We start from the raw sequence: 137,657 nt of genomic DNA, 5'->3' as shown, positions 1-137,657 counted from the left end.
GTAACCTTTCATTATACTACCAAGGAGCCTAGAAGGAAAATTTTGTCGTTTCCTCAGATTTTTAATGTTACCTCTCTTCTAACTGCCACCTTCCCACTGTGCGTTGAAAGTTGAAGTGAAGTGTCTGGCTTTTTGAAGAATTCTATTTGGAAGTAGAGGAAAGTTGGTTTTGTTCTTGGGGTCTGAGATAGTGTCGATTATTTTAGTGTTGATACTGACATTGGCTTTTTGTTTTGACAACTGATATATAATATATATATACCTTGTTTTATTTTTCCATGTTATAGAAAATTCAGAGATGGATATAAGAGATATTGTGGTAGGCAAAATGTGTTCAAATAGTAAATACTACAAGAAATTGATATCGTTCATCTTGTTTTTTGTATGTGCATACACAGGTTTTGCAGACTTTGGGCACAGAAACTTACCGGCCTAGTTCTGCCTCACAGTGTGTGGCTGGTATTGCTTGTGCAGAGATCCCAGTGAACCAGTGGCCAGAACTCATTCCTCAGCTGGTGGCCAATGTCACAAACCCTAACAGCACGGAGCACATGAAAGAGTCAACATTGGAAGCTATTGGTTACATTTGCCAAGATATAGTAAGTGCCACACCATGTGATGTTATGTAACATATGACTGTGGTTTCCATCTACTTGTGATGTTTATATTAGAATTATCTTTACCATATCATAAAGAACACCAAGCTACTACAGAGTATTTTGAAAGTAGGACGCTTTATTTTAGTTTAGACTTCTATATTTGGATGGTAAACTTATCCTCTCACGTTGCTAATCATGCCCTAAAATTAAGAGACTTCAGGACCACAAGCAAAATGGATATCCATATGTTTGGAGAGACATAGATTGTAGACTTTTAAGGATATTCCCTATCTTTGAGCATCCCTGAATTGATCCCTTTCTCAGGATCTTTGGTGTAATATGGATGCTCTTACATTTTCATTGACTATTTCATAGAAACAGTTTGCTAGCTCTTGCTGTAGTTGGTTCAGCCACAATACAGTATATTAATACAGTCTTCCTAGGACTATTGCTGCTGCGGAGGTTACCGTTCTTGGTGTCTGTTTTGATTTACAGAATTGAAGCAAAGAAGTCCATAGCACTTGATCTGGACTTAGACGCCTTAGGTATTTTGCCCAGGTGTTGATTCTTGGCTCTCCAATGTTCCAAAACTTAAGTTGGTACAGATGGCCTGGAAAAAACACTAGGCTGCCATCTCCATTTGCAAAGAAGGAGGAAAAAAAAGCCAGGATTACCTCATGCTCAGAGTCATTATGCTAAGAAGTCGAAGATGAATTGACGTGTTTAACTTGTTTCAGTTTAGTTTTGGACTACTAGACCCTGGGATATTTTGCAGGTGGTTTGTCCCTAAATGGAAATGTGTAGAAAAAGATCAGAGAAAGTCATGATCCTCACTCAAGTGGATTTTACACTTAAAAGGACTGCTGATTAGTCATGAGTTCATTATTATATTCACTGCACTTCTCTGCTCATTTCAGGACCCAGAGCAGCTACAGGATAAATCCAATGAGATTCTAACTGCCATAATCCAGGGGATGAGGAAAGAAGAGCCTAGTAATAATGTGAAGCTAGCAGCTACTAATGCACTCCTGAACTCACTGGAGTTCACCAAAGCAAACTTTGACAAAGAGGTAAGTGCCTTTTGACAAAAAGGTGTAGGTTTATGGGGGGAAGAGTGAGCGTTAAATGAACTTTTTTTGTTTGTTTATGGTTTAGAAAGGACCATTTTATTTAGAAACATTCATTTCCATTCTAGTTAAGATTTCTGTTAGTTGTGGCGCTAGAATAGGTATTTGCCATTTCTCATCAGGCTTTTGGGAATAATGTGATCTAAAAGGTTTCTAAGCTTAGAGTTTTTTCTCTTGCAATCCAAAACGTGGATATGCTTTGGGATTTTTTTTTTTTTTTTTAATTATAAAAATTGAGCTATTTTCATATACCTCCTGAGGAAGGTGCTTTTGAAAATTAATATATGGATAAAGTTTATTTTGCCTGAAAGTATTTCCCCATTATTTATTTTTAGTTGTGTGAAAATATATAGTAACAAAATTTATCATCTTAACCATTTTTAAGTGCATAGGTCATTTTTTAAAAGTATATTTATATTGTTTTGCAGCCAGCCTTTTTCATCTTGCAAAACTGAAACTATATCCATTAAACAACTCCCCATTTCCCCTTCCCAATTGCTGACAACTTTATACTTTCTGTTTCTATGATTACTTTCTGTTTCTGTTATTATTGTAGCTATCTTATAAGTAGAATCATACAGTATTTGTCTTTTTGTGCTTGGCTTATTTCATGCATATTCTAGCATGTGCCAGAATTTTCTTTTTAAGGCTGATTAATAATAATTCATTGTATGTATATACCACATTTTATTTATCCATTTATCTGTCAGTGGACATTTGGGTTACTTCATCTCACCATCCATTATGAATAATGCTGCTATATGAACATTGGTGTACAAATGTATCTTTGAGACCCTGGTTTCAGTTCTTTTGGATATATACCCAGAAGTGGAATTACTGGATTATATGATCTGAAACTATTTTTGTGTGTGTTTGTTGACACTTTAGCTGGGCTTTTGCCATTCCTTGGCCTTATACTAGACAAAGTAGGGAAGTTTAAGAAGCCAAAGGAAACTGCAATTCTAATTGCTTAGAAAATAGGTTTTTTTTCTTTTAGGTTTTGGAAGACTTAGAACAGTAGCAAATAAAGTTCATTATTTTGTTCTCCCATATCTTAACCACATTTGATATGGATTTGCCACCTCCCTGGAAACCAGTTTTATCTCTGAAATAAAGCAGATATATTTAATTCTCTTAAATTTTAAATAACAAAACCATTTTTCTAATGTAAATGAGTTTTGTTTGTTAACCATCCTGATTTAAACCCTGTGTCCTACATTTTCCTATCTACTTCCTCCATGAAGTCATGTTAGTTAAGGTATTTTGGGGATTAAAAGATTAGGGACCTCCTTTCAGGGCAGGTCATATAGTAGGCAAAGTCTTTATAGCTTTCATAGTGCCATTAGTATGTGAAGGAAAAAGCTGCTTGATTGGTCCAGAGTTGTGTGGGTAAGAGGTTTTCTTGAAGGAGTAGTTTAACAACCTTCATTTGCATGGTTTATGCTCCACTAATTCTCTTGTTTCTGCAGTCCGAAAGGCACTTTATTATGCAGGTGGTCTGTGAAGCCACACAGTGTCCAGACACAAGGGTAAGTATGACATCATTAAAAAATCTGCATTTATTTTTCTTAGGAAATGCCAACCTCAGCATAATAGTTTGAAATGTTGGGAATCTGGTGACTTTAGAAATACGGTTCAACTAATAAGAATTTTTTTTTTAACGTATTGGAGAAGAGGGAAGAACAGGGACTTAGAAAGTTAACATAATGGAAGTGGCCATCTTAAAAAAGGTTTCAAGGAGGAAGGGTTTTAGATCAGCCTTGCTTTTTAATTGCCATAGGTTATTTAAGTGATTGTTTTTTGTTTCCATTGAAACAGCTTCACTGTTGCTATAACCTAAACCTTGGTTCTTGAAGTAGGTGGCAGTAACATCTAATCTGGAGTGATATTAGTAAATTTTGTCCTGCCATGGTTTCCATGGGCATCTTTAAAATAAAAATGAGAGAGAGAGGAAAAGAAAAATAGGGATAGTGCAAAAATTGAGGGTAGAGATTGATTTTGCGGGGAATGATAACATTATCCAAATGTACCTCGCTTGATCCTTAAGGTTATTGACGCATTTGGATGAAATAGTTGCTTATCTTTGTCAGATTGCCTTGTTATTCAGCTGAATGGTAAACCATTTACTCTTCTTTGTAAAAGGTACGAGTGGCTGCCTTACAGAATCTGGTGAAGATAATGTCCTTATATTATCAGTACATGGAGACATATATGGGTCCTGCTCTTTTTGCAGTAAGTATTTTTGTTTTATGTATTTGAGCATGTAGCTAATTGCAAAGCCTATCATTCTTAGTTGCTGTTTTTGTCAGTTCTGTAATTTTTTAGTTAATGTTATGAAATCTAAGAAATTCCTTGAGTACCCATGTTATGTTTAAGCTGATCAGTAGTGTGCCAAGAAAACATGTGCTCTCTCTGTAATGATAAAAAGAGTATATTTAAAAAATCAGATTCCTCTTTCTGCCTTTCATAAATGTACATTTTTGAAATTGAATGTCTGTGGTTAGAGGAGGGGTCTAACTTGAACCACCATTTATTTGGGGTGTGGGGTGTCTTGTTTTTTTCTCTTAAGATTACAATCGAAGCAATGAAAAGTGACATTGATGAAGTGGCCCTACAAGGGATAGAATTCTGGTCCAATGTCTGTGATGAGGAAATGGACTTGGCCATTGAAGCTTCAGAGGTGAGGCTGGCAGAGAGTCGGTTTGTGGGGGAGAACTATTATTTGCCTGGGCTTTGGGACATATACATTCTTTGTGGTGTTATTGTTCTCTGGGAAAACTTTATTCTGACTGGACTTAGAGAGCATCTCCATTTGTAGAGATTGGGACTTCTCTGCTAGCCAAAGCCCCAATGTGACATCTTTTGTTTTTCCTAATCAGTCAGGCATGATTCATTGTAAGTGTTTATATTAGCACTATGAACACAAGGGGGCAGCAGGCAGTCACAGTTCAACAAGGTGACATCTGGTGCTGAATTATTTCCTTTTGGAAGTCCTAATGCAGGCATGGGGTATGTAATTGATAGTTTACTAACTCTGGTGAAGGAATTAGATATGAAGAAAGGGGTTAGTTATACACTTGGCAGTCTTTGAATTTAAGCTTTGCTTCCAACCTTGTCTTTATGTACTGTTAAAAAAAGTCTTATTTTTGGCATTCTTATGTAGACTTAGTACATCTCTTTAAAGGTCACTTAGGTAACATCTTGATAATATGAATTGAGCTCATGAGAAAGAATGTAATTCTTAAGGTTGCCTTGGTCTTTTAAGGCCTAAAAGAATCTGATTGAAGTAGACCAAAAAATGAGCACCTTCAGGGATCACAACAAATGTTACATTTGCTCCATGTATTTTTAAACCAGACTCCTGGGCATCAATCATTGTATGCCTTTGGTATCATAGCTTGTTTGCGGCTTTCCAGAATTTGCTTTTATGTTTGTTCTCAGGCAGCAGAACAAGGACGGCCCCCTGAGCACACCAGCAAGTTTTATGCCAAGGGAGCACTACAGTACCTGGTTCCAATCCTCACACAGACACTAACTAAACAGGTGAGTTACCTTCCAAATCTAGCCAGGTTGGTTTGCTGTGGAACAGTTTCCATGAAGGAACTCAGTAAGTCTTCAACTAGTTAATGTTCTGTTATAGATGACTCAGGAACAGCTGAGCTGGATCTGTAAGATTCTCTAGACTCTTAGTTGTTTATGGAGGACAACTGGATCTGAATATTTCAGTCTTGATAGGGAATGAGCCATACACACTGCTCCTATTTCCTGAGTGCTACATTGTTCAAACTAGCAGTAGAGACATGCTATAAAAGTTGCAGTATAGAAAAATTGGGAAGAGGGATGCTGGTTTTAGGCCACTCAAATGTCTCCTACTATCTGGGATATTTTCATGAGTTCATTGTGTGTGTGTGTGTGTCTATGTGTATATATGTACTACATATACGTATGTATATATGTCTATGTGTGTGCATACGTATATCCTTTTAAAATACTGTTGAGGTTGGATAAGTTATTCAGAGCCTAATGAAGGACTTCAACCCATGAAAGAAACATCTGATCCTTCATAATCATTAATTAACATCATTTAATAAGATTCAGGACAGAAGTAACAAGACTTCATGAAGACATGAGTCTAATGAATAAATACAGAAACTATTTTATAAGAAGTGTATCTTGATTGCCATTGTTCCTTTTGAGTTTATTTAATATAATTTTCCCCATGTGGTGTTTAGAAAGATTTTTTGTGTTACCTCACCTCTTCTCATGCATGTGAAATATTACCAGAGAGCTGATAGTAGTCTGAGATAGCAGTGCTGTAACTTTGAGAACTGCAAAATGTTTTCATACATAAGAATATAATTTGTTTTTAGGAAAGTACATGACTCTTACAATATAGCAGTCTCAAAATTTAAGTAGAGATATGTTTGGTTTGAAATGGATCTGGTGTTCCCTTAAATTTTTGTTTCATCTTTCAGTTTTACAGTTGCTGTTTACATTTTGACCTTAGTATCTTTGCTTTTGTATATTTTTGGTTGTGCTTTTTCCATTCGAGAACAAATCATTCTTTTAGTATGTTAATTATCTGAAACTGCATAGGCATTCTGCCTTAAATACCATGTATGTGAGTGGCCACAATAAGGAAGGTGTACCTTCAAATCTAATTTTAGGGGATCTTTAGGTTCTTTTATTTGCTTGTTTAACTTTTTATTGAAATACAGCAATTATTAGCACACCAGAAGCCTCCCTCATGTCTTCTTCCTAGTCAGTGACTCCGTAGATACTTTTGGTTGGTTTTTGAACTTCTGTAACTAGAATTACTTAATATATGGGCCTTTGTTCTGCCTCGTATTCTATATGTCCAAGATCATCCTTCTTGTTGCATGTAGTTGAAATTTGTTCATCTCATGGTTTAGTGCTGAGTGGGCTTTTCCCTCTATCTGTGTCTTGTTTAACAAAGTTTGTACTGTGATGAATCTTTATGGAAGTGATTAAAATACAGAGTTTCATGTGTTCTTTCTGTCCCGAAAGCTTAAGTTTTAATGACATTTAGGAATAGTCAGAGTACCTCTTGAGTTAAAGCGATATATTTGAACAAAAACTTAACTGGTGCCACATTCTTTCTCCAGGATGAAAATGATGATGATGATGATTGGAACCCCTGCAAAGCAGCAGGGGTGTGCCTCATGCTTCTGGCCACCTGCTGTGAAGATGACATTGTCCCACATGTCCTCCCTTTCATTAAAGAACACATCAAGAACCCTGATTGGCGGTACCGGGATGCTGCAGTGATGGCTTTTGGCTGTATTTTGGAAGGACCAGAGCCCAACCAACTCAAACCACTAGTTATACAGGTGAAGCTGAGGGAGTTTTGGGATAGAAGTGAGATATCATTTGTTTAAACTTTTTGTTTGAAAGTGTGACTTTATTTTAAAAACAAAGCTGTAAGTCATCATCCACAAAGGTTATTTCTAGATAGCTAATTGCTGCCATCAAAGGGTAAAATTAGCTTTTTTCTAATATAGAAGTTGTGGCTTTAAAAAAAAAAATGCAGAAAAGGCAAAAAAGAAAGTTGCCTATAATCTATTTCTGAGGAATAACACTCTACTCTTGGTATTATCCTTGCGTGTATGTACAATAGGATGGAGGTCTTACTGTGCAGATAGTCTTATAACTTGTTTTTTCAGTTAATGCTGTATCATAAACATTTCCTTATAATTTTGTGATTTTCTGTCCCTTGGGGAAAATGAGAACTTTTGTTTTCGTTGTTGTTGTTTTTTTTTTTTTTTTTTTTTTTTGCTATTAAAAATGATACAAGTCCATTATAATCGAGTTTAGTGCATAGAGAACTCAGCCTTTCAGGATATAGCCAAATGCCATCACAGCTGCATCCTGGGATCTCTACCTAAGTAATTAAGTAAACACTGCTTGCTGAAAGCATTCGTACCAAACTTTTAATAAAACTATGTACTAGCATTTGGTGAAGAGAGGAAGACTTTTTAACTTTTGATAAAACCATCTTGATGCTTTGAGTTAAAACCTAACCACCAGAATTTCCCCTTCTGAGGTGTTAGTTAACATGAGTTTTAATCTTTGTTTTGCTTTGCTCATAACTGTTCTATTTTCAGGCTATGCCCACCCTAATAGAATTAATGAAAGACCCCAGTGTAGTTGTTCGAGATACAACCGCATGGACTGTGGGCAGAATTTGCGAACTGCTCCCTGAAGCTGCCATCAATGATGTCTACTTGACTCCCCTGCTGCAGTGTCTGATTGAGGGCCTCAGTGCTGAACCCAGAGTGGCTTCAAATGTGTGCTGGGTAAGGGATTTTCTTCCTGGTGAGATAATGATCTTGGCTGAGCCATTATCAAGGAAGTAGGAGGTGTGGGAGAGAAATGGGTCTGCCTCACTGGAAGGCTTTTTCTGAATAGCATCTCCCTTCTAATTTCTTGAATTAAAATGTGGGGGAGATGTCAACTGCATGAGCCAGTGGGATCTGTTGACTCATGGTGACTAGTTCCTGAACCATTTAGAACAGTCATGCTAACCCAGTGGGAAAACTGTCTGGACTCAGTTTTCTTTTTTCAGTTGCTTAGGGATAAGACATTTTGATTAAGGTAGAGAGCTGCTGGCCACAAAAAGTACCATTGTTGAGAAGGGGGCAAGAGGGAAGGAAGGTAGGCGGTCTAAGTGCTGAGTCAGTATAGGGTGAATGTGGTGGTTCATTAGTGACATTTGAGGGTGTGGAGGAGGAAGCTCAAATAAGGAAGAAATGGGCCTAAAAACCTTTCTGTGATTAGAAAGAGAAATGAAGTGGCAGGCGTTTATGATAGGTGAAAGTACTCTGCTGCTTAGAGAGTTGTGGGCAGATTCTTGGGCAGGACAAACAAAATATAAATAATCATTTCATTTTAAAGATACCTATAAAATGTTAGGTTTTCTCTTGATGACCTTGTCAGAAAAAGTTGGGGATTCACTAGCTTCAATTTATTCTTAGATCTGTTGGAAAGGAACTGCCCAAGGTATCTTAAGGAAAAATGAGGTAATGCTAGGGTGGGGTTCTTTTCAGGACTAATATTAACTCTGTCTGGGTTTAAGGCTTTCTCTAGTCTGGCTGAAGCTGCTTATGAAGCTGCAGATGTAGCTGATGATCAGGAAGAACCAGCTACCTATTGCTTGTCATCATCTTTTGAACTCATAGTTCAGAAGCTCTTGGAGACCACAGACAGGTAACTGATACTACACAGAAATGGATGGTGTCTTCTTTCTTCTGTGTGGGAGCTGTCTAACCTAATCATAGTAATATTTCAATAAGAATTAGAAGACTCCTATAGTAGATTATTTGTTTAAATAAGAGAGAAATGTACACTAGAATTTTTCGCCTTAGAATTAAAGTCAGAAAATAGTCTTACCTCTGTACTTAGAGAAATTGATTGAGAGAGGTCCTTTCATTTTGCAGTTTCTATAGTTCATATTGAGTATTTTATTATGGTATAAGAAATAGTAGCTCTTGTTATGAATTTAGTTGTCACATGAGATTATTAACTGCCATTTATTCTTTTGGATAAAGAACTTGGCATTAAATCAGTTTTGTAAATGAGCTTTGAAATGTAGTTTTAAAGGGTTGTAAATTGGAGACAACCTTGAATTATTTTGGTTTTGTGCGAGCTGTACCTAAAGCCATGCTCAAAAGAAACCAAGTATCTTTTCCTTAGCTCTTTCGGCAACCTCTTCAGTTGTCATCATTTTAATTTAATTTTTACCCTATAATTTTGGCCCATTTCCAAAAGGGCCATTCCAAAGTTTAACCAGGTCTATAGACCATAATAAACATAGCCATTGGCTCAAAGGTTGAAAATTTAATTCTTGGTTATTTTGTGTTGCCAAACTCAAACAAGGTCTGAAACCGTATCAGTTTCTGGGTCTTTACTTTTGGTGAGACAACGTCTACATTATAATAGCTTCTCTGTCCTTTCTCATTTGAGCCTTTAAGATGTTTGCTATGTGTTCCTTACAGACCTGACGGACATCAGAACAACCTGAGGAGTTCTGCATACGAATCTCTGATGGAAATTGTGAAGAACAGTGCCAAGGATTGTTACCCTGCAGTTCAGAAAACTACTCTAGTCATCATGGAAAGACTTCAGCAAGTGCTTCAGATGGAGGTGAGATTTAGGGCGTTCCTGGCTATTGATGGGAAAGATGTAATACTTCTAACACATAGCTCTGTTTTCAAGGCTCTTCTCTCTTTTTGGTGTTTTATGTATTGTATTTTCTCAGAAAGATATGAGGCTTATGCAAAAAATGTTGTGACTTAAAGTGTGCATTGCTTATCAACTTATACATGTTACACCATATACGTAGTTTTTTGTTTTCCTTACATTAGCATCAGTAACGATTAGAGCCCTTTTAGAAGATGTTTATTTAGAACATGATGATTTTTTCTTTGTAGTCACATATCCAGAGCACATCGGATAGGATCCAGTTCAATGACCTTCAGTCTTTACTCTGCGCAACTCTTCAGGTATGATTGATGCCATGTCATTTAGTAGCTCCAGGGAAGAGAATCCTATCCCAAGATGACAAATTCATGTATTCACAGAAATCTGAAATGGCATAGATGATGCTGATCAGAAGCTCCTCTGAAAAAGCTTTGGTCTGTGTTTGATTGGGAGAGTAATTTTTCATTTTCTTTTGTTCTCTGACTATAACGATGAAATTTGCCTTTTGCACAACGTAGGGAAGGAAACTAGTTGGGTTGTGGTGGTCTTCCTAGCTATACAGCTGTTTTGGCAACTTTTAGTCTTTGGTTTTCGTTGGATTGTCCAAGTGTAGCCCACTTAAATTTGGTTCCCAGCTGTAGTTCACTCAGCTCAAAATACAGCCTTGAGTTTCTACCATCTTTTGAAAGAACAGTTGCTGTTGAAAACTTTATTATAGTACGTAGTGTTCACAGTAGACTTTCTGAGAGGCTGAGGTAATTAAAATGTCACTCTACACGTATAATTGGAGACATGCAGTGACTGAGGATGTATTCCCTTCTTCACCAGAGAACAGGAAAACTCTGGAACTTGTCTAATGCTTAGGTTGGTATTAGATTTTAGGTTGAGTAGTGGTAACAGGTCATCTTACCTATGAATTCTTACTCCAAACTTATTTTTTTAAAGCATGACTATTAGGTGTGTTTCCTTCTTCATCAGACAAATAGAGGAATGAAGCAATCACACCAGTTGAAAAACAAAGGGTAAGGAGGAAAGTTTGAGAAATATTGAATTAGGAAAAGTCAGGTTGGCTTCATTTTATTAAGACTATTTCCTGACCATCTGTAAAGGAGTTAGGATATAGGAAGGGTTTGGTTTTTTGTTTGAGTAAGAACCCTTATATGACATGTCCTTTGAAGTGAAATAATAAGGCTAGAATATGGAGGTTGTTGACAGGTTTGTCAGGCATCAATGAAATGCAGAGGATATGGCTTTATGCACCACAGAAGATCATCTTGTGTTTGTTCTGAATTGGGAAATAGAAGAAATATTAAAATGTATGCTTTATTGCAGATGATTTGCACTGTCAAAGCTTTTGAACATAAAAAGTATATTTGGCTTTTCTCAAAATTTCAAAAGACTTAATTGATCAAAAAAACAAAGGTACATTGTTCTGATTGGAGGGTTTGGAATCAACAGATCCTGAACTCTTGTATAATTCACAGAATGTTCTCCGGAAAGTACAGCATCAAGATGCTTTGCAGATATCGGATGTCGTCATGGCCTCCCTGTTAAGGATGTTCCAAAGCACAGCTGGGTCTGGAGGAGTTCAAGAGGATGCCCTAATGGCAGTTAGCACACTGGTGGAAGGTCAGTGAGCTGAAATTGGCCAGGGTATGTCTTTAGAACATAAGAGTTTTAATGGCCATGAAGAAATTTTGACTATAGAAAGCATAGTCCTGTTTTCTCAAGTACTGGGGCACAAGTCAGTTCAAAGTTGAATTGAATATAAGTGTTAATTTGTGTGTAACTGCCTTGTCACTTCTTAAAGTAAATGGGGAGCCAGTTTGCAAGTCAGTTTGGCAATCTTTTATTGGGGAAAACTGTTATCCACCTCATATTTATCAGGTTCCTCATACTCTACCTGCTTTATTGGCGTTTGGCTTCTACCAAGGATGGAGGAAGCAAAGGTTTCTGTTTTCTTTCCTGGCACTTTGGTACCTCCTGTTTGGTTTTTAATGCATTGGACTCTGGTTCACACATTATGGTTCCTGGTATAGGACAGAATGAAATATTGAGTGAGTTCTAGGAATTAGTTGATTTTCTGGTTGTTAAATGTCTGACTATGCAAAATTGCTTTGGGGAAGCCATGTGTGACTTAAGACTCTTTGAAGGGTCATTAAAAGCACATTAAAAAGCACTTCAGAAACCTGGAATACTTCTTCATGGGTGGCCTGTAAGGTGGCCTGTATATTACTGGGGCCTTTATCTGAGGACCACTCCCTTGAAGACCAGACTTATTTATAGCATAAAGAGCATGTGTCCAACTGGTATGGCAACATTGGACCACCTTGACAGGGCACAGCAGTTCATTTTGGCTTCTGGATTGGCTGATTTGGATATGAAACCCCATCTGTTTTTCCTGACTGGCTTAAGTAAGTCTTTGATGGAATTGCCTAGGGACCCTGTTTTAGAGCTAGCTTCCAAAGAATACATGTTATAATCAGATGAAGAGGTAGACAAGAGGCAGTATTGCTAGCTCAACCAATTCAATTTAATCTTGACTTTCCTTGAGGGCCATACCCCTTGGTTTTTTGAGCCAGAGTGAAATCCCACTGTGTGGACGTGTGGCATTATCTCCAGAACGTAAAAGTTAGGCTCTTCCAACAGTTATAATTTAGGCTTGTCCCAGTCACCCTTTAACGTCTTCATGGTAGAGTCAATAGTTAACTCATACTCTACCCAACCTGTTAAGTGGAGTAAATACATTTTGGGAGAGCCAGAATGGTTATTTTTTTCTCATTTCTTTGATGATATCCTGTGGTAGTAATGGTTTGTTTCTTTACAGTGTTGGGTGGTGAATTCTTAAAGTACATGGAGGCCTTTAAACCCTTCCTGGGCATTGGATTGAAAAATTATGCTGAGTACCAGGTATGCCATGCATTTCAAAATGCAGTTGACCCTTGAACAATGTAGGTTCGAACTATGCAGGTCCACTTACGCAGATTTTTTTCAGTAAATACATTGGAAAAATTTTTTGGATTTGAAAAAGCTTGCAGATTGCAGATTAAACACAGCCTAGCCTAGAAATATGGAAAAAATTAAGAGAAAGTTAAGTATGTCATGAATGCATGAAATATATGTAGATTCTAGCCTATTTTATCATTTACTACCATAAAATATACACAGATCTATTATAAAAAGTTAGGAATATCAAAACTTAACACATATAGACCATATTTGGCATCATTCACATTCAAGAGAAATATAAACAAATGTAAAGATGGCATATTCATAACTGCAAGAAATTAGCTGGAACATACACAGCACTACTGTAATAATTTCATAGCCACCTACTGTTGCCATTGCTGTGAGCTCAAGTGTTGTGAAAGTTATACGTGGATTTTTGACTATGGGTGTTGGTACCCCAACTCCCACGTCATTCAAGGGTCAACTAATACATTTATATTCTCATTTATACCTGATAGTTATTGTGGTACAAGGTCAGTTTCCTGTAGCCCAGGTAGTTCTTTCCTGTGTATTGTCCCAAGTGTTGAGCTATTGGATTTGTTGCTGTGAGTTTCTGAACTAGAAGTAGTAAGAAGCAAAGATAGTAGATGCATCAGTGCAGAGTAGCACCCTAGGAACAGTTTGTTTGTTTGTTTGTTTGTTTGTTTGTTTTTTAAAAGACACCACCATTTCTGGTGGATATTGTCTCTTTTGTCCTTTCTTAATGATATTTCTGATAGTCCTAGTTCTCTTCCTGCCATATTGTTAAAATAAACAAATCTCAGAGAGAGAGTCTTTTCCTCTTTGACTCCAGGTTCAAGCGAAAAAGGACGAGTAGCTAGATAAAAATAATGCCTTACCCCTGCAGGCAGCCTTTTCTGTTTAAGAGATCATTTCCTTGATTCTTTTCAGGTTTGTTTGGCAGCTGTGGGCTTAGTGGGAGACTTATGCCGTGCCCTGCAATCCAACATCTTACCTTTCTGTGATGAGGTGATGCAGCTCCTACTGGAGAATTTGGGAGTGAGTATCTACACACACAGTCCAGTTTGCCAGTATTTGAAGAAATCATTGGTTGGAAAGATGGTCAGACCTCAAGATCTATGACAGGGAGCTTTAAGTTCCCAGAATGTTGGCTGTGGGCTTATGAAGGGAAACATTCTTTTTCACAGGACAATTCTAAAGTAAGATTATGAAGCTAAAGGAATACATGCTTAATGTATGGAACTTGGGGGAGTAAAACAGTAAAATGCAAAGGAAAAGTAAATATATAATCCCCTGATCCAGAAGTAACCACTGTTGTATATGTCCTTAAGGTCTATACTCAGCATATCAGTAGTTGCTGATATAAAAAAATTAAAAAAAAAAAAAAAATGGAGTCTTTAGACCAGATTTTGACTTTTGTTAATTTCTTTTCCTGTTTTTTTCCTTGTCAGAATGAGAATGTCCACAGGTCTGTGAAGCCACAGATTCTGTCAGTTTTTGGTGATATTGCCCTTGCTATTGGTGGAGAGTTTAAAAAATACCTAGAGGTTGTATTGAATACTCTTCAGCAGGCCTCCCAAGCCCAGGTGGACAAGGTAAGCTTAAAGGTATCTTTTAGTCCAGCCCTGATTGAAGGAGCAGGACTTGTGACAAACATACAACTAAAGGCTATCAGTATGATAGATTCTGTTCTTTATTTCTCACAGTCAGACTATGACATGGTGGATTATCTGAATGAGCTAAGGGAAGGCTGCTTGGAAGCCTATACTGGAATCGTCCAGGGATTGAAGGGAGACCAGGAGAACGTACACCGTTGAGTATAAACCCCAACTGGCTTAGTTCAATGTGCACTTAGCCAAATGGGCTCTTTCATTCTGTAACTTAGTTGTAAACTATATTGCTTAAAGGAAAGGGAGGAGGAGGAACAGTGCCCTAATAAAGAGAGTAACTTTGGGGGAGGAATATAGACTTCTGTTATTTATGCTACTCCTTCCTCTGCTACTTTTTCTCACATTTCTTAAGCATTGCAGGGGTGGGACACATACAGCAGGGCTGTTGGTGCTGATTGCATGCGCACCAACCATGAGTGGCAGTTGTTGAACACCTCCCCCACCTTGTGCAACTGAATTCAAGGATTAGGGGATCAGATTTCCTCTATCATCTATTGTTTTTTTGTTAATTGGGGGAATATTTGTACTTTACCCTTTTAAGATCATGGCCTCAGAGGAAAGGTCCCGTTTCCTTCTATGTTATATCTGCTTATGTGACGAAGACTGTCTGCCTCTTCTGTCAGACTTGAGGAATGACATCTTAATCTGAGGAAGAATAATTTGATATAACTATCCAGTTTGTTCTCCAGTCTGACACCTGCCCGATGGGAGTAGACAATTTGGAAATTTTGAAAGGGGGTGTAGTCCTGCCAGATGTGGGACAAGTTCATCTGACCTTCTCTTTCTTTTATAGCGGATGTGATGCTGGTACAACCCAGAGTAGAATTTATTCTGTCTTTCATTGACCACATTGCTGGAGATGAGGATCATACAGACGGAGTAGTAGCTTGTGCTGCTGGACTGATAGGGTAGGTTATATCATGCTTCCAATAGCTGAAGAGAACTTTTCATGGAAAGTAAAAACGTGTATAGTAAAGAGTTTTGAGAATAATCGGCATGGTAATTGCCCGCTTGTTTAGCATTGAGAGTTCTTTCTTTAATAGAATACATGGTGTCTTGTTTTGATTTTTCACAAATAATTCATTGAAGACTTTAGCCTGATTCTAGACCATCCAGATTTCTAATTTCTTCCCACTAAAGTCTTTATGAAATAAGTTCTCAGAGGTGTAGAAGCAGCATCAGATCTGTGTCCATCTCGTATTCTGATGTTGGTCAACAGATTGCCTGTTGAGCCTCCTCTACTGATGGGTTTTGTGGCATCTTTTGAAAAAAAGAACATTGGTCTTGAGGAGCTCAAAGACTAGGGTTATAGTTCTGATTTTACCATGGATTAGCTGTGGAATGACTTGGGTAAGTCATTCTACTTTAGACCTCATTTTTTTCATCTCTCGAAGGCAAGTGTTAAGACTTATTTCTTAAATTTCTTCTAGTTTTAAAAGGTGATACTAAGAAACCCATAGCTAGCTTAGCACTGGTTTGGAGGGCTTGATATATGATATTGGCATCAGGCCAGGAGTTCGTTTTTAGGTGTGTTATTTTTCACAGGGACTTGTGTACAGCATTTGGAAAGGATGTACTGAAATTAGTAGAAGCTAGGCCAATGATCCATGAACTGTTAACTGAAGGACGGAGATCGAAGACTAACAAAGCAAAAACCCTTGCTACCTGGGCAACAAAAGAACTGAGGAAACTGAAGAATCAAGCTTGGTAAGAGCTTATCTCCACTGTTCTCTTCTACTTTCTTAAGGAGGAGAGGAGCATTTTATTTAGACTGCTTTGACGGGGGCTGTTTTTCTTTGGCTTTTTTTTGTACTTATTTCTATATAAGTGCTTCTGAGCCAGGCCTTTGTTCCTAAGCCCTTTACTAGTGGAAGGGTCAGGCATCCTCAGCCTTTCCTTAAACCAAATATTTGATTCTTCGTGGTGATGAAGAACTGAACTTCTATAACTAGAATCACTAAAGTCTTCACATTATTTGGCCCCAAATAAAGTCATCAATAAAGGCATTTTCCCATAATTTTCTTTTCCACTTGTATTCCCTTCTCCATACCCTTTTCTTTCTTGACTGCAGTGCTTTTAGACATTGTTTAGCTCAACAGAAGATATCCAAAATAGAGTTGCCTGACCCCAGCTTAGAAATGTAGTTTAATTTTCCTTACAATTATCTTACTTCACTGATTTCAGTAAAATTCAGCTATTTTTTGAGTTTTATCTTTTTACTTCCCCTCCCACCCTCTGATATAGGTGCTAATGAGAGTAGTTAGATGGCAAGGAGGAAGAAAAGAAAAATAATCAGTCTTTGAAAAGTTCACTTCAGGTGTATGAGCACTTAATAGTAGGAATCAGATGTTTGGCTCTTCTGGCTCTATGTGATCTCAAAGATTGACCTTTTTTCCATCTGTTTTTAGATCTGTTACCATTGGGATGATAACCTGAGACCCCCACTGGAAATCTCCAATCTTTTGAAAAACCCGGAAGTGAGGAGTGTGCACGGATGCTGAATGTTTGGGAATGAGAGGATGAGTGAGTGAGGCTTGAAAACACACCACATTGAAAATCCTGCCACAGCAGCAGCCGCAGCCACCAACAGCAGCGCTGTTAGTGAGCTAAGTAAGCACTGACTTCGTAGAAAACCATAATGTCGGCCATCTTGGAAAAGAGAAAAATGATGGATTTACTTACTTAAAAAAAGAAAGTTATCTCTTCCCAGGAGAGGCTTAGGACTAGCTTTTCTGTCTTTTGGCCGGTGTTGAGTGGAATGACTAGTTTGGGAGAGGAGGAGGGACTGGGTTCAGCTGTGGTGCTTTGTTGTAAAAGGCAGCCTGGCCTTTGCTACTGATAAGAAAGATGGAGCCTGGGTCTCACGCCCACCTTTGGTGTACCTTTGCCACACGGTACTGTATGCGTGCCGGCTAAAAGGAGGGTGAGGGATTCTTTACAGTCTGAGAATGAGTGTGTGTGAGTGAGGCGGTATCCACATTCTCAACTTCAAGTCATTGCAGTTTCTTTTTCCCAGAAAAAAAAGGGGTTAGACATTGCATTTCATAAAACTAACTGAAGTTCTGTCTACTGATGCAGCACAAGAGATGTAAAAAAAAAAAAGGAAAGACGTTTTTTAGGTATTTTTTTTTTTAATTATCTTCTAGGGAAAACACTGACGAATGTTCAGAGCTCCCATCCTGATCTTTTCATCAAGGCGCCTTTCCTAATAATATGGTTCAACTGTGAATGTAGAAGTGGGGGGAGGGGGGGAGAAAAAGAAAACTCTGGAGTTAGAGAATATAGAAAAAATAAAAAAATTGTTACAAATAAAGAACACAGGCTTCAAAAACAAAAGCCACAACCCCAATCAAAATTTACATGCTTAGAATTGGCAGCACAAAAGTTCTCTTCTGACATGTATCGTGGCAGTCTGAACACCCCCAGAAAATTGTGCCAAAGAGTTTAGAAAACAAATATACAATAAAAGTAAACATATACACGCACAGAGCAAACTTCAGGTAACTATTTTGGATTGCAAACAAGGATAAATTTAATGTTCAAACAATCTGATAAAATAACCATTTGGAAACTGCTTGGCCTTCTGTTCTCTTTTATTTGATTGACTACATTGGGGTATTGGTCTCTTGCTGCATTTCAAAACCAACTAACCAACAAAACAAAAAACTATATATATATATATATAAAAGTATATATATATGTACACACACACATATATATAGACTAGAACTCTTGTGATGAAAGTGGCACTTGAAAAAGGCTATATTTTTCCACTGAAGTTGAAGAGTAATAAAATGGTATCAAACATTCCCCTGGTCACACTCTTTAATATTTTTTTAAAAGTGTGATATGCTATGATAACCATAAATCAGACTTAATTATTTTCCCTTTTACAAGGGAACAGGGCACCCTGAATTTGGGTTTTAGAATCTTTCAGCAATAAGGAGGGATGTCGGTAAGCTTTGATCCTCTTGGTTTTGCAGTTACTAGGAGTTTTTGCTGGCATTTTGAACATGCTGCTTTCAAAAACAACAAGGAAGCTTTTAAAATGCTTCCTGGTATTTTGAGGATTAAAAAACAAGACCTTAAATTCCCACTTTCATTTCCATTCTGGCAAAAAATACAGGCTTATGTTTTTCTCTCTGCCATTTTCCCCTCCCTGTCCAAAGCCCTCCATTCTTAAGTGGGATCGGCTCAGTTTTTGCCCATCCATATGGCAGCATCTCTAATAGCTCTTGTACAGGGTATCAGATATTGTGCCTTTTGGTGCCAGGTTCAAAGTCAAGTGCCGATCTATGAACCAGTGTACAAAAAAAAAAATCCAGGTGTTTGAAAAGACGCTCCATTGTGAATGAAGAGTTTGCACCAGCTCTTAAGCCCTACTAAGAAGAGACCTGGCCTTCTAATGCCTTGTTTAAATTTTAGTTCCTTGAAGGAGAGGATGATACACTAACCATTCCTGGTAGATAGGGGTTGGTCAGGGCTTAGGGATAGGGCAGGAATGTTGGGGAGAAAAAATCTGATCATTCCTCAGTGCTACCCATTTCTGTCCTGTGTGGGCTGCTTAGCTAGACAGCAGGGGAATAAAGTACACCAAGAACCATAATGAAAACAAAACCTTCCGTGTGTTTTGTTCCAGGGAAGCAGTTGACAAATGCTGTTATTAATGCTTTCTCCCAGATCCATCCAGTGATGGAGAGGAGGGAAATAGGCTGGTTGGACTGTGGTCTTGGTGCCTCACAGTAATTCTGCACTGGATATGCATTTAATCCTCTTTTCTAGTTACCTTTGGCTTGTGGGTTTTCCAGAGTCTGGGTATTTGTCCTTAATTGATTATACCATCTAAGGCAACTGGATGCAAAATGCATTCTGTCCACTCTATCTGGGCCTTCCCCGCCCTAGTCTTGGCACATTACTTCAAGAATGTAGTTACCGTCTGTTAAGGAAGATGTCAGTGCAAATGTGAAGAAAATGGGCATCGGACTAGGCTTTGGTTTGCCACAAGTGGCAGCTGCCTATATCAGTTACAATTACATTTATTAATTTTGCTTTTCATTTTTTCAGCTCCCCTCTGTTGAAATGTTGAAATGTTGGCTGTCGAGAGGCAACTGTAATGTTGCCTTAGGGACTTGTGGAGAAAGGGAGGGGAATGGCTCAGTGTAGTGTTTTCACTTTCAGAACCAAGTAATCTAGTCACTCTTACATTTGAGAAGTGTGTTAGTCCGACTTTAAGAGAAATCCAAACTCCATCAGCTTTTGATAGCATCTTGGTTTTCGAAACAACTTCAGTCTGTAATTGGCATTCAGAATGCTCTTGGCATGCCAGTCTGTGATGGCATTAAAGACCTGTTAAAAAACACTTGAGCCCGACTTTATTAACCAAAACTGATACCACCACCTTTATCTTCTAAATAAAGTCCGCTTTATTTTTATTTTCAACATTTTGCCGCTTCATTTTTGGTACCAAATGGTGTCACCTCCTTGGAGGTGAAATGAATGATTTGAAAGAAGCTGGAGCGTGTGGTGGTGATGTGTGTGTGAATTGGGGAGAGGAAGGACACGTCTTAAAAATGGACTCTACATAGTATAACATTCCTACAAATGAGGTAGTGCAAAAGTATTACATGGAGGTGTCCTGTTCAGACAGTAATTCTGAAGCTGCTGGAGATTGTCCTCTGTCGTGCATATTTTTCAAGCTACTGATTGGGCTGTTTAATGGCTCATCCAAAGGTTGGCCTTTTACTTAGTTTATAGTGCATATTTAATTTCTACTTCCACCTTTACTCCAAAAAACTTGTAGAGAAAATAACTTGGGATTTAAGAAACTGGGTCCTTTCCTTCACCCTGCTGCTTATTACCAGAGTGGTGCCTGCAGGTGACCTTATGGAAAGGCACACTTTCTTAGATTATGTTGGGCAAATAAAATGAGGGCTGACCTTAATTCTCCTGCCTTAGCCTCCATGTGGCCTTTCACCTTTTCTGAATGCACACCCTGTCAGAAATTTTGATCATGCATACCCACGTTTATAAATTATCTACCTGTACTCTCCTGTGCTCATATATTGTGTAATCATAAGACACAAAAATAGATATTAAAATGATTATGAAAATATAAAGTTATTTTATTTCTGTGCCCAATTTTGGAGATTACTGGGTTATGGAGGGTAACTTGTAATTTTTATCAGACTGCATTAAGTCCTGAGCAATGGCAATCGACCAAGAATGTTTCTCCGTTAAAGGTGTATTTAAAGGAAAAGATATCAATTAGTTATCCAATGGCAGGGAGGGTCTGCTGCCAAAAATTTTTCCGTTTCAGCAGTTCTGCAGGTAACACTCCATTCCCATATACCCCCTTCCCAACAAAAAGAACAAGGTTGCAGTTCCATCTGGCCTTTAACAAGTCTTCCGGCCTGAAGTGAAAAATACTAAACATTGAAAAGATTTTCTATGTTTAATTATATCTTAATTTTCACAACACCCTAACAGTCACTAGTCCCATTTACTGCCAAGGGAAGAGGGCAGAAAGATTGACTGACTCATCAGACCAAGTCACATGGAGCTCAAATTCAAACCCAGGTCTGCCAGATACCAAAACCTGAGCTTTTCTCACATTTGCTCTAGACAGATGCTGTCAGCATGTTTGCGATATAAAAACAAGGGTCCATGTTGTACCTATTTATGATAATGCTATCCATTTCCTTCGTGCCACTAAAAGTATATTTAAAATTTTATTTTTTGCTGGTTTTCCCAACTAATGTAAGCTCCCTAATGCAGTGACCTTGGCTGCCTTCACTACTTACTGTATCTCCAGCCTGATATACAGTAGATCTTCAATAAATATTTATTGAACTAATAATGTGTCAGTACAAGTCAGGGAGTTTCTGGAATGGTATCACTTAGCCTTTGAAGGACACAGAGCATCCAGAAACCTGGGCCTCAGCAGAGTTGGGCTTCTAGCTCCTCATTTGCTGGATGTCTTCAGGCTAGCCTCTTAATCTTGAGTTAACTGGATGGGGATAGGATTAGTCAATAGTCATTATATGGTGTCCATTTTATGTAGATGCCAGGCTTGTAATAAGCATCTTAGAGTAATAAAAGTGTCCCACATCAACACTATAACAAAGGCATCATTTTAGCCCCCTTCTACAGAAGAGGAAACAAGCACAAAGGGGCCAAGAACCTTGCCCAAAGTCATGCAGGCTAGCAAGCAGTGCTGATTCCACAGACTGCTTGTCCCACTGGGCTGTTGCATAGTTGTGTTATGTGGGTTAGAGGAGCAGATGGGTCTCTGCTCCCAGCGAGCGTAAAGCAGACAGAGCCCTGGATGAAGTGTTTTTGGAATTAAATAGCAAAGCTATTTTGTCTTAATTCTATTATGAGGTTCATTGCTAACCTTTTGGCAACTGTCTAAATTCAGGGATGGGAAAAGTGCGATTTTTCCCTAATGTCAACTTTACTCCCAACTGGAGTTTAACCAGTTGGAGTTTAAATCATCTCCCTGCACTTCTGCTGTTTTGCCTTTTGGGAACCAGGGCTGGGGGGAGGGGTGGATGTTGGTGCCTGGTGGCCAGAAAGGCCACAGGGCTGCTGAGTAAGCTCCACATCTGAATGACCCCTGTGCTGTCAGCTGATCCTGGACATTGCAGCATGGGCTGGAGGCCTGAAAAGCCTGAGCTGTTTCCTCTCCCAGGTGCTCCTAGGCCCTCAGTTCCTGAGCTGAGCTCTCCTCAGTGTGAAATGTACCTTCTTCACTTGATCTAAGCCAAAAGGCTGAGAAGCGATGAAATGTACCTTCTTGTCTGAAAGGAAAGTACATCTCAGCTTTGGCACCCAGCCTCAGCTCTGGATGCAGAGGGGCAGGCTGTCACAGTCCTGAGGGAAAGAGAATTAAGAAATGGCTCTGTATGAATAAGCTCTCCATAGCAATGAGCAATGCCTGCTATTTTCTGAGCATTGCCCTTCAAAATATTGTATAGTCTTTTGAGTATGACCTTGGGTAAATTCTACAACTCTGATCCTCAGTTTCCTCATCTGTAAAATAGGAATTCCAATCAAAGACATACAAAGTTCTTAGGCAGGTCCTTGCATGTGCGTTAATTAATTGATCAACAATTATTGAGTATGTGCCAGGCACTGTTCAAAGCACTAGGGATATAGCAGAGAATGAAGCAAATAAAATCCTCCTATGGAGCTTACATAGTAAATATTCAAAATTTTAATACTTTTTAAATTCTATTTAAGTGATAGCAGAAATTAACATGGTTATGAACATGAAGCACAAAAAGTTATTAAAACAATTTCTACCCAAACCTGTCTAATTGGATTAGAGGACGTGCACTATCTCCAAAGAAATTTGAGGATTTGGTGGGGATGTCTTTATACCACTGCCCATCTGTTTTTCCCATCTGATGGAAGACCAGCAACTGTAGTTGGAGTCAAAGAATGGTTCTGTAGTGAACCCTAATTTTCTAAGGTCTAGAACTGGAGGGCTAAGGTGACAGTCAGATCCTGCATTGTCATATGTGTCTAATCAATTTTCCTGCCTGCCTGGTTCTATTTGAGTCATCTCGATTTTATTTTGATTCAATCTCTTTGCCAGCTGCTAACGCCACCTCCTCCCACTCTTCAGGCAAGAATGGGACAGGAAAGAAAGTCACTCCAGAGCAATAGTCCTGGAGTGGGAGACAGTCTCTCCTTTATGGTTCCCAAGGACGAAACATGCAGGGGCAACTTGGGCCCTGCTTTTGCGCTGTCTTTCCTACTAGTAACTACTGGAGGCGGGTCCTCTCTCATTGTGCCCATGACTGCCTTCTAGAAATGTTTACAACTCATGCCTGACCAGCTGTCTGCCACATTCCCTCCTCTCTTTCTCCCACCTTACCTCCTACCTCACTTCTCCTTTACCATGCCCTTATTTTTTCCCTTTTTCTGCCTCTACCATGAGGAGCCCTGATAATATCATGAGTTCTTAAAAGGAATTCAGACCAGTTTCCAGCTTTCTCAGGTAAGGAAACAGGCCTAGAAAGGGGGAGTAACTGATCCAAAATTAACACTGCTTCATTCATTTATTCACTCAACCAAGAACACTCCTTACCCTTTAAGATTTGGCTTAAATGTCACCTCACCAGAGACATCTGACTACATCTAAAGCAGATCTCACTCATTATTCTTCTCTGTTACTACCCCTTGTGTGTTTTTACCCTTTATCACAATTTGTAATTGTTTCCTTTATTAATCTTTTCTTTTGGTCTGACTCCTCTACTAGAATATAAGCTCCATGAGGGCAAGAGACATATTCATTCTTCAGAGACACACTTATCACTGTATTCAGCTCAGCATCTGGCACATAATAGGTGTTCAAGAAATCTGCTGCATAAATATGCTATGAGTGAGCAGGTGCCATGAGGTTCCTGGGGATATGAAGATAGATGGGATACAGTCCCTGCTTTCAGAACTGCCTTGTGTGAGCAACAAAACGAGAAATAGGGATAATGTGATGAGATCAGGTCCAGATTAGGGATGGGGTTGGGGTACTTTAGGGTCGCCTATAACAGGCCTCATCTCTGCTGGGCTTTTGCCAACCACTCAGAACCCAGGTTAAAACCATTTGTCTGTGATTCAGGCCTATTCTCTGAGCAGCCCTGCAGTGGCAGGAGCTGACAACTCATCCACTGGAGTATGTGCTCAGGTGGTAGCTGGACCCATTTTACCTTTTACAGTGAGGGAGGACTTGCCAGTTTCACAGGTCCAGTTGGTGGCCAAATCCATACTTGTCAAGGCCTCAGAGACTGCCCCACATCTTCTAGCCTCACTCCAATCTTTTACCTAGTCTTCTGCTTCAGAAGATAACTTGTACAGCATTAAGGAAGGTGACACCTGCCTAGCCTTTGAGATTAGTGGGATGATGGATGTCCTAGCTGGGTATCTTTCATATCTAGAGGGCAAATGGGTTGTCCCACATGGCTCAAAGAAAGCTAGTGCTTTTAGAGAGCAAGTGGCTGAGCTGCCTTCCTATTTTGGACTATAAAAGAAACCCAGCAGGAGGAGAAGGAAGCCAGTGAGAACCTCCTTCTTTGAAGAGACACAGTCCAGCTGCTGGCTCCCATGGGAGAAGCTCACCCTTCAGTCTTATCTTCTCTGTAGTGTGGGGCAAGATGGCAGCTGCTTTTCCAAACTCACTCATCTCCCCTTCCAGATTCATCCCTCCACCCCTGAAGAGCCAAAAAGGTAGACTCAAGTCCTAGCAGCATGAACCATCCTTCCAGATGGGATACTTGACAGCTAAAGCCCCCCGCCGCTTCCCCAACCTATACCCTGCTTCCAGGGTTGGCTTGCCAGGGATTAGCCAGAGTCCTCCTTTCCCCCATCATTTGCTACTTGCATTCAAGCTCACCAAAATGACTTAATACCTGTAGTGTCATAGAGCACTTTTAGCTCTCATCCTCATTCTTCCCACATGGTTGTAGGGGTTGGGAATTATCTCCAAATTTATTCAGAGAGGTTAAGTAACTTGTCTAAGGCCACAGTGGGAGAGTAGCAAAACAACGACAACAACAAAAAAAAACCTAAAACAAAAAAACTTGCATCTCCTGCTCAATAGTTTGGCAGGTGCTCAAATAATCTTTATGCAAAGAGTAAAATTTGTTGTTTCTTCATTTTGCTGGCCTATGGGTGCTTCTGTGTGTTGGGGAAAGGGATTTTGTAGCGGGAAGGAAAGCTGTACCCCTTCCTAAATGAACCTTTGACCTCCTTAGTTAACTTTCGCGTCCTAAAGTTCCTGATTTAACTCTAATCTTTCCGACTGTATTCTATGGTCGGTGTATTTATTATAAGCAATGCCCAAGAGCATTGCTACTATTTTCCTTCTCGAAAGAGCAAAGACCAAAAATAACAATAGTAATAATAATAATTAAATACGCTCACTTTCCCCCAAAATATACAGCCCAAAACAAAAATCAAAGCAACACCTGAGCCCTGGCGAGGTCGCAGACGCCCCCAACATACACCGCCCCACGCCAAACCACACCGCGTTAGGGAGGCGCTGGCCGGCGCGGCAGGGAGCTGGTGGGCGCCGGGCGCGCTGCCAAGCCTGGCCGTATCGCGGGGGGCTTTGGCAGGGTCAGGGGCGCTTCCCCAGCTGGAGAAACCCGGAGCAACCGGGGAGGGGAGGAGGCGGCGGCGGCGGAGGAGGAGCGGGGCGGGAGGGAGGGCGGGAGGGAGGGGGGCTGGGGGGAGGGGTGGGGGGTGGGGAGAGACCCGGCGGCGGCGACAGGGCGAGAGCAGAGCGCGGTGCCAGGGGGGTGGGGGCACCAGTGCCCGTCTGGGGAGGGAGAAGGCGGAGGGGGTAAGCTGCGATTACAAGCAGGAACCGGCGGCAGCTGTGAGTCCCCGGCGGGGCTGGGCGGAGGAGGGGAGCGGCGCCGGAGGCCGGCCCCCGGGGGTCGCGGGAGGGGGATGGGAGGAGGTTGGCCAGCAGTGGGGCCAGGATGGCCGGGCGGGGAAGGGTCCGACGTCGGCCGCCCGCATACCCCCGTTTCGCCCTGCTCCGCCGCTCCTCAGGCCGCACCGCCACTGGAGCCCCTACCCCGGCCCGGGGATGACGGACTCCGGACCGGGCCAGCAGCGGGGGAGGGGGCTGCGTGGTCTCAGCCCCCGAGATGGGAGGGGCGATAATTTTTGTCGGAGGAGCTGAAGGGGTTTAAAGGGCGGCTCTTAAAGGAGCCGCAGAAGGGGCCCGGGCCCGAGGAGGCACCCTCCCCCCCCACCCCACCCCCCCGCTTCCCCATCCACCTTCTGTGGCGCTCACCCGGGGCTGCTGGGCAGAGGGGGAAATGCGGAAGGGAACAGTTGTCCGGGCGCCCCGGGGGACAGAATCCCGCTGGTGGAGTTGGGCCCGAGGTGGTGGGCAGGGGTCGGGTAGGGGGGTGTGTGTGGTGAGCGCTGGCAAGCGGAGTTGGGGGGGGATGGGCCTGGGGAGGAAGGAGTTAAAGGTGGGGCCATCCCTACAAACACGCGCACACATTCCTTACTCAGACCTGGTCACACGCGTTTCCCTGGCACTTAATAGGGAAAGCAGGGTGGGGGATGCGCGGGGGCTGGGCCTGTGCCGGCTTCACCTCGGGCTCCACTGCCCAGCTTTGGGAGGTCGCGGACCCCACTGTCTCAACTCACACCTCAGGAGCCCCCTCTCCTACGCGCTCACGGGCTCCGACGCGCGCGCACACACCTCGGACATTCCCATAGTGCCTCACGTGACACACGGCCCTGAACGTGCCCACCCTTCACACACGCTCACGCACGCGTGCACACAAGCGCACATACAAACACGGCCACTTCCCAACTCCATCCCGACTGCCACCCGCAGCCCCACGAAGGCACTCATTGACTGTGACACACCTACACTCATTCACAGACACACACACACCCACACATGCCAACCACAGACACATTCATAAACAGGGCCAGGAGAAGTACACAGGCACCCCCTTGCCTAGCCTACTCTTTTGGGAGCCCTGAGTCATTCCAGTCCCCTCCCAGAGCTGCCCAATTTCCCTGTGGGCAAGCCCACAGGGCCAGCTAGGGAATTATTTGGTGGCCCTTTTCACCCTGGCCCTAGTCCTCTCTCGGAGCGCCCTTCTCTGTGTATCCTCTGACACTCAGGGAGGACTTCCTGTGGGTCCCAGGTCAGGGGCGAGGAAGGCCTGGAGGGTTGCCACAGCCTGGGTGTGAGTGGGGGAGGCATTTCCTGTTCCTGAACTCTGGGATCCTGCAGGAGGAAGCTAGGAAGTTGGGCGGGGGCCCAGCAGAGGACATGCTGACAGTGGTGGGGCTGACCCTCCCAGAAGCACTACACCTTCCTTAGGGAAGAGCCAGGGGTGCCAGAAGCCTGGGATGAGGAGCTTGGCAGAGAGGTATTTGGGGAAGTGAGGCCTGGGGTGGAGATGGGGCTGAGGGATGAGTCAAGGCAGACCCCTGTCTGGGCCCTATTCTGGGAAGGCAACTCTCTCCTGTCCACTGGTCTCCCTAGGTTCCGGAAGGAGCCCTCCCCTGCTGCTAGCCTGGTTTATTTGTCCCTGCTTGTCACCCCCACCCCCAAATTTTCACCTGGTTTCATCACCTTCCCCCAAAAGTCACAGAGAAGAAGAAATAGGGCTTGATAGTCTGGAGGGGACTGTGGGAGATGGGGCACAACCAGACTGCATTTTAGCTGCCCACAGGCTCCTCGGGCCAGACGAAGGGGTATCAGGGACATGGTTTAGGCTGCCCTTTCCACTATTGCTTGTGCTCTCCCAGGTGGCCCAGTGGGGGCCGAAGCCCAGACCCTTGCCATGGAGTCCATGTTTGAGGATGACATCAGCATCCTGACCCAGGAGGCCTTGGGGCCCAGTGAGGTGTGGCTGGATGCCCCCGGAGACCCCTCACTTGGGGGAGACATGTGCTCTGCCTCCCACTTTGCCCTCATCACAGCCTATGGAGACATAAAGGAGCGGCTAGGGGGCCTGGAGAGGGAGAATGCCACCCTCCGCCGCCGCCTCAAAGTCTATGAGATCAAGGTCAGAACCTGGAGATGAAGGGGGTCTGGTTGGGGAGGGCGGCTATTGAGTGAATTGGGGATCCAAAAGAGAGGTCAGGGTACAGATTCTCGGAACTCGAGGGTCACCCACGAGTGATGTGGCTGCTCTGGATGGGAACTCCAGAGAGCCCAGTGCCAATTAGGAAAGGATCAGGAGGGATCTGCTTTGGAGTGGCGGGACTTTAGATCTAAAAGCGATCTGGTTAGTGGGTGCCGCCTACAGGCGCATGGGAATTGGGATGTACAGATCCCACTGGATAGGGGAGGGAGAGGCGAGGACTCTGAGGCAGGTTGTGAGGTGGGGGCACAGTGAGGCTGAAGCCTGGGCAGGAAGCTGGGCACCAGCTCTCCTGAGGGCCTGCCCCACCCGCAGTACCCACTGATCAATGACTTTGGAGAAGAGCACAGCTTCTCTCTGTATGAAATCAAGGATGGCTCCCTGTTGGAGGTGGAGAAGGTCAGCCTGCAGCAACGGCTCAACCAGTTCCAGCATGAGGTAAGCCCCTTGTAGGCCTTCTAGCCTTCCCCGAACTCCTTGCTCCAATCAATCTCTGACACGATCCCCACTCCCCAGCCTCTGGCCTTCTATTCCCTTGATCAGAGATGGCTATGATCCTTCCTAGAGCTGGCTGCAGCTCCTCCCGCCCCTTCACTCAGTGCTGAGGGTGGGGTTGGGAGGTGCAGGGAGCTACTCAGCTCCAAGTCAAGGATGGGCCTGACTGTCATGCATCCCACCCCTCTGGGTCCCATCCAGTTACAGAAGAATAAGGAGCAGGAAGAACAGCTCGGGGAGATGATCCAGGCTTATGAGAAACTCTGTGTGGAAAAGAGCGACCTGGAGACAGAGCTGGGGGAGATGGTGAGGCCCAGGAGGCTGGGGTGCTGGAGGGTATGACCCTGGTTGTGTGATTGCATGCCATTCCATGTGCGTGTGCTTGCGATGTGCACACTGCTGTGTTCATGCGTGTCTCTTTGGCCTTGTGAGTGGGGCTGTGAGTATAGTACAGGTTGTGAGTGACTGTGTACATCCTGGCCATGCAGTGACCATGCAGTGACAGGAGGTGACTGTGTGAGTGATCTTATAGAACATTGTGTCTCTGTGTACATGTTTGGGTCTCCTGCTGGGTCGACCCTCTGGTACCATGGTTGGAAGGCTGTGCAGGTGAAGGCAGAGGTGACCAGAAGTGTCTCTGGCTGCTGGGATGGATCTTGGCATGTGTGTGATTCTGGGTCAGGATATGGCCATGCATGTGAGCAAGTGGGCAGGAGTCCAAATCAGGAGACATGGTCTCTGCTGACTCCTAGCTGTTACCTATGGCATTTAGCCTCTGTCCTGCCTCTGAAAAGTGGAGCAAATAAACAACCTATTTGAGCTATTGTTTGCATTCATGTAAAAATGCTTTGCTTTAATAATCATAAACACTCACTTATCTCTTTGGTTAAAGTTACTCATTTTCATCCTTATAACAAACCTAAGTGGTAGACCTGGTTATCCCCATGTTACAGATGAGGTAGATGAAACCAGAATGGTTGTCACATATGCAAATGAAAGCTACTACGGTCCTGAGGAGGTAGCAGTATCTGGACAGGGGGCCAAGTGTTCTTATAGGTGTCCCTGTGTGTTAGTGATGTGGAAGAAGCATTAGCTTCTGCCTTGCTAGGGGCAGTAGCTGGAAACATCTTCATTGCAGTTGCTGGGAGAGAAGACCTTGCACTCCTGGCCACTTGGAGGGAAGAGGTGGGATGTGTGACCCGGGGCCTGTGCTCAGTTTGGGGGTGATGGCTATCCAGACATGGTGAAGTCCAGGATTTGGGGGTCCAGAGCAACACTCTAGCCCTGCGCAGACCCTCACCTCTTTGTCTCCCCCCTCAGCGGGCCCTGGTGGAGACCCACCTGCGGCAGATCTGTGGTTTGGAGCAGCAGCTGCGGCAGCAGCAGGGCCTCCAGGATGCAGCTTTCTCCAGCCTGAGCCCCCCGCCTGCCCCCGCCCCGCCCTGTGCTGATCTGGACCTGCACTACTTGGCTCTGAGAGGGGGATCTAGCTTGAGTCACGGTGAGATCTCAGTGATCCCTGGTTTCCCTACCCCAATTCCCAAAACCAAACCAACCCCCTCAACACCATAGACACCTCCAGCTTCTCAGGTGGTCAGCACCTCATTATAATGCCTTAAATTTCCCCCAAAATCACTCATCCCTCCTTGCCACCTCTTCCCTCACTTCATGCACTATTACCCCAATTTCTGTCACTGACACATCTCTCTCAACTCCCTCATCCCTGGCTACCCCCATGCAATTCCTATAGATGTCAGCAGAGGGCACCCCCACCCAGTGTCCCCCTGCCTATCTTAGATTGTGATTAGGAGAGGCCCCTGGGGATGCTCTGAGACTTGAGTCTGGCCTACGAAAGCTTTCAAGAGGCCATCTTATTTTTTCCCTGGACTCCAAGTGGATTAGAAAAAGCAGCTCGGCCCCTCCTTCCTCATTGCCCTCAGTAGAGGTATCTTTCATCCAGGGGTAGCTGTCTCTCTTGGATTCCTCATGCTGCAGGCCTCACTCACCTCTTGCACTTCGTGCTGATCTGGGGGGAGTCAGTGGAGGGTGCCCAGCAGCTGGACCCAGCCTGACACTATCCTCTCCCCTGCCAGCAGGCTGGCCAGGCCCCACGCCGAGTATGAGTGAGCTGGAGCGGAGACGTCTGGAAGAGGCTCTGGAGGCTGCCCAGGGTGAGGCGCGGGGGGCTCAGCTTCGGGAGGAGCAGCTCCAGGCTGAGTGCGAGCGGCTACAGGAGGAGCTTAAGCAGCTGCAGGAGACCCGGGCCCAGGTAAATGGCAATGGGCACTGACCCCAGGCCCCTGCTCTGGCACCTCCAGGGCTCCACAAAAGTCTAGAGGCTGCTGGAAACAGTCTTTAGAGGTTCTGGACTTCTTCACCGGGTATAAACCAGTCCTGGGAATAGTAGAGAAGGGGAGTCCAGGCAAGGCGAGGTTGGTATTTGACCTCTCAATCTTCCCCCTTAGGATCTGGCCTCCAACCAGTCGGAGCGGGACATGGCGTGGGTGAAAAGAGTTGGGGATGATCAGTAAGTCATGTCTGTAATCCTCTTCTTCTTGACCTCTACAACCCAGGGGTGGCATTTCCCAGGTCCCCCATTTAGTTGACATCCCCCCCTTGGCATTGTTTGGGGGACCTCTCTTCCAAGCTGGCAGGGCTGTGGGGTTTGAATTGCTTGTGTGCCTCTGCATCTTTCACAGGAAGGAGTGAGGTTTTGGGGTGATCAGGTTCAGGGAGGTTCCATTTACTTTCCTCTGGAACCCAAGCCTGTGTCTTCTCAGGATGTCAGGGGTTAAGAGAAGCTTCCTCAGTGTTTTTGCTGCTGTGTTCTGTGTCTCCTAGTGAGTTTTTGGGCCTCTCTGGTGCTGCGTTTTCTGTCCAAGTAACAAGGCCCAGCCAGTTGGGTTAACCCTCCCCTCCCGACATGGAGGAAGGAGATGCTCTCTTTCAGGATTTGTGGTACCTCATCTTCTATCTCAGGAGAAAGCCGAGGCTTAGGGTTGGAGGAGCTTACTTGAGGGGAATTAGAGCATACTCTGTTGGGGTGTCCCTTTGGAATCCTGCCGGGAAAGAGGGGCAACAGGAAGTAGGGAGGGGGCTGTGTCAGTGGGGAGCCTAATGGCAGGGGCTTCTGGGGCAGTACTGAGCAGCAAGGGAGAGGGGAGCGGCAGCTGGCAGCAGAGAGCCTGATGCCTTTCACATCTGCACCCAACTCATCCGCTCCCGCTTTCTGAGAAATAGAATGCAAATCTCCTTCCACTTAACCCCTCTCGCCCGAGATGAGGTATGTGGCACATACTCCCTACTTTCATTGGAGAGGTAGACCAAGGCCCAGAGAGGGGCAGGAACTCACCCCCTATCATAGGGCATACCCAGCTATAACACCCCAGGGGTCCTCCCCCAGCAGGCTTCCTCCTTGCCTTCCTCCCAGCTTCTGGCCAGTTGGAGATACCCCTCACCTCCCTCTGCACCCTGGGGCGAGAGCCTGGGTGGAGCTGTGATAGCTGGGGGGTGAGAACCCAGTTTGTGGGACTGGTGGGTGGTACCCCTTAGCTAGTCTGCTATGGGGCGTTGGGGGCCTCTGTGGAGAGGGTCCGCCCTAGCTTGTGGCCAGGGCTCAGAGCTCATCCTTGCCTGTGTGCCTAGACCCGGAACACACACACACACACACACATTCTAGAATCTTAGCTTGCCCCAAAAGTCACACCGCAGGGCCTTTTATGGGTCACCAAGTCCAACTGCTCTTAGAAGACCAGCGGTGAAGATTCTCCTAGTTTGTTGAACTCTAAGGGAGAACTTCTATGGCAGACCAGGGGCCTGAACAGCCAGGCTTTGAATCCAGGGCTGCTGGGCTGCTGAGTGGCTTCGCTTTAGTGACTTCCCCTCTCCGGCCTCAGGTTTCCTTCAGGGGCTCAGAGGTCAGTCATTGCTGAGAGATGTGAGAGGAAGGTGATAGGGGTGAGGGCCGAGGAGGGACGGCAGATCCCAGGGGCTAAGCCTGTGCATGCGTGAGTAAAATAGAAGCCCTCCCATAAGGTGCTTTTGGAGGTCGGATCCTCCAGTCTGCTATTCTGGCCAGAAGAGCCATGTTCCTTCCCACCCAAGGCACCTGCCCCACCAGTCCCTTTGGCCAGAGGGAGCTGGACTGTGCTCTGGAGCTGGCCTGAGCCATCTTACCTCCCTTAACCTCCTGGCTCTTCCCCTTGTCCCAGTGGTTCAGGTTCTGCCCGAGGGGCTCCTGGACCTCTGCCCTGGAGTCAGTCAGGCCCTACCTGCCCAGCCCCACATTTCCTTCGAGGCCCAACATCTCTGGACAGCCCCAGCTTGGCAAGAGTTAATTCTCAGAGGAAGTCTTCACTCCCCCGGTAGTTTTATTTTCTTATAAACTCAGCTCCTTTTGGTAATAGGCCGCTTCCCGGGTGCTCCCTCCCCTGTCCTCCCACCTGAGGAAGCCTCAGTCACCTGCTGTCAGCTCACTTTCCCCCGCCCGCCCCTCCTCTTCCTTCTACTTCTGCCTGACCCTCCAGGCTAGTGGGAATTTTACATGCCTGTTTACCTAGGAGAGGAATTGAAGGGCTGGATTATTCAGGTGGGGTTTCGAAAGCTAACAAGAGCACCACGGAAATTCTGGAGTTTGGTCGACTCTTATGGGGGAAACTCCTGTGTCCCCGCAAGGTTCTTCCCCATTCTCAGCTTGGACACCTCCAGGGCAGCCAGTTGTATTGAGAGAGTCCTGGCTGTTAAGATAGCCACCCCCGCCCCAATACTGCTCCTGCCTCTATTAATTCTCCTCCACAGGTCCTGCTTATCCTGAGGGGGGCAGGCCTGAGAGGCAGTCCCAGCCCAAAGGTTTCCCAGTCCCTCCCATTCCAGCCCCTGGCCCACAAGCTCTGGTCATCAGTGTTCCTTTGTGGCCGGGGCTCAGAGCTCATCCCTCCAGGTCTGACCTCTGGGCAAGATTTCCCTCCCTTTTGGTTAGCCCAGCACCTGGTGGCCAGTGGCCAGGGGAACAAAGTCCCCAGAGGAAGAGCCTCTGGGGGTCACTCAGGGACCAAAGGCAATGATGAGGAAGGAGGTAGGAGTGGAGACCACCCTGCTCCTGAAGATGCTCTGGGAGGTAAGGATCCCAGAAAGGTCCCAGCCGAGATAGGAGGTGCAGAACCCGCAGCCCCCTCCCCTCTGCGCCCAGCTCAGAGTCATAGGCCTTTCTGAGAGTGTGACCAGTTCTGAGGGTGGAGGGGAAATTGTGGAGAGGGGGCTCCTTTAGGGGGTGAAGCGTCCCTGGTGGGCAGGGGTTCAGTGAGAGGAATGAGGGCTCAGTAAGGAGGAGGCTCATCTGCAAGGGGTCCACCATGAGAAGACATGGGGCTCAGTTTGAGTGATGAGGAGGAAAACTATAGGTCTTTCTTTTTTCCCAACGTGGGGGGCTCAGCGCTGCAGCTTGAGCCCTTTTCCACCCACCCCCCATACCCCTCTCTCCGCCCACAAGCCTCTGCGTGGGCTGCGGTTAGTGGTGGGGGAGAAGTGTGAACTCCGAGAGAGAGGATGGAAACTCTGCACAGAGGTCAAGGGCAGTGTGGGGTGGGTCAGGACGGAAGTCGGAGACCCCCATGTACCCTGAGCTTAGCCTCATGCCCCAGAAGCTGCGGGCCCAGGGCCTCCCCCTTCATGCTTCTCACCCTCCCTACTTCCTTTCTTTCAAGTCTCCTTCAGCCAGGGCACCTGGCAACCCTCACAGGAATTAACCCCTGAGTACTTGCAGCCCTGGGGGCTCCCCACCAGTGGGGAAGGGTTCTGAAGTTGGGGCCCACCACTCCCACCTCATTGTGGTCTGAGGGATTGGTGGGCTTTGAACTGGTCTCTGGCCCTTTCCCTGCAGAGGCAGAGAGCAGCTTTTGCCCACGCTCTCTCCCTACATAGGAAACTCCACATCCTCCTCTCATTCTTCAATGAGAGTCACTGAGCTGGTATCTCCAAAAAAAAAGATTCACAACAGTTTCCCCATCTCCACCCATCTCCTGGGGACTCCCTTGGTTCTTCATCCATGCCAGACACTATGCGAGGCAATTTACCGACCAAATCTCATTTAATTCTTTTTTTAAAAAAAAAAAGAAAAATTGTGAAGGTATTGTCCTCTTTTACAGCTGAGCAAACTGAGGTACAAAGCAGTTAAGTAACCAAAGAAGTACAGATACCAAGCAGGTCCTGAGCAAATGAGATGAGAGTACCTGCGTGGTGTTTTTCCGGTTCAGGTTCTTCTTCAGGTCGAAAGCCCTTATAGGAGGGGTGACCAGATCATTCGTTGATCGAACCCCATCACTTTTGAAAGTGAAAGGGGGCATTATTAATAATTATGCTGGGACAACTGGTCTGAATCAGGACAGTCCTGGGCAAATTGGGATGTGCGGCGCACCCCACCTAAACAAGGACTCTGGTTCCCAGCCTCTCTGTGGGCTGCTCAGTTTGATAGCATAGGGGAGGCTGTGTAGACACAGTGAACTTCTGGCTGTGCTGGAAGTGTGGCAGGGCTGCCATGAAGAGCCAGGCTCTGTGGACCGCAAGTCATAGCTGGTCGAGGAGCGTGAAGGGGCTCAAGGCGCCTGAAAGGAAGTGGGTTGTTGCAAAGCGACTTCCTCCTCCCCCTGGCCCGCAACCTCAAGTCCGCTCCACGGCCCGGTGCCTGTGGTCCCCTCCCCAAGGGTCGGACTGGAAGCCTGATGCTGGGTGTGCCTGTGTGTAGTGGAAAGTTTGGTCCCTAAATTTACCCACAGGGGTGAGGTGGCAGGAGGCAGCTGAGGGCAGCTATGGGTAAAGATGGAAGGACAGAGAATGCTGGATTTCTGTTTTCCTCCTGATTCTGAGGCAGCTGCCGATTGTGACCCCATGGCTAGTTCTGGCCCTGATCCCAGCCCTAACCCTGAAACTGATCCCATCCCTGACTCATCCTGACCCCCACTCAAAATGATCCCAAAGGAAAATGAACTCTCAGCCCCAGCCCTAATCTGACTCTCACCCCAGCCTTAATCTTGACCTCATGCCCATCCCTAGTTCTAATCCATGACCCAAATCTGGCCTGGATTCCAACCCTGAGGCATCCTCACTGTGGCACCAGTGTAGCACAGGCACCCAGTGAACTTCCCTGGGGAAGTCTCTCCATTGGCAGCTCATGTATCTCCCAGCTGGTGTGGGGCAGAAAGAAGCCTTTTATAGAGATGGATACTTGGGTCTCTAACCTTTCTCATCTCAGTAACTTTATCGACAACAGTGAAGATTATTCTTTCCAGATGAAGTTTTGAGATCGCAGAATTACTTGCAGAAAGAATGAATGAAAGGATAAGTCAATGAAGGGTGGAAAGATTTCCAGCGGAGAGTGTTCTCCTTCTTGCCAGCCCTGCTGTTTGCACTCTGGCTCCTCTGAAGGTGCCAGCTCAGCAGGCTGAGGTGCCAAGAGCATGTTTGAATCCCTGCTATGTGACCTTGAAGCGGCCTCTTACTAGCCCTGGTCTTCCGCTTCCACATGTGTCTGGCACCTTCCTCTCCCCTCCCAGGGCAGGGGTGGCAGTGCTCAGGGCTCCCAGGCCACTTTGGAGGTGCCCAGCCTCTTTCTCCTCCTCATCTTTTCCTTCTGCTGCCTTCCCATCTCTCCCTTTCCTCCTTTCCTGATGCTTTTGAAAGGTAGGATATAGCTTAGTGGTCAGCAGCCTGGACTTTGGAATCCAGGAGGTCGGAGTTCCAGCAATTCCATTACCACTAGACTTTATAACTTTGGTCAAGTGCTTAATCTCTGGGAGCCTCAGTTTTCTCCTTTGTAAGATGGAAATAAAAGTGACAACAGTGTAGGGTTGTTGTGAAGATCAAGTCAAGTTCTTAGTACAACACCTGACCTGCGATAAGCACTCATACAGATTATCTGTGATCCTTTTCTCCTTGGGTCCCTCCCAGGTTCTGAGACTCAGAAATTTCCCCATAATTTAAGCAATGAAGAAGCCCCCAAATGCAGCCGTCTGCTGCTGTTCACCAGACCTATCCTTCCTGGACAGTTGCAATGGTGGAAAATAGCATTCAGGTATGGGCCAGGAAGCCAGGAAATGGAAGGTGCATTCATTCAGGTGCACGTGTGCAGCTCTTAGTTGTGTTGTGAAGTTGAGATTTTTTTCCACTGAATTGGCAGTGTTTTCTAATGTGAGTCATTTAGGTCATTAATGTATTTCACAACCTGGGCCTGTGCTTGTTGAAGTAAGGAGAGATGCCCAGTGAAAGGGGAAGTCTCAGAGGGTCATAGGGCATCAGGAGGTCAGGTCCCACCACCTTGCCCAGTCTCGAGGTCTCTGCAAAGGTGGCCTGTGGCTCCAGGAGAACAGTCCTCGCCTGCCCCAGGAACCCAGGTCAGAGCTGCGAGGGGCTAGACGCTCTGAGCCAGGGGCTCCTTCCTTCCGTTTCTTGCCTGTCTGTTTTCCTGTGAGGAGGGCGCCAGGAGCTGGGCGGTGGAAACTGGGCTAGCTCCTGACAAGGGGAGTAGGGCAAGCAGGGGAGAAATAGGGGCCTGGGAACTGAGTGTGGCAGGTGAGATCTCCGAGGCAGGGTGTGAAGGCGACGACCTGTATCTGTCACCTGAGATACAGCAGTGACTGCGGATGGGGAGAGAAACTGTGGCTGCTTGGTTAGAGGACACTCTATATCGTTGTGCTGCCCAGAACCCCTCCACCCTCACCATGAAGGGGTTAGCATGATCCTCCAAAAGCTTCCAGTCTGATGGGCGAAACAGCTCCTGCCCTCAGATTGCCCAGGCCTGAAGGGGGAAGCCTTCTGTTGGGGAGTCCCAATTTAACACAGAATACACAGACTGGACTTTCCAGTCTAATGGGGGAGATGGCATTTTTTCCAACAGGCCCAGGAGATCAGGGTCGGGGACACAGGACACAGTTTGCAAACGCAAAGGCTGAGATGTGATGGGATTGAGGGTTGTAGCACCTCAGCAAGGGTTCCCAAAGGGATTCCTTCCTCTCTGCTCCTATCCATCCCTGCCTACCATCAGATAGTGAGCACTCTTCCCCACCTAGGAAGTAGGCTTGTCCCCCAGAATCCTAGCCTGTTTGCAGTAATTTGGCTTTGGCCCAAATGGGTTAAAAATAGTTTTGTTGTGGGCAGGGCTGTTGTCTCCCCCACCGCCCCACTCTGCCCCAGGACTGCTGAGAGAGAGACCACCAGAGTGGAGAGTGAGAGCAAGGGAGCTCAGTCATTGTCTACCCTCAGTACCTCGGCTTTTCCTGCCTTCTGAAGCCCTAACCTCATGACTTCCCCTCTTCTCCTCTGGGGTCAGACACACACACACAAACTCTCAGTGCTCCTCACACTTATCATACTGGCTTCACACTTACCTTCACTCCCTCCCGTCCACATACATCCTCTCTCACGTGTCTCTTATCATGGGATGGAGGCAGGGCCCTCAGGGTCTGGAGAACTTCCCATCCCATTCCTGCCCAGGGCCCTACAGCTCCTGGAGCTAAAGGGCCTCCCCTGTGAAGAGATCTACCTGGAGTGGCTGAGCCTTGGAGTGCCACTTCCTTCCAGCTTCAATTTCCACAGCATTCCAGAGTTCCTTTTGGCCTTGGATCCAAGAAAACCAAAACCTCTGCTTCCCAGGCTCTATTCAAGCCCAGAACAGAGGTGAAGGCAGTGACCCAAGGCCACGGCAGAGCCTCACGTGAGGTCAGGAAGGTGCTCCCTGGAGGTGCGTAGGCCAGCAGGGAAGAGAGGGGTGGTACAATGCTCAGAGTGATAACCTTCAGAGGTTCTGGGTCAAAGCGACCCAAAGGGAAAGGAAGCAGGTGAAGTCTTTGCCAAGCTCAGAGTCTGTTCCAGCTCTGTGAAGGTGGATGCCCAGAAGATCTGAGCAGGAAGTGGAGGAAGAAAGGGAAGAAGAAAGAAAAATGCATGGAGAGGCTCAGTTCATTATTTATTTACTGCACATCTGCTGGGTACCAAGCCCTGGACAGGGAGGGTGCTGGCAATGGAAATACAGTGATAAAATCCACACCTTCGAGGAACTTCCAGTGGAGTTCCAGAACAAGGTGACCTTAGATAAGTGTTCAGTGTGAGTGGTGCTCCCTGGAAGTGTGTGGTGCACAGCAGCTGTTTACAGAGATCTCTGCTTAAAGGGCTCCCTGGAGCTCCTGGGAGGTGCAAGGCTGAAAGGAGGTCAGAGGCAACTTTGAGGCAGAAGCAAGGGCAATGGACCTAGAACTGCACAGACTCGGGTTCAGGTTTATCAATTGGCATCTCTGCCGAGGCAGGAGGCCTCGTCTTCATTTATGGAATGGGGCGCTTTATAGGCTGGCTGTGCAGCAGTGGTCTCCAGCCTATAAAGGTGAAGGTTCTTCATGGACCCGCTGCCCCCAACACACATATTTTGCTTCCATTTCTAGTATGTGCTTTTTGAGAAAATTCACACTGACAAAAGCTACTATAAATTCAGTGCAGCTTTTTGATGAATCTGTCTTTTTCTTCATCACAGCTACTGTACAAATTAGAAAAACATTCACACATACCTGTGTAAGATGTTTTCAGGCCACAGACAGTGCTTAGTGACATAGGGATTCAGGGGCTCTTGGGAATCACTGAGTTCCCCAGCCCCAGTCCATAGTTTGGGAGCCTCTGCCCTAGCCCCAGGTACTGTTAGCAGGAGGCTCCCTGGAAAAGGTGGCATTTAACGTGGACTTTAAAGCCCAAGAGGATTTCTGCACTTGGACTACAGGGCCCTGGAGGGGAGGAGAGGGCCAGATGCTGGGGCAGAGCCAGTTCCTGCTCCACGGTTGTGACAGTAAACCCATACTCCCCTTCCTCTTCCCTGCTCTTTGCCCTCTGACCTCAGGGTCAGGACAGGCTGGGGTCAAGCTGTGACCTGAGGGGACTGGGGTATCTTTCAGAGTGAATTTGGCGCTGGCTTACACCGAGCTGACAGAGGAGCTGGGCCGGCTCAGGGAGCTGAGTTCCCTGCAGGGGAGGATCTTGAGGACTCTGTTGCAGGAGCAGGCCCGGAGTGGTGGTGAGATGGGGCAGGGAGGGGAGGCCAGGCCGGACCGAGGTGAGGGGAGCTATGGCTACCATCCTGCATCCTGGGGCCACCCTCTGCTGCTTTTCCTGTGCCTGGTCCTTTTTCACTCGCATTGGTAGAGGAGAGTGGGTGGGCTTTGGTCGCAGGCAAGCCCCTGGCTCCCCATTTCTGACATCTCTCCTCACCACTGTCCCCTGACGACCTGGACCTGCTTCTCTTCCAGGCCAGAGGCACTCGCCGCTGTCGCAGCGCCACTCCCCGGCCCCCCAGTGCCCCTCACCATCCCCGCCCACCCGAGCGGCGCCCCCTTGCCCCCCGTGCCAGTCTCCTGCCCCCCAGCGCCGCTCCCCTGGGCCCCCGTGCCCCTCGCCCCAGCAGCGCCGCTCACCAGCCTCGCCCTCCTGCCCATCGCCCGTCCCACAGCGCCGCTCGCCGGTGCCCCCGCCGCCGTGCCAGTCCCCCAGCCCACAGCGCCGCTCCCCGGGGACCCCCGCCTGCCCGGCCCCGCAGCCTCGGCCTCCGCCGCCCCCGCCTCCCGGGGAGAGGACGCTGGTGGAGCGAGGCTACGCCAAGCCGCCCAGCCACCACGCGAAGGCCGGCTTCCAGGGGCGGCGCAGCTACTCGGAGCTGGCCGAGGGCGCAGGCTACGCTGGCGCCTCACCGCCCTGGCTGCAGGCCGAGGCGGCCACGCTGCCCAAGCCGCGGGCCTATGGCGCCGCCGAGCTCTACGGTCCCGGCAGGCCGCTCAGCCCGCGGCGCGCCTTCGAGGGCATCCGCCTGCGCTTCGAGAAGCAGCCCTCGGAGGAAGAGGAGTGGGCCGTGCCCCCGAGCCCGCCCAGCCCCGAGGCAGGCACCATCCGCTGCGCCTCGTTCTGTGCCGGCTTCCCCATCCCGGAGTCCCCCGCGGCCACGGCCTATGCCCATGCCGAGCACGCACAGTCCTGGCCCTCCATCAACGTGAGTGGGAGACCCGCGTGGGTGATAGACACCTGACAGCTCCACCCTCGCTTCATACTTGATTGGCTGGGCGTCCTTCCTTTGACCCCCCCCCCCCCCGCGCCTCCTTGGGCCTTTCGTTGGCATGAATTGGGGTCTATACCACTAAAACTTGTTCAGCGTTTGTGGTTAAGGGTACCATCTTCACTGAAAGTCCTGACTTTGATGCCAGATTCCAATGTTTAGTAATTGGGACCTAGGACAACTTACCTATCCCATGTGGTCCTGAGTTTTTTCATCTACACAATCAGGACAGTGATTACATTATCTAATTCCATTAGAGGGTTCTTAAGCAGGAGGCCATGAGCCTATCGCCCTCTGCACAGGACCTAAGTGGGGCGCTCAGTAGTAGGCATCTACTCTTACGTTGGTGATAAAGGCCATGCTGACCCTGTGAGCCTTGGGTGACACAGGGACAGGCCTGCTGCTCATCCGGTTCCCTCCATCAGGCCTGAGAGCCCCTGCTCTTTTTTGTCTGTCTTAGAAGACAGTCCTATCTCAGGGATCTATCATTTCACTGAAATAATGAGTTTCCTGAATGTCAGATCCAACCCTTGTCACCTGGAAGGACCAAAATATATTCCAAAGCCAGACAGAAAATTATTTTTGGTTTGTACATTGTTTGGGATTATCCATTGCTTTGAGTTATCTGGCAGTCGTGTCTTAGTCACTCTGGGTGCTTGTCTGGGTCTTGGCTTCCCTCGTTACCACAGATGTTCTGGCAGGCTGAGCATACATACCTCTTCAGTATATACCTCCTAGGGACCTTATGCCCTGGGTCAGGGAGTGGATGATGAACTGGTGGGAGCTGGTGCGGAAAAAGGGTGCCCAGACCCCTTCTGCATGTTGCAGCCCTCCCTGCCCTGGGCCCCAGGGAAAGGGCAGGCTGGGCTGTGGGGACGGTGAAGGAGGATTGGAGACCATCAGTGACTTCCCTCTCTCCCTACAGCTGCTGATGGAGACAGTGGGCTCTGACATTCGCAGCTGCCCCCTCTGCCAGCTGGGTTTCCCTGTCGGGTACCCGGATGATGCCCTCATCAAACACATTGACTCCCACCTGGAGAACAGCAAGATCTAGGGTGCCTCCCCCACCCAGTGGCTGTTTCTCTGCCCTCTCCCATCACCCCCAAACACTCACTCACTTTGAATGCTGCATGAATCTCGTGGGGGGCCGCTGCCCCCTGCGACCCCCAGATACCTCCACTAGCTACCGAGTCAACATGTGTGCCATCTTCCCTGGTCCAGGCACCGCTCAGCCCTGGCTCTTCCCAGGAGGTCAGTCGAGGCTCTCCCCAAGTCCGTCACTTCCGCTGGGAGGTGGGGATCTGGGCTGGGACAGGGAGGAGCATACTCCACCCAGCCTCTCCCTCTGCTTTTCTGTTCTCAAACAGGGTTGGATCCAAGAAGATGTCTAGTGCTTGGGTCTGGGGGAGGGGGGAAGGTATCAGATGACTCCAAGAGCTCCCCCAGCCCCCTTCCCAGACATCCATCTTTCTCAGGCTGTGCTCTGCCCAGGGAACACCTCCTTTTGGGGCCCCAGAGCCTGCCCTGCACACTGATGCCAGTTCTTCCATCCTATGGCCAGCTCAGGGCTCATGGCATAGGCCCCCATTAAGGGAAAGAGACATTTTGTTTCTTGCTATTCCCTGCAGGCCAGCCCTGTTCTCCCCCTCTGCCCACCCTGGGGAATAGGGAAGGTGGGAGAGGAGAGGGGGGACCCTGGAGGACTGGAAGGATCCAACCTAAAAAGGCTGCCCTATGGGGCCCTGCACTATGACCCTCAGGCCTGGGGACTATCTGTGCCAGCCTTTCAGGCCAGTGCCCTCCCCCAGAGCCCCTAGCACCAAGGCACAGATTGTTAAGGCAGATTCCCCCTCCCCCCTTACCCCACTTGAGCCCCTGACACCGTAGGTGCCCTGGAGCCTGTTTGTGACTCAGCCTCTGTTAGCCGGGTGGGTGTCATCAGCCCCACTTCCCAGGCCAGAACCTGAGGATGGGCCCAGGGTGCTGTGGAGATCAACTTCAAAAGAGCTAACCCCCTTCCCACACCCTAGCGACCCACATTCCCTCTGTGAAATCTACCTCAGAGTTGTACCCTCAGAAGGACGGGTAAGCAGGAGACCAGGGGTCCCCGGGGCTGAGGTGGGGAGCTTCCTACGGCAAGAGCCTGTCACCCATGATGAATCCAACTCCCCCGCTGCCATTCTTCCTGGGTCTCAGCCCTAGGCAGGTGGTAGTGGATGCTCTTGTCAGTGCATGTACCATTCTGATCCAACTCTTCCAGGCCCCCCACCTCCTCACACCCTTCCCCTCCTGAGTGCAGGGGAGTGAAGGGGTGTGTCAGGTGGGGAAGGGGCTAAGGACTCCAGAGACACATGGTATTGTACCTTGAGTCTTTCCCCCAGGGAGGGAAATGGGGGAGGGAGACTGGAAAGGGGAGGTAGGGGCCCCTGAGCTCTCTGAACAAGTTGAAAGTCCAAATAAAACTTACCTGTTCCATCTGCGTTCGGTCTGTGCCCTCCATGGCTGGGGTGGGGAGAGAGTTCTCAGTAGCAGTAGGTCTTGGAAACTGTGTCTCAAGGATGCACCACCATGGGAGGGTGGGCATTGGATAGGTAGGGCATGCTTGGAGCACCCATGCTTCAAGGTGGTTCTGGAAACATGGGCATGCAAGTGGCTACAGATTACTTGTAATGTGGAATTTATTTAGGACAAATACTGGGCAGCAGAGGGTGTCTTCATGACAAAGCAGCCACCCCAGCCCTGAACGGGTGTCAGGGACTCCTGAATTTTCCCTCCCTGCAGATCTGGCAGGTAGAGGTTCGGAAGCTCCGGGTGTTCATTTATCAGTAACACCTGTTTCTTCATCAGATGGTTTCTGCATGCCATGAACCAGGCAGGGGCCTCAAAGAGGAAGAACATCAGTGTTCCATGCCCTTATGGTTCAGAGCAGGGGGTGGGGTGCTGGGTTTCAGGCTCAGCCGCTGCCTCAGAAGTCACACAGCCCAGGAGGTCAGAGCCAGGTCATGAACCCATGACCTTTAACCTAGCCAGGGCTGACCTCTTTCTGCAGGAAGGGCCTGATGTACTTATGCATCAACTCTGGAAGCCTTTCATTTCCACATGACCCTTTTAGCTGAGGATTCACTTAAAAACAAAAGCAGGGAGCAATTGCTCATCGAAGGTTGGAAGTTCAGCTCTAGACCCAGGGAGAACCTTCCCATTCAGTGCCAAGGTCCAGATCCCCATGAGGAGACTTCCCAGCCTCCCTTGCTCTGTTGCAGTTAACAGCTACAGCTGGCCTCTAAAAGTTCATCTAGCCTTGGTTCCATCTGCAACCAAATGCTGATTGCCAGGAAAGGTGAAAAAGTGATCCCTATGGGACAAGGTTTCACAAGCCATGAGAAAGGTTTTGGAACCCATGGCACGTGAATGCCCAGTGCCTCCTGGTCTTCCCCCACCTCAGACAACTTCCATGGAGGAAGGCAGCACCCAGGGTTTGGGTCTGGGTCCCGCTTGGGTCTCTGGAAGCACTTGCTAGAAGGACATGAATGAATTAGGAGTGATACAGGCAAAGAGAAATCCTAGCCATTGAGAAAGGGGGCAAAGAATGACCTGGGAATGAACTGGAGGCAGGTGGCATGACCCAGCTAACCACCCTGGTCCTTGAGCGTGTCTGAAAGTGGGAGGCAACCCAGAGTATCCTGCAAGCTGGACATTCCCCCTGTCATCAGTGAGAGGGGAGCATGGGGATGTAGGGTACAGATTCTGGCAGCTTGTCTCCTTGATTTCTGGAGACCCGGGAACGGGCTCAGGTGCAGGGCGGAAAGTTGCTGGGGGCTGGGAAGGAGGTCAGGGATGAGAGGAAAAACTAGTATGCCCATAGCCTAGGACCTCCAGACGGAGGGCCTTTCATTTAATGCCCCCCACCCCACACCAAAAGAGAGTACGTGGGGGGTGGGGGGAGGCGGCTGGAAGAGGGGCTGAGGAGCCCTGCCAACACATCCCTCTCTTCTCAAGCAAGGCCGTGATCAACTGTAAGGACACCGGCTCCTTATTTCTCTGTAGGAGTAATATGGGGGCAAAGAGGTCTAGATCTGTAGGCTCCTGGAAAGGTATGGAGGGTGGCTGGGATGACTTTTACAGGAGCAAAGTAGAGAGAAGACCCCTGTTGAGGGAAGAGAAGATACACCCAGTGCGGGGAGACCTGCTTGCTCCCACCAGCACAGACTCAGAGCCAGCCACGGCGAGGATGGGGTGTGGCGGGGAAGACTTCGCAGAGACCGAGCTGTATATAGTTTGTCTCCAAGTGCCCAATGAACATTCTCTCAGCTCCCGCCCCTCTGCCCTCAGTCTCTCCTCCAAACACAAGCTGCCCCTCAGACCTCCCTGTCTCATCTTTGGGGACCCTGCAGCCCTGCTGGTCTTCCCCCAGGATTTTCTCAGGCAGAGCTACCATGGAGACCCCAGCCCTGCTGCTGGTCTCCGTGCAGGCTTTGTTGGGCAATCAGCTGAGAAGAGCAACAGCTCTTTTCAGAAGCTGGTTGTGTGTGTGTGTGTGTGTGTGTGTGTGTGTGTGTGTGTGTGTGAGGGCAGAAGCTTATTGCTAATGAAAGGGAGGGGTGTGTGGGTGAGTCAGTGTGTTAATGAGAAACACCTCACCCCGCTGATTAGGACTAATGAAGAAGAACAGAGGGAGTGGGGGTTTCACTCAGTGACATCTCCATAGGGTAGGGTGCGGGGGGAGCGGAACAGCTCCCCCAATCCCATTTCTCCCTCAGCAAGGACAAGAACTGAGCAGCTTTGGTTACCACAGGAAGAACTGAGGTCAGACCCAAGAATGAAACATCAAGGGCAAGGGGATCCTAACTAGGAAGGGGTGAGACAAGATGTCTGGGGGCACAAGCCAGATAGCGTGGGGAGGGCACGTGAGATCCCCTAGCACCCGGCCTCTTTCCCTGCCCTTCCCTAGATTTCTCTCTGTTGACTCTAAAGGAATTCTTGGCATTCAGAGCTGTGCCCCCTGTGCCTCTTGAGATTTAAACAACATCTACAGAGGGCAGATGGCCATGATGTTGAGAAAGCTCCAGTCCGTGCCCCTCCCGTGGGCAGCCTGGGAGGGAAGTCTATGGTTTGGGGCATTGACTCTCTATGTAGATGTTAGGGAGGCCTGGCAGGGCTAAGGGCAGGAGGGGACCGGGATAGGGAAGGACCTGGACATCAGCTGGAGGCCCTCTTGGTCCTCTTGGTGGCTGCCCCTGTCCTTGTAGTAGAAGCAGAAGTCCCTGAGAACCAGGAGCTTCACCCTCTCCATGCCAACTCAGCCAAGGGCAAGGGCACCAGCCGCACCTCGAAGATGTTCCAGTCGACTGTATGAGTGTGGGTATGGGGGGAGGGAGGGGAGGAGCTGGAAGGGGGACAGGATGGGTGTCGGCCAGCACCTCCAACACCTCCTAATTTGCATTACCACTGACACCCTTCTTGACCAAGTAAATGGAGCCAGAAATAACAAGGGGGGGCGTAGGTGGTTCCCTGGGGGGGGGGGCCCTTCGAAGCTCTCTTTCCTTGCCTCCAACATTCCCACGGTGCTGTGGGCTGGAGGTCAGGCCTCTCTCAGCCCCATGGCTGGCTCTGGGTTGGATGGGAGTGGGGAGGGGGTGGGGGGACACACTTTCCTCCTTGGATTTAGCAGATACCCTATCCCAGCCTCCCACGTCCCTAGGTCCCAGACACACCAGCCCTACCCTTTTCTTTTCTCAGAGCCAGCTCCACACACACTTCCCTCCTCTGGGAACCCCATCCCTGGGGCCCCTCTCATGGCTCTGATGACCCAGTGCGAGACTGGGCATTTCCCAGAGCAGGGCCCTAAATGCCCCCACCAACCTGGGAGCTGCTCGAGGGAACATTCTGCGTGAGAAACAACAGCAGATAAGCTTGTGAGTAGATCGAAGGCTTGGCAAGAGGTGGACCGGGGGCCAGTGTAAGACCTTCACCCCAGGGCTGTGGGGTAGGACGGAGAGAGGTCCTTGGAGAAAAGAACCAAGACTGTTCTATTTGGACGTTTTTATCCCCTACCCCAAGGATTACCACACAGACGCCCCCACAGAACGTTTGGTGTTCAATTTATGTGCACTGAATTTACTTTTGTCCTAAAGAGGGTGGGGTATGATGATGCTGCAGCCGTGGTTTGGAGGCAGGAGATGGTGGACCTGATGGGTCCTGGGAGAGTGAGGCGGTGAGGGCAGAGGCAAAGCAGAAGGGAAACCAGGTCGCGAGAGACAGCCAGAGGGCTGTGAACACACTGTAGGAAGGAGCAAAGGATGAGCTGAGAATTTTCCCCACTTCCCCCCTCCAAAGATGCTATTTTGGAGAGAGAGAATATATGCAGTGCAGTGCGCAAGGTGAGGGAAGCAGCCACTTCCACAGGGGTCAGCTGGACCACCTGCTGCCTACACGCTGCTAGGCCAACCACGTTCACTGGTCCTGGAACCTCTCTCACCACAGCTATTCCCTCCCCATTGGGACCATCTTGCTCTCTTGAGCCCAAGAGGAGAAAGAATGATCTAGGAGATTTGGAGCTGGCCTCTTGGCACCACCTGGGGCCTCAGACCTAGGGAGAAGCTTCTATTTCCATCACTTCTTTAGAATGAAAACGTGGAGTGTACTGTGGGGCATGGGGTATAGCAGACGCCAGGCACAGCTCAGTGGGGCTGAGCACTCCTTGCCCCCAACTCCATTCCTAGGCGCTCTGCATGGATTCTCCTTTCGCATTAAACTTCAGAACATATTTGCTGTTAAAAGAGGGGAGGGGAGGGCAGAAAGCGCTTCCAGGGCTAGCTGGTCGGCCACACGAGATCCCACTGTTCTCGGGGTGGGAGAGGGAGCCGATCTTGCCTCTGTGGGCCAAGGAGGCTGGACAGAGGTCGATATGAAGTAAAGCTCTTGCTTGGCATGAAGGGAAATTCCTGTGCCCCAGCTGAACCCTTCTGAGGGGCCCTGAGTCATTTTGGGACAAAGGCTCCAATGCCCTGTGGGTTTCTGTGGTGGCTGGGGGCAGGGGAGAACAGGACGTGTAGATAGAGTGCTGGGGATGAGCGGAGACTTTTGTTTTCGTTTTTGGAGAAGGAGCAGGTTGGCTGAGATGGAAAGAAGCTTCAACTTCTAGCCAGTGACCTGGTGCTGGGCATGGCCACAGTAGAAGAAACATACGGTCAGACTTTAGGAGGACACTGGGGTACCTTTCTGAGCCGAACCAGGGCATCCCGCTCCCCCCTCCACCCCCTGACGGACGTTTCTCACTTTAGATCCCTCCGTCTAAGGCCGGAGAGTTGGAGCTGGCTCTGGGGCAGTGCAGGGCAGAGGCAGAGGGATGAACAGAGTGAGCCACCGTAGGTGGCAGGTGGCATGTGGCATGTGGCGTAGGTGGCGGCATTTCTGAAGCCTCTAGGGAGGAGGAATGAGGGAGAGTTCAGGTCTCAGAAGACATGTCCCCAAGCCAGACCACAGGTAAAGGATTTGAGTTAGAAGGCCATAGGCGAAAAAGTCTGTCTCTCATCTCAGTCCCTTTGCCAAGCCCTATCTTCATGTTTCTCTTCTGAGAGCACGGAGGGGATAGGAGGAGGGGAAGCAGTTACGGTGAAGGGGAGACTGGCTCCTTCCCCTGGGCCTGGGGCAAGAGGCCTACAGGACTACTTGGCAGGGCAAACACCATCGTGCAGCCAGATTCCTCAGGGCAGAGGAGCTGGGGCTGGCCAGAAGAGAGGCAGGGGAATACAGGGAGTCCACGTCTTTGGCCAGAGTCCCCTGCTCCAGAGGGACATTCAGCCCAGGCTTTCAGCCGGCCGCAGTGAGTAGGCGGATGGGGCCGATTAAATGATGATCACGTCCCTCCCTTTTTCTGGGGCCTTTGGCCTCGTGTGTGTTGCAGGAGCTGAACTCTCCCGAACCCCAGACAGCAAAAGCAAACAGCGGATAAGAGGTGAGGGGGAGGGATCAGGAGATGGTGTGAAGGAGATAGTTCACCCAGAAGCATGGGTGAGGGGCAGCGAAGAGGACAGTGCCCCCTGGTGCGCTGTTTCTGCTGTGCCTGGCACACACAGAGAGCCCCTTGCCTGCCTTGGCACTCCTCTCCCTCCTGGACTGGCTTGTGGTTAAGCCTGAGGACAGAGGAGAGACTGAGTGGGATTTGGTATAGGGGGTCTCAGCCGCCACTCCCCTGACTTGTCAGAGCCTGGAGATTTGCATGTCTCTGGTCTCAGGCACAGCCTTAGTTCCCCACAGTGGGTGCGTGTGGGTCTCCCCCACTGTTCTCCAGATTCATTTTGTCACACTTAGCTCAAGATGCATAAAGCACACAGGCAGTCCCAGATAAACACATACACTCCCCACATAGCCACGCCCTCCCTCACTCGGCAGGCTCCCAGTGACACCGATCTGCAGAGGCACACTCTTCCCAACACACAGAGTCTCATACAACAAGGAGCACAGTGCTACACGGTATGTCCCAGATGTCACAGGGACATAGGCATTTACACACTACCCCATGCAGACCCCGGGAATAGTGCACACCACCACATGCGTGAAGTCCCACATGCACACGCAGGCATACGCTCCTTGCACTGAAGCTGACCCCATTATCCAGCAGCGTGCGGGTAAATGCTTCACGACCAGCTCTCCCATTTAAGCCGCCGCTATGACGGCACTGAATGTTGGGAAAAGAAACACATATCACTCGTTATCCTTTATAGAAATCACATGATAAACCTTAAATGCAGATGGGCAGCCCCCAGGAGGGCTGCACCTGGGCAGCAGTGACTCATTTGGGCAGCTTCTGCCCCCATGGGGGAGCCTCCTCTTCCCAAGCTTCTCACACTGCTCACCCCTGTCCAGGCCCCACTTTCTGCCCCTCTTGCTTCTCCTTCTTCCCTGCCACTAAGGGTTGTGATCTGTGTCTGGTACTTGGGCACATCTCTCACCCTCGCTCTCTCCCTGCCATGGCCATGGTGACCAGGTATGGAAGGTGATGGGCCCATAGCTAATTCAGGCAGGCTTCCAGGAGGAAGAGGACAAGGAGATGCCACCTGTTTCAAGAAAAATGCTGAGCCTCTCTACGCCCCACTGCTGATGCCCCATGAATTTCTCCTTGTGCCTGGCCTGGCCCGGGTTATCTCATTCTTTTCCCTGATCATCGGGCTAAGGAATCTGGTTAATAGTAAAAACCACAAAAGGAAGAGAATTCACACTTTGCTGGGCAGTGAGGGGAGGTGGTTAGAACCTGTTTTGAGAGGGAGGACCTCTCGTTCTAACCATGCTCTGGGAACATTGCATCACTTCTCAGAGCTTCCGTTCTGTAGTTTGAAAAAAAAAAAAAAAATGAAGGGCCTGGACCAAGCAGTTTTAATTTTCTTCTCAGCTCTGACGTTTTAGCTTTTCATATTTCTGAGTTTCTTCTAAAATCTCTCTGAGCACTAGCCCTTACTGTTAATCCTGATCTTTTCCCAGCTCACAAGGGAGGTGAACAGATGTGGTCTGGGAATTATGGGGCAGTGGGCGCCACAGCTAGAGGAGCTAGAGTCTGGGCCTGGATGTCTGTAGGTTTGGGTTTGGGGCCTGGCAGGCCATGTACGTTTGGGAACCTTCCAACAGCCTTTGCTCTCATTGCTGCGGCTCCTGAATTATACCTGCTACATACATATAAGAGGAAAAGAGTGAGAGGGAAGAAATGAGCGAGAAGGGGGAGGGAGGGAAGAAACGAAGGAAGGAAGGAAAGGAGGAAAAGGATAGAGTGAGGGAAGGAAAGAAGGGAAGAAAGGACAATGAAAGGAAAGGAAAGGAAGATGAAACAAAACAAAAAGAAAAGAGTTCGCCTGGATCTGGGAAGCAGCTGGCTCAATCAGTAAAGTTGCCAGGGGACATGGAGGGGGTGGGAGACGGAGATGTTCCTAGTCATTACGAACCCTTCCATATGAATCTGTGAGGAGGGGGCAGTTCCGGGACCCTCTTGAACTTGGCCTGAGTCATGTCAGGGCAGAGCCGAGTGCCCCCAGCCTGCCCCATGAGTGCTCTGGGTGGGGGCTGGGGTCTCACTCTTCTGCTCAGGGCCTCCTTCCCTGCTTTGCTGAAAGCAACTAAAACCACAAAATTGGCTGTGGTCGGGCGAATATCAGTCACTGGTACTCAGTTTGGCTTCCTAGGATGACTAAGAAGGTTGGAAACCCCTCCTATTAGCCCCTCACATTTTCAGAGGACTCAGAGATGGAAAAGTGGCTTCTTTTGGAGGCTATTGCTGCGGGCCGAGCTCTCAGATGGCAGAGCTGCAGGCTCTGCGTTCTAGCCTGTCTGTGGGCCATGGGGTTTGAGAGGGTATCATGACGGAGGTAACATCATTCCGGGGCTGCCTCATCCAATAGCTCAGAGTGGAGAGGGGCTAACGATGAGGACCCTTGGGTCTCCCAAAGAGTCTTCTTTCAATATGGCTCTTCCAGCTCCAGTTCCCAAGGGAGTAGAAAGCCAAGCTGGTGCCGAGGGTGAGACAGGTTACAGTGGGTCACATGAGCAGGGCCTGGGTATCAGCCTGGCAACTCAGCTGGTGCCTGGGTCTGGCACAGGAGTCCTCTGTTGGAATTCCTCCACCTCCCTCCCAGATGGCTGTGTGACCTGGAGACAGTACCCTTCCTCTCTTGGCCAAGTTCTGCTGGTGGCCATTCAGGCAGGAGTGGTACAGATGGGAGAAGCCAGGCTGTTAATGGGAATGTCCAACAACCCCACCAACCTCCACCCTTTGATCAGTGTTATCTAGAGTTTGATAGTTCCAGAGTTCGACAGGGACTACTTCTCCATCCTTCCCAGAGTCAGGAAGAGAGAATTCAAGCGATCATGAGTTCATGGTGGGATGGGTAAAGAAGGCTTTCTTTTTTCTTCTGAATATTAAATGCTCTCGGCCCTTTTTCCTACCTCCTCTTTCATGTGCATCAATGGTAGCCAGCACCAAGGGAGGAGGTCCCATCCCCTCATTTCAATGTTACCTAAAGTGGGGTAAGAGCATCCTTTAGAAGGTTTTGCCATTTTTATTGATTCGTAACATTTCAAAGCAAGAAATGTGCTTGCCGTGCAAATACACATCAAGAGAAGTCTCCAGTCCTCTACCCCGGTGCTACCGTCCAGCATAGAGGATGCCCAAAGTATTCCACTGTGCCTGAACATCCCAGCTGCCTGGTCCTCCCATTCTCTCTGGGCTTAGAAAAGGAGCATCGTCTGGGGGGCAGGAGGATGGGTCTGATCCCAGCTCAGTTTTCCCTTTTGGTAACTATTGCTAAGCCTCGATCTTCCCTTCCTGAGATGAAAGACTTAGATTCTTGCAGCGCTGACCTTTCGAGGATCTGTGATGTTAGTGAAGAAGGAGGAAAGCAGCCATTCCCTGACCCCTGCTGTATGGACACCACTCGCCACGTTCTTGCTCCCAATGTCTGGCTGCCCCCATTTCTGCCCTTTGCTTTCTTTCTGACTGTCCACTGTCTCAGTTTCTCTCTCTCTCCTGCTTTCATTCTCTGTCCCTCCATCTTTCTTTCTGTTTCAGCTCCCTCATTCTCCCCACCTTGCCCTTACGCTGGGGGTGGGCATACGGGTCTTTCTCACCAACCCCTGTCCAGGATTCAATTTCCCCATAGAGGGAGACCCTCTCCAAACCCGCCTGTCCTCATCCAGGGTGTGGGATAGGAGTTGGGTGCCGGGTACCGATGACTGGGATTCACATCTCTTTGAGCCTTTGAGCAGGTGGGAAGGTTGAGGATCTGCACCACCTGTGACCTGCCCCAACCAGCCTAGGGCTAGGGGGTCCTCTGGCAGGAGGATGAGGAGGCAGTTTTTTGAGATGAGGAGTAAGTGCCTGCCCCCTCCCTCATTGATTCCTGAATCCACCACCACCCCCCATCTTCCGGGAGACCCACAGGGGAGGAGGGGAGGGCGGCGCTTCTTCTCACTTACAGAGGAAGGGTGTCCGTTTAATGTCCCAGGATACAAGGTGGGGAGCTGGGTATTAACCAGACTTGTGATTCTGGGCAGGACGGAGAGCGCATGTGAACAAGGAACATATGAAGAACATGTGTGTGGGAAAAAATGTATGTCACACCAGAGCCATGGCACCTCCCCTTTTCAACCCCACCCCCACCTTTGGGGGTTGGGGCACCCACCCAATGCCAATCATACACGTGTATTAAGTGCCCGCGCGTGTGTGCTCGCGCGCGCGCGTACACACACACACGCGCGCGCGCGCGCACGCACACACACACACACGCACGCAGGCACGCACACCATGCTCTCGCTCTAGCTCTAGCGCACACATCGGAGGAGCCAAAAGAGCGGGACTGGGGAGCTGGGCTGAAAGCAGAGAGGGGGTGGGACAGGAAGGCAGGGTAGCCCCACCCCCAGCCTGTGCCCCATGCCCACCCTCCGCCTCCCGGTAGCTGGCGAGATCTCTGCCCCCTTGACTTTTCCCAGCTTCGAGGAAATGCCTCCCTTTAGGGGAAAGCGAGACATTGTGAGGGGAAGCAGGGGAAGCACTGACTCGGGCAGGGGCATGAGCCTGATTTTCCAGTCTGGGGCGGGGTAGAGGGAGATGGCACTGGGGACGCCCAGGCGATGAGGCCTGACTCAGAGCCAGAACCACAGAGCTCCTCTGCTGTATTGTCGTCGGGGAACAAGAAGCCACCAGGTTTATAAGAAACTGCGATTAATCTCTGTCCCCTTCCACCTCTCTGCAAGGCATCAAGGTTAGACTCAGGAAGAACTTACAGCCCAGCAAGGAAGGCACTCTGCCTCAGATTATCTTTTTGGAATTTTCCCCTGGGTTTGTTAATAAAGGATGGCAGGTTCAGGGGTTTTAGATACTGAGAAGAGTCTGGAGACAGAGGATGGGGCCCTTGATTTCCCACTATAAGTTGTCAAAGAAAATCTCGTCCTCACTCCTAGCTTAGAACAGGAGCTTCTAAGTCCTACATGCTGTCCCAAGAGCTACTGCTGAGACTGCAATAGGGGCACACAGGGGTCCCCAGAATCACAGGCAGTTGGGTCAGCATGGAGAGAGGTGAGGCAGCCAGCAGACCCATCTGGCTCTGCTGCCCACCTCTTGGCCACTGGCTCAGAGGTTCCAAGGTGCGAAGCAAGAGGCACAGGTGTGCAGTTTCTATTAGCTGAAGGTGTGATGAACCTGGAAGTGGGCAGAGAGGGGGAGGCAGCACTGCCTGGCAGGGAGCATGCCCAGTGAGTGGGGTCCTCCTCCCATTTCTAAGAGCTGCCCAGGCCCCCTCCCCTCTCAGACAGAAACACCTAACAGCTTGGATGTGTGGCAGTGCGCCAAGTTGCCAGGGCAGGGAGTTCAGAGAAGTGAGGAATGCTGCTGCCACCGAGCCCTGCACCTGGAAACCAGGACTCCTGACTTTTTTCTCTCCTGGACCATTTTCCTCCACTGCTGCCATGCTGTGTATCTGAGCTGGCCCCTGTCCCTTTCCATTCTTCAGTCCTGCTTCTTATCCCTCCTGCCCCATAAGTGGAGTGGGATTTGCTGAGTAATGAGGTTCAATTCTGCAGAGCCATCAGGAAAAAAAGGACCAACTTTTCAGAGTACTGGGGAATGCTCGCTAGGTGACCTGGGGAAGCCTTAGGGTCTTGCATTTATTTCTTCAGAAAAAGAGGAAGGACTCTGAGCTGGAATTGGATCTGGTAGGACACCTCGTGAGGAGGAATAGAAGATAAAAGTAACTAAATATTAGTTTCCTCATCTGTAAAATGGGAAGAACAAGAGTCTCCTCATTGTAGGTAGGGTAATGGGAAGGCATAGTACAAGCGTAAGGGCTCAGCACTGGGTCACCAGCTGTGTGACCTTGACAAGTTACTTAACTTTTGATAGCTCAATTTCTTTGTCTATAAAACAGGGACAATGATCCCTTCCCAGTACACCTCGAAGCATTGTATCAAAGCATTATAAAGTCTAATGAAATCAAGGGAACGAAGTGTCTGGGGAAGATGGGAGTGGGATGATCAGGAAGAACTTAGGTTTTTCCAGTTGCCAAACTCATTGGGAGTCCAGGATGAGACAAAGTACAAGCTGGACTTGACAATATGTCCGGAATATCAAGAGCCTGGGAACCCTGGTATATAGCCTATTCTTGGGGCTCTGAGCCTTGGGTGGTGAGCCCAGGTGTGTGTGTGTGTGTGCGTGCGTGTGTGTGTGTGTGTGTGTGTGTGTGAGTGTGTGTGTATGTGTGTGTGTGAGAGAGAGAGAGAGAGAGAGAGAGAGAGAGAGAGAGATACAAAGAACATGGGTTCAGTATCTTGATTCCCAGCCACAGGTCTAGTTGCTAAGGACTTGCCTGACCATAGCCACCCCACACAATATGTCATATTCTGGTACCAGTGATTGGAAAGAAATGGAGGTGGGCATGTGGAGAGAGACTGTGATGGGCAGCCACACCAGCTTCATGCCCCCTGTGGCTGGAGACATGGGTCCAGAGGCTGTCTCAGGGCTCTACACAGAATGCCAGCTGCCCATGGCCCTGGTGGAAAGGGGTTGGCAGGACGCCTTGTGACACTTCCTGGGTAACTGAGGAGGGTGGGCAGCAGACAACAGGCTCCCGGGGAAATCTCATACTTGTGTGTCAGAGCAGATCTGTGTCTGGGGTGGTAAGTGGGGTTAAACTCAAGGTCAGACCTAGCCAATCTATTCCCATGCCAACATGGCCTTGGGTGCCCTCCATTGCAGAGGCTTGGACCCGGGTGCCCACTCAGCTAGAGATAGCACTGCTATTGCCCGGTTTGTCTCTTTGCTCTGGATGCATTCGACTGCCTGCTTTCTGACTGTGTCTGAAATTTACGAGGATCGGAGCACAGTTTGTAGAGCCTAGCCTCCCCTCCACTCACAAATTGCAGGGTTCAGGGATCTCAGACAAGGAAATGGGGTTGAGTTGTAAAATGAGGAGCTGTGGGAAGATGCTGAAAGAACTTCCCAACCTTAAGTGGATGCGGCGAGAGGTAGCTCTAAACTGCTTAAATAGAGGGGACCATACCAGATGTCTCAGAGTTCTGTACAATCCAGACAGTCACTTAGACTCCATCTGATGTCTTGGAGGTCATCAGCCTGCCCTATGCTCCTGGATCTCCTACCTCATTCCTCCTTACTCTCAGCCTTATATCTTTCCCAGGATGCTATTATGTTTCATGGAAAGAGTTGAGGAGGTAAATGGGAGAAGGAAGGAAAATAAATCTTTGAGAACAAGCTGGAAAGTGGACCCCAAGCATGCAGAGTTGGCAAGTTGTCAGAGGGGATGCAGTGGTAGGTGAATTTGTTCAGTTGGGTAGGAGATGTAGGATAAGACGACAAGCTACCTTTGTAGCAGGAAGACCTGAGGCTAGAAGGTGCAAAGGACTTCCAGAGAGAGCGATCGTCCTTGATTCTAGAATAGAATTTGTGTACATATTGTGGGTGGGGTGGTCAGAAGAAGAGCTGCATCTTCCTGCCTTTGAGCAGGAAGATGATGCAATAAGGAAGGCCAGGAGGTGGACTGCAGGTAGAATTCCAAAGTGTCCCCATAAGACAGGGCTGAGGAAGACAGAGAGCCAGCTGCTGGGCCTACAGCCTTCCTGTCCCCACTCCTAGCTCACCCGCCCCCTTCAAACACTCCTCATCTCCCCCACCCCATTTTGGCCCACAGCCCTGGGGAAGCTACATGGCATTCTCACCACAGACCCAGTGCCGGCTGCGGCTTCTTCCCTCTGACCTATTTTTTAATCATCTGATGGGATTTTCACCCCCCTACACACACCAAAGCCCTGGCCCCCTGGGCCCGTCAGCTCCACCGAGTGTCAAAACTGCCCCTGTCACTTTGCGTTGGTTTCTCAGTCCAGCCAGCCCCTCCCCCAGGGCCTGAGAGTGATGGCTAATTACCCAGCTGCTGAGCCCCCACCCCCACCCTGCCCCTTCACCCCCAGCCCCAACAGAGGGGGCCCAAGACCACTGGGAGGAGAATCTGGGGCCTCCTCACCCTCCCACTTCATGGTAGGAAGTCCTTCCTGCTATCTAACCTCCATTCTTCCCTCTGTCCTGCCCCAGACAGAGGATGTTGGTACTGCAAGGGACTTTGGGAGATTCCTCTAAGGACAGAAAAGATCAACCAGTCTCCTGCCCTGGGTTTAGAGAGGTCTTCTACCACTCTCTAACCCCTGCTCTCTCATAGAATTCTAGAGGATGGCGTCTGCCAACTGTCTTATTATACAGAGTATAAAACTAAGGCACAGAGAGGGAAAGTGCCTAGCCCAAGGTCATCAGGGGCTAGAGTTGGAGTCAAAATCAGAACCAAGAGCTCCCTATCTGTCTTTCAATTTGCTTTTGGGCCCCCATTTGATATCTGTTTCCATTTCTAGGCACCTCTGCCCCACCCCTGACCAGGTGTGTTCCCTGTCCTGTCCTGTCCCTCTTTCCCTTGCCCACTGGCCTGGCGGAGCTTCATCCTGGCATTTAAGGAAGCTTCAGGAACCACTTAGGAATAGGATTTGTCTCTTCATCTCTTCCCCCCACTATTGCCTCTCCCTCTCCCCTTTCCCCCTCCCTCTTTCTTCCATTCCTGGTCCAGCCCATAATTCTGTCCCCATCTCATCCTCATCCTACAGTGTAAACCAGATGGACGAGCCAAAGGGCCTCAGGCCAGAGGCAGACAGGCCCAGGGCAGGCTCTCGGATGGAGCCCAGTTCCAGGTGGAAGACAGGCAGACATGCAGCAGGCACATTGAGACCTGGAGAGACCTGAAGATGCCAATAGAGACATGGAGATACAGAGACATAAGCTGACTCAGATTCCCAGAGAAAGTAGATGGACAGACACAGAGAGGCGGGTGCAGAACCTGCACTCAGGACAGGCAGGCAGAGATTTTACAAACTCCAAAGATGGAGGTAGGTGTAAAGAAGGTATACTGTGACACGGGCAGAAACACAGGGACCTAGAGAAACTCAGAATCAGACAAACATAGCAGAGAAACGAAGACTCAGAAGTCCCGAAAGTCTAACAGAGTCACGGGGCAAACAGGGATACGTGTGGCTCACAGGAAACCCGAAGAGGGCCTTGGAGAGAGAGCGGGCAGAGCAGAGGCTGTTTTGCTGTCCTGTGGCCAAAGGTCAGTGGGGTGGCCTTACATGGGAGGCCTGGCCTGGCAGAGCCTGACTGTGCCAGAGAGTTGTGCCGCCTCCAAGAACACAGGATAGAGAGCAGAGAGGAGCCTGGCTGTGAAGGGGTTAACCCCTGGGCCTGTATCCCACTCAGCTCTTCTTCCCCCCTCCCCAGCTCCCTTCACCCAAAGCCCAGGGTATTCCTCCCCAGCCCCCACTCCTGGTAACCGGACCCTGCTTCCTGCCTGAGATTAAGGGCCTGTCTACTGAGATTTCCCAGGAAGGGGGGCGGGGACACGGCCTCTCCCCCAGGGCCTCCCTGAAGCTCTTGGGCTTGCCCATCCTTAACTGGGCATGCCATATGATCATGGAGGTGCTCAAGTGCCCAGCATCTAACCTTGCTTCAAGAGGGTGCAGGAATCCTGGCCTGGGAGCACAGTGGGGGTTGGGTTCTGCGTGGGCGTGGGTGTGTGTGGGGTGTGAGCCTTGTGTGAAGAGCTGGGGCAGGGGTGAGAGAGGTTAGAGACCAGAGAAGAGAGGATCTGAGGTAGGACACCCACCAAGGGAGAAAGACTGAAATGCAGAAGGACCCAGGCGTGGCCCGGAGCCAAAGGGTAAGGGCTGCCCAGGCTTGAAGGGTGTGTGGGATGGAGAAGGGTGATCCGAGCCTGGGGGAGAGAATCCAGAGTCCTTGACCTTGGGATGAGACCACGCTGACCACCTGGTGCTGGGTGCTGGGGACTCGGAACTCCTGCAGCTGTCATGGGGGGGAGGAGATTCTACAGGTGCCTGTCACTCCCCTGCTGCCCTCCCTGGCTGTTAATCCGATGGTTCCGGCCATGCTCTCTGAAGGACTGGCGGTCTGGGCCCAGAGAGGGAGGGAGTTCAGGGTGAGCCAGGCAGATGCCCCAGGACCTCAGAGAGACTGGATGTGGGACAAGAGAAGGCGGTGCGGATCGCAGGGATGTGTCTAGCATAGCTCTGTGTAGGGCGTGTGTGCGCACATTCGGATCAGCACAGGCTGGTGTGTTGCTGAGTCCATGCCTGAGGGGCAAATGGCCTGAGAACTCCAGCTCTCCAAGTCACCTTGCTAGGAGCTCTTGGTGAGCAGAGGCTATGCCTAACTTGTCTCTGTGATCCCAGAGTCCACAGGGTCTGGCCCATCCTAGCCCTCAGCACAGGAGTCTCCAGGAATGGTATGTTAGGTGTCAGGAGGGGAAGCTAGTCCTTTCTGAGGCGGGGTCTTACAAACAAGGTTCTCTTTTGGCCCAAGGCCCTTAGTAGAGGCTGGAGGCTAGATTTGAAGGATCCTTCGTGGGAACTAATAGATGCTAGAGGGAGAAATGGGAAGATGCTGGCGGCTTAGAGGAGAAGAAAGAAGAGACAGTGCAGCATGGCCTGTCCCTCCGCTCTGCTCCCGCCACAGGGCACACACAACCCCTCAGCCCTGACCCCACCTCACACTTCACTTGAGATACAATTTGTCTTGGCAGAAGGTCTATTAGCTGCTTTTACTGACCAGGACACCAGAGTTGTTAAGATACTTGAACAAGTCACACAGCTAATGAGAGCTGGAATTGGGTTTTGAAGCCCGCCCGCCCCTCACCCTTTTCCCCTCTGCTCCAGCCTCAGTATCCACAGGACCCACAAGTGTCTGCCTCTGTAGACCTGCCTCTCACTGGCTCAACCCCTGCTCTTCTTCCCCTCTTGCCTGGCTGATACTTTCTCACTGAGTCATGTTCTGGGTTTCTGACTTTGTGGTCCCTGTCCCTCTCCATCTCTATATCTATTTCTCTTTGAGAAATGCAGCCCAGGACTCTCACTGTGCTCTCCTTCCTTTTCTGCCTCATCCCCAATACGACACACCGCCTCTTTCGCTCATCTGCCCTTTCGCAGCTTCTCGGACTGTGCCCAGCAGGGTAGGGGGCAGAAATCCTGGGTGCTAGTGCTCTTGTGCTCTGAGTCTCCACCCACTACCGTCCCCTCCCTGACTCCCCCACGTACTTGCCTTACCGCTTAGCCCTCCCACACCATGCAGTATGAGCCCTTTCAAGAGCCTTTCTGGGTCCCCGGGGGGAGCTGAGCACTCCACACATTTTAAGGAGAGGACCCAGGTGGCCATCAGATTCTGGGGGAAGGAATTGTCTGATCCTGGAGCTTCAATAAGAAAGTCTGCTCGATGCCTGTAGCGGCCTTCCTTAGACATTAAACCTCCATCACCACACTGAAGGGCGCACAGCAAGCAAGGTCAGGGTACAGTGACTTTCTTATGACGGGACATGACTTGGAGGTGGAAGGGCAAAGTGGGAGGGGGCTTGAGAGTAGAATGTGTGGATTCCTGGGGTCCAGCATCACCTGGAGTCCTTCCATCTTAAAGGCACACATTCTGGGCACTTGCCACAGGCCAAGGGGTCAGAATCTCTAGAGGCTGGTCCCAAGAATCCACATTGTAACAGCTTTCAGGCTCAGTCTGCAGCCCACAGACAGGTGTGGCAATGCTCTGTAACATCATTTTGAGTCTTGGTGAAAAATGACTTGAAAAGAAGCCTGAAATACATGCAGAGGACAACAGAGTGAAGAAAACCAGTGTCCAGGCTGATGAGTTAGGGGCAAATTTCTGTTTTCCAAATGTGCTCCTGACTATTTACTTATTATTATTTTTCCTCAAGATAGGAAGGCAAACACTCTGTAGAAAGAGCACTGGATCAAGAATCAAGAGACCAGGGTTCCTGCCGAGAATGCAATGTATGTTGGATAAATCATTCAGTTTCTCATATTTACTACCCACCTGTCTTATTATATCTGATGTTTGTTGGAGACCGTAACTGTCCCATCCTGGACACACACGCCCTGTGCTTCTTCGCTCCTGCACCTCCAGGGCCAGCCTTCTGGATGCTCAGTGGGTTGATGGCATGAGAGAGGGGCTGGGACGGACTGCGATAGGGAAGCGAGGGGATCCCAGGGGGCCTCATCTCCTGCTCCCCCTTTCCACCTCTCCAGCCCTGGGGCCTGGGAAGAGGTGAGGTGGCGAGAGGAGGAGGTGTCGCTGCCAGGGTTCTTCTTCTCACCCAAGCTGGCAGAGGGGCGGGAACTGGCAGTGGTGACACCAGGGCCACTCAGCCCCCGCTTTTCACAAGCACTTTCTTTTTTGGGTGGAAGAGATTGGAAGGAGGGGGTGAGGAACCTAGGGTTGATGAGCCAGGCTATAAAACCCTCTAACAGCCTGTTAGGTTATAGAGAGACTGCCCTCAGCCACACTCTTCCCCCAGGGACATGTCCCCAGGTTCCCTTGATTCTGAGATTCCTAATCCCTCCTGCCCCAGAAAGCTGTGTGGGAACTCCAGGTCATCCTGTTCAGAGGCAGGGGGATGGATCACAACTTGAGGATTAATTTGGAAAAGGGGAGGGGGCGACAGAGGGAGGAACAAGACTCCATTTGGCCTTCCACAGCCAAGCACTTAGCAAAAATGCACCTCGGAAGAGGTGTCAGCATTCCACAGTCTCATGTCTCCTGGGGGGAATCAGTCATTCAGGGAAGTCTTACTAAAATTTTGGATGTTTCCCAAAAAGCAGCCAAGGGTCCCAAGGTCACCCTATCTTTCAAACAGTGCTGCCCCACTTGGAACAGCAGGTAGAAACATCCACCTTTCTTAAGGCATGGGGAAACGGTGGGTGAGGGGGTGGGAGGAAGCCTGTCCCCACTTCTGGCGCTGTGGTGAATCTGATCTTTCTCCTCAGGGGATGTGCTGATTCTCGCTCTCCCCACTCTCCCTAGGTCATGCCTGCCCCCTGGGGTCCTCAGCTTCTCCTTTGCCTGCCAACCTGCCTCTCAGTTCAGCTCTAGTTGGGAGCAGAGAGTCCCCGTGGACCCCTAAGGGTGAAACCCTGTTGGGCTGGGACAGAGATGTAGAGATGGGGCAGCCCCCAGGGGAGAATTGAGGAGGGCTGGGGAGGTAGGGGAGAGGAGAGGTTAGCCTTTACTAGGTGAAAGTATTTTTTTCTTTATCTGTATATTGACATGCAAAAAATTCCATGACACCTTGTTGAGTGAAAAAGAAAAACACATTACAAAGCAGCATGTGTAGTCTTCACATGAAATTATGTATTTGTGTGTGTATGTACACGAAAGACTGAGACAGAGAGGCTGCGTACAGGGACTGACATCTGGAGGGGTGCTCATTGGAATTTTAATTCTAAATTTGGGGCGATTTATATAGTTCTGTTTTGTTTTGTTTTGTTTTTGTACTGCTTAAGTTTTCTAGATGGGGATGTTTTATCTTATACACAGGAAAACTCCCAATGATGTTATTTTAAATTGGAGGGAAAGGATTGTTTTCATCATAAATATAACCGACTACCTTAGTCAATAGAAAAGGAAAATTAGAGACAGAAAAGCTCCCACCATCCTATCACCCAGCAGCCCTTCAGAACATGTGGTGGGTTTCATTCCTGTTAGCTCGCTGGAAATCTGTTGGAAGCAGCTTTTCCATTCAGGTGTAAGAACAGATTGGAAGGTGCTGCCAGGTACCCTTTCTCATGTAAGGCTGGCTCACAGCCCCTCTGGAAAGTAGATCAGTTTCCCCTCAGTCTACAGATGAGACTCTTGAGGCTGACTTTCAGGCAAGGGAAGTGACTTGCCCAGGTCACACACACCTGAGTGACAGGTGGAGCCATTCCGGAGACTCTGAGCACCGGCAGCCCAATGCTTCTTCCAGTGTCCTCCATACTGTGTGCCCAGATGGAGGAGCTTTTGTGGATCTGGCCCAGCCCCAGGCCTTCCAAGCTCAAGGCTGTTGTAGATGTAGTCCCTTTCAGGGAGCTTGTCCTGTCAGTTCACCAGGCTCCAGGTCTGTCCTGGGCTGGGAGGAACAAGATGCATCCCGCATAGCCCGCCTGGGCCTCTGGCCTGGAGAAAGAACACAGACACTTCAGGTAAAGTTATTTAGCACAGCACCTGGGCATACAGTGGCACCCATGACTATATGTAGAATGTTCTGGTCCGAAGTGCCTCTGAGCCTGAGAGTGAGGCGAGAAGGCCCGTTGAGCCTCATCCGGGCCATCACTGAGGGCTTCCCGTAAAAGGGGGCCTTTGAGCTGCGCCTTCAAAGGTGGGTAGAATTTCTACCAGGGTCCAGAGAAGAGTAACAGGCTGGCGTTTCAAATGGTGGGGCTGACTCTCAGAAGGGCGTCTACACCGTGGGGGCCCTCCAGTTCTCGCCGCCCGCATAGAATTTACCAAGTATTTAGCCACGAGGGGGCGGGGTGACGCGGGGCGGGGCGAGGCCGAGGTGGCGGGTGTGTGTGGAGATCGGAGAGCTTCATAAAGCCACAGCAAAGGCGCGCCGCGACGCTAGTGACAGCAGTTCTCTGGAGAGGGAGCCTGGGAGCTGCCGCGCGCCCGCCAAACGCGGGCGCAGGACCCAGGCGTCCGATCGCGGGCGCCGGTGGGGCCCCCGCCCCCAGGGTCCTCTCCCCAGTCCCACTCGCGCAATCCCCTACCCTCTGGGCCGGCCCCACGCGGACGGGTCGGTCCTCGACGGCTGCGGAAGGGTGCACGCCCGCCCCGGATGGGCATCGTGGAGCAGGACTGCAGAGACATGCTGACGAGCACCGAGCCGATGCCGGCGAGTGACGAGGGCCGGGCGCCCGGCGCCGAGCCGCAGAACCGCTACTTCTACCCGGAGCCAGGAGCGCAGGACGCGGCCGAGCGTCGCGGGAGCGCCAGCCTGGGGGCGCCCTACGCGGGGGGCGCCCTGGTGCCCGCCCCGCCCGGCCGATTCCTCGGAGCCTACGCCTACCCGCCCCGGCCCCAGGCCGCCGGCTTCCCCGGGCCGGGCGAGCCCTTCCCACCGACGCCGGGCGCCGAGGGTTACCCGCCCGGGGACGGCTACGGGGCCCCGGACCCGCGCGCTGGGCTCTACCCAGGGCCGCGCGAGGACTATGCGCTGCCCGCGGGGCTGGAGGTGTCGGGGAAGCTGAGAGTCGCTCTCAACAACCACCTGTTGTGGTCCAAGTTCAATCAGCACCAGACGGAGATGATCATCACCAAGCAGGGACGGTGAGTGAGACGCGCGCCGCAGCGCCAGCCGGCTCGCCGAGGTCCCGCCTGCCCGGAACTCGGACGCGCGTTTTCTCTTTTTTTTTTTTTTTTTTTTTCATGTCTGTCTAGACATTGCTAGTGTCTCCGTGTCCCTCACTGTTTTGGTTTAGGCTTTGAGTGGGGGCGTGGAGGTGGAGGGAGAGGGGCTGATAGTGAGGACAGGAAAGTTCCGGGGGTTGTTTACACCAACATGCTGAACTCAAAAGGGAGATGGATGAGAATGGGTGCAATGAAATTATTTTGGTTTAGGGAAACGGTGTCTGTGGGTTCACCCGGAATTACTGTGTGCCCTGCTCTCTGCCTGAGTCAGGTCGCAGCGGCAGAGGGAGAGCCAGTGTTGCTGGGTCCGACAGGGCAGGACACCTCTAAGCCCCTGTGTGTGGGGAAATGGAGGGGAGGGCAGAGACTCGCAGTGCAGGCGACACTAACCCAACCCTCATCCTGGGGAGGGGGTGTCCACCTCTCCCAGCCCCTTTGCTGTTATTGCTCAACAGTCAGTTTTGGGAGGGGTAGTAAGACTGGGATTTGGTGACATGGAGACACAGTCGCCAAGTTTCCTTTCCGGTAGTACTTCGAGATCATATGTCTGGTGTGTGTGTGTGTGTGTGTGTGTGTGTGTGTGTGTGTGTGTGTGTGAAATATGTGGGGGTCACAGATCCCTTCCACACACAGGCCTCTACCAGAGAATACAAATACCTATGGGCCCAAGCAGGTGAAGCTAAAGGTGGGTTGCAGCTGGCAGCCTGTCCTGCACTTTACATCCTTTGAGGGCTGCCCCCTGAAAGCCTGTCCACATCCCTGTGCAGATATTCACTGGTCCAGCCTGAGGAACCCATAGCTCCGTGGCTCAGGGTCCCCTGGACTCAGTAAATGCAGGGGTAGGGTTTGGGCCCGAGTGTGCTGCTTCCGGAGAGAGCCTCCTGTGTGAGGAAAGAAAGAGAAACTCGTGACTTTTGTGGTATTTGTTTAGTAAGCAACACTGATCAGGTCCTGCTTGTATCTGGCGTGTGAGAGTGTGTACCCACCCTTCCAAGCGGGGACCTCTGTGGCTGGGGACCAGCAAGGACTTGTGTGTAGAAGGTCTGTGTCATCAGTGGACCTGGGAAGTTTTGAAGATTGTATACTAAGTGTGGGGTTTGGGGAGAAGAAGGGGAGAGGCCATACTGGGCCTGGGGATTGCCGTTCAATTTGGGCATTGCTAGAACATTCTCCTCTCCTGATGATTTCTGTGGGGTGTCCCGGAATTGAGGGGCCTGTCTACCAACCACGATGAGTTTCAAGTTGCTAAACTATTCCTCTTTCTGTGGGATGGACCCAGGAAAATTGGCATTTCCTTTTATGGCACAACCTTCATCTCCTAAGCCTTCTGATAATTCCCCTCCGCTTCCCTAATCCTTCTGGGCACACCTGGGGAACAGCCCAGGTTTCTAGTCACATCGGGTCTGAATTGGAAGGGACCGGGAAGATCCTGTCAAGTTCCCTCCCTGCACGGACAGCAAAACGGGCCCAGATTCAGTAAGAGGTTACACAGCACACTCATCACTGGCAGAACTGGCACCAGAACCCAGGTGGTATCTGCTTGGATTTCTTTCTCTGGCTCCGCATGGCCAGGAGTGAAAACAGCCACCCACACTGTCCGAAGGCTTTGATGCATTCAGAGTGCTTTCACTTCCATTATTTCACTGTGTGCTGGGTAGGCCGAGCAGTCTCCCCATTATACAGCTGAGGGCAGTGAGGCGCAGGGATAACTAGCAGCTTATATTCTGTCATACACACATCTGAGTTTGGGCCTCCACCCTGTTGCGTGGTCAGGAAGCCTCCCTCCCTGGGGCCCGGCCCAGGATTCCCCACAGCCTGCCGCCAGGCCCTGGCCCCTCCAGTCTCGAGGGATGGGGACATGGATGAAACATCGGCCAGAACCTCAGGGGCCTGGTGGGTCCTGAGTCTTCCCGAAGGCTGCTCAGGGAGGTATCTCAGGGGATGTGTCTCTCAGTGTGCATCCCCATCTCTACCCCTACGGCCTCTTTCTTTCATTTATTTCTTCTTCTCTTTCCCTTCCTTCATTCCTGCTGAATAAGTTTCTCTTGACAAGTTTTGTTATCCCCTTTTTGGATCCATACACTTATTTTCTTTTATTATGAAAAATTCCAATACGGTTGACCCTTGAACAACATGGGTTTGAACTGCTCGGGTCCGCTTACACACCGATTTTTTTTCAATACATACCATAAAGGTATTTTCTCTTTCTTACTATTTTCTTATTGTAGGAATACAGTATATAATACATGTAAACATTCAAAATATGTGTTAATCAACTACTTATGTTATCGGTAAGACTTCTGGTTAATAGTAGGCTATTAGTAAAGTTTTGGGGAGTCAAAAATCATACGTGGATTTTTCCACTGCATGGGGACTGTGCCCCTAACTTCCATTTGTTCAAGGGTCAACTGCGTATGCAAAAGTGAAGAGAAAAATGTAATGGACCTCCGGAGCTCTACCCATACCCAGCTTCAGTAGTCGTTAGCACCGTTCGTTCCAACCTTGTTTCTTCTTTATTCTCGTGCACTTCACGCCCACTCCTCTGATCTGGAACTATATTAGTGATAGTGTAAAGAATTAGTAAGTAAATCCTAGACACAATGTTAGTTCATCCTTAAATATTTCTCCATGTACTTCTAAAAATGGCTTTTTAAAAATAAACACAATACCCTTAGCAAACCTGAAAAGAAATTCCTAAATATTGTCACAAATTTCCCTAATTGCTTCATACGTGTGTGTGTGTGTGTGTGTGTGTGTGTGTGTGTGTGTGTGTGTGTGTGTGTGTTTATAATCCTCATGCTTTCCATGCATCCCGAGGGACTGCTTCAGACACTCTGGGGTCCCTGTTGGAAGGGGGCAGTGGCCTCTCATCATTTCCTTTGATGCCTCCCCTTGGATCAGGCCTCAGGACTCCATGGTGGGGTGGAAGGGACAGAGGACATACCACCCCCAGTTCAGTCCCATCGGCCCCAAATCACCCTGTATCTGAGTTTGGGCTCCAGGGATCTGGGAAATTAATGGCCATTTTCTTCCACTACTGGCTTCTGAGAAGCAAGACTTGGGCTCAGAGAACAGCCCCCTTTCTGGCCTCCTGCTTCGGAGGGCTGGCCTGATCCTCCGTGGGTTCCAGTGACCTGTCAGTCATCGCCACATCACCCACAGCCTTCTTCCTTTTTGAAAAATCCTTCCAGCCCAGGCCTACCCACAGCCGCATAGCCTTTCGTCTTGGGCTGACTCACTTGCTTCCAGATCCTTTCTCTCCCACCCACCTTACCCCTCAGTATGGACAAGCAACACAGTCATGTTCTCCTTCATAGGCAGAAACGGGGTGAGAAGCAGGCGTATGATGCCCGGTCCAGAGACTGACCCAGGAAGCTCAGATGGGGCTAGGAGGGGGAATTGAGGACAAAACGATGGCCTGGCTCGCCGGAAACTTTGGTGTTCAAGTTAGTGTGTTTGCAGATATTTGGGGTGCCTGATAGTGCCCACCCCGGACTTGTGTTGTGTTTCTGTGCGGCACTATACATCTGCTATGAACGTGTTGGCAAGCATATAATAGTTGACGGTAGACATTCTGAGTAGAGGAAGAGCGAGGCCGGTGTCTGTGGGTGTGTGGGTGTGCATTAATTGCTGGCAATCCCCACTTTTCTGGGTGCGATTAGTTGATTATTATAATTAAGATAACTTCGGGTAGGTCTGTTGTTAAGTAGTTCAATTTGCGTTTGTGTTTGTATATGTGAACTCAGGGGTCGGTAAAACAGTTTCGATCCCGCACGATCCGCCTTCACTGGCCTTGCAGCTACGGAGATGTTCCCTTTTCTGCATTCCCGAGTCCGAGAACTTTGTAGATTTTTCAAAAATATGTTTCGCTTTAAGCTTGCCTTATTTGGGGCTGACTGGCTTCATTTTTCTTGAGGCAGGTGAAAACACCTTTGCTTTCTGTTCAGCCATTTGCTGGTGGCCGTCTGATTTCTATTAAGTGGGTCTCAGGTGGGAGGAGAAGACTCCTGGATGGCCCAGTGCATTTTGTATTTTGATAGGTACAAGGCATAGCTGGAGAAACCTTCTAAAAGGTACCAATTTACACATCCACATGTACACACCGGCAGTATACGAGAGAACCCATTTTCCCACAGGCTCATCAGCATTAGACTTTTACCAGTTTTGAAACATTTTGGCAACATGACTGACAAAAACCATCTCCTTTTAATTTGTACTTAATGGCGGTGAATTGGAGCATGTCAGAACTGTTTAGGATGGGGGAGGTGTAGACGACCCTGCAAATTTTTTCAAGGCAGGATGGTCCTTAGGGGCAGCAGAGCAATTTGGGGTCTTGGACCCTGTCCTCTGAGAGCAGAATGGTTAGTGGTCTTTTTTGGGAGGTGGGGCTCAGTTTGGAACCAGACCCATTTTCACTCCCTGTTCCTTCCCAGCAAAGTATCATGTAAATCAGAGACTATTTTGGGATTCCAGCTGGTGATGATTCTAGACTTTTAAGGTGAAATTGTGACCTCCCTTCTCCTGTCCCTTTCGCCCATCTTCTTCCTGTGTGTCCTCCATTTTCCTCTGCTCGTGATGAGCAAGATGCCAGGATGGAGACCACACAGCCTGTGCTTTGTGGTCAGGAGACCCTGGCTCTGCTCTCCCACCAAGTGGCTGTCACCAAACCTCTCCAAGTCACATTTTCTTTAAGTATAAAATTGAAAATAATATTTTATATCTCAAAGGACTAGTTTAATGAACCGGCTGCTGCATAAATAGAGGCTCAATGAATATTTCCTTCTCTTCCTTGGTTTTACTAGTTTGTGTAGGAACTGGTGGCAATATAGGAAACGTATGAGTGACCTGACCACTGTCATAGAATGCATTGGTGATAGAAGTGGGCCGAACGTATTCTTCCACCCTCGATTGCCCAAGGCCTCATTTCTAAACTTTGATTTCTCAAGTCGACCGACCTGCCAAGCCCCTGGGACCCAGAGCCTGGAACCAAAACTCCAGACTCTTGCTAGAGGGCTTCGATAGCTCTGGGCCTGGGAGATGGTGAGACAGGAGTGGGATGGGAGAGAGCGTGAGCTGAGTTTCACATCTTTCAAACTTCTTAACACGTAGTCAGAGGAAAGATGGACAGGAGTTATCTCCATTTGTGGGTGAAGAAACTAAGGTTTGGTTTGGCAATTAACTTATTCAAGGTTGTAAGACCAGTAAGTCTCTTGCTCTCAGCCTAGGACAGTCTGGAGAAGACAGGAATGGGATAGTGCTCTGCTGGGAGACCACCTCAAGATTATTCAGGGTGTTTCTCTGGGCCTCTCTGGGTACTAGGACCCACCCAGTAGCGTTCTCAGGCCCCTGAAACTCTTCCTCCTCCAGGTTTCCTGACTCACGGACTAGTGCCTTTCTTCCCATCCTACAAGGAGGAGGGGAGAAGCATCTGGGAATGAAAAGTAATTCCGATGAGGGTTGACTCTGTCATCCTGAAAACTCCGCTCCTCCTGCTTGGGTTAGAAGAGAAAAGCTAAGCCATTGGAGATGGTTATGGTGTTGGTGATGGCAGAGGTGGTGGTTGTCGTAATGTTGGCGATGGAGATGCTGACTGTAGTGATGGTGGAGGGGATAATGTCAGTGATGGTGACACAGGTGATGGTTGTGGTGTTGGCGGTGAGGAGGGTGGTGATGGTGGAGGTGTTGGTTGTATCGATAGTGGCGATGGTGGGGGCGATGGTTGAAGGTGCTTCTTTCTTTGTGTTTCTCTGGCACAACAATGCAGACTCCCAACCCCAACTTCTTCCACTTTGAGCATGAAGACTGTGCTTGATAGAGTCCTCTTTTAGGTGGATGGGAAAGTCCACCTAGGACTTTAGCTGCTTCTCTGAAGACCCAGGCCTGTGGCCGGCCATCTAGAGACATCAAGCCCAGGAGGATAGGACAAGGAGACCCTGTGGATAGGTGCCATGGGGCTAGGAGTGTGTGAGCACTGTGAGAGCTGTAGTGGAGAGGATGAATGGTAGACTGAAGTCAGACCAGGGCATGAGGACCTACTAGGAACTATCTGCGGAGGGATGGCTTGTGTGCTTGCTCCCCACTAGGAAACAAACTAAGGTTAGAGACAGTGGTGTGCAGTGAGTGTCTAGCAACAGACCCTCTGAAAGAAGAACATTTTTAAAAGCCCTGATTCATAGTGTTTGCTCATTTCTGTGGTATCACTTCTATGATATCTGATTTCAAGCTACCCACGTGATATCACTGAACGCAGAACTGGGAAGAGTCGCGTAGTCGTGCACATTATCTAGTATTTCCACGTACAGGTAAAATAGATGTAAATAACCTCAAAAGCAGAGATAATAGGAAAATGTAGTAAAAGAATTGAGAAGTGATGATGTTTGAGTATTTATTACCTTGGTTTATACTATAATGTATTTCATGGTAAGTTTGTATAATTTAATTTTTAACAACTGGCTGACAAACTTCCTGAGCATTTCCAGTTGGCTCTCGTGAGAGGTGGAAGCCAGCTCCAGCACACCACTGGTGACCTTTGCACAAGAGGTCTGAGGGGTTGGGGGCTGTTGGCTATTGGCGGGTCTCTCTGTTCTCCCCAGGAGGATGTTCCCATTCTTGTCATTTACTGTGGCTGGGCTGGAGCCCACCAGCCATTACCAGATGTTCGTGGACGTGGTCTTGGTGGACCAGCACCACTGGCGGTATCAAAGTGGCAAGTGGGTGCAGTGTGGCAAGGCTGAGGGCAGCATGCCAGGTATGTGCCCCCTGGTAGGATGGGCACTTTTTCTCCAAGACTGTGCGCCCCCTGGTGGATCCAGGAGGAACACTTAAGCCCCTTCCCCCAGAATTTCATTCCCCATCCCACCCCACCCTACCCTATCCCCTCCCACTGGTCTTTTCTGTTCCATTTGTCATCTCTTTTCTACTTCGCTCTGCCCACACCTCTGCCCACACCTCCCTCTGCCCACGCCCCTCTCTGCCCACACATCCCCTTGCCCTGCCCTGTCCACCCCCACCCCCCATCCTTTTTGACATCCCCCTCAGAAAAGGCCAAGAAGACTCACATCACTGGGGGTCCGGTCCCAGGGGGCTGCATGCCAAAGAGGTTAACTGTCCACAGGAAACCGCCTATACGTCCATCCAGATTCCCCCAACACTGGAGCCCACTGGATGCGTCAGGAAGTTTCATTTGGAAAATTAAAGCTCACGAATAACAAGGGGGCTTCCAACAATGCTACTCAGGTGGGACTCCTCCTCCCCCACCTCCCGGGGAGCCCTACCCCCACTCCCTGATCCAGAGGGTGTCTTGCGGGTTGGTTCTCTTCTGTAGGAGTCACTTTTCTTTCTCTGTGACGCTGTTTTTTCCCACCCACTTTGGGAGGATAGACGAGGTGGGAGGAAGCTGAATCCCAGGGTAGACAGGACATCACAGGCCAAGCTAGACCGGAGGTTCCTCCCTGGCCCCAAATCCCGGGCTGCCATTGCTTGTGTACCATGCTGCGCATAGATTCAAAGCCCAGTGGTCCCAGGGAATGGATGCCTTGAAAACCCCTGTTTGTGCTTGGTCACAATGGACACCCAGGGTAGGAAATGGGGCAAAAGGGTAGAATTGGTACCCCAAAGGGGCTGGGGACTGGAGCTGGAAGGCCTAGGAGAAGTTGCATGGTGGCATGGCAGAGGAATGGACACGATGACCTCAGGGCAGGGAGATCCTTCAAACTCCCTCCTCCCCGCCCCCAAAACCTTCTTGCTCTCTCTTTCAGATGATTGTGCTCCAGTCCCTCCATAAGTACCAGCCCCGACTGCACATTGTTGAGGTGAATGATGGAGAGCCAGAGGCAGCCTGTAACTCTTCCAATACGCATATCTTTACTTTCCAAGAAACCCAGTTTATTGCTGTGACCGCCTACCAGAATGCAGAGGTGAGGGTGGCCCGGGCAGCAAGTGTGGGCCTGAGCCTGGGCTGGGGAAGCCTGGGAGAGTGGAGCCTCCAGTCTCCATTGGAAGGGATTTCGGAAGTTTCCTAGCCCCAAATTCAAGACTCAGGCCATTCTGTTTCCCCTCTCTCTAGATTACTCAGCTGAAAATTGATAATAACCCTTTTGCCAAAGGATTCCGAGAGAACTTTGACTCGTAAGTGCCACTGGTTTCAATTCACCTTTGCAGAGGCCTACTCTTGGTCCCTCCTCAGGCAGGGACACCAGACATGTGCTCAGCACATTTTTCTAGGTGGCCCTGAGGATGGGAGAGGGTGGAGAGAAGGCTAGAGGGTGGTGGGCCAGGGGAAGAGAGTCTGGGGAGGATTGTGCAACAGGTAGGCTCATGGGTGATTAGTTTTTCTCCTGATCTCTCTCTTGTGTACCATGCTTTGCCTCCTTTTTCAATTCTTTTATAGAATGTATGCAGCTGTTGACACCAGTGTCCCCTCCCCACCTGGACCCAACTGTCAATTGCTTGGGGGCGACCACTACTCTTCTCTCCTACCCAACCAATATCCCGTTCCCAGCCGTTTCTACCCTGACCTTCCTGGCCAGGCCAAGGATGTGGTTCCCCAGCCTTATTGGCTGGGGGCCCCCCGGGACCACAGCTACGAGGCCGAGTTTCGAGCAGTCAGCATGAAGCCTGCATTCCTGCCCTCAGCCCCTGGGCCCACCATGTCCTACTACCGAGGCCAGGAGGTCTTGGCGCCTGCAAGCAGCTGGCCTGTGACCCCCCAGTACCCTCCCAAGATGGGCCCAGCCAGCTGGTTCCGCCCCATGCGGACTCTGCCCATGGAACCTGGTCCTGGTGCTTCAGAAGGGCGAGGGCCAGAGGACCAAGGCTCTCCCTCTATGTGGACTGAGATCACCCCCATCCGGCCAGAGTCCTGTGACTCAGGACTGGGTGAAGGAGACTCCAAGAGGAGGCGTGTGTCTCCTTATCAGTCCAGTGGTGACAGCTCCTCTCCTGCAGCGGCCCCGTCTCCTTTCGATAAGGAAACTGAAGGCCAGTTTTATAACTATTTTCCCAATTGAGCAGATGACATGGTGAAAGGAACAGAAAGAGTGTTATTAAGTTGGAGGACACCAGCTAATGTAGGCAAGAGACTCAGGACTGAGCAGTCTCAAGCTTCCTCTGTCCCTTCTCCTTTCATAGTTGGTTGGGAAAGAGATTCTGGGGTTCACTGGCTGCTTCCTGGCTCACAGTCAAACCTGAGAGGAGTGTTCCCTCCCCTTCCTATGCCCTAACTACAGTCATTTACCTGGTGCTGCTTCTGGCTGTGAGTGCCCAGCTGGAGAACAGAAAAGAGAACAAGAAGGTCTTGGACGCAAAGGAGCGTCCTCTCTTCTGCAGGGGTGGGTGAGGAGTTCAGGTGGAGAAGGCCGGACACTGGAGACTCAACTCTCTTCCTCTGTAGAGGAACTTTCAGCATTTTTGTTTGCGTGTGTGTGTTAATCCCTGATCCGAAAATAAAGATATGTGGATTTTAAAGCAATCAGCTAGCCAGGGTCAGGGACTGGACTCAGGTGGCTTTGAGAAGCTGGCCTGGGCCCTACCCGCTTAGAAACTGTGGGGTCCTGAGGAAGGGACTGGAAATGGGGGCATGGTGCACGTCTCAAGAAGCAAAGTCTTGGGGGGTTCGTTATGTGTATGCGCGCGCTTTTTTCTTTTTTTAAATATTTTTTTGGAACGGGGAGGCTATTTATTGTACAGAGAGTGGTGTCTGGATATATATCTTTTGTCTTCATCACTTTCTGAAAATAAACATGAAACTGTTGAGTGTGTCCTGCTTTGGTGCCTGGATGAGGGACATGGGGACTCCACTGGCAATTGCAAGTGTACCAAAGCTGTTCTTTGGCTCTCGAACAGAACCCGAAGTTCTGAAGAACCTGTACCTGCTGGAAACCTGAAGTGGCGTCATTCAGGGGATAAACTGAGTTAGAGCAAGAACACATGTCTTACCTTCAGCGCTCAGACTGATGGCCGATGCCACCTCATAAGGAGTCTTGAGACAGAGAACCACCCCTCTGCCTGTGTGTACAACTTGGTTAACTGGAGGAGGGATGTGAGGCAAGGCCAGGAGACAGGGGACAAGGCTGGGCTGGGAGTGGGGGCTCTAAGGGGAAGGATGGACTTGATTTCTCCATGTGTGTCTAGCAGCTTTGGTTCTCAAACTTCATCTTAGAGTTGCCGAAGGATTCATGAAATTGCTGTTTTTGTAGGTCAAAAAAGCCAAGTCTTGGCAATTTCATATGATTCGACTTAATACATGTGAAGGGTTTAAAACAGTGCTTGATAAACAGTAAGCACTCGGTGTGTAAACTACTGTTGTTATTACTATAATTCTGTTTCTCTTTATACACAGCTGAATTGTGTTTAACAGATGCTTCTTTTAAAGAATTTAAGCTATGCAGCAAAGTATAAAAACAGCAATAAATTATCCCAAATCATACCACCCATCAATAATTATCATTAACATTATATGGTTAGTAGATAGGAATGCTTTTGTAAAATTGGAATCATATTGAAAATTCTTTTTCTTAAAATTCAACACTATTGAATTTTAGTTAACAGAATTTATAACAACAACAACAAAAAACAAGAACAACAGAGAAAGCCAAACTTGTCACAGACAAATCATCAAAATCTCCCAAACTCTCAAATGAATGAAGGGAATTGCTGAACTCAAGATTGATTTTTCTTCACAATAACAAACATTTCCGGAAAGAGCCTGCTAAAGTTAAGAAAGAGACCTTATGGGAAACGTTCAGAGATTGGAGTTGCCGTGTTTGCCTCCACCCAGTCCAGGTGTTCCCCGTTCTAACGAGGGGACATCCTCACGGGCTTTGAGGTGTTCTCACCCATCCTCTTCAGATCCAAGAGCTCAGAATTTTGTAAATGACATCAGGAGTTCCTCCACGCTGGACTCTGTGAGTGCAGATTATCCTTTCCTTCACCCCACCTTTTGGCTGTCATGCTCTGGAGTTAACAGTCTTAAGCTGAGCCTGTTTCCTTTCTTGGGGAACTGTTATTGATAATTATAATACTCTTCTTCCCCACTGTTTTTAAATGGGTTTTGTTCATTTCATCAGATATGAGGTGAAGGGAGTTGTGATAGAGTCATACTTCATCTTTTCCAGAAGTCCGGCTGCATATGTTTTGAAGCTGTGTCATAAAGAGTTATTATTATTTCTTCTTGACTGAATGTACATTTTACTGATATATATATAACCAAATATATATGAATATATTATATATGACATATATATGTGTATATATATATACAGTCTTTAGTTAATGTAATGCATTTTATCTTAAATTTTTACCTTAAATATTTTATGGTCTGGCATTAATATTCAAATTTGTGCTTTGTTTTTATTTAAATTAATCTGATAAATTTTCTCATGTTTAGTTGACGGTGTCTGAGTTTCATTTTTGTTGTAGTTATGTCTTTGTCAAGCAGCAAACTAATGGATTTAAAAACACATTTGGAGACTCAAAATGTTTTCTATTTATTTATAAATAACATGATTATTCATTAATCCACCACATAACTCAAAAACTAAAACACCAATAATATCATAGCTAGTTATATATTATCCCATCTCATCTCTTACCTTTCTTTTATAGATAACTCTATCCTGAATTTTGTGTTTATCTTTTTCTTCCTTTTAAACTTATGTGTCAACACTTTATATATCTAATTATTGCATTATTTAGTTTTTGTTTTTTTGAACTTTATAAAAAGTACGTGTGTGTGTGTATATATGTATATTTATATTATCTTTCTATGCAAAAATGTGGAATGATTATTAAGTTAGGTCATCCTTATGGTCCTTCAGTAAAGTTTTACAATTTATAGGTGTAGGTCTTATATGTATTTTATTACATTTATTCTTAGGGTTTTTTTCTGTAAAAAGATAATTAAAAATATATTTCTAATTGTTTGTTACTGGTCTATAGGATCACAATTGATTTTTGTATGTTGATCATAAGATCCAGCCACCTTGCTAACCTGTCATTATTTTGCAGTAATTTGTTTTAAATTCATTATTTTCTCTATGACCAATCCGATCATTTAAAATAACTTCAAATAATGACAGTTTTATTTTTTCCTTTCAAATCATTATGCTTCTGTTTTTTTCTTATTATCCTACTATGCTGACCAGAACTTCAACTGTTAGTTTCTTGCCTTTCTGCACGTGATTTCCCCCTATTTATGCCATTTTCCCTTAAAATGGTTTGGCATTTCTGTAATCTATTTCTATTATTTTAGTCATTACTCTATACATTTTAATATGTATATTTAACATAACAAACTTGAAACACATTTTGCCTTCCAGTCTGGCCAATAAAACTATTTTAGGTCGCTTTATTTCTAATCCTTCCTCTCCTTATTTACTACTGTTTTCCCTCTCAATTTACTGATTTTGAACACTTAAATTCTATTTTTTTTAATCCCCACAGATTAGACTCCTGTATTACTTTATTGAGACAGTATTTGGGTTTACTTTTATGATACCATTCCTTTTTTTTTTTTAATAATAGTTTTTTATTTTTCAGTTATAGTTGGCATACAATACTATATTAGTTTCAGGTGTACGACGTAGTGATTAGACATCTATACAACTCACAAAGGGACCACCCCAACAAATCTAGTGCTCCTCTAACACCATTCATAGTTAATACAGTATCATTGGCTATATTCCTCATGCTATACTTTCTATCTCCGTGACTGTTTGTAACTACCAATTTGTATTTCTTAATCTTTTCTTCTCTTTTCACCAACCCCCTTAATTCTCCTCTGATCTGGTAACACTCAAAATGTTCTCTGTATCTAGGAGTTTGTTTTTGTTTGTTTATTTTGTTCTTTAGATTCGACATATACATGTAAACATATGGCATTTGTCTTCCTCTGTCTGACTTAGCTCTACTCAGCACACTACCCTCTCAGTCCATCATGCAACATCTTTTCCCATCCCCTTACTTTTAGTCTGTGAGTGTCTTTTAACCTGAAACGAGTCTCTCGCAGGCAGCAAATGTAAGCGTCTTGTTTTCTTATCCATTCCGCCACCCTCTCTATTGATTGGAGCACTTAATTATTTTTCATTTGAAGTACTCATTAATAGATATGTAGTTATTGCAATCCTTTATGCACATTTTTTTCTACATAGTTGTTCTTCTTCTTAAAGAAGTCCCTCCAACATTTCCTGCAATGCTGGCTTGGTGATGATGAACTCCTTTAGCTTTTTCTTGTCTGAGAAGCTCTTTATTTGTCCCTTGACTTTAAATGATAGCTTTGCTGAATAAAATAATCTTTGTTGTAGATCTTGGGTTTTCATCACTTTGAATATTTTGTGCCAAGCCCTTCTGTCCTGCAAAGTTTCTTTTGGGAAATCAGCTGCCAGTCTTATGGGACCTTCCTTGTAAGTAACTGCTTTTCTCTTTCTGCTTTTAAGATTCTCTTTGTATTTAACTTTTAGCAGTTTAATTATGACATGTCTTGGTGAAAGCCTCTTTGGGTTCATCTTTCTTGGGACTCTCCTAGCTTCCTGAGGTTGGATGTCTATTTCCTTCACCAGGTTAAGAAAGTTTTCCATCACTATTTCTTCAAATAGGTTTTCAACTTCTTGCTCTTCTTCTTCTGGTACCCCTATGATACGAATGTTGTTACGTTTGATGTAATTCCATAGGCTCTTTATATTATCTTCATTATTTTGGATTCTTTCTTCTTGTTGCCGTTCAGATTGGGCGTCTTCTGCTACCCCATCCTCTGTGTTGGTGGGTCGATCCTCCAATTCCTCCACTCTGTTGATTCCCTCTAATACACTCTTCATCTCAGATATTGTATTCTTCATTTCTGACTGGTTCTCTTTTATAATTTCCATTCTCTATTTTTATGTTTTTTATCTTTTTGTTAAAGTTCTCTACTCTTCCCCTAAGTTCCTTGAGCATCCTTATAACCAGTGTTTTGAATTCTGCATCTGGTATATTGCTTGCCTTCACTTCGGTGAATTCTTTTTCTAGAGCTTTGTTCTGTTCTTTCAGATAGGACATGTTTCTTTGTCTCCCCATTTTGGCTGCCTCCCTCTGTCTGTTTCCCTGTATTAGGTAGGGCTCCTAAGTCTCCCAGTCTTAGTAGAGTGGCTTTATGTAGTAGGTATGCTGTGGGGCCCCTTGGCACAGAGGGGTCCAGCTGTAGGCCAAGTTCAGCCACAGCTTGTGCACCTCCGGAGCCACCTGGTAAGAGTCGCCAAGCAATCCACATATGGCTGCCACTCGTGCTGGGCTTGTAGATGCCTTGAGGGGTCAAGTCTGAAGTCTATGCTGGCTACCACTAGTGCAGGGACCGGGGCTGCTCAGAAAGAAGTTCAGGGCATGCCAAAGCCGGATATTTCTTCTTTGGGTTCTGTGAGCCTTTCAGAGATTTTATGAAAGTTTGCAACAGGAGCCAAAATAGCCTGTTTGTATGGAACAAATCACTGGAAGCAGCTTGGGCGGGCCCACCAGTTGGAAGAGGTGAAGTCTCAAGGGATTCCGTGAGCAGGAGTGACTTGTGTTATTCAGGTCGATGGCACCTGTATCTGCAGTCTAGGAGAGAGGAGGGCTCAACAAAGGAACAATGGCTTCTGCCTGCACCTCTGTCTGGGAGCCAGCCACCCCTCTAGCCTTCTCCCTGAAGCACAACAGCTCAATGCCTCCCCATATGTCCCTGGCATCCCTTGGGCAGCTGCCCCAGCTCTGGAGCTCAGAGTGAATAAGTCTGCGAGTAAGGCCGAGCGTGGGCCCTTTAAGAGGAAGGTCTCCGGTTCCCACAGCCCTCAGTCTCACTCAGCTGCAAACTCCCCTGGTTTTCACAGCCAGCGGTTATGGGAACTTCTCTTCCCAGCACTGGAACCTTGAGCTGGGGAGCCCAATGTACAGCTAGGACCCCTCTCTCCTCAGGTAAGGGAGGGGACTCTGTAGTCAAGACAGCCCTCTTGATTCTCCATCTCCGCTCATGGTTGTGGGACTGAACGTTTCATGTCTCACCGCCCTGTCCCCCCACCTACCATGTTGAGGTGCCCTGTTATTTGAGGTGACCTAGTCGTAGGGCTTCTGTTCAGCCAGACCTCTAGCAACTCTGCGTACTGGTTGCTCTGTAGTTTTGTTATAATTTTGGTGTGGTTGCTAAAGGAGGTGCGTACAGGCTTTACCTTCTACGCCATCTTGAATCTCCCGTGTTACCATTCTTTTTGATCACTTTTCCTTCTTGCATTTTTACCTCTTTTTCTGGGACCATTTTCCTACTTCTTGAACTAAATCCTTTATATCTTCTTTTAGAGAAGGTCTCTTGGTAAACTCCTCATGTGCTTGTTTCTTACAAAAATTATTATTTCCCCCCTCATTATTGAATGATAGTTTTGCCGAGTACACAGTTTTAAGTGCACAGTAATTTTTCTTAATATTTTCTAGAAGTTATTCCACTTTCTTCTGCCTTTCATTATTATTTGTGAAATCTGCTGCTACTCTAATTACCATTCTTTTGTAGGCCATCTGTCTTTTTCTTTTTGCTTTCCACATTTTCTATTTATGTTTGATGTCTAACAGATTCGCTATGATGATGAGGTATGAATTTATTTTTCTTGGTCATATTTAGGATATGTCATGCTTCCTGGACCTATGTATTCATGGTTTTTATCATCTCCGAAAATTCTCAGTCAACATCTTTAAATATTGCTTCTTTCCATTCTCTCCAGTTTCACTCTTTAAGTCTCTAATCAGTCTACAGCCATGCCATCCTGAACAGGCCGGATCCTGTCTGACCTTGGAAGCTAAGCAGAGTTGGGCCTGGTTAGTACTTGAATGGGAACCACCTAGGAAGACCAGGTACTGTAGGCATAAAACAACAAAACTCCAATCAGATGGATGTCAGGCATTTTTATCATATTATTATTCATGTCTCTCTTTACTGTATTCTGGATAAGTTATTGGGATATATCCTGAATTCTACTTTCAACTGTATCTAATATGCTGATTAGCTCATCCATTGAGATTTTTCAGTTTACAAACACTTTTCTTAAGTATTTTATATATCTCCACTACATTTTATTACAATATTTTGCTAAATGTTTCTTTCTTTCTTTCTTTTTTTTCCATTTTGTACAATCCTGGTGATTTCCTGTTGTGTTTTCCCTTATGTTTGCTTTTTTGTTTTGTTTTGTGTAAACTCTGTACACAGCCATTCTGTATTTTGTATTTGAAATTGTCCATGGAAATCAAGAAATGCCACAAGCCAGGGCATACTTCCTCCCAGATTGCTGGTTGTTAAACATTTACTACCATACCACTGGGAGTTGGTGTATTAGGTTGAGGCCCTCACAATGTTAGTCTATAGAGATCTTTTTTCCTGAGTTATTATTCAGTTCTGCTAAGGAGACTTACAAATCTCTTTCTGACTGACTGTATTCTCGGAGTGGGACATGAGAAGAGAAATTGGGGGTATAGTTTTTATCTTTTACAAACTTTCACTTAAACTTTCTGCTTTTAGCTTTACTTCACCTCTCTCAGCCACTACCTTTGGTATTCCCAAGTCCCATGCCTAGTCTTCCCATTTTCTTCAGAGAATAAACTCTGTTCTTTTAGGTGGAATTGATAGTAAGATGTTTGTTTGGTTACTCAGGGTGAGAAGCAGTCATGGGTATCTTGATGCCTCTGGTTTCAGACTTTTAGCCGATCTGCCAATTTTCAGTACTGTGCCTCAACTCCACTTTCCACTGTACATGGTACTCCCAGGTTTGAGACTCTCAAGAATTATTTGATGGTAAATCAGTGCACTTGTTAATTCTGTTTGTAGTTAGTTCAGGCTGTACGTACATTTTAGGTTGTGGTTCCATCTTGCTTGATCAGATACTACCCCTCCATCTGTGTTTTTATATTTCGAAAATTCGTTGAAATTTTGTGTGACTTTTCCCCCTCTACTGTTTCTTTGCTTCTGTGGTTCCATGCATTAAGAACACTTCTATATTACTATTTTAGTAACCAATATACAAATTTTAAACTACATAATCTTCATTAATTTGTAAAGGAAACTTGCAAATCTTTTTAATCTTCTAAGCTGGGCTTTCCCTCATTTTAGGAAAGTTTTATTTAATTTTGTCTTGGTTACTTCTCATTTAGTTAGTGGGTTTTTGTTTGTTTGTTTTTTTCAGGGACATTTGTGTCTCTTTGACTTGATTGCTACCTGTGTTTCTCTTTATATTACTTTATGTTCATCTTTTAAAACTTATACTCTGTACTCTGGCAGGGACTTCCAAATTTATCTTAGTAATGGAATATTAATTTGAGAGTGACTGAAGACTAATTTCTAAAGAGAGAGTGATCCAGAAGATTAAATATCTATATGATTTACATGAATGCCTTTATGATTGTATGTGGTTACAACTCTGTCTTAATATGTTGTTTTATAAGAGTTAGTAATGCCAAGAGTTATAAATATCTGAGCATAAAAGTAACTATTGAGGTCAACATGTGAAACTATATTAAATAGTAGTTTAATCTTTTCTCTGACTCTGCAAAACACAGCCTGTTTGGGTAACTTATATCTAGATTACCAGAGGTTCCTTCAAGTAAAGAAAAGGGACATGAGAATAGCTTCAGAAATATCTAATGAAACTCAACTGCCTATGCTCCTGTTCTATATGATATGTATCTTTATGAGATGAAAGAGAAATTGTGGCATAGATATATGGCTGAATCATGTCCAAACACACCAAATCATAATGGGTTTTTACTACACTGATTTGATTTTCCCTCACATCAACTGTGTTCTTTAGAGCCTTCATTGGGAGTTTAAATTCTGTCATTAAATTTTAGTCTCCTTTTCAATTCTGTCTTATCTATCTCCCTTTCATCCTGGCTTATTATTTTTATATCTCAGTTCTCTTCCAACAGATTTCTTTATTTCACTGATGCTGAATAATTCCCTGGGATTTTCTTTTGGATCTTGCCAGGGCAGCCAGGCAAGATAACTGAGTGAGGCAACTTACTCTGTGGAGTTATTAGCTATAAATCAGTTAAATGGATAGTACTCTTTGGGTAAAATAATTTTGTCTTCAGACCATACTCCTTTATGAAAACTCTACCCACACCCTCTTTTTTTCCCCAGGGATTAAGCCCCTAAAGACCATGTTTATAATATGACCCTGCCCCACCTCATACCTCATCATTTCTGATCGATTGAAAGAGGGTTGATATGAGAAGGAATTGGGGGTGAGAGTCATTTGTTAGTTTGGGGTATTGCTTGAATTTGGGTTGTATAACCTGAGGTGCAACAGGGCAGCCAGGTATATAAAAAGAGATAATGCAGTTTGTGGAGAGAGAGGAGCAGAAGATGTGCGAAAAGATTTAGTAATAAAATATAAGCGAGGGAACGAATGATAGTAAGAGCAAGAGTGAGAGTGAGAAAGAACTTCCTGGTTCCAGTTCCTCTTAAGGTCCTACTGAACTTCCTCTCTTGTCCTCTGAGCCAGACCCATGTGCTAACATTTTCTTTTTAGTTTGGAGTGGGAGTCTGAAACTACTAGGAGAACCTTGATTAAGACATCCCTTCCCAGTTATAATAAGCAAATCACATCGTTGTGAGTAAGAAGATGAAGATGGTGCTGCACGTTTTGTTCCTGTAGTGGGAGGACTTGTATCCAGCTCATCCCAAAGTAATATCAGATGATAGGAAACAAATTGAAATGGTGTGGGAGTGGGTTAAGGTGTGTGGGGGTGGGGGGTTGGGGGGGGAAACAGAGACTTCATCCTCATTTTACCTTCGTGGAAATTACTTTCTGATCCATCTGAGGTTTGATCCTGCCATTCCTAGGTCCTGATGAAGCATTATGGTACAGGTTCTGTACAAGTAGCAAAAGCTCAAAAAGCTTAGCCAGTAGCCAATTCCTGATCATGGAATTAAAGGTGAGAGAGAGCAATCAAAGCTTTTAGTTTGGTGGTGAGGACCACAACCATAGTCTGAAATGGAGGGTCATACCTAGGGCTTGCCTACTCCTCATGTTCAATACTAGCCAGAGAAACCTAGAGCAGTAAGTATGTAAAAAAGAGGTGGATACACACTTGAATGAATGTCATGACCTTAGAGGAACAGTGGGTTGCCTTTTAAAAAGGGAGAAGACTGACTGAGATTCATCTAGATGCAGCCTATGAGGCTGATAGCAAGTTGATGGGGACGAGAGGGAACTTTCTAAGGTGGCCCTTGAACACCACCAGGGCCAGGGAGCTTTCTTGGATGCTATACTCAAAGACAACTTTATTCTTTTGAAGCTTCATATTATGCAAATTTTCAAACATAAAAAAAAAATACCTCAGATTTGACAGTTAACATTATACCACATTGCTTCATCTATTTTTTCAGATGTGTTTTAAAGTAACTTTTGAATATCATGACATTTCGTCTCCAAATATTTTGGTCTGCATTTCTTAACAATAAGGACACTTTTTTACATAACCACTATATCATTATCGCACCTCACAAAAATCAACGACACTTCCTAATATGTTCTCATACCAAATTTTTATTCACATTAACCCGACTGTACCCCAAATGCCTTTCACAATTGATTTGTTTGCACATTATATTTGGTTGTTATTCCTTTTAAATATCTTTTAATATAGAACAGTGCCCTTGCCTTTTCTTTTATGTTGTTGACTTTCTAAGAAACCAGATCAACTGTTCTGTAGAGGACTATCCCACCTTCTGGATCTGAACAATTGCTTTTTCATGATATCATTTAACTTGATCTTCTATCTCATTCACTTATGACAAATTATACATGTAATATATATATATTGCATATATATTATATATGTAATCACATTAGAATGCATAGATTGATGTCCAGCTAAAACTTTTTTTAAATCAACTTTATAGTGGGAGTGATTATAAATGAAATTCAGGTGGAGACTAGTATCATATCTTCAAATAGGGGACACCTATATAATATATAGACTTTACTTGTGCTCACAGGCAGGCCATCTACTCACCCTTAATCTAGAGGTCTCCAAAGTAAAGAAAATCATTTTTTCTTTAAACTTGTATACTTTGAGGTTTCTTTGGTACAGCAACTTAACCTGTTTTAATCAACACCACACACACACGCACACACAAACACTAAGTCATCAAGGGAAATATGTACTTAAGAGATAATGGGTGGTCATTATCATAATGCCATTTGTTGACTATTCCACTAGTCCCCCACTTATCTGCAATGTCATCATTATCATATGTCAAATTCCAACGTACACATGGGTATCTTTCTAGATATTTCTTCCTTTCATAGTCTTGTGCCACATAATCATGTTTTAGTCAATGACAGACCACATATATGATGGTGGTCTCATGAGATTATAATGAAGCTGACAATTTTCTATCACTTAGTGATGTCCTGTTGTAATGTCATGGCTATCATAAAGTCATAATGCAACACATTACAAAAATACCATTGTGTTACAATTACCTACAGCGTTCAGTATATTTATATGCTTTAGAGGTTTGGAGCCTAGGCTCTGTAGGGGAACGAATTTGTCACCCTAAAATAAGTCTATTAGACTCTTTTTCATGGCGCCTCAGAGGCAGTTGGCTGCTTCAGGATGAAGCTGAACATCCATCTCTTTCCCAGCCACTGGCTGCCAGGAGCTCATTGAAATGGATCATGAATGAAAACTTCATACTTTTTATGAGAAGCGTATGGCCACAGAAGTTGCTGCTGATGCTCTGGGTGAAGAATGGAAGTGCTATGTGGTTCGAATCAGTGGTGGGAACAACAAGCAAGGTTTCTCCATGAAGCAGGGTGTCTTGACACATGGCTGTGTCCACCTGCTACTGAGTAAGGGGCATTGCTGTTATACACCAAGGAGGACTGGGGAAAGAGAGTACAGATATGTGCAGGGTTGCATGGTGGACGCCAATCTAAGTGTTTTCGACTTGGTCATTGAGAAAAAAGAGGAGAAATATATTCCTGGTCTCACTGATACTATACTGTGCCTCATCACCTGGGGCCCAAAAGAGCTAGTAGAATCTGCAAACCTTTCAATCTCTCTAAAGAAGATGATGTCTGCCAATTTGTTATGAGAAAGCCTCTAAATAAAGAAGATACAGAACCTAGGACCAGAACATTCAAGATTCAGCATCTTGTCACTCCATGCATTCTGCAACATAAATGTCAGTATATTGCTCTGAAGAAAAGGCGTACTAAGAAAAATAAGGAAGAATATGCTAAGCTTTTGGCCAAGAAAATGAAGGAGGCTAAAGAGAAATGCCAGGAACAATTGCCAAGAGACGTAGACTTTCCTCTCTGAGAGCTTCTCCCTTTAAGTCTGAGTCCAGTCAAAAATGAGATTTTGTAAGAGTAACAAATTAATACAATCAGACATCAAAAAAAATTGTCTATTTGGCATAAGGATTACTTTAGGCTGGTTTGTTTTAAGAAACAGTGGACAAATTTACAATTTGTAAATTGGAAAGGAAATCTCCACTTTTAAGGATGTCTCTCTTGCTGTACAGGAAGAAGGAGATGACCTCATCTCTACAAACTCAAATCAACAGCAAAAGAAATGACTTAACAACCTTACCCTTGTTTACTGTGCTTTGTTGGTAACCTTCCATAACTGACTCTCTACTCCCAACGTCTTTTTTGTCTTCAGTGGAAGATGGTATCTAAGATGGTGGCTTCAGCCATTTGGAGGGAGTTACACAGTTTTCCTGGGTCTCTCTCATGGAAGGTATGCATGTTATTAAACTTTTATTTTTCTCTTGTTATCTGTCCTTTATTACTGACAGTCTCAGCCAAGAACCCAGAAGGAAAAGGTAAAATTAATTTTTCTCCCTTACAAAGCAATAGGCTGTACCACGTAACCTAGGTGTGTAGTAGACTAAACCATCTAAGTTTGTGTAAGTACACTCTGTGATATTTGCACAATGAGGAAATCACTTAGGGTACATTTTTCAGAATGTATTCCCATCATTATGTGGCACATGATCATATTAATCTATGTGTCTATTACTATGCTAAAAATACACTTTTTAAATGAAACACTTTAAGATAATTGTAGATTCACATGCAGTTGTTAGAAATAATACAGAGAGATTTCATGTACTCTTAATCCAGTTCTCCCAAAGGTAACACTTGCAAATCTGTGATACAATATCACAACCTGGATATCAACATTGGTACAGTCAAGAGACAGAACGTTTTTATCACCACCAGGATCCCTTTTATAGCCACACTCACTTCCCTCCAGACCTGACCACTTCACCTGCCCTTGTGGGTTTAGTCACTAATCTGTTCTCCATCAATTTTTGCTTCCTATATTTTGGGGGCTCTGTTATTAGGTGCATGTATGTTTGTAGGTGTTATAGAAACTTTTATATAATGTCCTTCTTTGTCTCTTGAAACCTTTTTAAAAATATTAAAGTCTACTTTGTCTGATAATATAGCCAATCCATCTGCCTTTTGGTTACTATTTGCATAGAATATATTTTCCATCCTTGTGCTTCAACCTCTTCACATCCTTATATCTAAAATGAGTTTCTTGTAGACACTGTATAGATGGATTATATATTTTCACTTTGCCTGCCAATCTCTGTATTTTAGTTGATGTCTTTAGATCATTTAGATCATTTCCTTTTTTCTATAAATTTGCCTCTCAGTACTGCTTCATCTCATGAATTCTGACATGCTGTCCTCTTGTTTTCATTTATTTTAATGTATTTTAAAAATTTCCCTTGAAACTTCCTCTTTGACACATGAACTATTTAAACACGTGTTCTTTAGTTTCCTAGTGTTTTGGAGATTTTCCTGTTATCTTTATGTGTTTAAGTTTTAGTGGTCAGAGAACTCATTCTATATGATTTCAATTCTTTTAAATTGTTGAGTTTGTTTTATGACCCAGGATGTGGTCTATCTTGCTATATGTTTTGTGGGCCCATGAGAAGAATGTGTAATCTGCTGTTGTCAGTGGAGAATTCTGTACATATCAATTAGATCCTCTTGGTTGATGGTATTAAGTTCTTCTTTATACTTGCTAATTTTCTGTCTAGTTGTTCTATCGATAGTTGCAAGGAAGATGTTGAAATCTCCAAGATAATTGTGAATTTGTCTTTCTTTCTTTAGTTATATCAGTTTTTAATTTAAAATTTTTGTGGCTCTGTCCTTTGGTGCACACACAGCTAGGATTGTTGAGTTAGTCAGTCTTGGTAGACTGACCTTTTCATTATCTCTGTTTCTGGAAATTTGCTTTAAAGTCTACTTTATATATTGATACAGCCACTTCTGCTTTCTTTTGTTGTTTATATGACACATATTTTCCCTTTTCTTTTATTTTTGATCCGCCTATACTGTTATATTTGATGTGTTTCTTGTAGACAGTCATATTTTTTATTTTTTAATTGATAGGTTTATACCATTTATATTTAATGTAATTACTGATGTGTTATGGATTAAGCCTGCCATTTCATTTTTCATTTTAGGATTTTTCTCTTTGTTTCTTTCCTTTCTCTGCTTTTTTCCCCCTGCCTTCCTGCAGGTTATTTGAACATATTTTAGAATTTCATTTTGATTTATTTATAATATTTTGAAGTCTATCTCTTTGTATAGTTTATTTTAGTGGGCATCTTAGTTATTATATTATATATTATATATATCTTGTCACAATCTACTAGTGTTGTCATTTTGCCCATTGGAATAAAATATAGAAAACACCTCCCTTTATGTCCCTTTACACTTCCCATTTTTAGTATAATTGTCTTAAATATTTTCTCTATATACATTTAGAGCCACATCAGACAGTGTTATAATTTTTGCTTCAACCATCAAATGTAATTTAGAAACCTCAAGAGGAAAAAGAAAGCTTATTAAATTTACTCATATTTTTGTTTATCCTGTTCGCCCTTTCTTTCTGATGTCTAAGAGCCCTTTTTTTGTAGTTTCCTTTCTGTTTAGAGAACTTACTTTAGTCATTTTTAAAAAAAATTTTATTATGGTGACATTGGTTAACGAAATCCAGTAAGTTTCAGGTGTACAATTCAATAGTAAGGCATATATATACACATTGCATTGAGAATCATTTTTTAAAAGGTAGGCATGTTGGTAACAAATTTTCTTAGAATGTCTGAGAGTGTCTTTCTTTTCCCCTCATTCCTGAAGAATATTTTTACTGAAAGTAGAATTCTGGGCTGACAGTTCTTTTCCTTCAGTATTTGGAAAATAAGTCATGTCCTACTGGCCTCCAAGGTTCCTGATGAGAAATCCACTGTCATTTGAATTGTTTTTCCCCTAGAAGGAAAGATGTCATTTCTCTCTCACTGCTTTAAATACTTTTTCTTTGTCTAGCTTTCAGAAGTTCGACTGTGATATGCCTTGGTATGGATTTCTTTGAGTGTTCCCATTTGGAGTTCACTCAGCTTCTTGAATCCATAGGTTTACATCTTTTGCCAAATTTACATTTTCAACCATTACTTCTTCAAGTACTTTTTCAGTCCTGTCCTCTTTCTCCTCTCCTTCTGGGACTCCAATGATAGTAGTATTAAATCTTTCATTATAGTCCCCTGAGGCTCTGTTTATTTTTGTTTTCAGTCTATTTTCTCTATTAGTCAGTTCGGTAATTTCTACTTTTCTATCATTCGGTTCACTGATTTTTTTTCTTCTTTCCCTTTCATTTTGTTAATCCATCCATTGAATTTTTAAATTTCGGTTATTATATTGCTCAGTTCTAAATTTCATTTTGTTCTTCTTTGTGTCTTCTATTTCTTTGCTGAAACATTCTATTTTTTTGATGAATAGACTTCATATTTTTTTCCCATTTACTTCAAACATGTTTGTTGAAACATGTTTACCATGGTTGCTTTAAAATCTTTGTCAGATAATGTTAACATGCCTGTCATTTGTGTTGGCATCTATTAATTTTCTTTTTTTCATTTAGTTTGAGAACTTCCTGGTCCTTGATGGGACAAGTGGCTTTCTACTGGAATCTGTACATTTTGGGTATTATGTTATGATATTCTTGATCATATCAAAACCTTCCATTTTAGCTGGCTGCCTCTGACACTGCTCAGGCAAGGGTTGACACTCTTTCCTTACTGCCAAGTAGAGGTGAAAACCCAGATTTTCCATCATCTCCACTGACTTGGAGGGAGGGGGCCACTACTCTAGGTGGAGATGTAAGTCCTAACACCTTATTCAGCCTTTCCTTGATATCACTGCAGTGGGTGGGGGGAAGGAAGGGTCAGTTTTCTCCTTACGGCCTATAAGGATGGATCTAGACTCCTCACTTGGTCTCTTTGCTGGCATGATTAGGCCACAGTTTTTTTGGTAGTATTTAGCTGTAGTAAAGTGGCTATTGTCCAAATTTTTTCTGTATTGCTAAGCTGCCCTTTTTCTGGTTCTTTAGCTTGTGGGGCTACAAGCTTCTTTGTTCAATATCATTAAGAAAGAGCAAGTCCATGTCCCGACATTTTCAGCAAAAGTCCTGTGATTCACTCTGATAGGCTGCCACGGATCATGGGCTGATCCCTGATCATTTTGGCTAGGGCGATGAAAACATCCTGATTGGCACACCCCTAGATTTGGGGGTAGACAACAATCCCAAATTAAATCTCTTGGCTGAGAATGAAAGAAGGAAAGATGGTTCCCCAAAGAAAATTCAAGGTCTCAGTCCCAGAAAGGATGCTGGGCAGTGAACTTCAGATGTCCATGTGCCAAGGAAGAATCTTAACCTAAGGCCTAGATGGATACGCAGAGCCCCCAAGCCTATTGCTGAGAGACAAACCACAAGAGCCAGGTTTCGAATCAAGTTTCCTGACTGGGCAAGATTTCTGGCATTGGTTGCTTGCACATGGCGTCCCTAGGAATTAAAATGGCAGACAGCCAACTAGGATTTAAGGGTGTTGTGTCACCAGAGAAATCCCAAGCCTGGCAAACTGGGGCCTCTGATTGCTCTGCTCTGAGATAATTCCAACTCTAACTATGCCAGCAGGAAGTGGGACACTTGAGCAGGACACCTCCCGAGAGGGGAATTCTCTTTAAACTCTTCTCAGGCCTGGCTGTGGAGGACAAGGGATGAGATAAATCCAGGCGGCGGCCAAAATCAGGGGCAATCAGACTTGCTAAGAGACACCTGACTTTGCTGCCAGAGAAGCGAGCCCTTGTAGGTCCTCTTCTTCTGCCTGCGATATTTTCCAGAATGTGACCACTGTCTGTTATTTTCCCTTCCCTACTTTCTTTTAAAAATATATACATTCAAATTTTTTAAAATAAAAATAACGAGTGCTCATTTTATAACACAAAATAATATAAAAAGTTATCAAGTGGAACCTTGTCTGTTCCCAGACCCTCCTGCATTGGGTCCACTCCTACCCCCAGAGGGTTACACTATTGAGTTAGGTCCAGTTCTTTATAGAGGTTTTCCTGCGTGTGTGCAAGTATAAACATACATCTAAACTGTGAAAGAAAGCAAAACTAAAAAATTAATGTCTCCCCTCAACAATTCTGAGGCCCATTCCCTAGAAGTAATCATTTTTAACCTTTTCTCTTTTTAGCCTTCCTTGAGAGTACTTCTACAGTGCCAGAAAATATGCCAACATCTTTGTACCCAGTTCATCAAGTTTAAACAGTATCTCCGACTCCCTGCAATGAAAGATGATGAATTTAGCTTGTTTCATTGCTTCCCTTCTTTCCATAATCCCTGCTGGTCACATATATATGTACTCCTTCTATTATTTACTTTTATGGCTTTAAATAATATATTTAAACATCTATTTCTTGACTTCTTCAATTGTTGCCTGTACAAAATTGACTACTTTATTCTCATACTTGATTGAATCTTTGGATATAATCTCCCCTCAGTATCAGTTAGGATTAAGTTTAGCTGTAAATAAGAGACCCAAAATATCAGTGGCCCAAACAAATGGGAGTTTATTTTTTTCTCACGGAAAAGACTATAGGTTCCTCTCAATTTTTAACTCTGCCTCATGTGAGATGTGGTTCCTGTTCTCGTGGCGCAAGATGATGGCCTCATGTTGACTCTCCAGGCATCAGGCTGGATGGAGGAAGGTGTAAAGAAAGAAGGGAAGAAAGAAGTCACATGGCCACACTTGGCTTCAAGGGAGGCTGGAGATGTAACCTTGATTCTGGATGACTAAAATCCCCAGGTTCTCTCACTAAGGAAGAATGGGAGCACAGAGGCAGGGACCGCTAGTGGTCTTGTCAATTCCTCTACCCTTTGCAGGCTTTGCTTAACTTTCCTCTTGCATCAGGGGTTGCTGATGAGATGTCTGATAACAATCTGGTTTTCATCTCTTTGTGGGCAATCTGTTCTTGCTGCTGGAAGATATGTAATAAGAGAATTACATATGCAGAGGCCTTGGGACCTGAGAGTACAGATCATTTTCTCACCATGTGCTGCTGACCCGCACCGTTCTCTTCTCAGACTCCTTCCTGCCTGTGCCCTCTGCGTCCACCTCTCAGCCAGTGCGGCTGTTCTCCGGTTTTGTATCTGCAGCTTTCTTTTCACTCCTTCTGAGTGACAGCATCTTCCAGTGGCTTTAACTCCAACCCATTGGGTGACCCTAAATGTATCTCCACAGTTGAATCCTTTCTCTCAACCTCTAAATCTAAAATGATCCCGTCATCTACTGGTACCTCCACCTGCTGACCCACAAGACCCCCAAACTCCTCATGTGTCAGTATGAACCTTCCAGTCCCTCTCGCCTCACAGAAACTCCTCTGTGCCCCTCTCTCAAAAAATTGCACAACAGTTTGCCCTTCTGCTCAAGCCAGAAACTTGCCATTTCTGCCTGGTTTATGTTCCTTTATGTTACTTCTTCTCCCTAAAATTCCTTCTTTCTTTCTTCCCTTGGCTAATTCTTATTTATTTTTCATAACCCAGTCAAGAGGCAACATTTTGAGGAACGTGGTTTCTTCCTGGTGTCTTTCTGCCTCAGTCTGGGTTGGATACTCCTCTCTTGGGTTCCCAAGGTGTCTGTAGAATCCCTGTATCCCATCATTAGAAATTATGATAACTTCTAATTATCTGAACACTTGTTTGGACTGGGAGTATTTGATGGTAGAGATGGGATTTGATCTCTGACTCTCCAGCATCTAGTAGAATGTTTAGCCCATAGAAGTGGCAACTTCCTTTTAAAAACTTTTTCTGTTTGGTTCACTTCCTCTTCGCTTCCTGATAACAGCACCCACTTTTCTTTGGGAAACTTCCTTCTTCATTCCATGTGGTCTGAAGATGTGTGAGTTGGGACCTTATGCCTCCTCTACAGAAGTGGACATGTGACTCAGGCTAGGTTAAGCACAGTTTCCTATGTCCTCAGAAACAGTGATTAGACTAACAGATATCACTGACCAAGCAGGACTAATCAGACTATCCCTTGGGATTAATACACAAACACGGGAAGGAGGCTCTCTTCATGTTGGGACTGCTGACTGAGATGATACAGGCTTGGGGGTGGGCATGGCCCTCTTCCTTCCATGTGAAGAAAGTCTCTGCAGAACAGAGACTGGCAGAGACAAGCAGAGATAAGTCATGGACAGGGATGGCGTTCTGGTGGCCTTGAGTCCCGACTAATAGAAAACTCCATAAAAGCTTAATGGAAATATTAATAAACTAAGTGAACCATGTCCACCCTTGCTCCTACTGAGCATGGAAGGGCTCTTTGGAGAGGTGGACACCATCCCTTGCCTGTTCTTATGGTGTCAAGTCTGAACGCACTAGCCTGGCAAGTGAAAGCTCTGCGATCTGACCCCAACTCCCCCGCCAGTCTTCGGTCCTTCTCCCAGGTAGCCTCTGTGCCAGCCGGAAAAACGCTCACAGTTCCTCACACTGGCCACGTCGTCTCCCACCGCTACCTCTCTGCGAGGGGCTCAACCTGGAGTGTTCTCCCCCACACCATGATCCAATCCACTCTCCAAGACCAATCCCAAGTGACACTCCTTGAAAGCCCTCCTTCCCACCCAGGCAGAGTCCAGCCTCCTTTCCTGTAGCAGTCACCTCCTTCGTACACCCATAACACTGAGTTGCTATTAGTGCTTACTCATCTGTCCTTCCTCTACTAGACAGAGGGCAGAGAGCTACTCGTTATCTACTTCTGTATCAGGCTTCCAACACCCACAGGGCATTGTCAGCTAGCATGTGGTAAGTGAGTGGGGGTCTTAGGAAGAGGCTCATTTCCTGATCTGTAAAATACTGGAAAGGGATTCTTCTGACCCCACCACCCCCAGGCTTAAGGTTTCAGACAAGAGGCAAGTCTTGTGATCACTCACCAGGTGCAGAGTGGGAAGGCAGTGTGGATGCCACTTGGCTGGCCTGCGTCTACACTGGCGTCTGGTTCAGTTAGTGATGGGCCACGTTGCTTTAGAGAACTCTGACTCTCCCTGGGATCCACAGACCTTCAAGCAGCCCAGCCTCCTCCCTCACTTTCCACCTCTCAGAAGTGATAGAACAAAGCAATAAGGTCAAAGAAGGGAGGTTCTTGGAAATTTCCTGACCCTCCATTCACATGGCAGGGCAGATTCACCCCCAGGAGGTACAGGGTGAGCTTTGGGGGCGTCCGGGAAGGGACCCGGGGAGATTCCCTCTGTTGCATGCACACACGTCCTCTGGCTGTGTCTCCGTGTTGCTGTATGAAGCTTCCGACGCCAGTGAGAGGCAGAATGGCTGAGGGTGTGGGATCCAGAGTGGCTGTGCGACCTTAGGCAAGTCACTTAACGTCTCTGTGCCACAACAGTCCCCTCTCTAAAATATGAATGATAATGGTACTTACCTCATAGGGTAGCTGTGAGGAATAAATGAGTTATTTGTAAAGCAGGTAAGTGCTCTGTAGATGTTTGTTTAGACTATATTAGGATTTCATGTGCTGAAATCCAGCCTTGGGGTTCCAGAAGCCTTTTCGTCCTTCATAAAGAGACCCCTCAAACCGCCTGTGCATGGAGTTGGAAATGGAATGTGGGGTGGGGGTGGAAATGGTCATGGAACTACTTGGAGGATAGAAATGATACAGTGAAATTCCTCAGCTGTCCACAAGAGGGCACCCAATTTCCCAAAATAGCTCAATTCACAATGGAGAGCCTGTGGGATAGATGTATTGCCTTCCTTTACTTCCTCTTGGGTATCTGGACCAATGCAGGTCAATCAGAACCAGACCACAAATGTGTTATCATGGAGGGGGGTGCTGCCCAGTGACGATAAGTGCATCTCCAAACTCTGGCTGTGTGCATGCCAATACACACTGCCTCTTAATCCTGAGACTCAGATGTCCCCAGACTTAAGGACTATCCTGGAAACTGCTACCCTGAAGACTGTCTGGACATTTGGGAAAGGAGGTGCGGCCCAAGGCCACCTTTCCTGCGGCCAGCTCTGTGGGGGCCCAGATAGGGCCTGAGCCCCTCCCTGCTTCACAACACCTCCCACACCAGGGAAGTCAGAGGTAGAGGAAAGAGCACCGGATACTACAGGAGACCTGAGTTCTGTGCCTGGCACTGTCATCTACTGTTGTCGCACCTCTGAGTCCCAGCTCCCTCATCGCTAGAGTGAGAAGTACGATGCCAGCTAGCTCAGACAATGGGTGGCAGACTGGCTCCTTCGGGAGATGGAATCCGAGCTCGGAAGGCTGAGAGGGACAGGAATCCTGCCAACTGTATGTGGGAGTCGAAAATAGTTCCTAAAATTACCTAACAGTTTAGTTGGGGCAGGAGCGGAGCAGATCGTGGAGCCTAAGCTCCCTGTCAAAAGACGGGATCCCTGGTGCTGGCTTCCACAGCACACATACTGCAGCTGGAACCATACAGGGATTAGCATGGCCCCTGAGCAAGGACGACCCGCAAATTCGTGAAGCGTTCCATGTTATTTTTCTCTAAATTGTTCTTCACAGAATTCTCATTAGAGTTATTTGTAAATTTGCTTAATTACTTTTGATGATATAGAATAAAATAGTTTCACCATAATAAAAAAAAGAAATGGGGTCCCTCATCTCTGTGGTCCCCCTCACCAGCAGTCCCTAACCCTAACACGGAACGCAGTATCCTTTTAGTTGACTGACACCCCCCCCACCTCCACCCCCACCCCCCACCCCCCCGCCTCCCCAATTAAAGAGACTCCAGCTGTGGGGAGTTCCTGTGCCACACACCTCAGACACGCAGAGAAACCTGGCTAAATGGGGCCAGAAAGTTCTGGAAGGGAAGGAATCCGAGGCTGGCAAAAAGGAAAGTAGAGGGGACAAGAATGGGCACCCGCTCCTAGACTTCAGCTTCACTGCGAGCTCTGGCATCAGCACGGGATGGCCCAGGATGGGAGGCGGCCGGGACGCGTGGGGACAGCCCGCTTTGTAGGAAAGTAGGAGGCAGATCCGCGCCGCCCATCTGGGAGGTTTGGGTGCTTCTGGCCTGGAGGCTGCGGGGCGGAGCCGGAGACCAAAGACGCCCGAGCGGAGGCCGCCCTGGCTCGCCTCTACTTGGAGTGGCGCTGGGGACCCAGTGCTCGGACCCAGTTACCGGATGGCGGGAAACCCGCTGGGATGCGGGAGGGAGATCCCGGGAGGTGGGTAGCGGGCTCCGGGTCTGGACAAGGGGGCAGCCGGACTCCCGGCGTTCTCCCTCGCGCCCACGAATGCTGGTCCCTCCCTCAACACCCGCACCCGAGCGCTGCCTGACCCGGGACTGTGGTCCCCGGCCCTCTCCCATGGCACTCCAGTATTGGCGGCCCTCTACCACTTATAGTTAATTAATTACTAAGAGACGTGGCAGGGGTGGGAGTGGGTGTGGGCTATAGGATGACGACAGAAAAGGGTCCTCGCGTCCCATAAATTAAAGGATTGAGGGTCAAGAGGTGGTTGGATTAGGGAAAGGGGGAATTGGGAGGAAAAGGTGAAGGCGGAGGTTGGAGGCACAAGCCACTGACATTTTATGGAGGAGGAGTTGAAGGGTCTATGGACCCCTTTCCAGGCTTAAACGTTCTTTGTATTTAATTAAGTAACTTTTGTTTTTCTCTTGCAGATAAAAAATTTACAACAAAATTAAGAAAACTCTAAATTGCTCCTAACCTACCACTCAGAGACATGGAGTATATCACCAAGTATATATAAAAATTACTGCATTTAAATTTGTATCCTCCTTTTAAAACTTAACATTGTAGCAAGATCGTTTTCCCTTGTTACCAAATAATATATGAAAACATGATTTATGAAATTTGTATTATATTTAATTGGGATAGTAGATTACAACTTATTGAGCCATTTTTTTTTTTAATGGGAGGTTAAGTCGTCAATCTCTAAATGGTCTCTAAATCATGCTGCAGCCAACATTCTTGCACATGAATCTGTCAACATGTGCTTGTTCTTTTAGGATAAGAACTAAAAGTGGATGTATTGAGTGATACATATAATATTTTTTTCAAATTTATTGTAAATCTAAAAGAAGTGCTAGCTTCTTGCAAAATATATAAGCAATTTTAAAGGGTGCAAAAGAAAACACTGAAGTCCTGTCCCCACTATTTGTCCAACTACTGGGAGGTGACGCCATTCACACTTTTATAATAAAGACTCAGGATTTTCCCATATACATTGACAGATACAGATACTTTTTCTAGGTGTGTATATTTGTATATGATGGGAGAATGACAAATCACAGGCTGTTTTTTTCCTTTTTGAAAAATCAAATAAGTCATTGTAAGAAAAAAATAACATATTCATTGTAAAAACAAAAACTAATCAAATATCATTAGGAAAGAAAGTAGAGAAAGCAGCTAAGTAGCTGTTCCTGCCTCCCACTGTCTCCGTCTCTGCTCCAGGGGGCACAGCGATAGAAGCCTGGCCCACTCCCTGGAAAGACCTAGAGGAGAGGCAGGCAGCCCCCTGGAGCTGCAGTGCTGGAGGGCAGGTGACAGAGCGGGCCGTGCGGATTGGGTGGAAGCTGTCATCCCAGTGCCATTATGGTTTGTGATTCTGGGAGGGATGGGGCCTGGTGAAGGACTGGCTTCTTTGGTGGGATCTGGAGCAGAGACTGGCAGGTCCTCAGCCTGCCTGGAGGCCTGGCCTTCCAAGCCAAGCAAACTGAGGGTTTTTTTCTGCCAAGATATGCCTATCCCTGACCCAAGTGGCACTGTTGGCTGAACTGCTGCCCTCACAGCCTCCCACAGGAGTCTGAGAGCCCAGAGGCTTCCTCCACCTTCTTCAGGTGGAAAGACTCTCCTCTACACCAACCCACAGACCTGAGGAAATTCCAGCCACCTGACCAACAAGCTGAGAGAAACCACAGCGCTTGGCGTATATGGGCAAAGGAAGGTCACTGGTACTTGACAGTAACCCAGTGGTTTGAATGAATGAAGAGGACTCCTAAGCTGTCAAACTCAGAACTGTCCTCAAAGAACTGCGTCAAGGACTGGGGACGGCCAGGGCTGCCCAGCCCTCTGCGCTTCGTGTGTCAGCGTAGGTGGGCTCCCTTCTGACAGGCAAGTCTGGGCTTCTGAAGTGCTTCAGGGTGTGTGTGTGTGTGTGTGTGTGTGTGTGTGTAAGGAGTGTTTGGCTCTGGAAAGGTTGAGAGCTGAGCTTAGGATGGTCTCAGCATTACTACCCCCTGAGGCCTCACTCCCTGTGCCAGTCCCAAGGGCAATGTCCTAGAAGCCCTCCAAGTTCTGACGGTACCCCAACCTGCCCTTCAGGCCAGAAATCCTTTTGAAAGCCTTCGTTGAATCACATTATCCACCACGTTCCAGGCCTGACTCGGAATGAGAGTTCAGTCAGACTTCTGTCACCGAGAATCACAGCTGGAACGGCATTGTCTATGGCCTTGGGGATGGCAGGCCCCTGCCACCCAGGACTTGTATTCTGGTGAGGAGGCAAGACAGACAACAATATAAAAAGATAAAGTAGTCCTGGGCTCGGGAAGCGCAGGAGTCTTGATTTCCCCTTTTCTCTCCTGTAAAATGGGTCAGTAGTATTCACCACGTAGGCTGTTACAAGGATTAGAAACCAAAGTCATGTAAGGTGCCTGAGCCCCTCCTCAGGACGCCCAGGTGTCCTTGCCCTCCCTCCCGCATCCCAGCGGAGCTTCCTCGCTAAAGGGTAACGGATTCTGGAGATGGCCACGGACCCCGCATCTCTTTCGTGTGTCCTGAGTCTGGCACCCCCGAGGGAGCCGGGGGCCTCCACGTCGCTCGGGGCAGAGGTGACCCAGGACGCGGCGTACCTGGTCCTGCGGCTCCGCCCCGAGGCCACCCGGCCAGCTGCACCCGAGCCGCCAGGCGGCGTGGCGCAGCTCTGCCCGCGACGCTCCTGCGAAGCGGGCTGTCTGCGGCTCCCTTCCCGCGCAAGCCCATGTTGATGCCAGAGAGATCGCTGAAGGTGACTCCGAGACAGGTGCCCATTTCTGTCCCCTCAACATTCATCTCCGTCAGCCCGGGACTTCCTGCCCTTCTTGAACTTGCCGGCCCCTTTTAGCCAGGTTTCTCTGTGCGTCTGAGGTGGGGCTCCCACAGCCAGAGGCCTTTTCACTGGGGAGAGAATCAGACATGAGCTATTAGATATAACGGTATGATAACGGTATTGTGTTTCGTCGGTGGAGTACACAGTGATGAAGCCAGGGCTCCAGGCCCTTGTCTGACCACCAGAGGGGATTGGAACCTGAACGGAGGTGTAACAACTGGCAGAGCCAGGACAGCCCAGAATTTTAAACTTGAAACCCTAAATGCATCCAAACTAACATTCCAGTGAGGAAGCGAAGTAAAGACGTTTTTGGATGTGCAAACCCTGAGAAAGTTTAACTCTGATAGGCTCTCTTTAAAAAAAAAAAAAAAGATTTAAAGATAGGCTCAGAAAGAAAAAATAATGAAGCCACAAAAGAACAAGACGGGATAAATAAAGAATAGAGGGCAAAGAAATTAGTATCCCTATTGTTAAGTCTAAGTAATTGTTGATAAGTAACAAGGGAGAAAAAGCAACAAGCTAGAGACCACACTCCAGGTGTGAGTTTATGTCAGTGTGGGAGAGGGGCAGCAGCAGCAATGGTCATAACCTTGGGAGAAGATGACAGCAGCAGCTTCCAAGGGTCTTGATCAGTGCAGGCCACGGTTTCTGTAAGTTCATGCAATGGAACATATTATGAATCCATTAAGATGAATGATGTAGTCTTATACATAAGCAAATGGAAAGATACCCAAGACGCACTATTAGGTTCCAAAAGAAACAAAAGGGGAGAAAAAAGAAATAAAAAGAAAGCCACAGAAGGATGTTTACAGAATGCTTGCTGTTTTAGAATATATATAATACGTAGTCTGCACGTGCAAAAACATCTGGACGATGCAACTAGCATAGGACTCAGTAACTGCATTCCTGTGCATTTGGCCAGAGAAATGAAAACGTATGTTCACAAAAAGTTTGATAAGTGTTAAGCCCGCAGGATGAAAACATAGAGGTTCATCATTTGTCCTCTCCACATCGTCTGTTTTATATTTTCATAATAAAAATGAAAATTTATACAATAGATTGTTTCATTGTGAAGATCATGAATAGCGAATGGATATCCGGGGATAAAATTTTCAGGGACATAATCATGATGCAAAAATTGCTGATTCTCAAGTAGCTCAGAGGAAGTGCTCAAACAGTCCTAGCAGTGAAAATGAGAATAAGATACCAAAGGAACAATTGGGATCAAATAGTCTCATAAAATGGGAGAGTGACAAAGCAATATTTCTAAACTAGTTGATAAAATATTGTATTATTTTATATAGAATTATTTTCAATATAAAAATGTAGTAAGATTAACAGTTCACATGTTTTCAATAGTAACAAACAATGTGCGAGATCAAAGACCAAACACTTTTATTTCTTTGGGTGGCCCAATTCTTCCAGCAGCAAGAAAACACCTCCCTAGGTATAACTCTTTTCAAGATTTCTTTAAGGAATATTATTGATCTTCATTGTCTTTTATATTGCATTTTGGTGCATATAAAAATACATGTGGTATATACCTAGGATTTAAAGTAATATTTAAATAAATGCCTATGAATCAAACACAAATTAAGACCCAAAATGATACCAATAATTTTGCATTTATCTGCATCCTCCTTCTTTGTTCAGCTCTTTTGGTCTCCTCCAGAGCTTCCATTATCCTGAACTGTGAATTTATTACCATAATTCTTTTAAAATTTCAGTCCAATGTTCATATACTCTTATCCAAGGTATTATTTAGTTGTGCTTCATTTTGAGCTTTGTAATTCTTTTCAAGGCTCCTTAGGATTCTAATCTATTGGGTTCAAGACAGGATGTCTCTAACTTAATTTTCTTCAGGGAGAGGAATGGGAGAGAAGAGTCTGGACCTTCAGTTCTACTTGAAACTGGAAGCCATAAAGCCACTGGAGCTAATAACATAACAAGTATCAACTCTTTCCGATTGGCTTGGCAGGATGGCCTGTGAGTTATCAGCACCCTGGACAGATCAGGGTCACCTCAAGTATTCTACTACCTTATAAAAATAAGAAAATATTTTTATTTTCTTTCAGTGCTGCCAATAGGATTTTCAAGTGTCTGAAAACATACTTTTCTCCCTATGTAACATTCCTATTTTAGGCAACATTGACCGCTTCAACATCCTGTCAAATACTGTATAATTCCACTTACACACAGACACCTGGAGGAGTCAAATTCATAGAGATGGAAAATAGAATAGTAGTTGCCAGGGACTGGGGGGAAAGGAGAATGGGGTATTATTGTTTAATGGGTAAAAGAACTCAGTTTGGGAAGATGGAAAAAGTTCTGGGGATGGATGCCAGTGATGGTTGCAGAAGTATGTAACTACACTTAAAAATGGTTAAGATGATAAATTTTATGTTCTGTGTATATTAAAAATAACAAAATAATAATGTGGCTACATTGAGACTCAAGTTATGCTTCCACCACAGTAAGTTTATTGCAGTGGTGACAATGAGACCTGTAACATTTTCTGCTAGGCTCAGTAAGTAAAAACTGGATGTAATGAGACTTTTCAATATTAGAAACAATTAAAAAATAATATATCCTAGCCATTTGCCAAAATAGCAAAGTACTTCTTACAATTTAACTTTTAGGGCTCAAAAGTAGACTGCTTGAAGAAATTGAGTCCCAATGATTATAGAACTGACTGACATGACACCTGTGGACTGAGCAAAAATTATTTTAAAAGGGATTAAGACTCAGACTCAGGGGGAACTAAGGTAGTGGAAGGAATCACGACATGAGAAATTCCTTAAATAAAAATGTATTAACTTTAAAGGGGAGTTATACAGGGAGAAAATTAAAATCATTTCTTCAATTAAAAAATAAATTTAAAACAAAAAATTACTAACTTTAAATAATTGTGCCTGTTACACATAATAAAAGAAACCCTTTACATTTTTTGTAGAAAGTCAGCATGTATTTCTCTAGTGTTTTCTGTGGAGGGAATAAAATAAAATTTAGCAGTTAACAGTTGTATTGTACTTTTGACATGAAAAATGTTAAGGAACCCTGCTCACCTTATGCCCTTACTCTGCTTTGGGCATAAGCATCTTGCTTTGCTTTCTCTTTCTTTTGTTGTTTTACTTTACAGATTGTATAATCCGTAAGGAAATTATATGGAATTAAATACGAATACTTCAGAAAAAAATAATAACATAATAAAATTACTATTTGCGTTTTTAAAACTTAATTTGAGAGAAGGTTCATAATAATTCTCAAGCAATGATTGAGAAAACCCTAGGAAAAGCCAGCCATGACAGTTCTGGCCAAACAACATGTGTTATTTAATTATACTCACTCTAGAGATAATAAACCTTTAAAAGTAACCAACTGATATCTGTTAATAAAATGTGAAACAAAAAGAAGGAAGTAAAGAGTGCACAAGAAAGAAATTCACATTTGGGGAAAAAAATTACAAAACAGAAGTACTTTTTCCCTTTTTCTTTTTTACTTCATATTGAGGTGTAATTATGTACAGTCAAGTGCACAAATCTTAAATGTATAGCTGAATTTAGAACATTTGCAGCACAACAGAAACCTCCACTGGAACCCCTCTCAGCCAATACCCCTTTCTGTAAAGGTTACCACTAGTTGGTTTTCTATCACCATAGAACTTTCTATATATAAATGGTGTCACTAATTATGTAGTATGACTTCTTTTGCTCAGTATCATGTCTATGATATTTATTCCCACGTTGCAAGTAGCAGTGCTTTCTTTTTTGTATCTCTGTTCTTTTGATTGCCATTGTATAAACGCACCACAATTTACGTATCCATTCTCTTCTTGATGGACATTTGGGATGTATCCAGTCTTTTGGTAATAATGAATAATAAATGTTACAAATATTCTTGTATGTGTCCTTTGGGGAACAAGTGCATTCATTTCTGTTGGAAATATGACTAGGAGAGGAATTGTTGGTCCTAGGGTATAAGAATTTTAGCTTTATAGGTACTGACAGTTTCCCAAGTGGTACCAATTTATACTCCCACCAGCAATGTATGACAGATCAATTGTTCTATATCCTTTCCAACACTTCATATTATCAGTTTTCAAAAAAAAAATTGTAGCCTTCAGACAGAAATAAATTTTGAGAATTAAGAATGAGATATAGTAACAGCTACTGGGTTAATAAAAATAATTATGAGTGAACAACACATACTGATATAATTAGAAATGTGAATGAAATGGGCATTTTTCTTGGGCTACAAATGAGCAAAATCCACTAGAGAAGAAAGAGAAACAATTATTATTTGAGTAATACTTAAGAAATAAAGTTATTATCAAGTATGACCAAGGTAAATAGTCTGAATGAGTAGACAGTGTGAGTCCATTTCGGTTAGTAGAGTCTGGAAGTGAGTGGTGAAGGTCGGTGATGACTGTGCCACTGGAGTTATGGTCTTTTGTAAAACTTCTTGGAGCAACAGAACGTGCAGCCAGGCTTGAAACCCGTTGTATAAGATCTAATAATTTCATGTTTAGTAATTTAGCCTAAAAAAATCAGATGCAAACTATGCTTCAAGGATTTTTACTACTGTGTTATTATAATATATTTTAAAGATTATAAATCTAAACATCCTGTTCTCCAATGGAATAGTACACATACTTTTAAAATCATGTGGGGTTTTTTTGTTGTTGTTCGTTTTCTAATTTTCCAACAATGAACAATGCGTTATTTTGAACAGGGGTGAGGAGGGAATAAAAAAAACAAAAACAAAAAAACCCTTAGGTTATGCTGTTGTCGTTTTAAAGAACCACAACGAGAAACTGACAACCTAGAAAGGGAATTCTGTCACCACACCCTCTCTCCACGACAAGGGCTTCTAAATTATTCTACCTGCAGACAGACAACCCTGCCTTCTCACTTCTTGTTCTCACCCCTTTCCCCTCTTAGGGCCCATACTGCCCCTGTTCCATCCTTGTCTAGATCAGGGCATCCTTTTCCAGATGGTCATCCCAGGACACACTGGACGCCCATTGAGATAGAGGGGCGAAAGGCCGTCCAGGGTCGGGGCACCCTGGGTCTACCCTCTCTGCAGGGGGAAGGCTAGAGTCTGGGCGCCAAGGTCCTGGGTTGGGCAGAGCCCCAGGGAGGGACCCGCATTCGTGTACGCAGAGGGAGGGCTCAGAAACTCCGGCTGCCGGTTGGCGCGCCCCGGCGCCCGGGTCCCCCGAGCCCTCTCTCCCTCATCCCAGCAGCGTTTACCCACCAGCAGCTGACGGGGTACCGCGTCGCTCCGGGCAGGGGCGACCGAGGACGCCGCGCGCCGAGTCCCTCCAGCCCTACAGTGGCGCTCCGCCATCTCTGGTCCTCGGGCTCCGCCCCGCGGCCACCCGGCCAGCTGCACCCGAGCTGCCAAGCCGGGCGGCGCGGCTCTGCCCTCGAGGCTCTTGCGAAGCCGGCTGTCACCACTACGCGCCCCAGCCACCTTCCATCCCGGGCCACCCCGTGCCAGAGCGTGCGGTGAAGGTGACGCCTGAGGCAAGTCCCGTTTCTGACCCCTCTACCCACCTCTTTGCCAACCTGGGTTTCCTGCCCTTCCTGAACTTTCTGGCCCTTTTAGCCAGGTTCCTCTGTGTGTCTGAGGTGGGTGGAGCTGGAACTCCCCACAGCCAGAGGCTCCTTAAATGGGGAGGGGATCAGACAGCTAAAGACAGGAAAGAGGCTGTGTTTTGTCTCAGAGACCGATGGTGCAGGGGACCACAGAGATGAGGGGTGCGGACCCCCACCCTTTGACCAATGCTTGAGCTCCCATGTTTTGTGAAGATGCTTCGTATCCTCCTTTACTTGGCAAAAGCGTTGGGAAACGCGGGGCACCGCCTGCATCTGCACACCTGCGCAGGAGTCCTGCTTCCCTTGCTCAGCGAGGACTTGCTGCACGGAGAGGCCCCAGGTGTGGGGACAGCAGAGCTCCTCCCTGGGTCATCTGAAGGCCCCCTTGTCTGGTGCTCCACTGCTTGGACGATGCCAAGTCCCACTATCTCCTTTGACAAAGGACGGAAACTGAGGGAGCTGGGCCATTATCACTGCGCCCACTCTATAGAGGCTGAACCAGAGGAAGGGATTACGTGGCAGAGCCAGGCCCAGAACTCATACCTTCTGCCTTAGTCCCGGGCTCGTCCCTGCCTCACAGATGGTGGAGGGGAGTGCGCTGGCCTCTGATGGCCCAGCTTGGAGGAGAGAGGCTGCCCTGGGTCTGGAGTACCTTGCTAAGTGGCAGAGAAGGGAGGGCAGGCAAATGTGACCTGCCCTTGCTACATCTCACCTTCTCTCTCTCTCCAGGGGTCCTCGGTGAGATGGCTTCCCCCATCAGCCGAGAAGTTTCTGCTAAACTGGCACCGGCTCAGCTTCCTTCTCATCACCATTCTTACTCTTCCTTCCCAGGAGGGCACAATGAAGGTCCCCCCACTGCACACACACATACACCCTTTAGAAGCATGATACAAGGAACCTTCTCAGGCCCGCCCCCCAACACTCAGAGGGCTCAGGACAGGAATACAAATGCGGACCCATATATCATGTTAAATACTTAAAGACTTACACCAAACTAACAACTTAAATATGTTTTATCTTCCAACCTTGACAAAATATATCTTCATTATGACCTGAAAGGCCAGATTTGAATCTAGAATTCTCAGAATCCTTCGAGTTCTTCCCCAGTGTAGGGAGACCTGGCCCTAGGCCCGTGTCTGACCCCCGTGTCTGTCATGCATGGGGAGGGGCTACGCACACTGGCAGGCAGTCAATGACAAGGTGTGACTGGGAAAGACTTGCACTGTGATCTAGAAGCAATTGGGTCAGGAATTCCAGGGTCCTAGATACCCAGAATGTTGTTCGTGAGGAGTCGGGTACCACGTTACCTCAGCCCACTGATTTCCAGCCCCGTGAGGAGGGGCGCTGGCAGAGGCACCTCCCGTCTGGATCTAAGGGTGGTCCTCTTCCTACTCTCCACTCCACCTGCCTTTCTCTTTGGAAGTTCAAAGTTAGGGTATACGACTAAATTCAGGGTTCCTGCCCCAGTGTGATGGCTTTGGGGTGTGTGTGTGCAGAAGCAGGAGAGGTGTTAGCGGAAACTTAGGAGGCCTTTCTGTGTGGGGGGTGGTCCTGGACCGGCTGTCCTGGGGAAGTTGTTACCTGGCAGGGAGGAGACGCCAGCAGAGGGGACCTGCCACTCTCTCCTAGACTACCTGGGCAGCTTCTGGGAGTGGTCGGGGATACCTGGGTCTCCCAGAGAAGGGGTTTCCTGACCCAGTGAATGCTCTCCGAAGAGTGAAGGCGGGCGGAGGCTGAGTGCGCTGGCAACCTGCAGGAACGCTGAGCTGGGCCCCGGCCACTGCTGGATGCTCGGGGAGCCTGATAGGTTATTTCTAGTATGTAGTGTCAGGGCAAATGTGTTTGTTTTAACACTCTCTAGAAATAAACTTGAAATGTGGGCCACCACCCTTCCCCTGGGGCTGGGGGAGGGGTAAAAAGGACTAAGATTGAGCTGTGACCCCCCAGAGAAAGCATGACTTGCTCTTAGGACATCCATCAAGCCAGGGCAGGGCCTGGGGCCTGCCGTTACAGTAGGGTGGGGTCAGGGGCTAGGAGACCACTGACAAATTCAGGTGCCTGGGCCGTTCCACATACATTCTCCTCTGAGACACATAAGAAGCTAAATGAGAAGATGAGGTCTCTGAACAGAGAGATAAGGCACTTGACCAGGATCACACAGCTTTGAAATGACAGCTGGGCTCAGCCTAGGTGATGGGGGAGCAGGAGAAACTGCAGCTTGCCCTATTCTCTAGTCCAGGAGTCCCCAACATTTTCGGCACCAAGGACCGGTGCTCCTCTGAGTATCTAATGCCTGATGATCTGGGGTGGAGCTGAGGCGGTGATGCTAGCGCTGGGGAGCAGCTGCAAATACAGATGAAGCTTCATTTGATCGCCTGCCACTCAACTCTTACTGCACAGCCCAGTTCCTAACAGGCCACGGACCGGTACCAGTTCATAGCCCAGGGGTTGAGGACCACTGCTCTAGTCCCTTCTGGTCCCTCCCACTTTTTCTTGAACACTCATTGATTTGGGTAGTTAGGGGTGAGGATGATGGGTGTGTGCATGTGGGGGGGGGGTGGTCAACACTCTATGCTAGGGCAGGACAGAGACTACACAGTTTTCTGCCTGGTTGAAGAGTTTGGATTTTTCCTCTAGACACCCAAGAGCAATGAATGTATTTGAAGTAGGCACGAGGTGCCATCTTTTCCCTTTTAAAATCTCGCCTTGAAAGCCAGCATCAGAACGGAGTGACTAGGAGCTCCAAGGCAATTGCCATAGTCTAGGCAAGGTTCGATAAGGGCCCAGCCTAGGCCAGGTGCAGTCAAGAGAAGGGACAGCGCTGAGGGATACTTGAGACAGTACTGACAGGATGTGAAGATTAAGGGAGAGATGATATGGGATTTTTAGCCCAGGTGTGGGTAGCTGTGGGCCTTCGCTAAGCTTGAGCACGCATGTGTTTAAGTGAATGGTCACAGGCCAAAGTTTAGGACAGTCTTTATTGGAGCTTGGAATGTCAGCAATTCACCTTGGTCAGAGGCAGACTGTGTGAAAATGAGCAGCAACAGTGGTGGACACCCAGGTCCGGCTACATTGGGAATCCTGCTCGCCTGCAAGCAGTACACAGGCACACGTGCACGCACACACTCTTCTACACAAACTTACACTCTCACACTTGCTCACACTCCCAGTGTGTCTGAGGCCAGGCACCCAGCCTGCTCAGTCTGCTCCCCACCTCTTGGAGAGGCCTCATCTGCTCTGGGGGGATCCTGGGGGGTCCTCAAGGAAACCACTTGAGGACCAGGGCCAAAAGACCTGAAAGCTGCAGGCATTCCGCAGTTTGGGAGAAAGGGATCCAGGAGATGGGAGAGATTGCCAGGGACCAAGCAAAGGGAGCCCCACTGGGCCAGGGGAGAAGATGCCGAAGAGGGGCTTGGGAGGGACAAGGTGGAAGAAAAGGCTGTCTTCTCCCCTCCCTCACCCTAACCGCACATCTAGGGCCAGAGCCCTGGGCATAGGGGGCCTGGGGAGCATCAGGGGGTCCCCTGTGTCCTATGAAGGCACTGAAATGGGGAGCAGATCCTGGAGAACCAGGACTCTCCCCCAAGTACCCCAAGGGGGAGGGAAGAAAGTAAAAAAGCAAGAAGGGTCTTACATGCTGGTTATGGGAGCAATGAGACTGAGGAAGCTCAAATCCTGCTTCTCACCCCAACCATGGGGTGGGTGATGGGCTGAGATGCAGCCCCTCTGGCCAGCAGAGGGGGGAGGGCTAGAGCCAGGACTGCCCCTCTGGTGTCCAGTGCAGTGGGCTGGGGAGCCTGGCCTCACCCGCGTGTCCATGTCCGGGGCGGAGGCAGGAGGGAAGAACTGGAGCCTCCTGCCCCCGGGGCCAGGGCTACCAGAGCACGGCCCCATCCATGTTCCCATAGCCTGGCTCAGCCCGCAGCCGCCAGTACGTGTTGTTAGTCACCCACCACTCCTTCCCGCTGCCGTCCGTCTGCCGCCTGGGGGACGAGAACCATGCAAGGGGAATGGTGAACATCCAGAATTAAGGCTTTTCCAGAGATGCTACCTCCAACTGCTGGCCTCACTCACAGCAGGAAGGGGCCAGAGGGGAGGACGGGGAGGCAGGACTGCAGAGACCCAGGGCAAGGGCAGAGGCACCTGAAGAAGCGAGCCTGGTGGACGATATTGTTCTCCTCCATCACTTTGCGTCTATCTCGCTGAAGCTGCTCGATCCTTCTCTTCTGGGCCTCAGCGGCCTGTATGTTCCCCTCTTCCAGGTATCTGAGTATCCAGACAACTGTCAGCGGAACTGCCCCCTTAGGGGCCCCCAAATCCAAGGCCTCCGTCCCCGCCTCAGCTCTGCCACCAAACAGGCCCCGTCTTCCTGAGGCACTCAAGGAAGGAAAGACAAAGTCCCAGCTCTACACAGAAACCCACATGTGGGAGGGAGGAGCCTGGTGGTTCTAGGGCAGGGCCTGCCTAGCACTGACCTCTGGTCTGGCCGGAGCCGCGTGTCTGTGGAAGGCAGTGACCGTTTCAGCTCTGCCGTCAGCTCATTCAGCTCCAAGGCAAACTGAGTGAAGCCGAAGTTTCGCTCATGGTCTGGGGGCATTGAGTCTGGGGGGAAAGGCAGGGGCTGGGGCAGGAGGACTATGTCACAGCGGCCCTCACCCTGCCTGGCCCTCCCCGACCAGTCCACTTACTGGGTTTCCAGATGCACTGGCCACCGGGTGGGGGTCCCCGGTACAGTCCCTCGTGCCACTTCCCGAAGAGACGGTGGAGGACACGGCCACTCCGGCTGAACACAGCACCCTGCACCTCGTGGATGTTGGAGCTCCAGTACTTGGCCTGGGGTGGGGGTGGGCGCGGGCGGCTTAGGTAGGTGTCCCCTCCCCTTCACCAGAGCGAGCTGCTCAGGGTGGCCAGGCAGGGTCGGGGTGGCATGCCCACCTTGCAGAAGGTGATCTTGCAGTGGCAGGAGCTGTCCTGTGTGTTCCGGATGAGCACCTCCCCATAGTGCTCGATCCAGCGCTGGCCACTCAGGATGTTATGAATGCAGGATGTCACCTTGTTCCACTCAAAGTGGTCCCCAAACCTGAGAGAGGCAGAGCACGGGAGGGCAGCTGGCTGGCTCTGGGAAATGAGTGCCCCCCTCAGCTGGGGAGCACCTGTCTCACTGGAACAGGTCACATGGATCTGTGGAAGGAACTCTAGGGTCCTGGTTCTGGCTGTGCCATGAAGGGGGACTTATAAAGCAGAGCAACCCTCCCAGAAAGTATTCAACTAACACATTTCCATTCACTGATAAAGCTCCTAAGTGCCTAAGTCATGGAGGTCAAAACACAGACAGGGCCTGTGCCCTTGGGTGCCAGGCGCGGTGGGGGGTCTATTCTATTCCCCTGTTTACTGCCTACTTCTATCAGTGTTACTCATTACTCTCATTTTATAGAAGAGCAAACCGAGACTCTGAGGCTTCAAGTCTTTTGCCGCTTGCATAACTATTAAGTGTCAGAATGAAGACTCCCAGCCAGGACTTCTGACCCCAAAGCCCAGGCTCCCCAACCCCTGCACTGGCCTCGGGCTCACTCCTGGACCCTGCTGGTTAAGTTACTCTTCTCTCACTGTGGTCTCCACCTGTAAAATGACAAAATGACCTGGAGGAGGGGTTTTATATGTGGTTTCTGACCAGTCCTGAGATTAATTTAGGTTTCTGTGTGTGTGTGTGTGTGTGTGTGTGTGTGTATACATGTATGTGTCTGTGCACGCACATGCGTGTACTGGCTTGAGATCTCAAACACATTTCTTACTGTGAGTCATGGTCAAAAAAGTGTGAAAGCCACTGCATGAGATGACCTCAATGAGCCCTTCCAGCTCTACCACGATTTTTCACCTTCATTGGCAACTGCAGCAAATATAGGTGCAAAATAAATATAGACATCGCCCCATCCTAAGCAGCTTAAGGCCAGACCTTCCTATCCTGTTCCTCCTACCTCCCCATCCCAGCCTGGAGGATGGCCTGTGGACTGTACCTGGTTGCTAAGCACTTAGGAACACTCACCTGGGCAGCCTGACATTGACCGTCCCCACAGGCACAATCTCCAGGGATTTGCCCCAGAACTTGTTCTTCCATTTCATGTCTGAGTTGGGGTGCGGGAGGGAGAGGGACAGCAGAGATTAGACCAGAGAGTGTTCCAGGCACTCCCCCATCTGTCCTTCACCCCCAGGCCCGCCCTACCATGCACCCCTACCCACCTTGCCAGAAGATGAAGTTCTCAGATTCTGCATGGCACGCCGAGACAGGGGGGTGGTGGGAGACCTTGGTAAGCAAGGAAGTTCTCTTGAGGCTGCCCTTGAGGACCATGAGGTCCCTTCCTGACCCCAGGATCCCCCAAAGTCCCTTAACTCCAGCCCCTGTTCTCGTGCCAACCAGAAGATGAGTTAGTTCCAGGTCTCTTGTCCCTGTCATCCTTGGCCACCACCCAAATTCCGTCATCCTCTCTTTTCACATGAGGCCCCTACATTCTGCCTTCTCACTCACTCCCCCTTGGAGCCCTCCTTGCCACCCCTGTCATGGTGCCCTCCAGAACTCCTGCTCAAGCCTATAAAGTCCTCTAGCAGTGACAGGTGGGGCCTCCACCATGTCCTGCCTGAAAGCCAACCATCCCATAAGGATCCTCTTCCCTCACCCTCTTCTCCCCCAAAACTGATCACCACCCTGCAACCTCCATACGACACCCTTGGAAAACCTTGGCCTTGTGCTCCTTGGACTAGCTCCATATCTGGAACCTTGAACTCCTGAATCCTACAAGCCTGCCTGCCTTGACTCTTTCCCCATTCCTGTTGCCTGTGGCTCCTCCCAAGATTTCTGGCTGTTCTGCTTTGTTGTGGCCTGTTGAGCCCCGTCTCCACCTCCTTCCCGCCCAGCTGAGACTGCTCTATCTCCTCCAGCCCTCTCACCCAGCACCCTAACAACCTGCTGCCACCACTCACCACGACTCCCGGCACTAACTGGCCTCCTCCGTGCTGTCCCAGGTCCCCGCTCTTCAGAACCCCACACCCCTCCACGTAACAGATACACAGCACACGCTGGGAAACTTCTAATTCTACATCGCGTCTACACCTAGGCCCTCACCATCACCCACAGTACTCCTCTGAGGGCCTACACCCAAGCCATACTTTTCAAACCACAGTCAGAGGAAGAACAGAGAGGTCAACGCCTTCCACCAATTCACAGGCTCCCATCTCGACCCCCTGCCACCCGAAGGCCCCTCTCCTTCTCCGCGCTGCCTCCCGCCCCTCCCTGCAGCCTCCTCACTCCTCCCATCCCCCACCCCTCTGCCCTTTGGTCTTTCCCTCTACATTTCTCTTTCTCTCTGAATAGAAATATCTCCTGTTTCTTCTATATTTAAAAAGAGTAACCCTTTCTTTCTAGCCGTGTACATTTTTTCTCACACATGCATGAAGCAAACACGGGCAGCAGGCCTCCCCTCAGACGGGTGGGGTGGGGGCTCATTTTCCATTGTACACACTATCGGACTCTGTGCACTCGTCACCACATTTTCAAAAACATTTAAAATCTAGACAAAAAAGTTGCCGCAACCCTTTACTGCCCCCTCTGGTTGCCACTCTCTCTACCTCCTCTTTCCCTCATGGTAACATTTTTTGGAAATAATCTGTATTTTTTCTTTCTTTTTTTCTTTTTTTACTTCTACTTTACACCGACTATAATCCAGCCTCGGCCCCCAGCCTTTATATGAAACCTCCCTGTCAGGAAGCCGGTGACACACCCACTAAGTCCCAAGGCCCATTTGCCCTCCCCCTCCCTTTCCTCCTCCATCTTCCCTGGCCACCCTCCTCTCCAGATCCTCTCCTGGGAGCAGTCCATAACTTTACCCATCATCCAAGCTAGTGACTCCCAGATCCGTCAGCCCCACCCAGTTCTCTCCAAGGAGCTCGAGGCCCACATTCCCTGGGGCCTACTGGACATCTCCCCTTGGAAGTCAAACCCCCAGGGACAAGGAATCTCCCTAATCCAGTTACATTCCTCACGTTCTCTCCATCTTGCTGACTGGCACTGCTGCACACCCCTTGAAGCCCTCAATCCAGAAATTCGCGGCTACCCCTGCCTTCCACCTCTCATCACCCACCTCCCCTACTCCTTAGTTGTAAGAACATTCTGTTGACCACTGAGCCCTGTCTGTCAAGGACAACATGTAAATAGCTCTTGAATTCCCCCGTCCACCCAATTGAGCTGTCACGGCCTAAGTGCAGGTCCCCGTCAGCTTTTAGGGTGATTACTGAAATGGCCTCCTAATGGCCTTCTCTGATCTGTCCGCATACCACTGCCTGAGTGTTCTTGATAAAGTGTAATTCTGAGCATGTCACTCTACTGCTTAAAATCCTCCAAGGACTCCCCATAGCCTTTAAGACTCAAAACAAACAAATCTTTCCCTATCTTTACCTACAGGGCTCCTCAGAGTCCAGCCCCGTCTCTAACTCCTTCCAAACATGCTCTATCTGTTCCTTTACACTGTCTGGAACATTCCATTCTCCTTACTCCTTCATACGCCTGGTGAACTCCAATTCATGCTTCAAGACTTAACTCAAGATCACTCCCTAGAAGACGCCTTCCCAAGGGGCGCTGAAGAACCTCTTATAAGCTTCCATAATCTCAGCTCTAGAACTTGGTACACTAACTCCTTGTTTCAAATCTGTCCCCCACACTAAGCAGGGAGCTCTTCTGCATAGAGCCCTCTGCACTTCCAGCATATGGCCCAGTGCCTGGCCCTGAGCCAACTGCCCCCTTCCTCTCCTACAACCTGGCCCCTGTGGAGCCCAGGTGCGTCCCTGCCCCAGCCACCTACGAAGCCAGCCCCCATCATCCAGGGCCCACACCTGCTCACTGATGAAGCGGAAGCCTCGGTCAGGCCGCTCACACTCGTAGGTCTCCCCCAGGACAGGGTTGAAGGGCTTGCAGCCCGCTCGGTGGTACGTGGAGGAGTAGGCGGAGACAGCAAAGGCTGCAATATACACCTGCGGGAGAAAGGGCAGGGGGATCCCACTGGGGGTGCTGGGGATCAGAGGAGATGCGGCCCCACCGCGAGCAACTTCAGCAGTAAGGGAGCAGCCCAGCCAGGATTTTTTGGGAGGCAGAAACCGTCAAGAGGAAGAGGTAGCCAGGCTGGGCCCAAGGGTGGGTCAGGGCTGGTACCATGCGCTCGCAGGGGTCAGCGATGCGGCTGGCCTGGTCCAGGAGGCCGCTGTACTCGAGCTCCTCGCAGAGCCGCTGCAGGGTGTTGAGTGGCTCGTTGAGCTGCACAGGCATCGACACCTTCGACAGGTCCTTGCCAATGTTGTTACGCAGTATGTTCCACAGGCTCACGTCGGCGCCCGGCCCACTGGCCGCGGGCAGGCAGCGGCGACGGGGTGGGCCTGGAGCTCTCCCTGGAACACACCCCCCTGGGGCCCACCCCAGCCACGTCACTATCCCGGCATCCTGACACAGTAGGCCCATAGGCTGGCCCACAGCCCGGCTGCCTCCCCGCCCCCCACAAGGCCCAGTCTCAACTCGCAGTGGGGCAGGGCGCTGGGGATCTAATTCTTGACGAGCACTCAAGGGGTTTAGGTGGGCAGTGGGGAGACACTGTACCCCCGAAGCCCTTCCAGAATCCCCACCCTTGCCTTCTATTCCTTTCATAAACACAGAAACTGATGTTAGGATGCATATCATTCAGCCCACTTTATAGATGGGGAAACAGGCTCCAAGAAGTAAAATGACATGTCTGAAGTCACACTACAAAGAAGGGGCAAGGTGCGATCTTCTCCCTCTCTCTCAGACCCTATGTGAACCTTCTCGGAAGACTGAACAGAGGCCGGCCCTTAACTGAGTGTGTCCCACCTCCGGAGTCACTTCTGGAACATGCCATGGCTCACACCGTAGCTTTCCTCACCCCTTAGGGTCATTTCTGGAGTCAGCACCCAAAGCTCTTAGCCCACTAGTTACCACCAGGGACTGCCTCCCCAAGGGGCCTGGGCTTTGGACAACACCATTTCTCTGCCCACCTCCAGCCCCTCCCTGCCCAAACACCTGGCTGGCACCTTTCTGAAAGCGCTCAGCTCCCCTGAGGTCCAGCACCTCCTCAGACAGGCTGGTGGTGATTTCACTGGTGCACGACTCCTCCTCCTCTGAGCCCTGGGCCGGGACAGATGACAGGCCGGGCAGATAGGGCCTCCCCTGGGCAGCTGGGCAGTGCCCAGGGCCTGGCAAGACTCTGCCCAGCTAGCCCTTTGGTGGGAAGGGGAAGAGAACGTATTTGGGGGGCGGGTGGTCTGAGTCCTAGGACACTGCCCCAGGAGGCTTGGCATCACCTGCCACCTTGGGAGAGGGAGGGTCTGGCCCTTTGACTGTGGGGAGAAAGCTCAGCGATTTGGCAAGACAAATAGAAGGGAAGTTGGGGATTACTGAGATTCAGCAGGGTTGGGGAACAGGGGGAGCAGTCAGGGGAGCACTGGGTCTGAAATAGGGTCACAGGAAGCTGACTGGGGTGGAGCTGAGGCAGCGGTTTCAGGAGAAGCCAATGGGGATAAAGCACATCGAACTGGAAGAAGGGTCCCCAGCACAGATTTCTGAGCAGGGCCTCTCCAGCCCAGCGGTGCTGGACATGTTCCCAGAGACGGCAGCTGAGGCAGGTGGAAAGGGTTTGGGAATCTGCAGTTTCCATCTAGTCTCTCTGGACCCCACCCCTATACTTGCAGGGTCCACTCCCCTTACCACCAGCTTCCCACCTTCCTCACCTCATTCTCAGAAGAGCTGGCGGATAGGAGAACCTCGCAGGCGTCGAAGAACTCTGTGTGGGAATCAGCCAGGGACAGGATGCTGCTCTGGGACAGCTGGGGGGTCAGCTCGCGCCCCTTCATGTACAGAGCTTCTTGCTGCGAGAGCAGGATGGGTGTCAGGTCCCAGAGGCCAAGCCGGGAGAGTCAGGCACGGGTCCCCTTGCCTGACAGCTCCCTTGAGAGGGACTTTGTCTGAGTCTGAAACCTGTCGAGCAGGGGCGAGCACAGTGGAGTGAACACCTGCCTGGGAGTAAGGAGACACGGTTCCACGGTAACTGCTTACGCTTTCCGGGCACCACCTCTGCGCCCAGCTCCAAGCCCTTTGCTTGCACGAGAACTCAATCCTGACACCCTACGGGGTAGATGTACTTATCACCCCTGCTTTGCAGATTAGGACACTGAGGCTCGGGGTCATAAAGCTGGCATGCAGTGGAGCCAAGTTCAAACCTGTGGACTAGGGCCCTGGAGTCTGTGCTCAGTCCCTACGTCTCCACTCAGCCAGCCCACAAGTGCGGGAGCCTGGGCCCATCGATTAGACTCTTTTGAGTCTTAGTTTCCTCATCTACAAACTGGAGGGGAGGAACCACCACTTCACAGGCCTTTGAATTAAAAGTAAAAGCACTCTGCACACTGTGAAGGGATGAACAGACGCGGTTGCTGCCAATTTTATGTGAAAGGGGTCGGAGCTAAGATTTTAGGCTCTGTTTCAGGGCTGAAAACCAACCATGCCTTCACTCCTGCTAGGACAGAAGGCCCAGGAGAAACGGTCCCCACAGCCCACCCCAGTTCTTACCTCCTCAGGGTTGAGGGAACTGAAAGAGTCTGCCGTAGTGTCCGAGGAGATGGACAGTGAATGCAGGCGCCTCGGGCCAGCTGAGGCCTCAGAGACCTGCGGGGAGAGGATGAGAGGACAGGATGAAGCCCTCCCGCCTCTGCCATGCAGAGACTGCATGAGCCACACCCCCTTCCCAGCCCAGATCTGCCTGCACCCCCAGGCCTGCAGTCTCAGCCTCAGGCCATCTCCTCTCACCAGCCACCATGACCCCAAGCCTCACCCCGATCCTGGACAGCTCTGAATCCTGGTGCAGGTCCCTCAGTTGGTCCCGTTCGGCAGTGAGGGCAGCCAAGACGCTGCTGAGGGCGCTGTGCACTGTGGGGGGGCAGGGGCGGGCCATCAGACTCTTCTTCCTCCCCCCCTTCTCCCGCCTGCTCCTCGTCGCCCTCCGTCATACACTCACCCTTCTGGGCCAGGGCCCAGAAACTGCGCTGCAGGTGGGCATAGTCTGGGGGAGGCAGCCCACGGGGTCCTGAGTGGTCTCGAGACTCCAGGTAGCGAGAGAGGTTGGGAACAGAGCCATGGAGACGACCAACCTGTGGGTGAAGGGAGGGGTTGAGGAGGAAGCCTCCTTCAGGACATCCTACCCTGTGACCAGGGGTCTGCGCCCCGCCTCACCCGTCCAATGGTGTCATCCTTGGCAAAGCTCTGTGTGCACCACATGCGGCTGGTCCGTTTCCCCTTCTTGGGTCTCTCAGTTGTCACCGAGGCCTGGCAAGTCGAGGTGGGGGGAGTTTCACTCTTAGGGTGGAGAAAAGGGGCAGCAACCATCAAAGCCGGGAGAGAGGCAGGTGGCCGTGGGGGAGGGTGCAGAGACGGCTGACATCCCAGAGGAAGGAGACCAACACCCTGGCAGGTGCGTGGGCACAGGAGGAAGGGGTCGCGCCAAAGGAGCAGAGAGACGGCCTTGAGGCAAAATGCACACGGGAGAAGAAGCAACTAGGCAGATGTGTGGCTCTCCTGAAAACAGCAGTGACATAAGGGGGACGAGGGACCTGTCCAGGGAAGTGATGGGATGAATGTGACGAGCAGGAGAGAGACCCCTGGACGGGAGCCTGCCTCCTCCCCTGTACCTCACCTGGTGTGTGGGGATAACAGGGGCCGAGGGGATTCGGTGCAGGGACTCCAGGCTCTGGAGGAGTCTGTGCAGTTCCTGGAGCTTCCCCTGGCACTCGGAGAGCTCTGCGGGAAGAATGAGGAAGTTCTTCCCCCAACACTGGCCGGGGTGCAAAGTCTGTCCCCCAGCTTCCCTTCCTTCTCCAAAGACTTCACCTGGCGGCCAGGGAAATCCTGACACTGTCTCCCCCTCCCCCACTCATGAGCCCAAAGCAGTTCGCAGGTGCCACCCCTTGGTCTGGCCTCACAATGGTTCCCCAAGAGAGCTGGTACCCCCGATCTTCACTGTCTCCAGACCGCACCTCACCTCTGCTGCCTCCCCGCAGGCTGGGGGCCTCACTCTTTCTCCCCCCAACTTGGTTTGCACTTCCTCTCCCAGGCCGACATTCCTAGAGTAGATTCCTACTCTAGGAATATGACTTCAGAGCACCTCTGTCCCAGGCACGACTCCTTGGTGTCCCTCCCTGCGTCGGCCGGCCATACTTTCTTTCTCATGAAGCCCGGCCCTGTGTTTCTGTCTGTCCATGTGCCTAGGGCACAAGCCCAGCCACCCTTCGTAAGACTGAAGCTCCCAGGGCAGAGCCTCAGTAGACGCGATCAGCTTGGAGGTAGAGGCTTTTCCCCCACCAGACTGGGGCTCCCTGAGGCCGAGATGAAGATGACATTTTCTCCTCCTGTGACCACTGATGCCACCCAGACCTGACAATGTGGGCCCTACCCACCAAGGCTCAGGAGCCTCTCACCATGGGAGCAGCGGTCTAGGCCATCACTGCCCCTCAGCCAGGACGACACCTTCTCTCGAGGTCCAACTCCAGGAAGAGCCGAGGCACTAACTACTGTGGGAAGCTGGGCACCAGGAACCTGTGGGGTGAGTCAAAGGTCAGGAAGGATGATGCCCACCTCCCTGGGTCTCACAGTTCCCTGAAGCTGCCACCCCTGAATCCCCACATCTCCCGCCCCAGGGCTCATCTAACCTTCCGGTGAGTGGTGCCAGACAGCGGACCGCGGGGCAGATCCAGGCGCTGGGCCAGGCGGTGGGCACGCAGTTGGGTCACCCAACTCTGGAACAGATCCTGGGATTTGATCTGTAGAAGTGATGGTGAAGGGGAGGGAAACATGGAAGGAGGACTGCTTTCCAAGAGGAAGAAGTCAGGGCTCTGGTCCCCAGGCAAGCAGGCTCTCGCCTTTTAGTGCCCAGCTTGTGCAGAGGCCCCATGCAGGGAGGCAGAGCACAGCTTCTCCAAGTGTCTGAGCCCTTAGCTCTGTGCCTGTTCACATAACAACAAACAGAGGTGGTTTGCCATTGGCCACTGGACACAATGGTAACTCCCTCTTGTCAAACTCATGGACAGACAGACCCTCAGCCCCTGTCCCCCTCTCTGTGTGCCCCAGTGCCTCTGCCAGGCTGGGGGCCAAGCCACCACCTGGCTCCCAAAGATGTCACCTTGAGATGGTAGATGTTGTCTTCAGTGTCAAGGTCAATGCGCTGGGCCTTTTTGTTGATGGACATGACAGATAATCGGACATCAATGGAGCCATGGAGCTTCCCCTTGGTGATCTGGGGAGGAGGAATGGTGGGGGAAAAGGGACTGGCTTTAGACCCTGGACCACAGAGCCACCATCTTCCTAAAGCCACTCTAGGTTCAAGGGCCAGGCAGTAGGTCCTCCCTCATGCCCAAGTCACAATATCAGCAGGGACTCATCAGTCATGCTCTTGTGAAGAGAGCTCAGAAGTCACATTCTGAGCTTGAAGGAGTCACAGGACAGGAAAAACTATCCCCACCCTCGGGAGTCCTCAAGGCCAAGGAAGAGAGAGCCTCGGTGGCCAGATATTCGGTTTTTTATTCCCAGCATGAGAATGAAACAAGGACAAGGATGATAAAGCTCCCCTTTCTTGGGTACTTTTGTGCCAGGCATAGTCTTGAGGGCCCTTACCAAGATGACAGTGACGCTACAAATGGGTGATGGCACGCTCCCCACCTCAGAGATGAGGGGGCTAAGACTTAGGGAAGACACTTGTTCAAGACCCCACACCCAAGAATGGTGTACGTGGGATTCGAGCCCTGCTCTGGGGGATTCCAGAAGCTCCCTGCCTGCCCAGGGCATTTTGGGGCCAGACTCCTCCCGCCAGCCCCAGCCCCTGACTCACATCTTGCCGAGTGTTTGCGTAGCGAAGGATCCCATCCTCGAGCACAAAGTATCTCTGTAACGATGCCCAGGAGAAACAGGACCCAGGTAGCCAAGAGAAAAAGGTGTGGGGAGAGAGCAACCACACACGTGGACCTTTCTTCTTGACACACACACACCCAGCACTGCCCGGCAGCTTCCCAAACGTCTCTATCCCCCCGCCCGCGCATCTGGCCCTGCCCTTTGCCCTGCCCACCCTACCTTGTGCCAGCCCTTCAGAGGCCACTTCCTCTTCTTGAGCAGGTGGCCTTCCTGCCTCTCAGGCATGATAACTTCTGCACCCCGTTGACCCCGAGGCTCTTCCACCACCTCCCACAGCTCAGAAGCCTGCAGTCCAGGACAAAGGAGGGGTGGGGGAGTGGCTGGTTAGAACCCTTCAGGCCAAGTGAGTCCCAACCCGATGCCTGCTTCCGGCCCTCAGACCTGCTGGGCAGTGCTGGTCTTTGCAGACTGAGTGCTCTCTGCCAGCGAGGGAGGACCCCTCTCTTGGAAGTCCATGGAGAAGGGAGTGGCCACTCCCTGCTGAGGATGAAGAACAGGGTAGAAGGGGAAGGATGTCACCTTGTCCTGAGGGGGCCCTTGAAGCAAGAGAAAAACCTCATTAGCACAGACCTGCTATCACCTCCACCTCCAGCCTCTCCTGCACCCTGGGGCAAGAGCTTACCAACACATCTGCTCACCTGTCCTGCCTCTCCTGAGTCTGTCCCTACCCCACCTCGGGTGGGTCTCCCAGCCTACACCCTCTCCCACTACAGCCACTGGGGGCTAGTCCACTGAGAGGCAGGCCAGTACTAAGAGAAAATCACGAAAAGTCTGCCCAGCCCCACCCTGGTGCACATTCTTGGGCTCCAGGAAACACTCAGTGCTTTCTCTGATCCCCTGGGGGGAATCAGAGGTGAGGCAAGGGAGTGAAGAAAGAGGCTCTCAAACAGGCCAGAGGAATTCAGAGACTAGACAAGTAGATCTCAGCCCAGTTCCTCTTCCTTCGAGAACTCTGCACCCATACCACCGTGGCTTGCAGCCTGCTCTGCCATGACACCCCTGCCCTCCAACCCCTTCATTCCAACTCCCCACCAACTGGTCCCCATATCCTTTAGTTCTCAGGCTAGTTTTCTGCACAGGTAAACTGAGGCCCGAGAAAGCCCCCTTTTCCCCTGTGCCTCTCGTTTTACATCTGAAAATAGACTGCAAACACAAGGATGTCCACCTAGGACCCTCGGTGGTCCCCAAAGCCTCACATCCCCTTTCTACCATCCCAGTCCTTGGGGCTCTTGAGAAGTACTACCCACCCAGAGAGAGCAGGGGACTAGGCCAATGGAGACACTGAGGCGGGGGAGAAGAGGTGGCTAAGCACAGGCAGAGGTCCACACAGGTCCCGCAGCAGTGCCCACAGGGGCCCATGGCACCAGCCCTGGCCATCCTGGCTCCACGGGGAGATCAATAATGCATGAGGCTCTGTGTGTGAGACGGGGGAGGGGACTGGAGGGGTGAGGTTGGCCTGAGGCTGGGGAAGCAGCTCAGATCTTCTAGGAGCTTTTAAGCACCTGAGGAATTAAGGCCGGAGGGAACAGGGACTTGGTGGGGCAGGGGTGACCGGAAGGCCATGGCAGAGGGGTCCTCGCCGCCAGAGGCTGACCGAGGGGGTGAAACTCCTGCATTCAGCCATTGAAAGTTCCCAAACTCTCCTGGTGTTTGGGTATTCCTGTGCCCTTTTCCTGGCCCTGTGGATCCTGGCCTCTCGCTGCCTCTAGGTGGAGGGGGAGGCTCTGTGACTAGAGGGTACAGGATTGAGGTGAGCCAGGGGGGTGTCCCCTCTCCACCTCCATTCCCGCCCCCGTCTCCGGAGGAGCAGACCTGCCAGCTTCAGGTGTGAGAAAGCCCTCACGGGGAATGTCAGTTGATGCCAGTGTGGCCCCCTTACCCCAGAGTCCATGGACGCCGGTGCTCCTTGGCCCGCACACTGCTCCACCTCTGAGTCACCGTCTCGAGTCGCCCGCTCCCTTCTCACAGGGCTGAGCACTGGCAGCAGCTGCTGCAGGAACCAGGAAGGAAGGAGACGGCGGAGCCTCCCCTCTAGCCGGATCTCCCCACCTTCCCCTCCCCCTGTCCCTCCTCCCGCCAAGCTCCGGGCAGCCGCTCAGCTCTGCCCCCCTGCTCCCCGGAGGACTCAGGGCCGAGTGACTCCCCAGCACCAAGAAGGCTTGGGAATGGGCGCAGAGTTGCCACTGGGCACAGTTCCAAAAGGATTACAGAGGACTGGGGAGCTGCTGGCCTCAAGCCAATGGCAGTAAAGGGTTTACTCAGACTAGTGTGGCCTTGATCCCAGTCAGTACCCAAGGCCATTTCCTTATTAACTCCAGCCTCTCGTTTTACATCTGAAAATAGATTGCAAAATTTGGAGCCAGCAAAGATATCAGGTTGAAGGGAGGAGATGGATGCCCCTTTGGGACCACAATAGACAGTGCCAAGAGCATGGTCAGCAGGGCAATCGATGCTCAAAAGGGCCAGCCGGTGGCCCCCTACAAAGGCTGTCACTGATCAGATCCCATTGGGTGGGGGGACTGGAAGCACCGATGTGGTAAGACAAAACCCCCAGCCTGCCGAGTCCACACCAGGAGGGCGTCTGGGGCAGGAACCAGCTGGCTGTTAAAGAGCTAGCTGGAGCCAACTCGGGTACTCTCCCTTTCTGAGAACCTCTGCCCTTCTACTGGAGTTCTGTGTTCGGCTGCTCAATTCTAATAAAAAAACCCAGCTCTTGAGAAAGGTCTAAAAGTCATTCAAATGAATGTGAAACAAACTGATACTTCTAAGTGCAGTGAAGCCACTTTCCAGAAAGAAGTAGGATTTTAGCGGTGGGGCCCCAGGCATGATCAGCAGGTGAAGGATGGAATGTGGGGTTCTTCTTTGATACAGAAATGATTTAGGCCACTCCCCCCTATCTATCTTGTCCCCACATGGCCTTGATTAACCTTTCAGGGTCATACACATCTCTCAGGAGATGCCTAACCTGTGCCATTCAGAACCTCAGCACTGTTCTGGCCACCCCAGGAGGGCGGTTAGCACTGTGTGGCTCTGAGAATCAGGAAGAGCACTGGGCAGCAGTGGCCAGCCTGACTCTGGTATCTGGGAGCCTCAAGTGCCTCCTCATTCACTTCACATTGAGCATCTCTTGGCATCCGGCACAGAGCTGGGTGCAGTGGGCAGTTGGTCCTGGACCAGGCCAGGGAAGAACTGCTGATCACTACTGCCACAGTGGTGCCTGTCCAAGACCGAGGAAGCTGTGGCATTGCTCCAAGTCCAGAAGGAATGCTCAACAGGCACTCGCCCCCATCACCCCTACATCCACCCAGGGCATGCTCCAGGAACAAGCGTGGGCTGCTAAACACACTCTCCTTCATTAGGACCTTTTGTTCCTCCAGACTTGGATGAGGCCTTCCACTTGAGAACCCTCAGATCCCCTCATTAATGCAGAATCTTGGTCCCCCCCCACCCCACCAGCATCTTTGCTCAGAACCACCTGAGACATGTTAGTTACAGGGAGAGCTGGCAGCTGTCCTCAAAAGGTCAAGTATGTAAGAGATGCCATTTGTGAGAGCAGGGACAGGGAGATAAAAGGCTTAGACATGGTAAAGAGGATTTTTTAGGAAGGAGAGTCTGAGATGACCATGAGAAAAAGTCTACAGGGAGGATAAGCTTATAAAAATCAAAACAGACTAAAGTAAAATGCATATTTTTTTATCATAAAGCAATGTTCCCAAACTTTCTACAACATGGCACACCCCGAGGGAAAATTAACAACCAAGCACACCTGGGACCCTAGTGTAAAAATCCAGGGCATGGTCTTCAGAGCAGAGAGCCTGGTTCAAGTCCTGTTTGGCCATTCACCAACTTTATGACCTTGAAAAGCTCTTTAACTTCTCTGCCCCTTAATTTTCTTCTCTGTGAATTAGGGCTAATATGGTGAAATGAAAGAACTAATACGTGGACGGCGGTCAGCACGCAGCCTGGCACAGCAGGCTCTCAACAGGAGCCCTTCTTAGCACAACTAGTCAGCTGAGCCATTCTGACACACGAGGGGACAGGCTGGGGAAGACGTGTGCAAAAAACATGAGCACAAAGGCAGAAGGCAATGTCCTCATCTGTTCAGCTTCCCTGCCCTGAACGTGGAGAGCTGAGATTTTGCTCTTGTCAGGTCCTAAGCTGGAAATACTAAGGACAAAGACAATGATTAAAAGCCTTCATTCTGAAATGGACTCCTTCTTCATCTCCAAGTGGCCCTGTATCTGAGGAGGTCAATGTGAGCAGAAGCCAGGGGTCATAGGTCACTCCCCACCCTGAGTTCTTCCACATCTCCAGAAGGACAGCATAACCAATGGGGCAGGGTGTATTTATGGGCAGGCTGGGTACAACAGGCTGGCTATGAGTCTGGAACAGGGCTGAGAGAACGGGGCTGCCCACTGGCTGGCACGACGGAGTCCCCCTCGTGTTGTTGTCTGACGTACTGATCCAACAGGGCGGTCAGCTGGAGGGGCTGGTACTGGAGCAGGGAGTGGGTCTGGGCCATGAGGAGGGTGAGCCCTCCTACCAGCTCCCCCTGCACCAGGGCCAGGCTGGGAAGTTTGGAGTAGTTGATGAAGCCCTGCCTGCTGAGGATGACATCATCGATGCAGCCACCTGAAAGAACACAGGGTCAGCCGGGCTCCCTACAAATGCCCATCTTCTCTGAAAACAACATTCCAACCCTAGGAACTGCTCTCCATTGCCCTTTACCTCCCAGCCTTCCCCCGTCTGGTTCCCACTTGTGCCCCATCCCACTCCCGCTCTGTCTGGGACTGATCCCCACCCCCTTACATAAATCACCCACCTGGCCCGACCCGCACTAAGTCAGTTTCCTAAACTTTCTTGAAGAACCATGCAGTATGTGTTTGTGTGTGTGTGTGGTGCATTGTAAACAGATTCCTGCCCCATTCCCCGCTTCCACAGAGTCATATGAAATCAGTATTCTATAGAAAAACAGCACCTCCAGGGATTCTTAGCATCAGGAGAGTCTGGAAAACAATGCCCACTGCCCCTTAGCTCAGCACCCTTCACTTGGGCTATTTAAGTATCTTTGTCTGTATGGGTTTCAGCATCTGCTAGATTTAAAGTGTCTGAACTTCCTCCCCTGGTAGAGTCCTCTTTGCCTTCCATAATCTTCCCCCAGTGCAGAAGTGATACAGAGTCAATACAGGTATTAGAATGACACAGGTAGCCCTCAACAAACGGTGCTGTTGACGTAGATCCCACCTGTGAGAGGATGTCCCCTCCAAGGATGTCCACAGTTTCACTCACTCATGCCTAGCAGATGGCACTACGCTTCTGTAGCACCTGCTCCCCATCCCCAACTGGCAGGGAGGCTTGCTCACCTAGCAGTGGCAGGAAAGGCATACCCTTCAAGATTCGCACCATCTCCTTGACCTTGGGCTCTTCACTGACCAGCAGCAGGTTGTGCCCCACAAAAAGGGGAAGTAGGTTTTGGTACTTGGAATCCTCTAGGAATGGCTTCAGGACCTGGAGCAATAGGAAAGAAAGATTTATTAGGGATGAGTGGGAGGAAGAGCTGCCTACCTTAATCCCAGGCCACATAAGGTTGAGGATGAAACTCAAGGGTCTCCTCAGCCCCAGATCGCAGTTTAGGCACGAGGCTAGAGGGCTGCTGGTAGAGGGGAGGAGTCAGAAATGCCCTATCTAGGGAGAGATTCTAGGGTCTGAGTTGGGGCCAGGGGGGATCATGGGCAGGTCCCATAGGCTGGGCCACTTCCTACCTGGTTAGGGAAGACCTTCATCAAGATCTTGTGTTTCCGTAGCTGGTGCCGCATAAAAATCTTGTCCTCCGCACTCAGAGCCACATTCTGACAGACAGCTATCATTCGGTTGTCTCGGAAAACTGCTGCTATCTCCCGACGGAGAAGCCGGATGAGGCCTGTCTCCTGAAGTCAGAAGGGATGACCAAAGGGCCATGAGCTGCCTCTTCTCCTTGCACCCCTCAATCCCTCAGAGATGGGTGCTGGACTTCTGGTGATGCCCAAAGATCAGGGTACAGCAGGATAGCTGAGCCCCTTTCCGAAACATGTTCCATCTCCCACTCTATCTTTTCATTTTCATTAGATAATCGCAGTCTTTAGAGTAGCGTTTTTCAAACCTGAGAACACTCAGTTCCCCCTAACTGCTCAGCGAGTTGACCCAATCAATATTATTGGACAACAATGTTGTCAAAAATTACTTCAATTATTCCTCTGACACTGTACTCATGTTGAATTAATTTACCAATTATAAATACAAGATAACTCTTTTGCAGTGTTAATTCAAACTTGAACCATTTTCACAGAACAAGGCTTCATTTTCTTAAGACAGTGCTTCTCAGAGTTGAGAACTTGTGAACCTGAGAATACATTCACAGACCTCCATAAACACTGTAAGAGACTTTCTTTCACCATAGCAATGATTCTACAATTTACTTAAACAGTAGAGTACCTAAATGTCATGGTGCACTTTGCAGAATACTATGGAAATATTAACATATATAAGGTAAAATAATGGAAGACTCACTTTGGTGCCAAATCTAGATTCTAGACCTGTCCTGTCCAATACAGTAGCTGCTAGTTATGAGGTAGCAATCACCACTAGCTTAATAAAAAATTATGGGAAAAAACCTGAGTGAGAAAATTCCATTCAAGGACTGTACTGTTGTCTGAATGTGGGGCTATCAACCAATTTTTCTATCAGTCACTTTTGGCTGGGCAAAAGCCAAATCCTGTTGAAAGAGATCCAGACATTGAAACATGGTTGTCGAGTACTCTACAGGCTGATTCTTCAGGGCTCATTTCAGATAGCTCTTCGCTTTCACAGGGAGAAAACCCAGGTGGGTAGGTTCCGCCCGGACATTAGTCTTTGAGGAATCTCTGCCAAATGACTTATCACCTCTTGCATCAGTGTTTGACATCTGACCTAAATCCCTCAAGCTGCAGTTGCTGCTCACCTCCCTATTTCCCAGACTCTAGCAGGAGAGGATAGCTAACTAGTCTTTAAGCAGCAGTGGCCAACTAGAAACCAGAATTTATTAGATACTGTAGTAAAAGGAACCACCATAAAGTCACAAATTCCCCACTGGTCTTACTGTCCTTTTTCAAGAACAAAATACCTCTGTTATTTCTCTAGGAAAACATGGGAGCTTCAAGTCCTTCAAGACAGGAAAGAGATACTCTTCCCTATCCCTACCTGCTTGGATAACTTTTACACATATATTTTTGGACATAAGAATGAAGAAAATTCAGGAGGCCCGTCCAATCCACAAAGTCCAAATAACCAATGCCAAATCAAGCACAGATTTTATTTTAACGTAGCTGGGCCATGGAGTCAAAGTGAGGAAGTCCTAGAGTCCTACTTCACTATGGTCACTGAGACAGATCACTTTAATTCTCCACCACAGCAAGTGACATGCCCAGTCTCCTCCTTACCTCTTGGGGGCGCTTAGAAGGAGGTGTCAGGCATCTTGGATTGACAGCAGGCTTGGGGGGGATATACTCAGTCACAGCCATCAGCTTCTGCCTCTCAAAGTGCATCACGCGACGGTGGCGGGTAACAGCCTTGGAGCCACAACGGACAGTCTGGAGGGTGGGCAGCCTGCCTAGGAGGGGAAATTACAATGCAGTGAGATGCAGCCTCTTCTGGAGCCTTCGTCTGTCGCAGAAGGAGAAAAAGCCCATCCTCTAGGCAGAGACATCCCTGGCTCATGAAGCTAGACTCAATGCAAGAGGAGGATGAAGAATTTCCTGCCAGAAATCCTGAATCCCCAAACTTTCTCTTCTCTTTCAGTGGGTGGCTTTAAGTCAGTTGCTTGATCCTGTGAAGCTCTCATTTCTCCAGCACTTCTTTATGCAAAGAGATGGGGGTAAAAATGAGGACCAGAGAAAATATTCTGAACACATTAAAATAGGAGGGGGAGGGAGTTGAGTAAACTTTTTCTTGAATTGCCAGACAGTAACTATTTTAAGAGCCAAACAGTCTCTATCACTACCACTCATCTGCCACTGTATCATGAAAGCTGTCATAGATAATATGTAAACAAATTCAGGTGGCTGTTACAATAAATGTTATTTATAAAACATGGTGACTACTCCTGCCATAATTTGCCAACCCATGGTCTAAACCAGTGGCCTCCAGGCCCAATCGGCAACACCAGCAGCACCCACGAATTTCTTAGAAATACCAGTTTTCAGGCTCCATCCCAGACATAATGAATCAGAAGCTCTGGAGTGGAGCCTAGCAGTGTTTGAATGAGATCTCCAGGGGACACTGATGCGTGGTAAAGTTTGAAAGCCGCTGCTCTAAGCACTGCTCTGAAGCCTTTCCCCACGATTTGAAGCAAAAAGGAAAGAAAGTTACACCACGCTCACAACTTCCCCTAAACGAGTCTTCCTTCCCTACGCTCTTCTTGTTTGTCGTCATCACTGGAGAGCACCCCTCAGGAGAAAAGAAAACTGCTCTAAAAGTACTGAGCCAAAGTGACCCCTTCATCCTCGACAAAAGGACCCAAGCTAGAGCTTCCCACTTTCAGCCCTTCCCAAGACTGGGATAGAATCTCAGAGAAAGGTTCAGCTAGAAAGTGGCTTGAACAGTCAGTCAGAAAGCATGGAGACTAACAGCAGCCACAAAATCTAACTCTTAAGAGCACAGGCTCTGAATTAGATGGAACCAGATTTTAATCTCTTCTGCCACTTACTAGCAGTCACCTTGACCAGTCACTTGACTGGTCTAAACTTGAGTTTCTTCATTGTAAAAAGGGGATGAGAATGCCTTCTTCACTACTTTAAGATTTAAATAATACATGTAAAGCATTTATCACTATGCTTGACTGATATTATGTGCTCAAAATCATTCATCAAATAAATACTTATTGCATGCCTCATAATGTCACACATTACGACACCTGCTGGCTATGCTGAATGAATATGGCTCTGCCCTGACGGAGTTTAAAGTCTAATACAGAAACAACAAATAAACAAATGCAAAATTAGACTGTGATGGACTAAGGGGTCAATAAACACGGTACGAGGTAGATTTAACAGGGGAAACCTGCTTTGCAGCGGGGTGGCGAGAGCAGGACTCAGGAGGTGACATTTAGGCTGAGACCTTAAAAGAGACCTAGTGCCAAGGTCGGGCGGGGAGGGTCCAAGGAAGAAAGTAAACGAGTTGAGCAAAACCTGGGTAGTGGATTACAGAAAATAAATACTATGGTTGTCGCTGACGCTGTTGCGATGTTGCAGTTATTACTAGAGTCTAGAATCACAGAGAATTAGATGGGGGTATGGGGCCGGAGATCTAGCTGGGGTCATCGAGAGTTGTCTGGGGTCACATATTACGGAAGATCAGTCGTAGAGAAGGGGAGACAAAGACTAGTGAGCACCGGCTGCAACGCGCAGTGAGGACCTAGGCCACTCCTTACCCGCCTGGGGCAGGAGACCCCCTCGCAGTTTCCCAGCCACGGCCGCAGCCATTGCCACCGGAAAAACGAACGGGAGCCAAACGGAAGGAGCTAAGGACTGTGGGAGACCTGGGGCCGGAAGCGGCGGGCGGATCCACCAGTTGGAGCAGTGCTCGGCGCATGCGCTGATCCCGCCCTCCCCAACGCCCCGCCTAGCGTCCAGTCTCCTAGCAACGACGCCAAACTCCGCTGAACCTTTTCTCTGCACCCGCAAGTACCATCCTCCCCCAGTTTGCGGCCAGCAAAGCCCCTCTACACCCCTCAAACTCCAGACTCTCTACTTCGATTTAGTTTTGTTTCTTACGCCACCTCAATAATCTGCTCTGAATCCACCCCTCTCCCTTGTCCCCGAACTCTCCTAACTTCTCTCCTCATACCATCCTGTGTTCCACCATCCTCAGAAGCTGTCCAAGCTGCTCTGTTCTTCTAAGTTCCAATCCTGCCCCAGGCCAGCAGCCTTTAGATCATGCCTGGAGGTGAGTAGAGATGTGGGATAGTGGGTAGAACAGTTGGATAACAGTAGGGGCGGGCCTCCAAAAATAAGGAAGCATAACAATTGGACCCATCTTTTCACAGCTGAGCTTGCCCAGAATCCAGAGGAAGAGGGCATGTGCATTACCGAAGCCCTTATCACTAAGCGGAACTTGACCTTCCCCGAGGATGAGGATCTGTCAGAGAAGATGTGAGTGCACAGGAGAGATGAGGGTGCTGGAAGATTGAAACACACAGGATGGCCAGTCCCCTGAGCTGTACTGATCTGTCAACTAATCTTTGTCCCTCTGTTACTCCACACATCCAATCAGTGGTAATGTCCAGTTGATTTTCTCTCCTTAAAAATCATTCTATTTTCCACCACGCCCATTCAACTGCCTTAGATAAGGCTGTCATCACCTCTCAAGAAATCTCCTAATTAGCCTTCCCGACCCCAGTCTAGGCTCCCCGTTCTGTTGCCAAAGTGATCCTTTTAAATGACAAATCTGATCAGGCTCTCCCTGATAGATCCTTCCAGAATAAAATTCAAACACCTCAGCATGAATTGACCTTAGCATGAATACTGCCCATTCAGCCTTATTTCTTGCCACTCTCCACAAATGTGCAATTCTTCTAAGACCCCATGTTCTCATGCCTTAGTACCTTACTACTCAGAGTGGTGCTGGATGAGAGGAGAGGGGGACAGCAACATCAGCATCACCTAGGAACTTGTTAGAAATGAAGAATCTCAGGCCCACCCATGACCTACTGAATCAAAATCTGCATTTTAACAAGAACCCCAAGGGATTCATGGGCACATTAAAGTTCGAGAAGGGTTGGCTTAACACATACTATTGCTTGTGTCTGAAATGCTTCCTTCTCATGCCTTTCAGACAGAAGGAATAGTATGTGTTAATCCAATAGTATGTGTTATACTCATAGCTCACCTCCTTCAAGAAGCATTCCCTGGTTCTCCTACTCTGGACTCAGTGTACAGCCCATGTATTCCCTTAATCTCTTGTACTTGGCTCATCATCCACTTTTCATAAGTTTTTGGCCTGCTTCCATAATAGTGATAAGCAGGGACTCTCTCATTTATCTCTTTGGGGCACTCAGTAAATGTTATTGAATTAATAAATGGGTGGATGGAACAAATAATTTTCCCTCCATGGACCACTCAAAATGGAAGTAAGGAAGAATCTTCCTGCAGAGATTGTCTCATCTCTCTTCCAGCTCCTGCCTCCACCATCGAGGAAGGCTTTCTTTGCCTCTGAGTCTCTCCAGGAATGATAAGCTGCCATCACTGAGTTTCCCACTTAAAGGGCCCTGACTCCTCTCTCACTCTGATCCTTCCCAGTGCTATTGACAGAGCCAGGTCTCCCAATCAATCCAGTTTCATAATCTGGACACAACTTATGAGTCAGTGTTCCTGACATCTCTGATCAGTCACTTAGCCATCCACTTCTCCTTGAAACACATTTGCTCCCCCTTTCCCAACTTCCCTGCTAAGAAACCTCAGAAGCGGCACTCTGCTATACCACCCTACTGACCATTCTCCCAGGTTCCACACTCTTGCTGAACTACAGACTGTCCGCCTGGACCGGGAGGGGATTACCACTATCACGAACCTAGAAGGCCTCCAGAATCTTCACAGCCTCTATCTGCAAGAGGTAACTTCTTCCCTTGCTGCCCTTCTTCCCCACTTGCTCCCTGTGGGCCAAGTATGTCTAATCTTAAAGGGGCCAACCAGGTCATCTTGCGCACTGGGCAGGCAGACCTTCATTGAAATCGTTCCCAAATGAACCAGGAATTCTACTGAATTGAAAGACCAGTCCTCCCAAAAGAGATCCTGATCATGTTCTTGAATCACTGTTTTTCATCAGACACCTCTTGGTGTAAAAGTTCTTCTAGGTGTCTACCCTAACTCTTTCATGTTATATAGCTCAAGCCCATTTCCTATTTTAAAGAAGAAACAAAGAAGTTTCCTTTGCATCCTTCAGAACCTTGAAGGCTGTTTGTTAGTGGTGGTGGGCGGATGGATGACTTTCTGCCTTTCCTAGGTTGAATATACCCAGCTCCCCGAACCTTTCCCCACAGAAGCTTTAGAAATCAAAATAATATATGTTTATTGTTCGCTCCATGCATGCAGTTCCTTCCCACCAAGTCTTTTCCATTTCCCTGTGGTGCCTTGGTTTCCTTATCAGGTTTTTAGGTCATTCTTTGGTTGTGGGGTAAGTCAGGTACACTTTAATCAAGTTCAGCCAGCCCCAAGTTTACACCCGTAACCATCCACCTGGAGAAAGCTAATCATCCTAAGGTAATGACAGCCAGTTCTGGGACTGGGGTCTTCATTCTCAAGTGCCGATCTCCAGCTGCAAGAGTAGACATGGTCTTGAGCCTTCGTCTTTTCCAAGGGTCCCCCACCCAGCCTACCTCAGCTTGATTTCCCCACTTTGGTTTCTTCCTGCAGAATAAGATCCAGCGAATTGAGAACCTGGCCTGCATCCCCACCTTGCGGTAAGTGATGCCAGGGGTCAGGTAGGGTTGGGGGAGGATGAATGGGCAGAAACCTGGTAACACCCCAAAAAACTAGTTCAGCCCTCTGCAAGCCTGGATTTTTGTCAGCTGAGGATCCAGCAAGCGTAGCTCTGCTTCTCTAACCCCAGGAGGCCATGCGTCCCCACTTGTCATCCAGCTGCCTAGCTAGGGACCCAAGTGCCTAGTGGCCTCTTTCTTTCCTGCAGCTGTTCTGTGATTCAGTTCTTTTTCTGTACCCCTCCATTCCCCTACAGCTTCCTGTCTCTGGCAGGAAACCGAATCAGGCAGGTGGAAAACCTCCGTGACCTCCCACACCTCCAGCTTCTGGACCTTTCTGAGAACCTGATAGAAAAGCTAAAGCTGGGTAGGAACACCCTCACTCTGGCTCGCCTTCTCCTCTTTGCCCCGTCTCCCTGCGCCTGCATTAACGGCGCATCCTCCAGGGGGTCCGGGGGCTGTGCAGAGAGGCAGCGGCTTTGGGCTGGAAGGTGGGTATGAAAACCTCATTCCCCCATTTTGGCATGAGCAGATGAATTCCCCCAGAGCCTTCTCATCCTCAACCTGACTGGAAATAGCTGCACCAAGCAGGATAGCTACAGGTGAGGAGGAATTGAAGGTGGGAAGAAAGGGGTGATGGCTGAGCTCCTCCTACTGGCTCCGTGCGCGCTCCCTCTCAGCCTGCAAACCTGGATTCCTGGTCCATGGCACCTTCTCCTCCCCACTCTGGCTCAGGTACGCCCCTTTTCCCCATTCATTCCCATAACTCCACATGGAGCCAGCTCTTAGCTCTTTGGGGCTGACCACAGGCCCATCTTCCCACTCATGAGCCACCGCCCCTCCCAATGTGGGTGCTGCGGCTGTGTCTGCGTATCCTCCCAGGCTCTACACCCAGGGGTGCCTTCCAGCATAGCCTCTGCTTTCTGCCCTGCAGGGAGCTAGTGACAAGAGCCCTGCCACTGCTCCTGGACCTGGACAGGCAGCCTGTGTCAGAGCGTTGGAACTCAGATGAGGAGGATGAAGCCTCAGATGAGGAGTTCCCAGAGCTGAGTGGCCCATTTTGCTCAGAGCGAGGTGACCCTGCTTTTTGAGGCTTGTAGCTTCCCCAGAGCTCACCCCTCCCCTGTGGGGTCTGGGGGAAACTAAGGTGGCAGTGGTGTCTGGGGAAGTGGCCAGAAGAGGACAATACAGCCAGGGCTGGGTGTCAGCCTGGGCACACAGGTGGCTCGTCCTCCCCACCCGAGCCTCAGGCTCCTCCCTATCAAGCATGGCAGTTTGCTCAGGCCAGAGACTTCCTTCAGCCCAGAGGTCTTCCTGCTGAGCCCAGGCTCCAACCACCACCCTCACAGGCTTCCTCAAGGAGCTGGAGAAGGACATGATTAGGCACAAGGAGCACAGGCAGCAGGCAGCCCTGACGGAGCACCTTCTGAGAATGGAGACACAGCCCACCCTCACTGAGCTCCCCTTGCTGCCCGGGAGGTCCATGGCTGGGGACAGCAGCCCTTCTGTCACTCTCAAGCAGGGGAAGGAGACACCCCACGAGTCCATCTCCTTGCCACAAGCCTCGTCTGCCACCAAGAAACCAGGCCCTCTGGTTTCCAGGGCCCCTCAGAGCACTGTCCAGGCAGGGAAGGGGGCCAGAGCAGCTGTAGCCACCAAGACCTCTCTGGCTGGGGCCCCCAGCACAACCAAAACTATGACCAGAAGAATTAAGAAGTGAAGCGCCGCCCATCCCTGTCAGTGGAGCCACAGGCACAAGGACTAAGCAAGAGCAAGAAGTGGGCCGCCCATCCTCCTCAGAGCCCTCGCCTGTGGCAGGAGCCTATCCCAATAAAGTGTCTCCAGGCCTTGAATATGTCTTTATCTCAGTGGGGGCATCTCAGGGGAAGCAATCGGTAAAACACGTAAGACTTAAAACACATTTATTACAGCAAAGGCTGAGCTGGCCACTCAGAACAAGGCTAGGGGCATGAAGGAATCGCTCTGATCCCACTACCCCAGGGGTCCAAGGCCCACAGCCGCACCCCGCCCCAGGCCAGGACAAGCTGTGGTGCTCAGGCATACGCCTGGCTTTCCCTTTCCACAAAGGCCTGGAAGAGGCCACCCAGCTCCTGGGGCGGCGGGGCCCACTCCCCAGCCAGCAGGCCCCGTGCAGCCTCCAGGCCTTCCTGCTCCAGATCCCGCTGCTTCTGCCGCAGCTGCTGCCCCTGATTCTGCCCGGGGAAAAGCAAGGATGAGTCTCCACGACAGGCTTCCCTCCTGATGAAGGGGGGCATGTCTGCGTTCTCACACAGGAGAAAGGACAACACCAACATGCTCCTGGACAGCTGGCTTTGAAAGGGGCGGCCGCTCTCCCTGGCCTGGAAGTCTCTCCGCTTCCAGGTTCACTCACATTTCCAGTGTTAGTGGGGGTGGGGAAGTTGAGTCCTCCCTTCCCACCCCGCCCCAGTAGCTCCTAATCCCTGGGGTTACCTGCTCCCTGTCCATCAGCCCCAGGGCCTTCTGGTGTTCACAGTAGAGAGTGTGCCGGCGATCCACCTGAGTCTGGAATCGTGGCACGGTCCGAATGGGGTCCTGTGCTCCAAAAGTGGGGGACAGCACCTGGGGGGCCTGGGCCGTCCCCGCCCCAAAGATGAAAGGTTTGAACACTGACCTAATGGGACACAGATGGAAGGACCGAGGGCTATCACATCCCTCCGTCTCCCCTACCTGGTACGCTCTCCCCAGCCTTCCCCAGCCTCGTTCCTCCCACCTGGACGGGTCTGGCGTGGCAGTGAGGAAGTGGATGCATGGCTGTGTGGGATCCTGGGGCAGGATAGACACCATGCTGGCTGTGGTGCGGAAGCCTCCAGAATCCATACAGATGCCACTCTCCTTGTTCCTGAGGATGTCCATCATCACCTCTGCCGTGATGCCCCCTGCCAAAGAGGACAGGGTAAGGGGCCCCCCATGCAGAAGGGGGACCTCCAGCCTCAGACAAGCCCTCCCAAAGCTGTGGGCGGGGGAGGAGGCTGCTACCGCTGTGGCCCTCCTGGCCCTCACCCCATTCACTCACTGACCTTGCTGTTGCTGCAGCAGCTCCCGCCCAGCCTGGAAGCGGGCCTTGGCAGCCTCCATGCGCACAGGCTGCTGGGTCAGGGAGAAGACCTGAGCGAAGTCAAAAGTGCCCTGGCCGCCCCACCAGCCCTGGGCCTGGGCATGTGTCCGGAGGTCCGGGTGTTCGGCGGAGATGTCCGTTCCGATGCTCAGCTGGTTGGAGATGTTGCGGGCCCCCTCTGTGGAGGAGACGGGGGTTTGCTCATTTATCATTAAGCACCTATTCTGTTCCAGGCACTCAGGTAGGTGCTGAGAATATGATGGTGAAGAGAACAGACCTAGCCTTGTAGAGGAAGAAACAGATAAAATGGTCACAGAAATAAATGTGAGCTTGCAACTGTGGTGAATGTGATGGAGAGGCACCTGCTTGCATACAGGGGGAAACCTGACCGCCAGGGAGTCCAGGAAGGCTTCCCAGAGGAGGAAGCGGGCTGGAGCACAAGAGGGCTTAATCAAGTGAAGGGGGAGGATAAGTTCCCCGGTAAGCTCATTTCCCATTTCCCTGGATGGCCCTGCCCCCTGAGAGGTTTGCACCTGGATAGGGCCTTCTCTGCCGCCATCCTCTTTCCCGCCCCCTCCCAAGGCTGGAAGAAGGGGACACCTTTGGGAGGCAGGCCTCAGCACTGGGTTCCTCACCCTGGATCCTCTGTGCAGCCCACAGTCTCCCCGCGGTCTCCAGCACCCACGCCTCAGTCCGGTCAGCCAGCAAGAAGGTGTTGTGGTAGCAGAACGGTGTGGGGTCCTCCCGGCAGCCACCCCCCTGCCCATAGTGCTCCAGCAAGCCTGTGATCACATGCAAGGCCTCCCGGGCTGAGCTGCTCCGTTCTAAAGCCAGCCTGACACAAAGAGAGGTCCAGGGAACAGAAGGGCGATGGGGTATCAGTGGCTGGTGGCAGGAGCCCCAATGGACAGGAGAGGCTCAGAGAGGTTTGATGACAGACCCATGTCACATAGAAAATCTGTCAACGTTCCACAATTATGCCAGTGGTTTTCAAGCTCTCTCTTTTCATGAAAAGGCCTGAAACATAGTCTCAGAGACAGAAGTGTCCCCCAACCTCTCTTCAGTTAGAGCCGCTCTGCTTTTATTGGTTTTACAAATCGAGACTCTAGATGAGATCTCATTTGAAAAAAGATTTTACTTCTATTGAGAAGGAATTTAAAACCACTGCCCTATTTCTGGACCAGGAGAGGCCCAGAGATGGCCACACGTGGGAGGTCCTTGCTAGACTGCGGAGATGGGGCCAGGAGAGAGTTGGGGCACGGCAGCCTTCTTGGCAAAGACACAGAGGCAAGGTGGGCATAAAGGAGGAGGGAGGCCTTTGTGAGCCAGGCTTGGGGGAGGGGAGGATGGCGTGGGTCAGTACTGAGCCCGAAGATTTCTGGTGTGTCCGCGGGATGAGGAGGGGCAAGAGCCGCACCTGAGTAGATCCATGCCCAGCAAGGCTTCCCCCTCCCCAACTGGCTCCTTGGTCCACACAGCCTCATTGCCAATGCAGACACCATGCTCATTGGCACCCATCTCAGCCCCCCACAGCCAAGAAGGGCGGCTCAGGATCACAGCATGGGTCTTCGACACCTGTTCCACCTCAATGTAGGTACACTGCAAGTAAGGGAGGAGAAAGGGAGAGTCTACTCAGAAAGCGGTAATTACAAAGTGCTAGCACAGTGCCAGTCACCTTACACGGCCCTTAAAGGAAGGTCTTATCATTCCCCTCTATAGATGACGAAGATGAATTTGACAGAGGTTGAACAAAAAAGGTTAGGTCCAGGCTGGTAGACATGAGCTCATGCTGTTTCCCCTACATCTCGTGGCTTCCCAGGTGTGGGGAACAGAGGAGAAAAGTCTTAGAATTCCTACATCTGCCACCTCCCAGCACCCCATCTGGCCTGACCCACCTGGAGCCGGCTCCCAGGGGTGTGAGTGCCTGCCGGTACAAACACGACCTCCTGCACCTCATCCCGGGGTCGGTCTGAGTTCTTGGCAAAGATCACCGCTGGGATGGCGGAGGCTGGGGGCACGGAGACAAAGCAGTCGCAGGAACATGGGGTGTCAGGGCTCCACAATGCCATCTGGGAAGAGGGGCGGGGATGAGTGTGTCCCTCTCCTGCCACCTCTCCACCATCTTGGCCTGGACTCAGGCCTAGGGAGCTCCTTTCCCAACACGTGCAAACAGACAGTCAGGGAAGACACTTCCCTCGGGTTCTGGACGCTCAAGACCCCAGGTACAAATATGCGCGATTTTCCAACAGAGGTACCCACTCTCTCCCCAAGCTCCAGGCCTGGGAGTCAGCAGGCAGGCACAGGCTGTGTTCACTTCGAGGGCCCTTACTGAGAGTCCTGTCACTTCGAGGGCCCTGTCCTACTGAGAGTCCTGGCCCTTCGTGGGATCATCTCCCTAGCTATCCTGCCCCTCTCTAAGAGTCCCATGCCTCTCTTCTGCCCCCTCTTCTGGCTTCCCCAATACTGTGTGCTTCTCACCTGCTCTTCCTCCAAGATACCCAGCTTAGTCCCGGACGCCACTGCCTCTGTTTAGGGTCAGAAACACGGACGGAAGCTCTCAGGTGACCTGGAAGGCCTTTGCCCCAGGGGGCGGAGCCGGAACTAAGCACCTGCAGTTCCTCTGTCTTCCACCAGGGTGTGCGCCAGCACCATTTCTTGAGTGGAGCGGCCTTCCACCTGGCTATCCGCCCTTCCCGGGGCGCCTTTTTCAGGATGAATAGTCTGCGAATTAGCGGCCAACTCCAGTGAGGTCACTGTGGGGAGCGGAAGCTGGGGCTGGAAAAGACCCCACGTGAAAAGGAAGGAAAGAAAAACCGGGCTGATTTATTAGAGCTGGGACTGCTGGAGCACCTGGAGTCTAAGAAAGAACCTCTGCTACTTGTGCCCTGGGTTGAATTCCAAAGTCCCATGCTGGTGCCCATCCACCTCCGTAATAAGATCTATGAGTGATCAGGCCAGGAGGTGTAGGGGACAGTTAAGTCAA

General features: G+C 48.6%; 7 protein-coding genes, 2 non-coding genes and 2 pseudogenes across 18 annotated transcripts in view; 8 read left to right on the top strand and 3 right to left on the bottom strand.

Moving 5' to 3' along the window:
• KPNB1 (karyopherin subunit beta 1) overlaps nt 1-20,025 on the top strand; it is a 25,420-nt gene extending 5,395 nt beyond the window's left edge. Inside the window, exons 4-22 of the mRNA XM_016164651.2 lie at nt 399-599; nt 1,517-1,669; nt 3,196-3,255; nt 3,869-3,958; nt 4,296-4,406; nt 5,168-5,269; nt 6,853-7,077; nt 7,852-8,043; nt 8,823-8,953; nt 9,742-9,889; nt 10,177-10,248; nt 11,431-11,575; nt 12,774-12,856; nt 13,847-13,954; nt 14,368-14,511; nt 14,623-14,728; nt 15,380-15,494; nt 16,132-16,293; nt 16,995-20,025. Coding sequence (XP_016020137.1) covers nt 399-599; nt 1,517-1,669; nt 3,196-3,255; nt 3,869-3,958; nt 4,296-4,406; nt 5,168-5,269; nt 6,853-7,077; nt 7,852-8,043; nt 8,823-8,953; nt 9,742-9,889; nt 10,177-10,248; nt 11,431-11,575; nt 12,774-12,856; nt 13,847-13,954; nt 14,368-14,511; nt 14,623-14,728; nt 15,380-15,494; nt 16,132-16,293; nt 16,995 — 2,349 coding nt within the window. The 3' untranslated portion in view covers nt 16,996-20,025. The remainder of the gene's footprint in view (nt 1-398; nt 600-1,516; nt 1,670-3,195; nt 3,256-3,868; nt 3,959-4,295; nt 4,407-5,167; nt 5,270-6,852; nt 7,078-7,851; nt 8,044-8,822; nt 8,954-9,741; nt 9,890-10,176; nt 10,249-11,430; nt 11,576-12,773; nt 12,857-13,846; nt 13,955-14,367; nt 14,512-14,622; nt 14,729-15,379; nt 15,495-16,131; nt 16,294-16,994) is intronic.
• Nucleotides 20,026-25,830: 5,805 nt separating this feature from the next.
• TBKBP1 (TBK1 binding protein 1) lies at nt 25,831-43,265 on the top strand. 7 transcript variants are annotated; one of them, XR_004951541.1, is made up of 12 exons: nt 25,846-25,966; nt 27,359-27,497; nt 27,880-28,139; nt 28,533-28,655; nt 28,914-29,018; nt 30,033-30,213; nt 30,806-30,981; nt 31,178-31,239; nt 39,638-39,756; nt 39,989-40,722; nt 41,711-42,036; nt 42,153-43,265. XR_004951541.1 is itself a non-coding variant. In XM_036223489.1 (11 exons), the coding sequence occupies exons 3-11, from the start codon at nt 27,915-27,917 to the stop codon at nt 41,837-41,839; spliced, it is 1,797 nt and encodes a 598-aa protein (XP_036079382.1). In that variant the 5' UTR covers nt 25,846-25,966; nt 27,359-27,497; nt 27,880-27,914; the 3' UTR covers nt 41,840-43,265. The 7 variants fall into 7 exon arrangements, 6 of the variants coding, with proteins under 6 accessions (XP_036079381.1, XP_016020287.2, XP_036079382.1 ...); XM_036223489.1 differs by having other exon boundaries at nt 28,590-28,655; nt 41,711-43,265; XM_036223484.1 differs by having other exon boundaries at nt 41,711-43,265.
• A 19,975-nt stretch (nt 43,266-63,240) lies between these two features.
• On the top strand, nt 63,241-75,253 carry TBX21 (T-box transcription factor 21). Its single transcript, XM_016164802.2, has 6 exons — nt 63,241-63,970; nt 70,645-70,799; nt 71,166-71,287; nt 71,809-71,967; nt 72,117-72,178; nt 72,441-75,253. Exons 1-6 carry the CDS (start codon nt 63,480-63,482, stop codon nt 73,057-73,059), a joined length of 1,608 nt encoding a protein of 535 aa, XP_016020288.2. The 5' UTR covers nt 63,241-63,479; the 3' UTR covers nt 73,060-75,253.
• Nucleotides 75,254-79,788: 4,535 nt separating this feature from the next.
• On the top strand, nt 79,789-79,906 carry LOC118604231 (annotated as a pseudogene).
• Nucleotides 79,907-84,600: 4,694 nt separating this feature from the next.
• On the top strand, nt 84,601-85,419 carry LOC107520622 (annotated as a pseudogene).
• A 9,397-nt stretch (nt 85,420-94,816) lies between these two features.
• Nucleotides 94,817-94,920, top strand: LOC118604412. The gene has a single exon (XR_004951723.1). It is a non-coding gene; the product is annotated as a U6 spliceosomal RNA (small nuclear RNA).
• A 5,970-nt stretch (nt 94,921-100,890) lies between these two features.
• LOC118604445 lies at nt 100,891-101,003 on the top strand. The gene has a single exon (XR_004951751.1). It is a non-coding gene; the product is annotated as a small nucleolar RNA SNORA1 (small nucleolar RNA).
• A 6,045-nt stretch (nt 101,004-107,048) lies between these two features.
• Nucleotides 107,049-121,132, bottom strand: OSBPL7 (oxysterol binding protein like 7). Of its 4 annotated transcripts, none has more exons than XM_016164806.2 (23): nt 120,970-121,132; nt 119,472-119,626; nt 119,250-119,375; nt 119,011-119,064; nt 118,306-118,419; nt 117,836-117,946; nt 117,605-117,722; nt 116,824-116,927; nt 116,364-116,456; nt 116,149-116,281; nt 115,966-116,060; nt 115,704-115,799; nt 114,869-115,006; nt 114,173-114,266; nt 113,286-113,533; nt 112,970-113,107; nt 110,327-110,390; nt 110,133-110,211; nt 109,025-109,169; nt 108,778-108,922; nt 108,565-108,691; nt 108,233-108,355; nt 107,049-108,072 (listed from the first exon to the last, which is right to left on the bottom strand). In XM_016164806.2, the coding sequence occupies exons 2-23, from the start codon at nt 119,544-119,546 to the stop codon at nt 107,964-107,966; spliced, it is 2,529 nt and encodes an 842-aa protein (XP_016020292.2). In that variant the 5' UTR covers nt 119,547-119,626; nt 120,970-121,132; the 3' UTR covers nt 107,049-107,963. The 4 variants fall into 4 exon arrangements, with proteins under 4 accessions (XP_016020292.2, XP_016020291.2, XP_016020294.2 ...); XM_016164805.2 differs by having other exon boundaries at nt 116,364-116,486; nt 120,970-121,101; XM_016164808.2 differs by lacking the exons at nt 119,011-119,064; nt 119,250-119,375; nt 119,472-119,626; nt 120,970-121,132 and having other exon boundaries at nt 116,364-116,486; nt 117,836-118,129; nt 118,306-118,416.
• A 1,635-nt stretch (nt 121,133-122,767) lies between these two features.
• Nucleotides 122,768-128,619, bottom strand: MRPL10 (mitochondrial ribosomal protein L10). Its single transcript, XM_016164825.2, has 5 exons — nt 128,533-128,619; nt 126,545-126,714; nt 124,853-125,017; nt 124,454-124,598; nt 122,768-123,722 (listed from the first exon to the last, which is right to left on the bottom strand). Exons 1-5 carry the CDS (start codon nt 128,582-128,584, stop codon nt 123,466-123,468), a joined length of 789 nt encoding a protein of 262 aa, XP_016020311.2. The 5' UTR covers nt 128,585-128,619; the 3' UTR covers nt 122,768-123,465.
• Nucleotides 128,620-128,741: 122 nt separating this feature from the next.
• On the top strand, nt 128,742-133,430 carry LRRC46 (leucine rich repeat containing 46). Its single transcript, XM_016164822.2, has 8 exons — nt 128,742-129,047; nt 129,148-129,253; nt 130,604-130,712; nt 131,513-131,559; nt 131,835-131,944; nt 132,110-132,179; nt 132,512-132,651; nt 132,927-133,430. The coding sequence occupies exons 1-8, from the start codon at nt 129,038-129,040 to the stop codon at nt 133,295-133,297; spliced, it is 963 nt and encodes a 320-aa protein (XP_016020308.2). The 5' UTR covers nt 128,742-129,037; the 3' UTR covers nt 133,298-133,430.
• Nucleotides 133,431-133,482: 52 nt separating this feature from the next.
• Nucleotides 133,483-137,276, bottom strand: SCRN2 (secernin 2). The gene is made up of 8 exons (XM_016164821.2): nt 137,153-137,276; nt 136,570-136,743; nt 136,092-136,273; nt 135,310-135,509; nt 134,637-134,852; nt 134,330-134,495; nt 134,050-134,230; nt 133,483-133,790 (listed from the first exon to the last, which is right to left on the bottom strand). Exons 2-8 carry the CDS (start codon nt 136,741-136,743, stop codon nt 133,632-133,634), a joined length of 1,278 nt encoding a protein of 425 aa, XP_016020307.1. The 5' UTR covers nt 137,153-137,276; the 3' UTR covers nt 133,483-133,631.
• Nucleotides 137,277-137,657: the final 381 nt, after the last annotated feature.

Source organism: Rousettus aegyptiacus, unplaced genomic scaffold (assembly GCF_014176215.1).
Source record: "Rousettus aegyptiacus isolate mRouAeg1 unplaced genomic scaffold, mRouAeg1.p scaffold_m13_p_6, whole genome shotgun sequence".
NCBI lineage: Eukaryota > Metazoa > Chordata > Mammalia > Chiroptera > Pteropodidae > Rousettus > Rousettus aegyptiacus.
Note: the sequence above shows the minus strand (reverse complement) of the source record. Positions and strands in the feature narration are given on the sequence as shown.

Bases quoted from the DNA above. Each gene is read 5' to 3' on its own strand.
- TBKBP1 (XM_016164801.2), top strand. From the start codon at position 27,915: ATGGAGTCCATGTTTGAGGATGACATCAGCATCCTGACCCAGGAGGCC. The intron at 28,656-28,913 runs GTAAGCCCCTTG...GGTCCCATCCAG, and splicing joins TCAACCAGTTCCAGCATGAG to TTACAGAAGAATAAGGAGCA. The intron at 30,214-30,805 runs GTGAGATCTCAG...CTCCCCTGCCAG, and splicing joins GGGATCTAGCTTGAGTCACG to CAGGCTGGCCAGGCCCCACG.
- TBX21 (XM_016164802.2), top strand. From the start codon at position 63,480: ATGGGCATCGTGGAGCAGGACTGCAGAGACATGCTGACGAGCACCGAG. The intron at 63,971-70,644 runs GTGAGTGAGACG...TGTTCTCCCCAG, and splicing joins ATCATCACCAAGCAGGGACG to GAGGATGTTCCCATTCTTGT. The intron at 70,800-71,165 runs GTATGTGCCCCC...AACTGTCCACAG, and splicing joins GGCTGAGGGCAGCATGCCAG to GAAACCGCCTATACGTCCAT.
- OSBPL7 (XM_016164805.2), bottom strand. From the start codon at position 119,546: ATGGACTTCCAAGAGAGGGGTCCTCCCTCGCTGGCAGAGAGCACTCAG. The intron at 115,007-115,703 runs GTAAGAACTGGG...CTGCTCTCGCAG, and splicing joins GTTCCCTCAACCCTGAGGAG to CAAGAAGCTCTGTACATGAA. The intron at 114,267-114,868 runs GTGAGGAAGGTG...GTCCCGGCCCAG, and splicing joins CCAGCTCTTCTGAGAATGAG to GGCTCAGAGGAGGAGGAGTC.
- MRPL10 (XM_016164825.2), bottom strand. From the start codon at position 128,584: ATGGCTGCGGCCGTGGCTGGGAAACTGCGAGGGGGTCTCCTGCCCCAG. The intron at 126,715-128,532 runs GTAAGGAGTGGC...TTCCCCTCCTAG, and splicing joins GGGTCTCCTGCCCCAGGCGG to GCAGGCTGCCCACCCTCCAG. The intron at 123,723-124,453 runs GTGAGCAAGCCT...GTGTTCTTTCAG, and splicing joins GCCTTTCCTGCCACTGCTAG to GTGGCTGCATCGATGATGTC.
- LRRC46 (XM_016164822.2), top strand. The intron at 130,713-131,512 runs GTAACTTCTTCC...TTCTTCCTGCAG, and splicing joins ACAGCCTCTATCTGCAAGAG to AATAAGATCCAGCGAATTGA. The intron at 132,652-132,926 runs GTGACCCTGCTT...CCACCCTCACAG, and splicing joins CCCATTTTGCTCAGAGCGAG to GCTTCCTCAAGGAGCTGGAG.
- SCRN2 (XM_016164821.2), bottom strand. From the start codon at position 136,743: ATGGCATTGTGGAGCCCTGACACCCCATGTTCCTGCGACTGCTTTGTC. The intron at 136,274-136,569 runs GTGGGTCAGGCC...CCTTACTTGCAG, and splicing joins CCCCTGGGAGCCGGCTCCAG to TGTACCTACATTGAGGTGGA. The intron at 134,496-134,636 runs GTCAGTGAGTGA...CCTCTTTGGCAG, and splicing joins GCTGCTGCAGCAACAGCAAG to GGGGCATCACGGCAGAGGTG.